Source organism: Pelodiscus sinensis, chromosome 5 (assembly GCF_052426305.1).
Source record: "Pelodiscus sinensis isolate ZL-2025 chromosome 5, ASM5242630v1, whole genome shotgun sequence".
NCBI classification, from domain to species: Eukaryota; Metazoa; Chordata; order Testudines; family Trionychidae; genus Pelodiscus; species Pelodiscus sinensis.
The window spans coordinates 5,911,756-6,040,474 of record NC_143056.1 but is presented as its reverse complement, the minus strand read 5'-3'; the positions used below and the strand labels follow the sequence as shown (position 1 = coordinate 6,040,474).

Genomic DNA, 128,719 nt, shown 5'->3' with positions numbered 1-128,719 from the left:
TGAAGGCTGAGCAGCCTTTCAGGAATGCAAATGGGAAGCAAAGAGCCCTTGGCCAAAGCATCAGTCGGGGAGTGTTGACATTCAAAGCCTTCTCCGCTAGCGCCGAGTACGGAGGAACGCCCAGCGATTTGGTTTTATATTTACTCTTGATGTCTTACCTCGTGTACGTGTAGGCCCTCAGTCTGTCATAGTCCAGATGGTCTCCCCGCGGGGTCCAACACGCTAGTCACTAGCCACCTGTGGCTCTTTGGCTGGTTGAGTGTGGCCAGTTGGCTCACAACATTACTTCCATTTTCAGAACACTGTGGCTAGTTTGCTCTAGCACTGCTCACTAGTGGCTGCTGCTTCAGAGCTGGCCGGATACCATGGACAGTGGCCTCCGACTTTTTTATGTCTGAGATCACTTTCTGAATTTAAGGGCAGCTCAAGATCTACCCTGCCCCTTCTCTAAGGCCCCTCCCTTTCCTCAAATCCACCCCTTCCCGCTCACTTTCCTCAGGCTGGGTTTCAGGGTGTAGGAGGAGATATGGGGTGCTGGTTCTGGGAGAGGAGTCAGGCAGGGGGGAGGAGTTAGGGTGCAGGAGGGGATGTAGGGTGCTGGTTCTGGGAGGGGGTCAGGTGGGGGAGAGGTTAGGGCGACACCTCTGGGAGGGGTTAGGGTGCAGGAGGAGATATGGGGTGCTGGGAGGGAGTCAGGCGGGGGAGGGGTTAGGGCGACACCTCTGGGAGGGGTTAGGGTGCAGGAGGAGATATGGGGTGCTGGGAGAGAGTCAGGTGGGGGGAGGGGTTAGGGCGACACCTCTAGGAGGGGTCAGGGTGCAGGAGGGGATGTGGGGTGCTGGGAGGGAGTCGGGCGAGGGGAGGGGTTAGGGCGACACCTCTGGGAGGGGGTCAGGGTGCAGGAGGGGATGTGGGGTGCTGGGAGGGAGTCGGGCGGGGGGAGGGGTTAGGGCGACACCTCTGGGAGGGGTCAGGGTTCAGGAGGGGATGTGGGGTGCTGGGAGGGAGTCAGGCGGGGGGAGGGGTTAGGGTGCAGGAGGGGATGTGGGGTGCTGGGGGGGAGTCAGGCAGGGAAGGGGTTAGGGCGACACCTCTGGGAGGGGGTCAGGGTGCAGGAGGGGATGTGGGGTGCTGGCGGGGAGTCAGGCGGGGGAGGGGTTAGGGCGACACCTCTGGGAGGGGGTCAGGGTGCAGGAGGGGATGTGAGGTGCTGGGGGGAGTCAGGCGGGGGAGGGGTTAGGGCGACACCTCTGGGAGGGGTCAGGGTGCAGGAGGGGATGTGGGGTGCTGGGAGGGAGTCAGGCAGGGGAGGGGTTAGGGCGACACCTCTGGGAGGGGTCAGGGTGCAGGAGGGGATGTGGGGTGCTGGGAGGGAGTCAGGCAGGGGAGGGGTTAGGGCGACACCTCTAGGAGGGGTCAGGGTGCAGGAGGGGATGTGGGGTGCTGGGAGGGAGTCAGGCAGGGGAGGGGTTAGGGCGACACCTCTGGGAGGGGGTCAGGGTGCAGGAGGGGATGTGAGGTGCTGGGGGGGAGTCGGGCAGGGGGAGGGGTTAGGGCGACACCTCTGGGAGGGGTCAGGGTGCAGGAGGGGATGTGGGGTGCTGGGAGGGAGTCGGGCAGGGGGAGGGGTTAGGGCGACACCTCTGGGAGGGGTCAGGGTGCAGGAGGGGATGTGGGGTGCTGGGAGGGAGTCAGGCAGGGAAGGGGTTAGGGCGACACCTCTGGGAGGGGGTCAGGGTGCAGGAGGGGATGTGGGGTGCTGGGAGGGAGTCAGGCGGGGGAGGGGTTAGGGCGACACCTCTGGGAGGGGGTCAGGGTGCAGGAGGGGATGTGGGGTGCTGGGAGGGAGTCAGGCGGGGGAGGGGTTAGGGCGACACCTCTGGGAGGGGGTCAGGGTGCAGGAGGGGATGTGGGGTGCTGGGAGGGAGTCAGGCGGGGGAGGGGTTAGGGCGACACCTCTGGGAGGGGGTCAGGGTGCAGGCGGGGATGTGGGGTGCTGGCTACAGAAAGGAGCTGGGGGCTGGCGAGTCGCCTGTCCCTGGGTGGCGCTTACCACCGTCCGCTCCCAATTGGTGGCACAGCGAGGCTGAGGCAGGCTCCCTTCCTGTCCCAGCCCCATGCTGCCCTCAGAGGGCGCCAACGCACCCCTGTGGCCCCGGGCGTGGGAGGCGGGGGGGCTGCCATTGGGAGCTGTGGGGGTGGTAGTTCTGCTTGCAGGCAGAACTAGCACGCTGAGAATCCTGCCCTCCCCTCCCCTCCACACGCGTGAGGCTCTGGGGCCACGCTGGCTGCTCCCGGGCACAGGCTAGTGGCGTGGGAGGCTCCCTGGGATCCACCAGTCCATTGCAATTGACCGGCTGGTGACCACTGGTCTGGACAAGCATTGTTTGCCTTCCGCGATGAGATAAATAAACACTTCCGTCAATAACATCCACTTGCCATAAAAGCAAAAGCATGAGGGTCAGCGAAGAGCCAATTCTTATTCCTGAAGCCAGATCATGCACAAGGAGCTTGTTTTTCTGCAGCATCCTGAGCAAGCTGATGAAAATCTGCTTTGTAACAACCCTGTGAAAGGGAGGAAGTTCCCTCGAGCCATTTTATACGCTACTTTCACTTTGAGGCCAAACAGCAGACTCAGGAAAGTTTCCCGCTTCCAGGCATCCGCGGGTAGGAGGAAACCTTCAAGCGTACTGATTGGTCCCTCTCCGCCACTCACTGGGGAACGCTGTTTCCTCTGCCGCTTGCTGTTCAAACACTACGAAATGTTTTCCGACGTGTGCCTGGAAGTGAAACGGTTCGATGGAATGCAGAGAATGTGCATTGAAACCTAGGGACTTGAAACAAGCTCTTTCCTATGAACTGTCAGCGCCTTAGTATGTTCCCCCTAATTACTACAAGAAAGACAATTGTGTGGCCTCAGGGACATAGTGTGCGCGCCGTGCTGGGAAGTGTAAATGATGAAGAGGGGTTAGCTACCCGACCATTTGGCCCTCAAAAATAAAAAAAGAGCCCACTCAATTAGCCTCAATAGCACCAGCACTACAACGGACAGGTACTTTACCTTCCCCTCTCCCTTCTTTTTCTGTTATCCCTTGTGAGGGTTCACCCCTTTTCTCTCCACTCTGCTCATCTAAGGAAGTGGGTTTTGCCCACGAAAGCTCATGATACTAGGTATGTATTTTATTAGTCTCTAAGGCTATGTCTAGACTGCAAGCCTCTTTCGAAAGAGGCTCTTTGGAAAGAGAGCGTCTAGACTGCACGTTGAACTTTCGAAAAAGCGGCTTGCTTTTTCGAAAGAAAGCACCCAGTGAGTCTGGATGCTCTCTTTCGAAGAAGCCCTATTTACATTGAAGAACGCCTTCTTTCGAAAGAGGAACTTTTGAAAGAAGGTGTTCTTCCTCGTGAAATGAGGTTTACCGCCGTCGAAAGAAAAGCCGCGTTCTTTTGATTTAATTTCGAAAGAACGCGGCTGCAGTCTAGACGCAGGTGAAGTTTTTTCGGAAAAAGGCTACTTTTCCCGAAAAAAACCCTGAGTCTGGACACAGCCTAAGGGTATGTCTACACTTGCACCCTCTTTCGAGAGAGGGATGCGAATGCAGCTGAGCGAAATTGCAAATGCAGCATGGATTTGAATTTCCCACACTTTGTTTGCATAATTGCATCCGGGCGCTATTTCGAAATACCCTATTTCGAAATAACAAACGCTATGTAGGCATGGTTATTTTGGGAGAAAACCCTTCTTCCGAAATAACCCTTATTCCTCATACAACGAGGTTTACTGGTTATTTCGGAAGAAGGGTTTTCTCCCGAAATAACTGCGCCTACACAGCGTTTGTTATTTTGAAATAGGGTATTTCGAAATAGCGGCGGTCCGCGATTATGCAAATGAAGTGCGGGAAATTCAAATCCATGCTTCATTTGCAATTTCGCTCAGCTGCATTTGCATCCCTCTCTTGAAAGAGGGTGCAAGCGTAGACATACCCTAAGGTCTACAGGGCTACTCGTTTTTTAAAGCTACAGACTAACACGACGACCCCTCTGAGACGTACATGTCTGGTTTCCAGTAGGATAGTAGTTCACTGTGCAGTGACGTAACCAGCTGGCTTTTTGGCTAAATGTGCTTTATGGGAAAAATATTTGAGAACCCGAGTAAACTGAATAGGGCAATTGAGAAACTTAAATAATGAGCCTCTGTGATTGGGTGCACCCCACACTGGGGAAGAGAGGGCTGAGGAAGCCACGCTCCTCCCACCTTACTGGGCATGCTCCAGCTGCACAGGTATAAAAGAGAGCAGCTCAGCTCAGTTGGGGCTGACTGCTGCAGGGAGAGGGTTGCGCCGCCTGCTCCTAGCAAGCCACCACAGACATCCAGGGACAGAGATGACGGAACCCAGGCTGAAAACTAGGCACTCCCTGGCTGTGTCTAGACTGGCCAGTTTTTACGGAAAATCAGCCGCTTTTGTGGAAAAACTTGCCAGCTGTCTACACTGGCCGCTTGAATTTCCACAAAAGCACTGACGATCTCATGTAAGAAATCAGAGCTTCTTGCAGAAATACTGTGCTGCTCCCGTTCGGGCAAAAGTCCTTTTGCGCAAAAGGGCCAGTGCACACAGCTCAGATTTGTTTTCCCCAAAAAAGCCCCGATCGCGAAAATGGCAATCGGGGCTTTTTTGTGGAAAAGCGCAGCTAGATAGGCACGGACGCTTTTCTGCAAAAATTTGCGGAAAAGCCTCCGTGCCAATCTAGATGCTCTGTTCCGAAAATGCTTTTAACGGAAAACTTTTAACGGAAGACATAGCCCCAGAGAAGAAGGGCCTGGACATCCCTGCCAGGGGATGTAACCCCCTCCTGCCTCCTGCACACTGGGGAACCGCGAATCGGGATGAGTTTACTGGCTCTGGCCATGGGGCTGCACGCCCTGCAGGTTGGGCTGGATTTATTGACTCAGACTATTAGGCCATACTGCCTCACGATTGAAGGTGAACCTATAGACATGGGTTGGGAAGAAGAAAGTCGGGGATCGCACGTGTGCTCTCCTATCCCTTAAGGGAGATCAGCGCGCTTTCCCCACACTGGGCATGGTCTTCCCCAGCTATGTCTGAAGAGAAAACTTTATGCACATTATTTTTAATCCAAATAAAGCTAGAACAGGATTGCAGATGCTGCAGATCCTAAACGGGGGAGTTGTGCAAGAGGCCTACCGGCACAGTTACAATAGGCTCTCTCGACAAGCGTTGCCTATCAACAGTAAACACAAGGAGATTGCAACGTGATTTCCTCCTCCATGAGGTGTGGCTGCAACATGTATTAACAGACTAAAGAATGTTTAAAAGGAAACCAGTCGTGCACTTTGGATCTTAAATCAGGGAGTTTAAATGTATGGCCGAACTGGGATTTTAAAACCTTTATTTTAATCATATTTCAGGGAGATAACTGCTTTGGGGTAAAGACTATTCCATTTTTTTAAAATTCAGAATCTTTTAGCAAATTCTGTAAAATAGTCTTTTTATTTCTGTCCAGAGTTGTACACTACTTTTTTTTTAAAGGAAACATTTTATAATTCTGTAAATGGTTACGATAGCGGCGTTAGCATGTAAGTGAAGCTTTGTCCGAGCAATGTGAAAAGAATAAAATGTCCAGTTTGCTTGTATTGTTCCAATGCCACGTCCCTTTGTATTTTGTGGATTAACGTTTGACATTAGCACTTTCCAGCCACCCAATGGACCGAAGGCCCACGTATTGTTCTTGATTTGCAGGAAAGCTCCCGTCTCAGGCAGTCTATGGCTCTGTGCATATGAATTCCTAGATTTGCTTGAAGAGAGAGTGCTTGCTTTCCCGCGCAGGAATGTGTGAGCAGTAGGATTACACCTTTAAAAAGGAGCTGAATGTTTCTTCAGAGGGGGCTCTAACAAATACTTTAGTGCAGTGGTCCCCAATGCGGTGCCCGTGGGCGCCATGGCACCCGCCGGGCCATTTCTGTGCGCCTGCCGAGTGATATGGGCCGGCCCCAGCCCCGCCCCCGGGCATGTGGCACATGGGTGGTGCTGGCCCCTGGCCACGCAGCATATGGGCGGCCCCACCCCTGGGTGCACAGCGCAAGAGCAGTGCTAGCTCTGGGCACGCGGCGTATGGGCGTCCCCGCCTCTGGGCACACAGCACAGGAGCAGCGCCGGCCCCGGGCGCATGGCGTATGGGCAGCCCCACCCCTGGGCGTGCAACACAGGAGCAGCGCCGGCCCCGGCAGTGCGGCGCATGGGTGGCGCTGGCACCGGGCACGCGGTGTGTGCACGGCCCAGCTCCCGGGCATGTGCGCGGCCCTGCCCCCGAGTGCCTGGCGTGTGAGTGGCCCCGCCCCCAGGCACCCGTCAGCCCCAAAAGGTTGGGGATCACTGCTCTAGCATTCCTCTCAGGACCACCCAGGAGAAACTTGAAGTTCGGGAACATAGTAAAGACAACAATAGGGGGAAACTGCTTGTCCCTCTGTCGTGCCTCTGCGCATTATATTCCTGCTGTGCTTTTTTGGGTGGAGTTCCGCGAGAGAGATGCCAAGGTCAGACAGGAGCACTGTGATAATCTATTTGACAGGCCAGAGAGAATAATTCTGAGAGCAGATCTCTTAGAAGAACATCCAATCTTGATTTTAGAATTGTCACCAATGTAGAATTTACCGTAAACCTTGGTAAATTGTTCCAATGGTTAATTACTCCTGCCATTACAAATTTTGCTTTTTTTTCTACTCTGAATTTGTCTCGCTTCAGCTTCCAGCCAGCGTATCGTGACGTCTTTCTCTGCTAGATTGAAGAGCCCATTATTAAATACTTGTTCCCTGTGTAGACACTTAAGAGTGCGTCTACACAGCACCCTAAACTCGAATAAGATACAGAATTTGCGCTATGCAAACTGCATATCTTATTTCGATTGAATTTTGAAATAGGCTATTTCTACACAGCGCCAAATTTCAAAATAACGTGCTATAACACGACATTCCTTAACCCTCATGGAACAAGTGATTCCAGGATGCCGAACTAGCACGCTGATCTGACACTTTCCCATCGTTTTGGCAGCAGTGAAAGGCAGGCAGCAATTGCAGGGGATGCCCTGCTAAATTTGTGGGTCCAAAGGAGCAAAAGAAACTGTTGTTTATTTGAGGGCTTGTCTACAAGTGGAAATTGATCAAAACTGTCATTCCACAATAGCTCCCCATGTGGACACTCTCACTCTGCAATGACTGCTTGCTTCTGATTCAGGGTGTGGTTACATTGGCGGGAGATAATCCTCAAGTTTTGGATGCATGTCAAGGAGCTCACGCCAACAGCATGCACACGGAACACCTGGGGCATTTTCAGTATGCAGGGTTTGCCCACATTGCTGTGAGCTGAGGTTGTGCTGGTTCTGGAAGTATCACGTGGTCTTGTTCTGTTGTTAGGAAGTGTGCATCTTGGGATTGGTTTTGCTACAAATTGTGGGGAACCAGACAGGGTTTTTTTTCTTCTTTTTAATTCCATGTTTCCGCCGCTTCTGTCCCACCCTTCCCTTCTGGCTCCGCTTTTGCCATTTTTGAATTGCTGTTGATCAGCATGGACCCAGCAATGCACTCTGGTGATGAGTGTGAATAAGCACTGGCGACTTGAGCTATCTTACAGCAATCAAAGCTGGACAAATTGGGCACTGGACTTCGCCCATCACACCGCTGAGCCTATGATGTGCATCGTGCCGAAGCAGAAGGATATCCAACGCCAGCAGCTGCAGCTCCTGCAGTGGTGAGAGAACACTCTGAAGTGGTGGCAGCCGAAGGACGGGGATGCTGCTAAGCTGTTGGAACAAGAGGGCCGATTCCAGGATCACCTCGGCAGCATTCCACGCTGATTGTGGGCCCAGGAAGCCCGTGGTGGGAGAGGATTGTTGTGCAGACGTGGGACGACCAGCAGAGGTTTGAACTGCAGGATGAACGGGCTGCCTTTGAGATCCGATGCTGTAGCTGTAGCGACAACGTAGCAACATGCAGTGCCCCGTTCCGATGGAGTAACAGGTCACCATTGCCATCTGGAAGCTGGCCACCCCAGAATGCTGCTGGTCCATAGCTAACTAATTAGTTGTGGGGTGAACAGTTGTTGGGGGCTACTCTTAGGCAGGTTGCTATCATGTCACTGATAAGGTGCTGTCTAACTGGGACATAATACTACCTCGTGTTCAGAAGATGGATAGATTCGCATGCCTGGGGTTCCCAAACCATGTTGGGGCAATGATGGAACCCATGTGTCTGTCATTCTCACCCCCCCACCCAGGGTGCAGAATTCATAAACAGGGTTATTTCGCCATGGTGCTGGAAGGACTGGTGGGCCATCCCGGCAAGTTAACAAACATAAATGCAGGGTGGCCTGGAAGGGTCTACCATGCTAGGATCTTTCGCGCGTCAGTTCCTAGGAGTATGGAGAGAGAATTGTTTGCCCTCAGGACCACTGTGGACAGTCCTTGTGTGACTGAGCAGTTAGACGGGTATGGGGGGATCACATGCCCCCGTGCAGGGCCAGACCGAGCCATTCTGGCGCCCTGGGCAGACAGTTTAATTGCGCCCCAGGTTGAGGGAGGGCACATGCGCAGCCCCACCCACATGGCAGCGCATAGGAGAGGGCACGTGGGGGAGGGCGCACGGAGCTGGTGGTGGCAGGACGCATGTGCCCGGCCTGGCCCAGCCCGGCTACTGCCACTGGCGCGCAGCCCAGGGCCGCCCAGGGCGGGCTGAGTCTGGCCGTGCAGGGGCCCACGGTCGCGGGGGGAAGGGTGCTGCTGGCCGGCACTTCAGGGGTTAACACAGCCCCCACCCCGGGTGGCTGCTGGGAGCTGCTGCAGCTCGCGATCCAGGAGCCGGGCACCCCACATAGGTTGGCGCCCCGGGCAGCTGCCCGGCTAACCCATGCCTTAATGTGGCCCTGCCCCCATGCATTGCCTCTGCCTATGTAGTTGTAGCATGATGGCTGAATTGCATTTGGCTGAAAGGCAGATGGCGCTGTGTAGGGAGTGGGTTGGAAGCAGCAGAAACAAACATTCTGACCATTATAACTCCATGTTGTGTTCTGCACAATATTTGTGAGAGCAGGGGAGAAAGCCTTAACAATGAGTAGGTAGCAGAGATGCAGAGACTTGCCTCAAGCAGCCAGGAGGCCTCCCACAGACAACGCTCACCCCCAGGGGAATATGTTCAGGGATCTCCATCGTTCATATTTTGAGTCTGAATATGGGCAGCTTTTAGCCCATAGAAGGGGAGTCTGGATGGATTCAGGCGCAGCACTGGAGTACTGTGCACATATGGCGGAAGTGTAGCATTCACTTTGTCCTTTTGTGAAATCCTATGGACGTTTTCATCTTTATTTAAAGAAATGGCTGAGATCAATGCAATGATCATTCATAACTGATGCTTTATAAATTGTTCTTATTATGGAAGAACAATAAAAGCTAAAAGAAGGGATTTTTTTTTATGGAACCAATGGAAAAATAACAATAGTTTCCTAGATGCAAGTTTAGCTAAACAGCTGTAGACAAGCCTTTCATTAAAACCACAATGCATAACAAAACTGAAAGGCTGTGTCTAGACTGGCAAGTTTTTCCGTAAAACCAGATGATTTTGCGGAAAAACTTGCCAGCTGTCTACACTGGCTGCTTGAATTTCCACAAGAACACTGACAATATCATGTAAGATCTTCAGTGTTCTTGCAGAAATACTATGCTGCTCCCGTTAGGGCAAAAGCCCTCTTGCACAAATCATTTGCACAAGAAGGCCAGTGTAAACAGCATCCCATCGCTTCCCATCTTGTAAAATGGCGATCGGGGCTTTTTTGCGGAAAACTGCGTCTAGATTGGCCACGGACGCTTTTCCCCAAAAAGTGCTTTTGCGGAAAAGTGTCCATGCCAATCTAGACACGATTTTCCCGAAAATGCTTTTAATGGAAAACTTTTCCGTTAAAAGCATTTCCGGAAAATCATAGAATCATAGGACTGGAAGGGACCTCGAGAGGTCATCGAGTCCAGCCGCCCCGCCCTCAAGGCAGGACCAAGCACCATCTACACCATCCCTGACAGATGTCTATCTAACCTGTTCTTAAATATCTCCAGAGAGGGAGATTCCACCACCTCCCTTGGCAATTTATTCCAATATTTGACCACCCTGACAGGAATTTTTTCCTAATGTCCAATCTAAACCTCCCTTGCTGCACTTTAAGCCCATTACTCCTTGTCCTGTCCTCAGTAACCAAGAGGAACAAATTTTCTCCTTCCTCCTTGTGACACCCTTTAAGATATTTGAAAACTGCTATCATGTCCCCCCTTAATCTTCTTTTTTCCAAACTAAACAAGCCCAGTTCATGAAGCCTGGCTTCATAGGTCATGTTCTCTAAACCTTTAATCATTCTTGTCGCTCTTCTCTGTACCCTTTCCAATTTCTCCACATCTTTCTTGAAATGTGGCGCCCAGAACTGGACACAGTACTCCAGCTGAGGCCTAACTAGTGCAGAGTAGAGCGGCAGAATGACTTCACGAGTTTTGCTTACAACACACCTGTTGATACAACCTAGAATCATATTTGCTTTTTTTGCAACAGCATCACACTGTTGATTCATATTCAACTTGTGGTCCACTATGACCCCTAGATCCCTTTCCGCCATGCTCCTTCCTAGACAGTCGCTTCCCATCTTATATGTATGGAACTGATTGTTCCTTCCTAAGTGGAGCACTTTGCATTTCTCTTTATTAAACCTCATCCTGTTTACCTCTGACCATTTCTCTAACTTGCTAAGGTCATTTTGAATTATGTCCCTATCCTCCAAAGAAGTTGCAACCCCACCCAGTTTGGTATCATCTGCAAACTTAATAAGCGTACTCTCTATCCCAATATCTACATCATTGATGAAGATATTGAACAGTACGGGTCCCAAAACAGACTCTTGCGGAACTCCACTTGTTATCCCTTTCCAGCAGGATTTAGCACCGTTAACAACAACTCTCTGACTACGGTTATCCAGCCAATTATGCACCCACCTTATCGTGGCCCTATCTAAGTTATATTTGCCTAGTTTATCAATAAGAATATCATGCGAGACCGTAACAAATGCCTTACTAAAGTCTAGGTATATGACATCCACCGCTTCTCCCTTATCCACAAGGCTCGTTATCCTATCAAAGAAAGCTATCAGATTAGTTTGGCATGACTTGTTCTTCACAAACCCATGCTGGCTATTCCCTATCACTTTATTACCTTCCAAGTGTTTGCATAGGATTTCCTTAATTACCTGCTCCATTATCTTCCCTGGGACAGACGTTAAACTGACCGGTCTGTAGTTTCCTGGGTTGTTCTTATTCCCCTTTTTATAGATGGGCACAATATTTGCCCTTTTCCAGTCTTCTGGAATCACCCCTGTCTGCCATGATTTTTCAAAGATCATAGTTAAAGGCTCAGATACCTCCTCTATCAGCTCCTTGAGTATCCTGGGATGCATTTCATCAGGACCTAGTGACTTGCTGACATTTAACTTTCCTAAGTGATTTTTAACTTGTTCTTTGTGTATCCTATCTTCTAAACTTACCCTCTCTCTGCTTGTATTCACTACGTTAGGCACACCTCCAGACTTCTCGGTGAAGACCGAAACAAAGAAGTCATTGAGCATCTCCGCCATTTCCAAGTTTCCTGTTACTGCCTCTCCCTCCTCACTAAGCAGTGGGCCTACCCTGTCCTTGGTCTTCCTCTTGCTTCTAATGTATTTATAAAAGGTCTTCTTGTTTCCCTTTATGCCTGTAGCTAGTTTGATCTCATTTTGTGCCTTTGCCTTTCTAATCTTGCCCCTGCATTCCCGTGTTGCTTGCCTATATTCATCCTTTGTTATTTGTCCTAGTTTCCATTTTTTATAGGACTCCTTTTTTATTTTGAGATCATGCAAGATCTCCTTGTTAAGCCAAGCTGGTCTTTTGCCATATTTTCTATCTTTCCTACACAGCGGAATTGTTTGCTTTTGGGCCCTTAACAACGTCCCTTTGAAATACTTCCAACTCTCCTCAGTTGTTTTTCCCTTCAGTCTTGCTTCCCATGGGACCTTACCTACAAGTTCTCTGAGCTTATCAAAATCTGCCTTCCTGAAATCCATTACCACAATTGTGCTGGTCTCCCTCTACCTTTCCTTAAGATCATGAACTCTATTATTTCGTGATCGCTGTCCCCCATATGGTCTTCCACTTTCAAGTTCTCAACTAGTTCCTCCCTATTTGTTAAAATCAAATCCAGAACAGCTTCTCCTCTGGTAGTTTTTTCAACCTTCTGAAACAGAAAGTTGTCTCCAATGCAGTCCAGAAACTTATTGGATACCCTGTGCCTCGCTGTGTTAGTTTCCCAACATATGTCTGGATAGTTGAAGTCCCCCATCACCACCAAATCTTGGGCTTTGGATAGTTTTGTTAATTGTTTAAAAAAGGCCTCATCCACCTCTTCCACCTGGCTAGGTGGCCTGTAGTAGACTCCTAGCATGACATCACCCTCATTTTTTACCCCTTTTAGCTTAACCCAGAGAGTCTCTACACAGCTATCTCCTACGTTCATCTCCACTTCAGTCCAAGTGTGTACATTTTTAATATATAAGGCAACCCCTCCTCCCTTTTTTCCCATCTGTCCTTCCTGAGCAAGCCGTACCCTTCCATACCAACATTCCAATCGTGCGTCCCATCCCACCAGGTTTCTGTAATACCAATGATATCATAGTTGTATTTATTTGTTAGCAATTCCAGTTCTTCCTGCTTATTACCCATACTTCTCGCATTTGTATATAGGCATCTAAGATACTGATTTGATCTTGCCTCCCTCTTGTGCCCTGACCCTCCTGAGCATCATGCCAGTGTAGACGTAGCCAAAGTGTAACAGGCTGAATGCTGCTAATAGGCCAGGTTTTGGGGGAAGAGATGTGTGATCCTGATCCAACAGGCAGAAGGTACAGAGCTGCAGAAAGTTTACAAGGATCTCCCATTCTGGCATCTACATACTAGTTTGCCAGTGTCAGGTAAGGTTTCTATAGAAAATCTGTGTCACACTCGCCATCTTAATCATTGTGAAATGTCTGCATAGGTAACATGTTAGGAGTTGTGCACATACAGAAAATTACATATTTAGGGTCTGTGAATTGGGTGCTGGTAAGAAGCTTATAAGCTGATTTTGTTCAGGCAGGAGACATTTATCTACCTGTCTGGCTATATGTAGCGTGAGTACTGCGTACTTCAGAACAACCACCTCTTTACAGGCTGAGCAACATGCTCAGCAACGGGGTTACCCTGTGGACAATAGATTTTGGAACTATGGCTGGGGGGGCAGAGGGACCCCAAGTGATCCTTTGTCATGAGGATGAGTCACTAGCTGGCTTATCCTATAATTGATCATAGCTGATGTGGCTCTCTGATGCTAGGAGAATAACGCTGGGTGGGCGGACCTTGGAGACGGGAACGTTTTGTCAGTTAAGTCTGGGCTCTAGAAAGCCTTTAATGATTGTAAGGGTTGGAGTACTCACTGGCACTGTGCCTCCTGCTGGTCTAGCCGGGATTTAGCTATGCCAGCAATGGAGCACTCTCGGTCGGCCAGTGCCTCACCTGCGGTTATCCGTCATCCTCTGCACGATGTCAGGCCCCCTGTTCTTTTCTGTCCACACAGCACTGCCTCACTGCAGTGTCCCCACATTTTGGGGTCCTCCCCACATGGTTAGCCTAGACCCACCTTGCCTCAGTGACCCACGGCCAGTCATCATCTAGCCCCTTACCTCAGGTTTACCTGCGTCGGTCGACAAAGGCTTCCTTGTCGACAGCGGCGCGTCCAGACTGCCCCGATCTGCCGACAAACAGCTGATCATCAGCTGGTCGGCAGAGCGTGGCAGCCATTTAAAATTAAATGAAGCCGCGGTTATTTAAATCGCGGCTTCATTTCCCTTTGCCGATCAGCCTAACCTACATGGCTCCATCGACGGAGCCATGTAGTTTAGACACACCCTAGGGCATGACTCTGACTGACTTTGGAGCTGGCCATCATCCGGGGCCTGGGTCCCAGGCAACAGTTCCTCACTGGCATCTTCCAGTTGGCTTTGCTAGTCATCCTGGGGCGGGAGGGGAATGCAGGCAGCAGGCACCATATGCCGTCTGGGCTGGGTTGTGATTTAATTGGTGAACGGGGCGAGATTCTACACCAAGAACGTACAGGTCACATGTCTCCTGCCAGGGGTCAGCAATGTGTCTGTACACAGACACTGGGACCTGTGGTAAAAATGGTCAGCTCTGTGATGATTTAAAAAAAAAAAATGTGACTGATCTAATCCAACCCCCCAGCATCTGTCACTCAGTACAGTAATGTTGTCAATTGTCCATCTTGCAACATGGGGGTGCCAACCCCGTCCCCAGCCAGATTGTTTCCTTTTGTTCCCCATTCCAGTCTGAGCTCTAATCCACCATGTGTGCTCAGATGCCACCTGCATGAGCACTTCTCAACCTTTCCATAGTGTTGTCTGATTTATCTTGCGGATCCCAAGTTCCACCTGGAGCGCACACAATCTACTACCCTGGGTCTCCCTAGGCTCTGGTGTGCAAGAGGAATGTGGGGTGTGTCTTTCTCCTTCTGAGTCGGGGGCCACATCACTGAGGATTTGGTTGGATTTTTTTGCTTCTCATTTGGGTGCCACCCCTAACAGATTTTTCTGTAGGTCAGCAGCCCCCGACCCAAAAACGATTCCTCACCTCTGCCTTAGAGACTGACACATGTATTAGGTCATGAGCTTTTGTGGGTAAAACCCACTTCTTCAGACGCGTTGGAGTGGAAATTGCAGAGTCCAGGATGTAGACACATGTCAGTTGTAGGACCAGTGTTAATGAATTAAGTCTGGCTGGATGTGTCCCATTCATAACGTTTGTTGTGGTAATGCGAGTGTCAAAGGCGGGTGAAATTGCCTTTGTAGGACTTTAACCAGTTAATATCTTTATTCAAGCCCAAGTTGATAATGTCAGACTTGTACTCCAGTTCAACTGTCTCCCTCTGAAACTAGGTGATAAAATTCCTTTGTAGAAGAATGGCTACTTTTAAATCTATTATTGATTGTCCAGGGAGGCTAAAATGTTCCCTTATAGGTTTTAGTGTTACCATTCCTGCTGTCTGATTTGTGTCCATTTATCCCGTATGGCAGAAACAGTTCAGTTTGACCAATATACATGGCAGAGAGGCATTGCTGGCACATATCACAGTAGAGGGTGTGCAGTTGTATGAGTCCCTGATGTTGTGGCTTATGTGTTAGCGCTCCCTTAAAAACCACTTGCTCAGACAGAAATGCTACAGCAGTGCACTAGTACTGGAACACAAGAACAGCCGTGCTGGGTCAGACCAAAGGTCCATCCAGCCCAGTAGCCTGTCGGTCCTGGCCAATACCAAATGCCCTGGAGGGAGGGTACACAACAGGTAAAAATCACGTGATCCCCCCCCACACACACACAAAAAAGGGGCTGGGGACCCCACTCCTACCCATCCTGGCTAGCAGCCATTGATGGACCTAACCTCCAGGAATCTATCGAGCTCTCTTTTGAACCCAGTTAAACGTCTTGGCCTTCACCCCCTCCTGCGGCAAGGAGTTCCACAGGTTGGCTGTGGGCCGAGCGAAGGAAAACGTCCTTTGGGGTGTTTGCACCGCGCTGCCTCGGAGGGAAGGCTGCTGACTTTCCCATTCCGACCGCAGGAAACGCGGGGCGGGGGCCGCGGCTCACTCTGTGCCTGGGCGGCCACACTCGGCTGGGCAATGCACCGGCCGCCCCCGCGACGCCCGGCGCGCTCCCTAGGGGGCGCCGCGGCCGCCGTGCGCATGCGCAGTGCCGCGCCAGGGGGGTGAGGCGGCCGCGGCCCAGGCGGGCGGAGCGAGGGCGCGCAGCGGGTCGGCAGCCTGCCCCCCTCCCCCACCCGCTCCGGATGTGCTCGCTGGCCGGGCGGGGGGAGAGCGCCGCCCCCTGCCTGCGCGCATGAGGAGCGGCCAGCGCCGGCCGGGCCCAGCCGAGGGCAAGCGGGGGCCGCCTGCCGGCCCAGCCCGGCCTGTCCCCCGGGCGCGGTAGCCGGGGCGGCCCGCCGGGCCCCACAGCCCCCGATGCGCAGCAGCCGCCGCCGGGGCCATGCAGCCGCCGCCGCAGCCCTACGAGTTCTTCAGCGAGGAGAACGGCCCCAAATGGCGGGGGCTCCTCGTGCCCGCGCTGCGCAAGGTCAGTCAGCGCGCGCGCCCGCGGCGGGAGGGGGGGGCAGCGCCCCCCGCGCGCGACCCCCGTTCCCCGGGCGCGCGCCCCCCTCCGCCCCCCCTCCCCCCGCGCGCCCCCTTCTCCCGGCGCGCGCCCGTTCCCCTGCTCCTCGGAGAGTCCCAACTCCTGCGCGCCCTCGTCTCCCCTGCTCCCCCCCCCCCCCCGCCCGCGCACCCCCCCGTCCCAGGGCATCCCCGGGGTGATCCGGCACCGGGGGGGGGGCAGGGTGTGAGACACGGCAGGTGCCGCGCGGCGCGAGGCAGGGGGGGACGGGAGCTTCCTGCTGTGCCCTGCGCTTCGGAAAGGGGGGGTCATTTCGGGGTGTCTCAGCGCCTGCACCCCCGTCACCTGACCCCCTCTTCACCCCTCACCTCAGCGCCTGCACCCCCCGTCACCTGACCCCCTCTTCACCCCTCACCTCAGCGCCTGCACCCCCGTCACCTGACCCCCTCTCTTCCCCCCTCACCTCATCGCCTGCACCCCCGTCACCTGACCCCCTCTCTTCCCCCCTCACCTCAGCGCCTGCACCCCCGTCACCTGACCCCCTCTCTTCACCCCTCACCTCGTCGCCTGCACCCCCGTCACCTGACCCCCTCTCTTCACCCCTCACCTCGTCGCCTGCACCCCCCGTCACCTGACCCCCTCTCTTCACCCCTCACCTCGTCGCCTGCACCCCCGTCACCTGACCCCCTCTCTTCACCCCTCACCTCAGCGCCTGCACCCCCCGTCACCTGACCCCCTCTTCACCCCTCACCTCAGCGCCTGCACCCCCGTCACCTGACCCCCTCTTCACCCCTCACCTCGTCGCCTGCACCCCCGTCACCTGACCCCCTCTCTTCACCCCTCACCTCGTCGCCTGCACCCCCCGTCACCTGACCCCCTCTCTTCACCCCTCACCTCGTCGCCTGCACCCCCCGTCACCTGACCCCCTCTCTTCACCCCTCACCTCAGCGCCTGCACCCCCCGTCACCTGACCCCCTCTCTTCACCCCTCACCTCAGCGCCTGCACCCCCGTCACCTGACCCCCTCTTCACCCCTCACCTCAGCGCCTGCACCCCCGTCACCTGACCCCCTCTCTTCACCCCTCACCTCAGCGCCTGCACCCCCGTCACCTGACCCCCTCTTCACCCCTCACCTCAGCGCCTGCACCCCCCGTCACCTGACCCCCTCTCTTCACCCCTCACCTCGTCGCCTGCACCCCCGTCACCTGACCCCCTCTTCATCCCTCACCTCATCGCCTGCACCCCCCCGTCACCTGACCCCCTCTCTTCACCCCTCACCTCATCGCCTGCACCCCCCCGTCACCTGACCCCCTCTCTTCACCCCTCACCTCAGCGCCTGCACCCCCGTCACCTGACCCCCTCTCTTCACCCCTCACCTCGTCGCCTGCACCCCCGTCACCTGACCCCCTCTCTTCACCCCTCACCTCGTCGCCTGCACCCCCCCGTCACCTGACCCCCTCTCTTCACCCCTCACCTCGTCGCCTGCACCCCCCCGTCACCTGACCCCCTCTCTTCACCCCTCACCTCATCGCCTGCACCCCCCCGTCACCTGACCCCCTCTCTTCACCCCTCACCTCAGCGCCTGCACCCCCCGTCACCTGACCCCCTCTCTTCACCCCTCACCTCGTCGCCTGCACCCCCGTCACCTGACCCCCTCTCTTCACCCCTCACCTCAGCGCCTGCACCCCCGTCACCTGACCCCCTCTCTTCACCCCTCACCTCAGCGCCTGCACCCCCCATCACCTGACCCCCTCTCTTCACCCCTCACCTCAGCGCCTGCCCCCCCGTCACCTGACCCCCTCTCTTCACCCCTCACCTCGTCGCCTGCACCCCCCCGTCACCTGACCCCCTCTCTTCACCCCTCACCTCAGCGCCTGCACCCCCGTCACCTGACCCCCTCTCTTCACCCCTCACCTCAGCGCCTGCACCCCCCGTCACCTGACCCCCTCTCTTCACCCCTCACCTCAGCGCCTGCCCCCCCGTCACCTGACCCCCTCTCTTCACCCCTCACCTCGTCGCCTGCACCCCCGTCACCTGACCCCCTCTCTTCACCCCTCACCTCGTCGCCTGCACCCCCGTCACCTGACCCCCTCTCTTCACCCCTCACCTCATCGCCTGCACCCCCCGTCACCTGACCCCCTCTCTTCCCCCCTCACCTCAGCGCCTGCACCCCCGTCACCTGACCCCCTCTCTTCACCCCTCACCTCAGCGCCTGCACCCCCGTCACCTGACCCCCTCTCTTCACCCCTCACCTCGTCGCCTGCACCCCCCGTCACCTGACCCCCTCTCTTCACCCCTCACCTCGTCGCCTGCACCCCCCCGTCACCTGACCCCCTCTCTTCACCCCTCACCTCAGCGCCTGCACCCCCCGTCACCTGACCCCCTCTCTTCACCCCTCACCTCAGCGCCTGCCCCCCGTCACCTGACCCCCTATCTTCACCCCTCACCTCGTCGCCTGCACCCCCCCGTCACCTGACCCCCTCTCTTCACCCCTCACCTCGTCGCCTGCACCCCCCCGTCACCTGACCCCCTCTCTTCACCCCTCACCTCAGCGCCTGCACCCCCCCGTCACCTGACCCCCTCTCTTCACCCCTCACCTCAGCGCCTGCACCCCCGTCACCTGACCCCCTCTCTTCACCCCTCACCTCGTCGCCTGCACCCCCGTCACCTGACCCCCTCTCTTCACCCCTCACCTCAGCGCCTGCACCCCCGTCACCTGACCCCCTCTCTTCACCCCTCACCTCGTCGCCTGCACCCCCCCGTCACCTGACCCCCTCTCTTCACCCCTCACCTCAGCGCCTGCACCCCCCCGTCACCTGACCCCCTCTCTTCACCCCTCACCTCAGCGCCTGCACCCCCGTCACCTGACCCCCTCTCTTCACCCCTCACCTCAGCGCCTGCACCCCCGTCACCTGACCCCCTCTCTTCACCCCTCACCTCGTCGCCTGCACCCCCCCGTCACCTGACCCCCTCTCTTCACCCCTCACCTCAGCGCCTGCACCCCCGTCACCTGACCCCCTCCCCGCACCCCTCACCTCATCGCCTGCACCCCCCGTCACCTGACCCCCTCCCCGCACCCCTCACCTCGTCGCCTGCACCCCCCGTCACCTGACCCCCTCCCCGCACCCCTCACCTCGTCGCCTGCACCCCCCGTCACCTGACCCCCTCCCCGCACCCCTCACCCCGTCGCCTGCACCCCCCGTCACCTGACCCCCTCCCCGCACCCCTCACCCCGTCGCCTGCACCCCCGTCACCTGACCCCCTCCCCGCACCCCCCCGTCACCTGACCCCCTCTCTTCACCCCTCACCTCATCGCCTGCACCCCCCCGGCACCTGACCCCCTCTCTTCACCCCTCACCTCGTCGCCTGCACCCCCGTCACCTGACCCCCTCCCTGCACCCCTCGCCTCATCGCCTGCACCCCCGTCACCTGACCCCCTCCCTGCACCCCTCACCCCGTCGCCTGCACCCCGTCACCTGACCCCCTCCCTGCACCCCTCGCCTCGTCGCCTGCACCCCCCGTCACCTGACCCCCTCTCTTCACCCCTCACCCCGTCGCCTGCACCCCCCGTCACCTGACCCCCTCCCTGCACCCCCACCTCATCGCCTGCACCCCCCGTCACCTGACCCCCTCCCTGCACCCCTCACCCCGTCGCCTGCACCCCCGTCACCTGACCCCCTCCCTGCACCCCTCGCCTCGTCGCCTGCACCCCCCGTCACCTGACCCCCTCTCTTCACCCCTCACCCCGTCGCCTGCACCCCCCGTCACCTGACCCCCTCCCCGCACCCCTCACCTCATCGCCTGCACCCCCCGTCACCTGACCCCCTCCCCGCACCCCTCACCTCATCGCCTGCACCCCCCCGTCACCTGACCCCCACCCCGCACCCCTCACTTCGTCGCCTGCACCCCCCGTCACCTGACCCCCTCCCTGCACCCCTCGCCTCGTCGCCTGCACCCCCCGTCACCTGACCCCCTCCCTGCACCCCTCGCCTCGTCGCCTGCACCCCCCGTCACCTGACCCCCTCTCTTCACCCCCCCGTCACCTGACCCCCTCTCTTCACCCCTCGCCTCATCGCCTGCACCCCCCCGTCACCTGACCCTCTCTTCACCCCTCACCTCGTCGCCTGCACCCCCCGTCACCTGACCCCCTCCCCGCACCCCTCATCTCATCGCCTGCACCCCACGTCACCTGACCCCATCCCCGCACCCCTCACCTCATCGCCTGCACCCCCCATCACCTGACCCCCTCCCCGCACCCCTCACCTCATCGCCTGCACCCCCGTCACCTGACCCCCTCTCTTCACCCCTCACCTCGTCGCCTGCACCCCCGTCACCTGACCCCCTCTCTTCACCCCTCACCTCGTCGCCTGCACCCCCCGTCACCTGACCCCCACCCCGCACCTCGTTACCTGCACCCCCCGTCACCTGACCCCCACCCCGCACCCCTCACCTCATCGCCTGCACCCCCGTCACCTGACCCCCTCTCTTCACCCCTCACCTCGTCGCCTGCACCCCCGTCACCTGACCCCCTCTCTTCACCCCTCACCTCGTCGCCTGCACCCCCTCGTCACCTGACCCCCTCTCTTCACCCCTCACCTTGTCGCCTGCACCCCCGTCACCTGACCCCCTCTCTTCACCCCTCACCTTGTCGCCTGCACCCCCCCGTCACCTGACCCCCTCTCTTCACCCCTCACCTCGTCGCCTGCACCCCCGTCACCTGACCCCCTCTCCTCACCCCTCACCTCGTCGCCTGCACCCCCCCGTCACCTGACCCCCTCTCTTCACCCCTCACCTCGTCGCCTGCACCCCCCCGTCACCTGACCCCCTCTCTTCACCCCTCACCTCGTCGCCTGCACCCCCCCGTCACCTGACCCCCTCTCTTCACCCCTCACCTCGTCGCCTGCACCCCCCCAGCTGCACCCCTCCCTTCACCTGACCCTCTCTCTTCACCCCTCACCTCATCGCCTGCACCCCTCCCGTCACCTGACCTTCTCTCTTCACCCCTCACCTCATCGCCTGCACCCCTCCCGTCACCTGACCTTCTCTCTTCACCAGTCACCTCATCGCCTGCACCCCCCTGTCTGCACTCCTCCCGTCACCTGACCCTCTCTTCATCCCTCACCTCATCGCCTGCACCCCCCCCCGTCTGCACCCCTCCCGTCACCTGACCTCTCTCTTCGTCCCTCACCTCATCGCCTGCACCCCCCCGTCTGCACCCCTCCCGTCACCTGACCTCTCTCTTCACCCCTCACCTCGTCGCCTGCACCCCCCCGTCTGCACCCCTCCCGTCACCTGACCTCTCTCTTCGTCCCTCACCTCATCGCCTGCGCATCCACAACTCCTCTGCCCCCTCACCTTGTCCCTTGCCTTAACCGGCCTTCTCTGTTTCCCTCATCTCGTTCTCTGCACACCCCATCTCTGCCCTCTTACCTTCTCCCCTGCCTGCTGCCCATCTCTCTTCATCCCTCACCTCATGCCCTGTGCACCACCAAATCTTTTACACCCCTCACCTTCTCCTTTGTCCACCTTCATCCCCTCTGCATCCTCATCCTCTGTACACATCTCACTCCTGCCCCTGCCTACCACCCATCTCTCTATATCTCTCACCTCATCACCTGCGCACACCTTACTACATCCCCTGTGCACTCCCATCCTCTTTGCCCCTCACAGCCTTCTCCCTACTACACCATGAAACACAGCCTCTGTGCCACCTCCAGCTTCTGCAGGCTCACATCCTCTCTGCATCTCACATCCACACCCCTTTGCACCTCCTCAACCATGTCCCCTCCCTCTCATCCCTGGTGCATCCTCCTGTTTCTGTTCCCTCATTCCCCTCCCTAGTATAACCCCCATTTACTAGCCCTTCTCTTATAGATTTAAACATTGTCTGTACATTTCACCACCACTTCCACACCCAGCTATCCCCATGCGCACACCAGCCAGCCAACTGCTGTATGCCCCACATCTATCCTGTTCATCTAGCTATCCCGTATATATCACTACCACATGCACATCTACCTATCCACTGTTTACCCCCATTCCCTATACATGCTGCTGCATACTCTGCCTGTATATGCAAATCCAGCTTTTCCCACCTACTGAGTCTGTATAATCCATCCCCCATGCAAGTAATCCTTTCCTAATGTCCCTGTGTCCACCATGCATTCTCCAGCTTTGTGATGTAGACTGATAGCTTCAATAATGTGCTCAACAGACTCCTCCTGATTATTCTAGTAGGGGCTTCCGCTACATAAGTATCTCCTTCTGCACCCTGCACACCTCAGTGATCCAGAACTTTTCCCAAAGCCTCTGTCTCCGTTATACATCTAGTGCCTCTTTGTAAAAAGATGCTATTCAGTATTGCTGTGTGCATGCTAGACACTGACTGCCTTCAGAGCATTTCGCCCTTGTGCTCCTCTCCACGGTTGCACAAATGTCTCCCCACAACAGTCTTTGATAATTGGGCTTCTGTGTGGGTCCATCTTAGACTGCTTAACTGTGTTGCCTCCAAAACACCTTGTGTGAGCAGGTAACACACACACATAGCATAATACCTTCCCAAAACAGGTTGTTGTGAACAGGTGTCTTGTCTTATGAGTTCCTGATTGTCCTTTTGAACTGCTCCTCGCCTTTCTCCCAAAGCCACGGTACTGTATAGAACTGTGTGAAAGACTACTCTTTTGAAATGACCCTGAAAAAGGTATAGCTTATACCTCCAATAGCTTTCTCAAACCAGGTGTTTTCGCAGATGATCCCCCACACCAAAAAAATCAAGGTGGATATGTGTATATATATCTGAGAAGGAAACAACTGCTCCTGGCTGTGCATTGTCGGTATATGTTTGTGAGAAACAACTGCCCCAGTGCATAAAAGGGAGAGAATCTGTGTATGGGAAACTGCTCTAATTATAAGTGCCTTGGGCTGGGGCCTGTAATTTGGTTAGGAGTTTGTGCAAGCATAAGTCCTGGTCTGGGATTAGCATCTCTAGGTGCTACCATGCAAATAATGAATCAGAATAATTAGAGAAGATTCTAGTGTATGTTTGAAGGAAGGAAGGGGAGACTGTGTTTCTTTTGTCCAAGAGCAGTTTTAAGAGTGGCATCACTTCAGTAGACTATGTAAATGTGGGATATACACCATTTGCTCCTTGTGTGTGTCTGAGGCAGAGTTGGGCAATAATTTTTGATGGGGAATCACTCCAAGATTTTGGTAAGTGGTCAAGGGCCGCACTTTCCTATGGAAGAGGTGCGGGGTCTGGGATGGAGATTGCGGTAGATGACTGGGGTGCAGGAGAGTGTGTGGGATCTGAGAGGGAGTTTATGTGAAGGAGAGGATTGTGATCTGGGGCAGATGTTTGGGGTGCAGGGTCTAGAAGAGAGTATGGGTACAGGAGAGGATTCTGGCCAGGGGAAGGAGTATAAGGTGGGGTGCAGAGTCTGGGAGGGAATTGTGATCCGATAAGCGGGTGCAGTGATTTTGGTTGGGGATGGTGACCTAGGGCAAGTAATTGGGGTGTGAGAGGCAGGTTCTGGCTGGGAGACGCTTACCTAGGCAGCTCATGGCTAGTAGCCCTGCAGCACCCTGAGGCATGCTCCCTGCCTGTCAGCCAACAGTCCCAGATAGCTCAAAGTGGCTAGCTGTTCACTGTGGCACTCTGCTCCAGGCACCAGGAGGGGGAGGCTTTGCACTCTGCCCTGCCTCCAGTACAATCTGTCAGCTCCTATTGATTGATTTACCACCAATAGGAGCTGAAAAATTGTGCTGGGGATGGTGTCAGAAACCTTCTACCCCTCCCCCCCTCCCCAGCATCTGGAGCAGAGAGCCACAAGAAGCAGCCAGCCAGGTAAAGTGGCATGGGACTGCTCTGTGTCTGGGGGTCCCAACAGGGCGGTCTGGATCTAGTCTGTGGTCTGCATCTTGCCCATCCCTGGTCTGAGGTCTTGTTTTTCTTTATCAGAGGCCTCTAAACTCAACTAAATGCTTCTGTGGCTGACCTAAAAGCATCTTGTCTGTAGTAAGAAGCCTGGGTGCTTTGCTATTGGCCCCTGAATTTTCTCTGTGGGTTAATTCGAATTATAGAGAGTGTCACGTTACCCAGCTTCCACCCCCAGATATTTGCCATGGGTTTAAAGTGTGCAGCATCTCTCCATGTTTATGGTTAATGATGATAAACTTCTATCTCTTCCCCTGAATGAAAATGACATATGGTATAACTTTACCAGTTTGATCCAAAAGGCTGGAATGTCTTTTAATTTCAAAACTTAAGTGGAAATTTTCTTCTTGGGAGTGTAAAACAAAAACATTGATATCGTCTCAAATTGGTTAATGCTGTTATCAATTTACTGCTATAGACTTTCTTCTGTTATGAGGAAACAGAACTGTTTTAAGAAATTAAAAAAACAGTGAGAATACATTTGCAACCACAATTAATTTTTGTAAGAGTCTTAGCTGCTTAGAGAGATTACCCCCACCCTGATCCCCCGGAAAAGGTTGTTGTGTGCAATATTCACCCTTAATATGAAACATTTCTTTTGTAATGTGCATTTGTTTAATACTCATGAAATGTCCATGAGTCAAAGTAAAATTGTATCCATGTTCCAATTATTGCAATTCCAAACAGGATATAAAAAGGCGTTGTCAGGGTTAAAACCGCAAGCAATGAAGGTGTTTAAAACAGAAAAATTTAAAAATGTAACAGTCCCTGTGCTGTTTGCATAGTGACTTATTTCACTATGAAAACAGACAGCTTTGCTATTTTGGGGTTCCAGATACTCACAGAGGAATGTTTATTTTTTTTAAAAAAGCTTCCACTGAAACTAAATAAAAATGCATTAAAATATTTGTTGGTCCCAATAGAAGCTGTCAGGGGGGATAAAAATTGATACTTAAAAAGATCAAAGCCTGGATTCTTTTATATAAATAGATTTTTCTTAAATTTGTTTAAAATTTGAAATTCTGACTATGTTAAGGCCTAAATCTTTAATAAATAATTTAAATAAAAATAATCAACAGTACATATTTGCTGAGTTTTAAAGAAAAACAGATTACAGGCAGTCCCCGACTTACGCGGATCCGACTTACGTCGGATCCGCACTTACGAACGGAGCTTTCTCGCCCCGGAAGTCGGGGCGAGAAAGCCCCGTTCGTAAGCTGCTCCGGTGCCCCTGGTCTGCTGGAGACCGTCTCCAGCAGACCAGGGGCACCGGGCGGGTTCCCGCGCCTCTGAGGCTTTGCCAGCGCGGGAACCGCTGCTGCCGCCCCTTGAGACCCGGTGCCTGTGGTCTGCTGGGGACGGTCCCCAGCAGACCACAGGCACCCTGACTGAAGCCGCAGCCGCGGGGGGGTCCCGCGCCTCTGAGGCGCGGGACCCCCCCGCGGCTGCGGCTTCAGTCAGGGTGCCTGTGGTCTGCTGGGGACCGTCCCCAGCAGACCACAGGCACCCAGACTGGAGCGGCGGCAGCGGCGGTTCCCCGCGCCTCTGAGGCTTTGCTCTGGCAAAGCCTCAGAGGCGCGGGACCCCCCCGCGGCTGCGGCTTCAGTCAGGGTGCCTGTGGTCTGCTGGGGACCGTCCCCAGCAGACCACAGGCACCCAGACTGGAGCGGCAGCAGCGGCGGTTCCCCGCGCCTCTGAGGCTTTGCTCTGGCAAAGCCTCAGAGGCGCGGGACCCCCCGCGGCTGCGGCTTCAGTCCGGGTGCCTGTGGTCTGCTGGGGGCCGTCCCCAGCAGACCACAGGCACCCAGACTGAAGCCGCAGCCGTGGTGGGGTCCCTCGCCTCTGAGGCTTTGCCAGAGCAAAGCCTCAGAGGCGCGGCACCCCGCTGCCGCTGCGGCTCTGCTCCCCGTGTCCCTGGTCTGCTGGGGGGGGGGGGCGCAGCTAGTGTGCTCCCCCCCCCCAGCAGACCAGGCTTTTGTTTTGGACTCTGGGGCAGAGCAGCTGGGGCGCTGCCGATTGGTCCTGCAGTGCCCGTGGGCACTACTGGACCAACCCGGCAGCACCCCAGCTGCTCTGCCCCAGGTCCTGATTCAGCCGCTGCTGGTCAGTTTCAGCAGCGGCTGAATCAGGACGTCTGGGGCAGAGCAGATGGGGTGCTGCTGGGTTGGTCCAGTAGCACCCCAGCTGCTCTGCCCCAGGCATCCCCAAGTCTGCTTCTGCTGAAACTGACCAGCGCTGACTACAGGAAGCCCGAGGCAGAGTTGCTCTGCCCCCGGCTTCCTGGAATCAGCTGCTGATCAGTTTCAGCAGCAGCTGACTTGGGGACGCCTGGGGTTCTTAAGTTGATTCTGTATGTAAGTCAGAACTGGCGGTCAGTTTCAGCAGTGTCTGAATCTGGACGCCAGTTCCGACTTACATACAGATTCAACTTAAGAACAAACCTACAGTCCCTATCTTGTACGTAACCCGGGGACTGCCTGTACTGAACTGATGGAAGTCCCTAGATAATCACATGAAATCAGAGTTTATTGAAGTGCCAAAACAACTTTAGATAGCACTTTTTGGCAGGTGTAGAGTGCATATATTTTCATTTCTGTTTAATGATCAAGTTCATATCAATTACTATTTCATTCAAAAATAAAAAAGCAGGAAAGTTTGTTTTTCCTTTCCAATATGTGGACAAAAATAAGCTGAGAGAGAATGCGATCGTAAATATTTGAAAACGAATTGTTTCTGGTCAAAATATACTATCAGTAACATTCACTCACAGAAGATACTGTATTTTCATGCTCAATAAATCAGTTTGTTTTAAATGCAAAATATGTTTTGAAAAACATTTTTCCTTCCATATCAGCACACTTAAAGTAGTTTTATTTAAACAATTTTAAGATGGTTTTTGTGCATGTTATTTGAATTCCAGCTTCCATCCACATGCCACTTGACACATCATAAATAAAAAATTAGGAAATGTTCATCATAACATATCAACAAATGTTAAAAATCAAGAATCTGTATAATTGTGTTAAACTTTCATAATTGTTTAAATGTGCAGATAGGTAGTGTACCCTGGTTAGCAAATAGTACAAAATTAATCTTCTAATGAGTATCTAGCTTTCTTTAGGAAATTGGTTGTAGTATAATTGCAAAACAAGATTAAAATAAAAGATGTAAATAAAAGTTTCCAGCACGCTAATTTTAATAACAACAATCTTAAGTGTTACTTTTAATAAATAAAACGTTTCAAACAGAAGTGTTTTTTAAATGACAAGACTCTTTGTTTAGTAAAAGAGTTTAAAAAAAAAAAAACCCTGCTAAATGTAGAGCTAATTTGACCGCAAAGTGACCACACTGTCACTTTAAATACTTTTTTTAAGCACCCACACTAGTAGTTTTAACAGGCAAGACAAAGGAGTGGCTTTTACAGGATCCAATTCATAGCGAATAAAAGGAAGCGAATAAATGGGACTTTAAGGAAAATAGATCCTGTCAAATTAACTTGTAATCTTTTTTTGATAAGATTACAGGTTTGGTTGGTAAAGGTAATAGAGTTGATATAATATATTTAGACTTCTGTAAGGCATTTGGCTTGGTACTGCATGACATTTTGATTAAAAAATATAAAATTACCATAGCACATTTACAAATGTATATGAAGCTGGCTAACTTGTGACAGTAAGTGGAAATAATTTATTAATAACCTGGACTTAAAATCATCACTGATAAAGTTTTCATGTGGCAGCAAAATTGGGAGAATGGTAAATAACAAAGAGGGCAGGTTACTGATCAGGAGTGAGCGGGGTCACTTGGTAAACTGGGTTCAAGTATACAATACACTTTTAATATGGCTATAAGTAAATGTATAGATCTCAGAACAAAGAATGCGCTGGTCGTAGAAATAGGTGGAGAACTCTATTCTGGGAAGCAGTGACTGAAACAGATTTGGGGTTTATGATGGGCAATCAGCTGAATGTGATTTCCCAGTAGGATGATGTGGCAAAAGGGCTAAAGCAGTTCTTGCATGCATAAACAGGGAATCTGCCTGCCATAACGGGACACGTCGTTCACAACATCCAACTGCTGAGGCAAGCGTGTTTCTGCGCGCCCCTTGTTGGGAGGGAGGTCAACGGGTCTCTGCGCGTTGCCTGTGCCCACAAACACTGCCCCTGCAGCTCCTTCCTGCTGGGCCATGGGACGTTAGCCCAGAGGATCAAAGTGGGCAGCATTTTGCCCAACCCTGATTTAGGGCTTGGAGTCTATGAACAATCCTTTGTATTTCGAAGTTTCCTCTTTATGAGCTTTGTAAGGAAAGTGTCTGGTTAAGAAACACACTCTAAAACTAAAATTTCAGTCTTCTGAGTGAATTTGCTGGTGTGCATCACTGTGATCATGCGGAACCCTATTCCTATTGATAGACAACCCTTTGTGGAATGAAATCTTGCAGTACTGAGATGATTTTCCAAGTTATCAGTGCTTTGCTATAACATCAGTTAACATCTTAAGATGTGATTTTTTTTTTTCAAAGGAAACTATGGGAGTTAGATTCCCAAATCTCCTTGAATTTCAGTAATAGTTGAGTGTCTAACTCAGGCCCCTCTTCAAATCCCATTATTAATGCATTATTAAAAATGCTTTGTAGCATAAAGCTGTTTGGAGCTGGTTGAAATCTACCATTGATATTGAATTTATTTTAAAAATATTATCGGGAGTCTATTTCTTTTCTGTTCACAGAAAGCTTTCCTGATTGAAACATTTAATTGTGGAGGAGAACATTTAACAAGAGGAAGCAGTGTGCAGTTGGCCTTAAATGTTTGATTTCTTCATCTAAAGGGAGATCTTTCATGCATGTAGCTGTTCAACTAGCAGATAGCAAGTTTAGAATTCACTGGCCAACTATGAATATGGATTTAGATGCATATGTATAATCAAAAGTTTTGTAATTTCCTATATTTGGTGATATTTTTCAAATCAAAAGCATTTTATATGATCATAGGTGCTTTAGCTTTTTCGCTTCTGAAGATTGCCATTATCTTTAAACTGATACTGGTCTGTCAGCAGGTAGGAGACCCATGCAGTATATAGTAGGGCTTCAAAAAATTGTTTAAAATGTAACTGCTAAAAATCTTAGAGGTTACGCAGTTACACATGCTGCAGGCTCTATAGTATATAACTTAACTTTACCCTAGGAGCCCATTCCGGCACCACTCCCAGGGCTGCGGACCCCACTCCTAGGGACCAAGTATGTAACCTGTGATGGCAGGGCCAGGCTGGGCCCACCACAGATAGTGGCTGCTTCAGATGGCCGGAGCAGCTCTTGCCTGTGGTGGGGCCCAGCTGGGCTGTAGTAGCCCCCTGCCTGGGGCAGGCAGTGAGCTGCTCCAGCCCCTACCAGTTAACCAGAACTGGTAAGCCTCAAGCATTAAGGGTGAGGCATTTACATCCCTACTACATAGTCCTGCACAATATTTGAATTGCATTTTCCAGAACAAGTCTGCTATTATTCTGGACAACTCATCAGATTTCTAGAGTATGCCTAAAGGGATTATTCTTGGAGGCTCTTTTGCTCAATTCAGAAGTATAAATGGCAATTTTGAAGAAGTACCTCAATATACATTATATATCATATATTAATGTTACTCCATGTTAGAAAAAACATAGCAAGGGGGAAAATATGTAGCAGAAACTTCATTGTTTGCAGGTTTGGGGCCAGGGTTAATATCTTTAATGGGATGGGTCCAGGTGAAACACCACTAACTGTGTTGTGGGTTTGGTGGCGGTGTAGGTTCTTTTCAGGATTGGGTCTGTAGTTAGTTGAATGGATTTGACAGTACAGGCAGTCCCCGGGTTACGTACAAGATAGGGACTATAGGTTTGTTCTTAAGTTGAATTTGTATGTAAGTCGGAACTGGCTCCAGATTCAGCTGCTGCCACTGAAACTGACCAGGGGCTGACTACAGGAAGCCCGAGGCAGAGTTGCTCTGCCCCCAGCTTCCTGGAATCAGCCTGATCAGTTTCAACAGCTGCTGAATCTGGAGCCTGGGACAGAACAGCTGGGGCGCTGCCTGGTAGGTTCCCACAGGACCAATCCGGCAGCACCCCAGCTGCTCTACCCGAGGCATCCCGCAACAAAAGCCTGGTCTGCTGGGGGGAGGAGGGGGCACTAGACCGGGAGAGCTCTGGGGCGAGAAAAGCCCCATTCGGATCCGCCTAAGTCGGGGACTGCCTGTATTATGGTGAACAAATATTTTATAAACTTAAACAACAACAAATAGTCTGGTAGCACTTTAAAGACAATAAAACATGTAGATGGTATCATGAGCTTTTGTGCCCACTTCCTGCCCATGAAAGGTCATGATACCATCTATGTGTTTTGTTAATCTTTAAAGTTCTACCAGACCATTTGTTGTTTAAGTTTATCCTGTACACAGTAAGTTGGCTACCATCTGAAGCGTTTACATATTTTATAGTTGGAATTGATCACAAAATTAAAAAATGATAATTATGCATTTCTTGTTATGTTTTGAATAAACCTTATAGTATGCTTTGCTACAAACAGTCCTGAAACCTCTTGCAACAAAACTACAGGATTCTGCTTAGGCAATGGCTGCATTGCAAAGTTTACAGCAGTGCGCATGCAGTGCTGCTAGTGTAGAGACACTAAGCCATTGGAAGAGAGATTTCTTGTTGACTTAATTACTCCGGATCCCAATCGGTGGTAGCGGGAGAAGCTTGCCAAGATAGCGTTCTCCATACTGGCACTTAGGTTAGTGTTACTCAGTGAGGGTTTGCTTATACCCCTGAGCACCATAACGTATGTCGATTTTTTAAGTTGTAGTGTGTACATTACCGTAGCAATGCATAGAACAAGGAAAGAGATTAGAATACTTTAACTTGAAATTACACGTGAAATGCATTGCAAATATATTGACAGGGAAGTTCTTAGCAAAGCTTCTGGTGTTGCAATGCAACACTGCTTTTTTCTGCACCCTTAGCCTATGGACAGAAATGTAATGGGAAATATGAGGCTCTTGAAAATTAAAGTGAAGATTGTGGTCAAAGTCCCCTTTAAACTGTTATGTAACTCTTCTACATTTCTTGTTTCCCACATTGGTAGTTAAGATAGCTTTGCAAGTAGTTTTCTGCTTTATTTTACAATCTTCCTGAAATTTACCTTTTGGGGCATAAAAATTATTTCTGTGTTAATTAATATTTACTATAGTCTCTTGACTTTAAGGCTACATCTACACTACAGGAGAAAGTTGACTTAACCTATGCAACTCCAACTACATTAAAAATGTAGCTGGAGTCGACATACCTTAAGTCAAGTTAACACCCCACGGCATCGGCGGGAGAAACTCCCATCGACTTCCCTTACTCTTGCATTTTGCATCGACTATCCGATTAGTTGATAGAGCGCCTCTGCCTCTGAAGTGTAGCAGCAGCCCTAGGGCTGTTGCTACACTTCAAAGGCAAAAGCGCTGCATCGAGCCCGAGGTCAGCTGGGGACTCCCCTGCTGACCCCAGGTTCCGTGCGGTGGTGCTGCTTTGAAACGCCATAGGGAGCCCAGCGTCAGGCTCCTCGTGGCATTTCAAAGTGGCAGAACCCCGTGGAGCCTGGAATCAGCTGGGGACTCCCCTGTCGACCCTGGGCTCCATGCGGCGTTTCAAAGCAGCAGTTCTGCATGGGGCCTTCGGTCATCAGGGGAGTCCCCAGCTGATCCTGGGCTCCACATAGCGCTGCCGCTTTGAAACTCCACATGGAGCCTGGGGACCTCCCAGCTGGCTCTGGGCTGCACGCAGCATTTCAAAGTGGCAGCGCTGCGTGGAGCCCGGAGTTTGGCCCCAGGCTCTGCGTGGCCGCTTTGGAGTGCCCCCTCCTCTTCCCCGCCCCCTTGCTGCCTCTTTTCTGATAGAGGCTGCAAGGGGGGGTGGAGGAGGTTAATGACTAGTTGACAAGCCTGTTGACTGTCAAATAAGCATTTGTTTATTGGATAGTTGACTAGTCCTTCACATCCCTAGTCCAGTCTAGAGTAATAGGGTTGATGGGAGAGCAATCTGTGGTCAGTTTGGCAGGTCTTCACTAGACCTTGTGCATGGAATTTCCTTTCTAAGCTGGTTTGCAAAGCACTATTCTCATTGTAATCCCTTTTGCAGATCCACTTCTACAGCAGCCACAAAAATCTACCTGGCTACTTATTTAATCTATTTTGTGAGTTCATTTATATGGTAGGAAGTTGGAGGTTGGATATTGGAAGGGAGGAGCCTGAATACGCTGGATTTGGAGTCAAGGATTGCTGTTGAAAAAGCAGAGTGGGTTGAATGATGACAGGAGGAATTTGCTGTGTTTTTCTTAAAAAAAAACAAAACAGACTGATGTGTCATATGCTTGTCACTAGGATCATTCTGCTTGTATGTTGTTTCCCTCCCTCCGGTCTCTATTTTTAGATTGGAACAGTTTATAAGACATTATATAAAAGTTAACATTTCTATATGTTTACTTTTCTAGACACTTTTTTTGTTGGGTCTCCTGGATCCTCTGTTTAATGGATACTGTAATGTTTATCTGCTATATTTACACGTAGCACCTAATATTACTAGAATTGAAAGAATTTGGTGGATTTTTTTTCTGGATCTTCAGTTTGCATCTAACAGAACTTTGTCCATCACGGCTTACATTGAAGTAGGGCCCAAATCCCCGTTCAGGATCCGGGCCCTCTACTTTTGCTCTGTACAAAACAGTAGGGAAGCACAAAACCTGTCTCTCAGATTTTATGATCAGAGGCTCTAATCCCTCAGAGTGATAAATCCATGTGCACCTCTGTGCATACATAAAGCCCAGTTGACTATAATATTTAAATTTTGTGGGCACATCCAATGCTGTTCACATATATGTAGTTTGCAGGTTTGAGGCTTAATTTAAGATGTTGCATAAACAAATGAGTATAAAAACAATTGGAGGATGGACAAGGGCAACAGTAAGTAATAAGATTATGTACTTAGCTGCTGTAACTGCTCAGCTCTATGGTTCAAGAACTTTTAAGTGGTTTTCTCTCCTTTTAAAAAGAGTATGATTAAACAGTTTTTTGTTTTGTAAATGTGAACAGGTCATCTCTGGTCTCCTAGTTCCTCCAGGGCTGCATACCAGTAGTCTAGGAAGTCAGTTTCTTTAAATCCTATAGTTAACTACAATTCTTGCTACAAGTATACAGGATTTTATATCTAGTTAGAAGTGCAATCAATCAAAGTGGTGGTAGGTTATACAGCTTGGCTCGTGTCTATATAGCAGATTTTCTGCCCTCACAATTGTTTGTTTGCATTCATATCTAGCCCTTGGCTTAATGGTGTTTGTAGGAATGATTTCTGGGACTCTGTCCCATGGTGACACAGCAGCGGCTGTCTGCATCAAGTTCTGTGTGTATTTTAAAAAATCTCTATAATGCAAACATGTGGGCTATCTTCCTGAATGCAGTACAGTTGTAAAGACCTGAAAAGAGCTCTGTGTGGCTCAACAGCTTGTCTCTCATCAGCAAAAGTTGATCCAATTAAAAAAAAAAAAACCTCACTTGCTGTGTTCCTTGGATGTCTGTCTGCACAGTTATGAGCTGAAGGAGAAGTAGACTTAATCATACTCACTGTATCCCATAAGTAAGGGCTCCTATTTGTGCAGCACAATACTGTAGGTCTATATCAGTGATTCCCAACCCTTTTCCCATGGAGGAACCCCTAAAATAATTGTTCATATCCCGAGGAACCCCTATAGGCAGTTAATCTGTTACTTACTTAAATTCTTTTACTGAAAAGCTCCTTATACATGTTAACAGGGGAGCCTCAGAATAGTTACATTTTGTAAAGGTTTAAAGAATTTTGGGACATTTTGTTTAAAAGATACTATGTTAGAAATTGCATTTAAAAATTAAATTAGCATTGTCATGTAAGAAAATCAAGTTGACAATCTCTTTAATGTGTTTATATACAGAACTAGACTCTTCAAATCTTCCTTTTAGTTGGCTGGCCATTAGAAGTGATCATTTTCCAGCTAAACTGGTCACCTGGTACGTTGAGGCTTTTTAGACCCTTGTTCAGCGATCTCCCCAAAGTGTGAGTTTAAATCACCTGGAGAGTGATGCATTATAGATTAGGACGTTGTGTTTCCTGTACATTAAAGGGCACCATTTTTTTTTCTTATAAAGAGATGGGGAAAACACTCAGAGTGAATGAATGTACTGTAGAGCCGCTGTTTCCTGGGTTTTAACATTTTGGTATCATTTAGGTCAATAACTTCTTTTATCGGCAGTGATTTATTTATTTTTACTTGAATGCAGTGCATGGAAAAACTGACTAGTGTTGGCAAGACCTCGCACTGTTTGAGCTAGTAAATCTACAACTTGAATATTTTAAGTACTCTGTTTGCTCCCAAACTTATAAAATCTGTTCTTTAATGCTTATTGATTAACTTCAAGAAGTGCCACCAAATTTTACTCATCCACATATTTATGGTCAGTAACTTCTTTGAGACAAGTAAAATAGCAACTGATTACAATTTAGAAACAAATATTGGAAAAAGTGGGTGAGTTGAATTTGTTCTTTTATGACAGTCTTTTAAGGCTGTACAATTTAACAAAGGTGTTTTATTTAAATATTCTTCCATAAATCTGGCAGGTGTGAAAACTTTTTGCCATTGTACTAACAGTTTTGTGGTAGGCATTGTTAGCAGGTAGTTGTTTACGTGATTAAACGATAAGCCTGGGCTCATCAGTTAATCTTACCAACTATCCCAGGCCATGTCCCTCCCACTGACAACGTGGCTCCTAACAGGTGAGAGCTCTGTAATATGGTATGGCTGAACAGATGTTTTGTGTCTTCCTGGCATCTTGAGAGTGATACATGGAATAGACTTGAAATTGTAAATTGAAAAGGCTTGTGCTATAATGGAAACAAGGCCATGGGAACACTTCTGTTTTTGCTTTCCAACTGATTACTTTCACATCTGTTATGGCCTATCAAGAAGATCAGTTTCTGCAGCCAGACACTCTAATTGACAAGAGCCCCCTCCCCACCCCCTTCTCTTTCCTTCCCCATCCCCTCCTGTTCTGATATTTATTTGTACCTTTGGACCCTTTGCTCCATTCATCTGAAGTTGGGTTGTGCCCGTGAAAGCTCGTGATACGACCTACATTTTTTGTTAGTCTCTAAGGTGCTGCAGGACCATTCATTGTTTAAGTTTTTTCAGTTTCTGCAGCCTCATGTGATCAGGTTAATACAGTGCCTGATGCATTTTGAAAGCTTCTGCCTTAGTCTTCTGTGTTATGGGATATCCATGAGGTCTTGTCAAAGCTGGTGAAAGGCTCCATTTGAGTTACTCATACCTGTGAATTGATGTTTCTTATAAGAGAGGTACATTTCTTGGTGGCATTGTCTTCAGTTTGTAAGGTATGAGATCTGAACGCTCTAGCAACTGATCCATCTTTATACCAGTTTTGACAAGGACACGGTAGTCTCAACTGAGAGACCTTTCCATGGTGGTAACTAGGGATGTGAAAGGTTAACTGGTGGGAGCTAGAGCAGCTCCCCACCTGCTGCAGGCAGGGGGCTGCTCCAGCCCCTCAGGGCTTGCCACAGACAGGTGCACTCCAGCCCAGTCGGAGCAGCACCTGTCCTGTCTGCAACGCACCCAGGCCTGCCATGGAGCTGTTCTGGTTGTCTGCCTGCAGCTGGTGGGGGAGGGCATGCAGTTGTAGTTGCAGCTAGCAAGGGTTGTGAAGTAGGTGGTAACTTGGCCAGCAGTGACCATGAGACCGTTGAGTTCAGGATTTTGACAAACGGAAGTAAGCAGAGCAGCAAAATACAGACCCTGGAATTCAGAAAAGCAGACTTCGACCCCTTCAGTGGATGGGCAGGATTCCCTGAGAGGCTAATATGAGAGGGAAAGGACTCCAGGACAGTTGGCTGTACAAGCAGTCCCCGGGTTACATGGATCCGACTTACATCGGATCCCTACTTACAAACGGGGTGAAGCAATCCCGCACTAGCTGCTTCCCTCTAGCAGACCAGGGAGATGTGAAGCTAGTGCGCCCCGCCCCCCCCAGCAGACCAGGGAGACGCGGAGCGGCTTTTCTCAGCAGACACCTCAGCTTGAGAATAAAGGCCTGAGGGAAGTGAGGTGTGGGAGAATAAAACTGAGCTCTGGAGAAATGTTTGGCTAGAGTTTCCCCTACAATAAGTACCAGTTCCGACTTACATACAAATTCAACTTACGAACAAACCTACAGTCCCTATCTTGTACGTAACCTGGGGACTGCCTGCATTTTAAAGAAGCCTTAGTGAGGTTCAGGAACAAACCATTCCAGTGTGTAGAAAGAATAGCAAATACAGCAGGCAACCAGATTGTCTTAACAGAGAAATCTTCAGTAAGCTTAAACACAAAAAGGAAGCTTACGAGAAATGGAAACTTGGACAGATAATTAGGGAGGAATATTGCTCAATGCTGCAGGGGTGTGATCAGGAAGGCCAAAGTGCAATTGGAGTTGCAGCTAGCAAGGATTGTGAGGGATAACACAAAGGGTTTCTACAGTTTTATGTTAGCAAAAAGGAGGTCAAGGAAAGTGTGGGACCCTTACTGAACAGGGAAGGCAACCTAGTAATAGATGATATGGAAAAAACTGAAGTACAAGTTGAACCTCTCTGGTCCAGCAACATCCGTGTTCTGGCATGATTTTAGTTAGCCAAATGTCCACTTATCATGGGTGTGGCCAAGTTTCCCATGATCCCATAAAGTTTGTTTACAGCCACTAGTCCTGACCCTATGTTCTGTGCTGTTGTTTAGCTCTAATGTCTTCTAAGAGCCCAGTAAGCAGTGGAAGTGTTGGTCTTGTTGCTTGATTATATTGACCTTCTGTGGTTCGATAAATTCTCTGGTTTGATACCGGTCAGGTCCCGAGGGTGCCAGACTAGAGAGGTCCAACCTGTATTCAGTACCTTTTTTTGCCTCAGTCTTCACAAAGTCAGCTCCTAGACTGTTGCACTAGGCAGCACAGTATGGGGAGGAAGTGAGCAGCCCTCAGTGATGAAAGAACAGGTTAAGCAGTGGTGGGAAACCTGCGGCCCATTGGAGTTCTATGTGTGGCCTACGAGACATTTGTTTAGCCCCGCACAGATTATGCTGGTTTTCATCCATATAGTTTTTTTCCTACCCATATTACAAAAGTGACATGCACAGAAAGCAAGGGCACATGAAGTGAGATCCGTGCTGATTGCATGCATTGAGAGCTGGGTCCTTCCTTTCCATCCAATCAAAGTGCTGCTACAGTTCAGTCAGCACACCTGTCCCTGCAAATTCTGGGAGGGAAAAGTGCATTATTTAGAAGGAGAATCTGGGAAACTACAGACTGGTTGGCCTCCCCTCAGTTGGTGGAAAAATTATGGAGCAGGTCCTCAAGGAATCCATTTGGAAAGACTCGGAGGAGGGGAAGGTGATTAGGAACAGTCACCATGGATTCACCAAGGGCAAGTCATGCCTGACAAACCTTTTTGCCTTCTATGATGAAATAACTGGCTCTGTGGATATGGGGAAAGTAGTGGATGTGATATACCTTGACTCTAGCAAAGTTTTTGATACGGTATCCCACAGTCTTCTTCCCAGCAAGCTCAAGTGTCTTATTAAGATGACAATCTATAATTTGTGCAGAAAAATGGGGAATTTCCCTTGATTGTGTCTTGTGTGGATTTTTTGTGGGGAGGCTATAATTTAAGATAGAAGTATTGCTTTTTCCTGTTTCATCTCCTGGGATGAATTGGGCATCTGGATTTTCTCTCAGTGTTTGTTGAATTTGAGAATAGAGATCCAGGATAAAACAGAGTTGCTAAACCATGTTGGCAAACTGTGACATTTGTTAGTATAGATGCAGGGTAGTGTATCTTAGAATCATAGAATACTAGGACTGCAAGGTACCTTGAGAGGTCGAGTCTAGTCCCCTGCCCTCATGACAGGACCAAATACTGTCTAGACCATCCCTGATAGACATTTATCTAACCTACTCTTAAATATCTTCAGAGATGGAGATTCTACAACCTCCCTGGGCAATTTATTCCAATGTTTAACCACCCTGACAGGTTGAACATTAGGAAAAAGTTCCTAAGCCTCCCTTGCTGCAGTTTAATCCCATTGCTTCTTGTTCTATCCTCAGAAGCCAAGATGAACAAGTTTTCTCCTTCCTCCTTATGACACCCTTTTAGATACCTGAAAACTGCTATCATGTCCCCCCTCAATCTTCTCTCTTCTAAACTAAACAAACCCAGTTCCTTCAGTCTTCCCTCATAGGTTATGTTCTCTAGACCTTGAATCATTCTTGTTGCTCTTCTCTGGATCCTCTCCAATTTCTCCACATCTTTCTTGAACTGCGGTGCCCAGAACTGAACACAATACTGCAATTGAGGCCTAACCAGCGCAGAGTAGAGCGGAAGAATGACTTCTCATGTCTTGCTCACAACACACCTGTTAATGCATCTCAGAATCATGTTTGCTTTCTTTGCAACAGCATCACACTGCTGACTCGTATTCAACTTGTGGTCAACTATAACCCCTAGATTCCTTTCTGCCGTATTCTTTCCCAGACAGTTGCTTCCCATTCTGTATGTATGAAACTGATTGTTCCTTCCTAAGTGGAGCACTTTGCATTTGTCTTTATTCAACTTCATCCTATTTACCTCAGACCATTTCTCCAATTTGTCCAGGTCATTTTGAATTATGACCCTATCCTCCAGATTAGTCGCAACCCTTCCCAGCTTGGTATCATCTGCAAACTTAATAAGTGTACTTTCTATACCAATATCTAAATTGTTGATGAAGATATTGAAAAGAGCCGGTCCCAGAACAGACCCCTGCGGAATCCCACTACAGGCAGTCCCCGGGTTACGTACAAGATAGGGACTGTAGGTTTGTTCTTAAGTTGAATCTGTATGTAAGTCGGAACTGGCGTCCAGATTCAGCCGCTGCTGAAACTGACCGCCAGTTCTGACTTACATACAGATTCAACTTAAGAACCCCAGGCGTCCCCAAGTCAGCTGCTGCTGAAACTGATCAGCAGCTGATTCCAGGAAGCCCGGGGCAGAGCAACTCTGCCTGGGGCTTCTTGGAGTCAGCGCTGGTCAGTTTCAGCAGAAGTTGACTTGGGGATACCTGGGGCAGAGCAGCTGGGGTGCTGCTGGGTTGCTCCAGTAGCGCCGCTCCTCGGTGCTACTGGACCAACCCAGCAGCACCCCATCTGCTCTGCCCCAGGGTCCAAAACAAAAGCCTGGTCTGCTGGGGGGGGGGCACAGTAGCTGCGCCCCCCCCCCCCCAGCAGACCAGGGACACGGGGAGCAGAGCCGCAGCGGCAGCGGGGTGCCGCGCCTCTGAGGCTTTGCTCTGGCAAAATCTCAGAGGCGCGGGACCCCGCCGCGGCTGCAGCTTCAGTCCCGGTGCGTGTGGTCTGCTGGGGACAGTCCCCAGCAAACCACAGGCACCCGGACTGAAGCCGCAGCCGGGGGGGGGGGGGTCCCCAGCAGACCACAGGCACGGCGACTGAAGCGGCAGCAGCGGCGGTTCCCCGCGCCTCTGAGGCTTTGCTCTGGCAAAGCCTCAGAAGCGCGGGAACCCGCCCGGTGCCCCTGGTCTGCTGGAGACAGTCTCCAGCAGACCAGGGGCACCGGAGCAGCTTACGAACGGGGCTTTCTCGCCCCGGAGCTCGCAGGTAGCAATCCGCCACCTCGACCTCCGGGGCGAGAGAGCCCCGTTCGTAAGTGTGGATCCGACATAAGTCGGATCCGCATAAGTCGGGGACTGCCTGTAGTTATACCTTTCCAGCAGGATTGTGAACCATTAATAACTACTCTCTGAGTATGGTTATCCAGCCAGTTATGCACCCACCTTATAGTAGCCCCATCTAAGTTGTATTTACCTAGTTTATTGATAAGAATATCATGCGAGACCGTATCAAATGCCTCACGAAAGTCTAGGTATAGTCTTATCTCAGTTTAGCTCGTGGAGGTTGGCCTTGGTAAGGGGAAGCCTACAGTTGATCTTAAGAAGCTAATTTGAGGTAAAAGGTATTGTCAACTTGTGAGTATGGTAGACAAAAGGTTGAGATTAGCTACCCTCAATTTGTGCCTAATTTCGACACACACTGAAACACCTTTTTTTCTCTTGCTCATCCATGCACATTTCATACAATTTCAACTTCTTTTACAAATACATGCTTCACATTTTTCTCACACTAAACAGGAATTTTCTTGTTGTTTCACCCACTTCTCAGCTCTGACTTACATTGAGTTACCCAATCCATTCTCAAATCCACTTGTCCCTGGGCCTTTTCATTTACTTCCAAGTAATTTATTCTGTTCCCTGTGAGATTCATCAGTTCTCTTTTCTCAGCATCCCGCTTCTTCAATTCTCTTCCTCCTGTCTATTAATTCTTTTTCTGACCCTCCTCTCCCCCCCAAAAAAACCAAATCAATACTGCTATTTTTAGTGGAGGCAGTTGCAACTTTTTCTTCACTCATTCTACTGCTGAAGCTGTGGTAAAGTAAGGGGAACTTACTTCTACAGTTGCTTTTTCACTGTTCAGGCAGCTGTGTACCATCATTCTGCTTTTGGTTTACATTTTTTACAGTTTTCTTAGCTATATTTAGGTTTAAGATTAAATGAAAAGCTTGATAATGGCATGAGTTGATGCCATTGTTTGTACTGCATAGGAAAGCTTCCTCCTAGAATCCTAGGGCTGGAAGAGACCTCAGGAGGTCATCGAGTCCCGCCCCCTGCCCAACGCAGGACCAACCCCAACTAAATCAACTCACCCCAAATGCATGGGAATTTGCAAGACTGTTAAATCAGCTCAGGGTTTAGCTGATCGCCATATTTGAGGTCGGGAAGGAATTTTCCTCCAGGGTAGATTGGCAGACGCCCTGGAGGTTTTTCGCCTTCCTCTGTAGCATGGGGCACAGATCACAGCTGGAGGATTCTCTGCATCTTGGGGCCTTCAAAGTATTTGAAGGCTTCAATATCTGAGATATAGGTGAGAGGATTATTCTAGGAGGGGTGGGTGAGATTCTGTGGCCTGCACTGTGCAGGGGGTCAGACTAGATGATCATAATGATCCCTTCTGACCTTAAAGTCTATGAGTCTATAAATATGCAGAACTTTTAGTCTGTTTTTGCTACGTATGCTCCCGGACGTATCATCAGTGCAGCTTCTGATTGAATAATATCTATTGTGCAGGTTCAGCAACAGGTTCATCCCAGTTTTTCAGCAAAAGAAGATTCCCTCTATTATATCGAAGAGTTGATACTTCAGCTTCTAAACAAACTATGCATTGCACAGCCCCGGACTGTCCAAGATGTTGAGGTGAGAGTGACAAAAATTAACTAATATTGGAGAACATGTGCTTGCTTATGGAATGACTGTATTCCACTATTGTATGTAATCTAACATTAATTTATAGCAAGGTATAATATACAATAGTAGAACATTTTCCTAAAAGATTTATCCGTGTTCTGCTTTCAGAAATGGAGTTTCATTTGAGATGCAATTAGTTTCTAGTCAGAAGTTTCCCAACTATCTTTTAATATTTAAAACCAAATCTATTCTGTATTTTTAACAATTGCAGAAAAATATAGCTAGTTGTAAATGTTTTTATGTTTCTTTTGTTAAAATAGAGCTTGTAGGGATTTAATCTCTTTTTATTAGTTAATCCCCAAAAGCAAAATGTAAACATTTTAGTTTAAGGAGTTAAAACTACCAACTTAGGTCCTAATGTTGCGACTGATAGTGAGTGGGCAGATTGCTGTGAGTATATTGAAATATATTAAACCCAGTGGGGCTGCCGTTGTCTATGCTAAAGAATTAAGGTACGTCTAAACTACGTTCTGTTTTTGAAAGAGGATATGCAAATTCCGTGGGATCTCACTTTTGAAAGTGAAAGTAGTCTGAACATGGGTTTTTTGGGAAAAAACCCTTTTTTGAAAAAAATCGTGTAAACCTCATTTTTTAAGGAAGAGCATTTTTTTCCCGAAAAAACTGCGTCCAGACTACTTTCACTTTTGAAAGATCCACTTTCAAAAGTGAGATCAGAAGAAGATATGCAAATTCCGCTGGAATTTGCATATCTTTGTTCGAAATAGAATGTAGTCTTAGACATAGCCTTGGGGCCTTCATGGACTTCACAATTGACTTTCTTAAAAAAAAAAAAAAAAGGGGGAGGAGGGGAAGGAAGGGGAAGGGAATCAGCCTGACTGGCTTTGTAAAATATTAGATACATTTTATATGCATCTAAGGCACTTTCCATCCACTCCAAGGTCTCATCTCATAGTCTACAGATTTGTTATAGAAAACTCATTTGTGAGTACTTATGAAAATATAAAGCATGTTTATTTACAAAACTGATTGCCTGGAGTGTTTGAAGTTCTTATCGCGCAAGTGATTTTAAACACGTTATTTGATATTGAGTCAATTGGTTAATTGTTAATATTGGTTTATGATGGTTTTTATTGTTGTACAAGCATTTTGATAAAGCTAAATTTATTTTGTATATATTCCTTAATAGCCCTCATCACTTCCAGCTACCACCCACAGAGTCTAAATTTAAACTTTATATGAAGAGGAGAAAAGCTCCATGTCCTTTCTCCAGTCTCCAAGCTATCCAGTCCTCTAGAATATAGAGCAATGTTTTGCCATATCAGAAACTGTCACCTGCTTGCCAACCCTGTAATTTCTATCTTCTAATACAAAAGGAATGCTAAAATAAGTTTGTGTTTAATAACCTCCTATTGGTTGTGATTTTGCTCCAATAGGTGTCTGTTTTATTAAATAATTCAGTCAGTACTGATATAAATAAGAAACATTAAGCCTATAAGATTCCCAAGTCCTCACTAGGGATGTAAAAGAGTAGTCGAGTCGACTACTCGCATTTCTCTCTCCCCTTGCTGCCTCTATATCAGCAGTTCTTGCTCCCCATGTGCTGCTGCCTCTGGAGGCAGCAGTGTGGGGGGGGGCCCAGGGGAGGCTGCTCCAGTACTATCCCCTGTTTGCAGGGGGTTCCAATAGGGAGTTGGGACCCCCAGCAGACAGGAGCTTTTACGGCGAAGCAGCCCTTCTCCGTGGGTGATCCCAACTCCCCGCTGTAACCCCCCCGCAGACCAAGGCTGCTGGACCTGGCGCAAGCCAGGACTGAGCAAGCCTGGCTCACGCTGGGCGCAGGAGCTACCCATGCTGCGACTCTGCAGTTTAAATGAAGTAGTTGCTGGGCTGCCTGGGTGCCCAGATCTTACTACATTTAAACTGCAGAGCCACAGCAGGGGTTCTGAGCACCTTCCCTTATTGACTAAATGTGTAGTCGATACTAATTGTATCGACTACACTAGGGATGTGAAGGTCTAGTTGACTACAGGCAGTCCCCGACTTACGCGGATCCGACTTATGTCGGATCCGCACTTATGAACGGGGCTTTCTCGCCCCGGAGGTCGGGGCGAGAAAGCCCCATTTGTAAGCTGCTCCGGTGCCCCTGGTCTGCTGGAGACCGTCTCCAGCAGACCAGGGGCACCGGGCGGGTTCCCGCGCTTCTGAGGCTTTGCCAGAGCAAAGCCTCAGAGGCGCGGGGACCGCCGCTGCTGCCGCTTCAGTCTGGGTGCCTGTGGTCTGCTGGGGACGGTCCCCAGCAGACCACAGGCACCGGGACTGAAGCGGCAGCAGCGGCGGGGTCCCCGCGCCTCTGAGGCTTTGCCAAAGCAAAGCCTCAGAGGGGCGGCACCCCGCTGCCGCTGCGGCTCTGCTCCCCGTGTCCCTGGTCTGCTGGGGGGGGGGGGCGCAGCTAGTGTGCTCCCCCCCCCCAGCAGACCAGGCTTTTGTTTTGGACTCTGGGGCAGAGCAGCTGGGGCGCTGCCGATTGGTCCTGCAGCGCCCACTCTGGGCACTACTGGACCAACCTGGCAGCACCCCAGCTGCTCTGCCCCAGGTCCTGATTCAGCCGCTGCTGGTCAGTTTCAGCAGCGGCTGAATCAGGACGCCTGGGGCAGAGCAGCTGGGGTGCTGCTGGGTTGGTCCAGTAGCACCGAGGAGCGGCGCTACTGGAGCAACCCAGCAGCACCCCAGCTGCTCTGCCCCAGGCGTCCCCAAGTCAGCTTCTGCTGAAACTGACCAGCGCTGACTCCAGGAAGCCCCAGGCAGAGTTGCTCTGCCCCGGGCTTCCTGGAATCAGCTGCTGATCAGTTTCAGCAGCAGCTGACTTGGGGACGCCTGGGGTTCTTAAGTTGATTCTGTATGTAAGTCAGAACTGGCGGTCAGTTTCAGCAGCGGCTGAATCTGGACGCCAGTTCCGACTTACATACAGATTCAACTTAAGAACAAACCTACAGTCCCTATCTTGTACGTAACCCGGGGACTGCCTGTAGTTGCTTCCCGCCCTCTTCCTCCCCTCTCCCCCAGCTGCCTCTGTCAGAAAGAGGCAGCAAAGGGGGAGGGAGAAAAAGGGATACTTCAAAGCAGCAGCGCTATGTGGAGCCTTGGGCCAGACCTTGGGCTCCACGCAGCGCTGCGGCTTTGAAACGCTGTAAGGAGCCTGATGCTGGGCTCCTAGCAGCATTTCAAAGCGGCAGCTCCATACGGAGCCCGGGGTAAGCGAGGGCGTCCCCAGCTGACCCCAGGCTCCATGTGGCGCTTTCGCCTTTGAAGAGCTCTAGGGCTGTTGCTACACTTCAAAGGCGTAGGTGCCTTGTCGGCTATTGAGGGTGGAGTCCAGGGCAGCTTCACACTCCACCTACAGGAAGGCATCCCACAGCTGTCCTCATACCTGTGATCATACACTCCTTCAAAGGCCTGCACTGAACTTCTTTTCTGTCCCTTCTGCGTTCCCTAAATAAAAACATATGATTTCTGAACAATCTCTTTATTGCATGCATTTTGGGGATGGAGGTTTACTGGCAAACCCACTTAATGCAGGAGCACCTCATTAAAAATCATATGCATGACTGTCATTTTGCTGACTGGCCATTTACAGTAAAACTCCATTAGTCCGGCATCCAATGCTCCGGGACTCCTGATGGTCTGGCACCATCAGGAACCCGGAAGTGCTGGGGCAGCCGGACAGGCTTCCCCCATTCAGCTGCTGCTGAAACTGACCAGTAGCTGAATCGGGGAAGCCGGGAGCAGAGCAGCTGGGGTGCTGCCGGGTTGGTCTCGTAGTGCCGCCCCTTGGGGCTGCGGGACCAACCCGGCAGCACCCCAGCTGCTCTTGGGGACGCCTGGGGCAGAGCAGCTGGAGTGCTGCCGGGTTGGTCCCGCAGCGCCAAAGGACGACGCTGCGGGACCAACCCGGCAGGACCCCAGCTGCTCTGCCCCGGGGTCCCCGATTCAGCCGCTGCTGAAACAGATCAGCGGCTGATTCCAGGAAGCCCCGGGGCAGAGCAGCTGGGGTCCTGCCGGGTTGGTCCCGCAGCGCCGTCCTTTGGTGCTGCGGGACCAACCCGGCAGCACTCCAGCTGCTCTGCCCCAGGCGTCCCCAAGAGCAGCTGGGGTGCTGCCGGGTTGGTCCCGCAGCCCCTAGGGGCAGCGTTACGGGACCAACCGGGCAGTACCCCAGCTGCTCTGTCTCAGGCGTCCCCAAGAGCAGCTGGAGTGCTGCTGGGTTGGTGCCATAGCGCCGCCCCTTGCCGCTGCGGGACCAACCTGGCAGCACCCCAGCTGCTCTATTGCAGGCATCCCCGATTCAGCTGCTGCTGAAACTGACCAGCAGCGGCTGAATCAGGGACGCCTGGGGCAGAGCCGGACTATCGTAAGGGGGGGCTATGAGGGGTCTGGGGTGGCATTCCCTCCCACCCCACTCCAGACCCCTCATAGCCCCTTCTGATAGTCCGGCATATCTGATAGTCCGGCACCTCCTGGGTCCTAAAGGTGCTGGATTATCGGAAGTTTACTGTATAAAGCTGTTTTTCAAAGCCTCTCAGATTTGCAGTGCCCCTCGCTATGCTTTCCTTATTGCCCTGGTCTCTGGCTGTTCATAATTACTGGCTAGGCGCTGTGTCTCAGCGCCCCCATCTTGACTTATAACTTCCCCCCTTACTCTTATAGGGTATGTGTACACTAGCCTCCTAGCTCGAACTAGGGAGGCTAATGTACGCATTCGAAGTTGCAAATGAAGCCCGGGCTTAGTCTGAATTAACGTTTAACTGCCGCATGTAGCCGCGGGCAGTTAGTTTAGACTAAGGAGATTTAAAAATGGCGCCCGGACGAGAAGATGAAAATAAAGCCTGGGATATTTAAATCCTGGGCTTCATTTGCAACTTCGAATGCCTACATTAGCCTCCCTAGTTCGAACTAGGGGGCTAGTGTAGACAGACCCATAGATATTATGGAGCATACAGCAGGCTGCCACAAGAATGAGAGCGTTGCTTTCACTGAAGTCTAGCCTAGTCAATAGACTGCGGGCCCTTCCCTTTAAATACCCAAAAGCACATTCTATCACCATTCTGCACTTGCTCAGCCTGCAGCTGAACTACTCCTTACTGCGGTTCAGGCTGCCTGTGTACGGCTTCAGAAGTCAGTCACAGGAGCAAGTGGTAGGCTTTGTCTCCAAGGATCGCTATAGGCATTTCAATGCCTCCGATGTTAATTTTCCAGTCTGTTAAGAAAGTTCCAGCTTGCAGCTTTCTGAAGAGACCGGAGTCCCTAAAGATATCTGCATTGTGCACTTTTCCCGACCATCCCACATTGATATTGGTGAAACGACCCTTGTGATCCACCAGTGCCTGCAGCACCATTGAGATGTACCCTTTGCAGTTTCTGTACTCGTTGGCAAAGTGGTTGGTTGGGTGCAGGAAATGGTGGGGTAAAAACATGTATAAGGAGAATAGGTGATTGACTATTTTACAAAATTTCTGTAGGCTGACTAGTTAAATTGCATTTCTTTTGTTTGGGCAGGAGCGAGTTCAAAAGACATTTCCTCATCCGATCGACAAGTGGGCTATTGCTGATGCACAGTCTGCTATAGAGAAACGAAAAAGAAGAAACCCTCTCTTACTACCTGTGGACAAGATACATCCCCTATTAAAGGTATTTAAAATAAGCCTAAGAGTTCATTTTTACTCTAAGCTACGTTTTTCTTGTTTAGCGTAGTGTTTTAATTGTGTGTAAACTATCATAGAAAAGAAAAGACAAATCCAGATCACTTTCTGATGTTTATTGGAAGAGTAAAACTAGCCATCTTGGTATACTGTGTTCATAGAAATGTAGCGCTAAACCAGACTTTTACATCTCTCTTGTTTTAGACTTCACTTATTTAAGAAGTTTACTCTGAACAGTTAACTATGTAAAAAATGGTGGCATCTTACTTCACACATCTGCTTCTTTGCAGAGTATTCAGAGTTCTATCTGGTCATCTTCAGTATCTGCAGTTACTCCTTTTTATTGACACTAAAGAGCCAAAATAACTAAGGACTGGATACTTGGTGGCATTTGTGCAGGCCCATTGAAGTAAAAAAGTGTCATTGAATAGAGCTGTGCGTGGATACAAAATTTTGAAAAAATGAGCTGTAGATATCTACATCATATCTGGAGATGTGAATGCTCATGGATATAAAGCAGATATCCTCAAATTTGGTGGGTTCCATATGCAACGTGGATCTGTATCCACAAAAATGAGCTGCCAGTATTTACATCCGTGTCCGGGATAGAGGAAAGGAGGCAGTCTGCTGCCTACAGGCTTCTCTCTGGGGCGTGGTGGGGTCATGTGCCCCAGTTGGTGGGAACGCCCCAGGGCTGGGGCGTTTGCTGCCCTCCTGTGGTCATTTATGAGTATAACTGGCCTTGCTCTCACACCCCTCTCTTTCTATTTGATATGAAACAATCACATTCCTTACATATCCCATTGTCCTGGCACAACCAAACCCTAGTCTTGCTTAAGTTCTGATAAGAGCTGCATACCAAATTTAGTGGTCCTAGCTCTTCACTAGTAGTGCCACTGGTTGAATTTGAAGAAACCAATGAGAGACTGGAAATTCAATTTCATGCACATTCTGTTGATTTTTCTAAAGGTATTTTTTAAAGTATAGGGTTAGCCTGAATTAGTTTTAGAGTATCCACTAATTTTTCATCTTTAGTCACTCTTTAAAAATGCAAAAGTTTCTTCATATTAAAGTGTTGTTGGTCTATTTCTCTCCATGCTACATATTTCTAAAATGTAAAATGAAATTCTTTATCTCAGGTGGTAGTATTGTTGAAAAAAGTTAGTAACTAGCATAAAAATGGAATACATATTTGCAGTCTGTGTTCTTCGTCTGGAAGTCTTACCAATGTCTGTGTCTCTCTCTCTCTCTCTCTCTCTCTCTCTCTCTCTCTCTCTCTCTCTCTCTCTCTCTGTGTGGAATAATAATAATAAGCCTATTTATTGAGTATCGTGTCTTAGTTTACTACAGAGGTTGGAACTGGCGGTTGTGAAGGAACCCCAACATCTCTGAATAATGCTTTTCTTTCTAGAGATACTCATTTCACTTGTAAAATCAACTAATAGACAAGCAGGTAGCATGTAGTAGCTGATTTTAAATGATGCATCTGAAATTACACAATGCCATGATGCAAGATTAATGATATTACTAAATGCACAGGACTCTGTTTTTATTTGTAATAGTCCTGTCACACACATGTATATCAGACAAAAGGTATGAGTGAAGTAAACCTTCAAGAGAGCATGAAACATATCCTGTTAGAAATGTTTTTGAAAAGGGAATAATGTCTTCCTTGTTTTTCTCTTCTAATCTACTTTCTATTCTCCCAAAGCTTAATTAACCCTTTCATATTAAAATTTGAGTACTGAGTAAGTATTTGATTCCTTCAGTTGCACACGTGTTTTGTCTGAACACTTAATTCTTATTTAAAGTTATATAAAAACAGCTATTCTGGGTCAAACCACTGGTCCATCTAGCACAGTATACTGTCTTGTTACGGTGGCCAAAGATTCCAGGATGGTGGGTAGGCTAATCTATATTCTAGACTCCAAGAGATTAAGAGCATACAATCTTTAATTCAGTGAAAGAGGCACACACATTTTCTGCATAGACTTAGGTGTACTTAATTTTAAGCACATCAGTGGTTCCACTGAAATTATTTAATTTTAATGGGCTTTGAAAAGCTGTAATATTTTTGTTGCATATAGAGAAGGATATTTCCATAAGTGTTCATGTTTCTGTAGCTGGCATAGCATGATAGTGACATGTTTCCAAGCTTCTCCTTGGTAAATATTGTTGGCCAAAGACTCCTGTTTTCCATTCTGTGCTCTGGCTATTGCATCAGCATGTTAGTAAAGGTCCTTTTGGTAAAAATGCTAATATCTTTCTTTTCAAATATGGTGCTCAAATTCAGAATAACTTTCAGGCATGATGGTGTTTTTACTGTGGTTTTTTTGTGTTTAATTTGCAGGAGGTTCTAGGCTATAAAGTAGATTATAATGTCTGCCTTTACATTGTGGCTGTTTTGGAATATATCTCTGCAGACATTTTGAAACTGGCTGGAAATTATGTTTTCAATATCCGACATTTTGAAATCTCCCAGCAAGACATTAAGGTGTCTATGTGTGCGGATAAGGTAAGAAATAATTGATGTACTCTAGTGGTGTTTAAATGGTTTAGCACTTTGTTTAAAAATATTGTCCTTTAGTTTCCTGCTGTATCCTACTATTATGTTATTATTATAACACATTTTTGTAATGGAAGATTCTCCACTCTGTGATTTAGGGGGGAAAAAGTCTTTCTAGTTTCATCTTTATTAAATTGTTCAGAAACTTTTTTTGCTGGGTTCTTCATCAGGCAAAAGCTTTTGCAAGATGCCTTGTGTTTTTTCTGAATCCTTTTTCTTCACATCCTAACTTGTTTTTCTGCTGCAGTAAATTATAAAAAGAACAACAACCCAGCATTGGTAATTGACGCTGCCAAAGATTCAATGTTAGTTCCCTGTGGTTGTTGTTACAGAAAGCGTTGTGTTAAAAACAGTTGGCTAGTTTTTGAACAAATTGAGACCATTACATTTGAATGAATGATAGAACTCAGACTTGTATAAAACTTGACTTTAACTCTTTGCTAGGTTTTGATGGATATGTTTGATCAGGATGTTATTGGTTTGGTTTCGCTGTGTGAAGATGAGCCCTCTTCTTCAGGTGAACTCAATTACTATGACCTAGTGAGATCTGAAATTGCAGAAGAAAGACAGTATCTACGGGAGTTGAATCTGATAATAAAAGTGTTTCGGGAAGCTTTCCTGTCTAACAGAAAGTTGTTCACATCTTATGTAAGTCTCTTTTTAGTAGATTACTGTCTTTTAATGCTTAAATACTTTCATATCCATTTTTAGCCATAACTTAGCAAATCTACATTCACTGTAGCAGAGTAGGTAAAATTTGGTTAAATGTATCCTAATATATAGCAGAAGTGGTGACAGATGCCTGAAATAAGGGGGAAGTGCTGCAGATAGCAGTCTTTGAATATTCTCAGAGCAAGATTTAAAAAACAAGGTTCCCTGTTAATTGCAAACAACAGTTACAGCGCCAGAGGATCATGTGAGTAGAAAGTCCAATCCTTATGCAATTATACACCTGCACTTTACCAAACAAGCCGCATAGTAGCAGGTGGAGGAGCTGGGGTTCCTAGGAAAGAGAGTGCTAGGAAGAGAGTCTTCCGTGGTCTCTCAAAAAGTTGATGTGAAACCTTGGTAATTTACCTTAATTAACAGGGAAAGGGGAAAATTGATTTGTGAAAGGAGAGAGATTTGAGGGTTAGGGTGTGGCCGGGGAGAGATGGGATGAATTCCATGGAGTTGAATGGAGAGTGGGACATAGCTGGAGGTAACTGGAGAAGAAACAGATGTCATTCAGAAGTTGGAGTCAGAGGAGGATGGGGTGGGGAAGACTGCCCAGATAGGGGTGTGTCTGAGATGGGACACGAGAAGCAGGACTTGACAAAAGAAGCTACCACTTCACTCTGCAAGCACAGTTAGTATTCTGAAAATGAACAAAATGCAGGACAATGTAGCACTTTAATGAAATGAACAGACAGCTTGGATCATAAGGTTTTGTTGTTGAGACCTGGGTTCAAGGCTGTTTTTAAATTTTCACTTCAGTTTTTAAATTCAGAGAGAGAAAAAAGCAAGGAGGGTGGAGAAGGGGAAATAACAGCTTTACATTGCCCCTTCCCCCTGATTGTGGCTTGTCAGTGTACATTGTTCTACCCAATTAATAACATGTAGCCTCTGCACCACACCCTTGGGCTTTTACAAGTAGAAATTGTGCAGCGTTGGATTAAAGTGAATCCCAAGCATGCGACCTCAGCCTGAATTGATGCCTGGAATATGACTTCCTTCCCCTTTTCTCTCTCTTATCTCCTCCCTGTTTAGGATATGGCTGTGTGTAGACAGTGAAGCATTGTTTAGGCGAGTAAAGATATGCTTGAATCCTGTGGGTGTATACCCTTCATGGCTCTCCATATGCCCTAGTAGTCTACACTGCTACTTTTAGCAGTGCAGTGTCATGCTGCCACTATGTTGCTGGAGCTTTTCCCTGCTGTAGAGAGAGACTCTGGCATGGTGGAGGAGGCACGAAAAGGCTCCAGCAGTGAAGAGAGGCTCCACTCTGGCAGGGTGGATGCAGCCTGTTCTTACTGCAAGCTGAATGTGCTCTAACACATAAGCTACGTGTGCCCTAACACTGCTCTCCGTGTAGACAAGGCTTGCATAGCTCAGACTTTGTTAAACACTTGGCTGTCTGTGAAAGAGTAAAGGAAATGGTAACACGTATTACTAAATCACACCTTTTTTCCAGGATATCGACATCATCTTTAGCAACATTTCAGATATTCATGAATTGACCGTGAAGCTCTTGGGGTTGATTGAGGATACTGTTGAAATGACAGATGAAAGTAGCCCTCACCCTTTGGCTGGCAGCTGCTTTGAAGATCTGGCTGAGGTGAGTTTCTAAAATCCCTTCATAGGAATATTTTGTATCTTCATAATAAGGTAGTGTCCATGGTTGTAAAGCTTTAGTGGAATAGACTCTAGATGGCATGTTCTGAGGCAGTCATACAGAGCAATCTAGATTGCTTAGTAAGCTGGGCTCATTCAAACAACATAGATGTTAATAGTGAAATACAAGATTGTGCATCCAAAAGCAAAGAATGCAGGCCATGCATGCAGAATGGATGGCTGTATCTTGGAAAGCAGTGACTCTGTCTGTGATTTAAGGGTTACAGCGGGCAGACAGCTTACCATGACTTGCAGGTGTGATATTTATTTAATTTATTTAAAATGTTTTACCTCGCCTTTCTATTTAAAATATTCAAGGCGGCTTACAAACAATACAAATATATATAAAAACTTAAAATATGAGACCCCAGAGGGACATAACCAGCTAAAAACATATAGAGAGGAGGAACACACACATACAAACTCAAACATTAATAAAAGCACAAATAAAAAAGGTGGCTTTGGCCTGCCACCGAAACAACACCAGTGTTATGGCAAAAAGGGTTAATGCAGTCTGTGGATTTATAAACAAGGGAGTAGGAGTAGGGAGCTGATTTTTACTTCTGTATATGGCATTGGTGGCACAGATACTAGAATTCTGCATCCATTTTTGGTGTCAGATTTTAAAAAGGATGTTGTAAATTTGGACAGAGTGCAGAATAGAGCCACAAAAATAATTTGAAGATTCCTTACAATGAGAGACTTGAGGCGTGTCTACTTGGGGACATTGAGGAAAATTAATTTGAATTTTAGTGTGATTTTAAAGTGGATTAGCAAAATTGCGTTAAACCTGTGTACACTCTTATTAGGAATGCGTTACTATAATTTGGTTTAGCTTAACTCACTTTCAGAATTACATGAAGGGCTGGTCTACACTAGGAACTTCTTCAGTTGATAGTCCCTGTTGGCGTTCCACTCAGGGTAATATGTATGCATGATGAGCTCAATGCTGGAACTTTTAAAAATAGTAGTGTCTGACATATGCCATTAAGCGACAGCAGTGGCCCTCTGCCATGTATATTGGCCAAACTGGACTCTCTCTCTCTCACAAAGGATTAATGGACACAAATCAGATATTTGAAATGGTAGCACACATAAATCTGTAGGGGAACATTTTAACCTGCTTTGGCACTCATTAATGGACTTAAAAGTAGCCATTCTTTTGCATTCTTCTACAAACATGATTCTGGGCTGCATTAACAGGAGTGTTGTGAGCAAGACACAAGAAGTCATTCTTCCACTCTACTCTGCACAGATTAGGCCTCAGTTGGAGTATTGTGTCCAGTTTTGGCCCTCACATTTCAAGAAAGATGTGGAGAAATTGGAGAGGGTCCAGAAAAGATCAACAAGAATGATTAAAGGTCTAGAGAATATGAGCTATGAGGGAAGACTGAAAGAATTGGGCTTTTTTAGTTCGGAAAGGAGAAGACTGAGAGGGGACATGACAAATGGTTTTCAAGTATCTAAAAGGGTGTTATAAAGAGGAGGGAGGAAAAATTGTTGTCCTTGGCCTCTGATGATAGGACAAGAAGCAATGGGCTTAAACTGCAGCAAGGGAGGTTTAGGTTGGACATAAGGAGAAACTTCCTAACTGTCAGGGTGGTTAAACACTGGAATAAGTTGCCTAGGGAGGTTGTGGAATCTCCATCTCTGGAGATATGTAAAAGCAGGTTAGATAGACATCTATGAGGGATGGTCTTAGACAGTGGTTGGTCCTGCCGTGAGGGCAGGGGACTGGACTCGATGACCTCTCAAGGTCCCTTCCAATTCTAGTATTCTATTGATTCCATTATTTGAAATTTCACAAGCCAACTATAGAAAGAGAGAGTGCAGAATTTCTCTTCGTATGCAAATTTGACAGACTCCTTTGGCTTCAACATAGACTTGAACTGGTTAACACCAGCTTTCCTTACGTTCAATACCCTATTGACATCAAAAGCTAAATATGGGACACTTCCAGTCCACCCAATTAGTCTGTTGACAGGTAATTTTTCCCTCCTTCTCCCTTCTTATTTTGAGGGTCCCTCTTTTTTCCCTCCATTTAAGGTCATCTCACCCGAAGAAGTGGGTTTTTCCCACGAAAGCTCATAATACTATATACATATTTTTGTTAGTCTCTAAGGTGCCACAGGTCTACTCCTTGTTTTTAAAAGCAGTGTTAAAGTTATAGACTAGTCTTAAAGTTATAGACTAACACGGCTTCCCCTCTGAGACTTTCATAATGACCATTAGTGGTTAGAAGTTCAAGCCAGATGAATGCAATTTAAGAATAAGGCACAAATTTAACAGAGAGAGAGATTGACCATTGGAATAAACTACAGGCTGAACATCCCTGAGCCGACACCGTCGGGACCTGATAGGTCCTGAACCAGGGTGTTTGCTGGACCATGGGAGGGGTCAATGTGCCAGGAGCTCCACTTTTCCTTCTGGCTGTCTCGGTGCCACCATAAGTTTGGATTTTTCTAGACCGGTGATATTTTACTATTCTGGGAAAGCCCTCTTTTTGATCTTTTGGCCACATAACAATTTTAAAATGATAATTATAGTACATGTTGATAACCTCCTCAAATGATCTAAAGCAGGAAAGGGCTGAAATATGCATGTATGAGTGTGGAACTTCAATGTATTCGTTTAGGTCTCATGGACACTGAATAAAACATACCTTTAAAACATGTATGTGATGGTGTAAAAATCTGCTGTGCGCGCTCACTACACAAGCTGAAGATTCTCATAAGTTTGTCAAATCAAAACCAGTTTTTTAAAAACCAGAACTGTTTTAATGCTTAATTGCAGCTTTCAGATATTAGTCAGCATTGTTCCCAAAGTGCAGTTTTTTTCTACATTAGCATGTTATGATTATTCTGACATGGTTGTCCCTGCATATATTCCAAATGCAGGTTTTTATGTATGTCAGAGTCAGAAGATTTTAGTAGCAATGTCTGCTGACCCACACACATTCGTTGAATGTAGCTTTGTCTCAGGAAAGGTTGCATTAGTTTGTGCTGATCAGTGTCCTTTCAGTTCCCTCTTACCACCACATGGTCCGAGTTGGGAACCCTATTCCTCCACATATGTGGTTTTGCTACAAGAGTAAGTTCATCTGCTTTTATATCATTCTTTTTTGTTTTATTGTGAAGTTAAACAAATCTGCTGGTTGGTCTCTCAGCAGAAAAACAGTTGAAAGAATTTGTCCAAAATTAAAAAAAATTAATCTCCAGGCAGAGCCCACGAATGGAAAGTTTCAGGGAATTGAGCTTCCGAACACAGAATGTTCTAATGCATCCTTAACTAGAGCAGTTGTAACCAGACAGCATGTAGAAAAACATGTGGTGTTAGATATGCTTGTGTGGATCCCACTGTGGTAGATGCTCCTATGCCTCCTGCATGTGAGACTGGGATTCTTTTGTCTGGGCCTTGTGCTCCCATGCAACCTTAGCAAGGGCACAGCAGTCATGGCCCTCCTTCGGTTCCCTTTAACCGCTCATGGCAGTGAGATGCCATCTAGCCACTTTCCAATCTGCTACTTCCACAGGGCTGCTAACTCACCCTTTCTGGTATAGTGTGGTGAACAGAGAGTCTTCTCCCTTGTTTCCTTTAATTTGGACATTGCATTAAAAATGGAGACGAGACCCTAGTGTACCTCCCGTGTAGCAGGGCAAGGTGCTTTGCACCAAAATGGCAGACTCAAACCAGAGGGTGTCAACCTGAGATTTGTGGATTTCTGTGGGTCCGCAGGTTGTCTAAGATTTCCAGAGAGGTCTGCACCTCCATTTGAAGTTTTTTTAGTGCTCCACGGATGAAAAAAGTTTGAAGACTGCTCTAAACCGTCAGGGTTCAAACCGTGTCCATTCTATGATGGTCTCACGCTCCTTACTGATAGACACAGCTCTTGCCTGCTCTCCCTGCAGCTATATCCCAAGGTGTTTGGCATGTCAGTTGTTTTCCTCTAGAACCTGTAACTATAGGGACTCATAGTTCAAGTTACATTGTTTGAATGATCCATGTGGGTCATCTCAGACCCAGGGGAAATGACAGCTACCAAAGTGGACGTGAAAGGAGGGATAGCTCAGTGGTTTGAGCAGTGGCCTGCTAAACCCAGGGTTGTGAGTTCAATCCTTGAGGATGCCATTTAGGGATTTGGGGCAAAAATTGTCAGGGATGGTACTTGGTCCTGCTTTGAAGGCATGGGACTGGACTCAGTGACCTTTCAAGGTCCGTTCTAGGAGATAGGCAATCTCCATTAATTTAATTTAAAAAGAGTCGGTTTCAGCCACTACACTCCAAAAGCAGGTAGTGAAAGAGGCAACTTAATAGGCTGATTGTCAAAACTGTTGCCATCAGCTTTGATGCTTTCAACACAAGTGACTTCAGTGCTGATTGCTTCAGTTTGGAGCCTATGCCCTTGGTGGCAGAAGGACAGTACTGAGACAAAGCTGCATAGAGCATGACTGAAGAACCAACATTGGGGATTGTCCCACAAGGAGACTGTGAAATTTGATTCCAAGGGGAGATCCTCAAGTCTGTCAAGGTGGGAATGACACAGAATGAAGGACCCTGGCACTGACCCATAACACACATTGATAGCTACAACCAAACAATGGGCCCCCCTCTGGGCCAACTCCACATCTTATTTGTGAAATATTATTTCCTTAGATGAGAGAGGGTCTCTTCCTTCTTGAGAGAGATTCACCCTGCTCACAGGAAGTATTTGAGAATCACAGTGAGGCCAAATTACTGCTATCACGTGGTATGTTATTTAAATGTCCACAGCAATGAGAGTCTTCACAACCTGGCTAATGGTGGTTGCAGCAAATCTAAAGAGATGGGGCATGTATGTCTGCACTTATCTGGATAACTGGCTGGTCAAAGGCTGCAGTGAACCCAGATTATGCTCCCTTCCTGTTGGCCCAAGCGTTGTCCTAGTGAATTGTGATGCAGAGGATACAGTTCATTGGAGTTATGATAGGCATGCCCACTGTGACCTAGAGTCCATCAGAGTACAGGTTCCTGGCGAGATAAGATCACGCTACAATGGCACAGACTTGCCTTGGGTTGTTAGGCCATATGCCAGTATGGTTGTATGTGATGCTACTTCACCCACAGCTGCTGCTGCTTTGGTTCAAGTTAACCTATTCCCATCCAAGATGTTGGACAGACTGTAAGTTTTTTGGGGCCACTTCGTATTTTTGCAGAGTTTTTGTTTTTATCTCCCTACTCAATAAAGACTTCAGGCACAGATGCATCCAGGAAAAGTTATGGAATCTACTTGGACCACCTGCAAATGTTAGGTATCTGCTTTTCCTGGAGGTTATGGGAGTTATGGAAGTTCCCATAAACATCCTTGAACTAAGGGCCATGAGGCTGGCCTGTGTAGTGTTCCTGCCTGTCCTCTGACATTCCATAGTGCAGAACCTGTGATGGACTGCATAAACACAGAGATGCCTACTCCTCGCCCCTCTTCTGGAATGTGGTCAAATTCTAGATTTGGCACCAGCAACAAAGGTGGGGGGGAGCGGGGCAGGAGAATAAGCCCAGTGGTTGTTCACTTCCCAGGAGTCAGCATTGACCTAGAGAAGGTAACCATGGCCAGTCATGAATGGTTCCTGCAGAGTGGTGTTGTAGTGGCGGTATTCTGTCAGAAGGGACAGGGGGTGGAGTTTGTGTATTAGATCTGTTCATCACCGAGGACAGTACCCACTCTCATCTCTGTTCCAGACTCATTGCACAACACCTACCTGCTTTCAGTTGAACCCAATTCAGGAGTCACAGCAATGGAAATTCTCATAGCACTACATTGACACCAGCAGTTTTGATTGACAGACCTACTATAGAGGTCCATTCAGCCATTGAATCAGCTCCCATGGTGCCTGGATCTTCATCCTGACCTAACGTCTCTGCGCCTGGCAGCTTGGATGTTGGCTGGCTCAATACCACAGTTAGGGACTGTCCTGGACACCCCCAGGAGATGTAGGAACTCAATGTCGCCCTATTGAGACTGCTTTTTACCTTATTTCTTTCTGAAGTCATTCTTCCTAGCTGCAAGCACTTTGGCCAGCAGAGAGGGGAGTGAGCTCCAAGAACTTAGGGCTGATCTTCCCGACATGAGATTTCTTGCATGTGTGAGGCACATGATCATCTAAGTGGAATCCATGCTGATGACTTTGCAAATCCAGATAGCTGCTTTATACCCATGGTATCTGCATCCCTGGATATGGATGCGGACATCTGCAGCTCATTTTTGTGAATGCAGATACAAATGTCTCTAGAATCCTGCGGATTTGTGGATATCTGCTTTATATCCATGGTACTCGCATCCTCAGATTAGTTTTGCAGATGGGGATACCAGTTTTGTATACCTCAGAGAACTACAGTTACGTAAGTAATCGTGGTTTCATGCATGTAAGAGAAGCTTTTTCAAACCGTGCCTTGTTGGCGATGAGATCACTAATGGACCATAAATAAGAATTTGCCTCTTGGCTGCCACCATTTCATTAAGATGAAATTTGTGTTAATGACCAATACAGCAAGGTAGAGCAGTGCTCACAAAAGCTTTATGTAGCTATTAAAATATAAATTAATGAATTATGGGATACGTTGAGTTGTATTATTTTTTGAATAAACTGAAACTTTCTTGAAAAATCACATTAAATATCAGATCTCAATAAACAAATTGTACAAGCTGAGTACAAAAAGACATCCTGCATCCTTTTTCTGTACATACATAATTATTTCCATCTTTCTTTAGGAACAAGCCTTTGATCCATATGAAACTTTGTCCCAGGATATTCTTTCCCCGCAGTTTCATGAGCATTTTAATAACTTAATGGCTAAACCGGCTGTTGCTCTACATTTTCAGGTAAGTATGAAATCTCACTCAAGAAATGCCATGTTTCTTTTTTGAGATCCATCCTGCATTCCTGTTCACAATCATTCGTTGGGGGGAGCGGGGGTGGGGGGTGTTCTGCTGCCATCCTGGATAGTGATTTCTCCTCAGATTAAGGTGTTTGGGCTGTGCCTCTTGTCCTGTACATACTGGAGGCAGTTCAGACTCGTCCGTGGGCCTTTGTCATTTCCATTCAGCCCCTCTACTAGGAGCTTTGCCTCCAGCAAAGCGGAGACTTGGCATTCCTGCCTTTTCCATTACTATCCTAGATTTTAATGCCAAATATAGGGGCATCCGATGAACAGTGATCTATGTCTCTCTTTCTCCTTCCCCACTCACAGCCTGTCCTTCATCCAATGATTGACTTTTTTTCCAGAGATCATTCCTTAACAGGACCACCCACTGAGCTCCTTCCCTTGTTTATTTCCCCCCCCTGCCCCCCAGTATGGCAGATCCTGCTAAACAGTGCTTACAAATGGCTAAGCTCGAAGGAGCCACAGAAGGAGAGCTCTTACACAGTTGCTCCTATCCCACAGACCCTTCTTGGGCAAGGACTCAGTTTGGACAGATTGTTAGGGTCTTTATGTCCCATCATGCCAGCTGAGACTCTTCCCAAGTCCTCTCTTCAAGGGTGAGTCAGTCCTCTTCGGCTTTTAGGACACAGTAAACAAGACCTTTGTCTTACATCTTACGATTCCTTGATCAGTTAAGTAAAACCTTTCTTCCTCTTTCCCCACAGCCCCCCAAAAAATCCAAACCCATGGCCCTCTGTAGGGAAAAGTTCTGGAGTCTAATCCCGGATACTCAGGTGGATAACTGAGTCACTTAGTAAGGAAACTGGCACCCTCTCTGACTCTTCCTCCCAGTAGGAAGAGTTTGGCTGTATCTGGGATTTTCCTTCGCATTTTGACTCTCGGAAAATTTGGAGTGAAGGTGGAAAAGGTATGGTCAAGCCTTAAAGTCCCATGAACAATCATGAGCTGCCTCTGACAATTGCAGAAAGAGAAGTCCAGTCTAGATGTCTTAGACTGAAACGTGTGAGAGGTCATTTCCAAAAAGGAAAACATTGGGTAAATAAGTTTCCATTCTGCAGTTACTTAATTTTAAGGCATGTCAGTGATTTCTCTCAGCTTTTTTTCTGAGCCTTACTTCAACAAGCCATGTTTCTTTCCCAGGGCACCTTTGAAATTCTTTCTCCTCCTCTTGCCTTCTGAGTTAGTGCCCTAAGTAGCTGATCAAAAATTATATTTATATATATATTTGTTGGTTAAACAAACATGTGAATCCCAAAGTCACTATTAATCGTATTCTCCCATGTACTTAACAAGATCCCCTGATTTCTGTGTCATGTCAGAGGGCTAGATTAAGGCAGACTCTAAATATCTGGGCCTTTGGCTGTACCAAAGATCTAGGGGGAAAGGCACTGTGCACTTTGAGATCAGAAGGAGAGCAGAAGGTAGTGTTAAAAGAGGCAGGAGTGCCACAAACTTCTTTGAATTGTGGCAGGAGGTGTGGTACTTGTATTTCTTGTGTGGAGCCCTTGGAACCTAGGTACCATCTGACCAAAGACTTTAATCTTCCATTGCATTCCAGCGCCAAATTCTGCAGGAAATTGTTTCCATTAGTCAGTAAAATATTTGTTTGAGAAGCAGGTTTGTGCATACAGTGTCTGTCTGATCATAATCATAAGATTTTTGCCATGATACATACACAGTTATGTCTAGGAAGTTAGGGTATCATGGCTGCTTAGTCATGAATACAGTTTCACTCTAGAATTTTGCATATTCTTAATGTTTGGCTCTTTGAGCTAGTGAAAATTAATAAGAAAAGGAAGTGCATTAATTGCTTTTTGTGTAAATATTAAAACCAGGTGACGCAGGCTTTCCTGAGGAATATTTTGTTAATGCAGCACAAATCTTGATAGAGGAAAAACAGTTTTGTGGCTGGGATTGTTCTGTTGAAGGATAGAGGTCTACATGGCTTTGTGTAACTTGAAAGCTGTTTGTAAATTGTTTTGTAGCTAACTTGTTCCAGCATGTTGTGTGTTGATTTTCTGTTTCTGCTGAAAATAGAGGTAACAGTGTAGCTGATAAGTTGCCTATTTTAATGAGGTTGCCACTGCAAATTCTTATTGAGCAAGCTGAGGATGCTTTATCTTGCAAGTGTTGGGTCAGTTTTTAGTAGCAAACTGGGAGTATGTGTGCACTAAACTTTGATCAGTCCTTTTAAAAAAGGGTGTCTCTAATACTTGGAAAGCCCTCCACCTTCTGGCTCACTGTGTCACCACATCTTACTCATTCGAGCCCTTCTAAAGATTTACTATATCTATATTTCTCTCAAACTAATTAATACAACTCTGGGAAAACATCCCAACTTTATCCCTCTTTTCTTTGGCTTACATGTGGCAGGCACAGAAATAATGCTGCTTTTTTATTTTTCAGTCTATTGCTGAAGGTTTTAAAGAAGCTGTACGATATGTCCTTCCACGACTTATGCTGATCCCAGTTTATCATTGTTTGCACTATTTTGAATTATTACAGGTAAGATGGGTGCAGTTTCATTTACAGAAGGAGTAATTTTAATTTTCTTTTGGTATGTAAATATAGTTAAGCATAAATTTTACAGAAGTGTTTGTGTGGTTGGAGAGTAAACTGATAGTTACAATATAATTTCAATATTAAATCATACAAATTTAAAACTGTTCCACTCCTCAGAGCTTTTGTAACTGCTTGTTTATGGTGGCCCGCTAAACATTTATGGTAGGTATATGCTTTAGTAAGTTGATCTGGCATTTAAGTGAGGTTTACATTAGTTGTAGAGTCTGAAATAATTCTTTGTGTATGTATTTAATACGTTTTCCTAATTTAGTAAAAGATGGTTCAATTCAAATGTCCAAGGCGTCCGTTCAGGACACACACATCCATCTTATTATTTTTGGAAAACTTGTATTTCATACTCAACATAATAAGAATAATCTGTTGACTACTCATTAATTACTTTGGGTTCCGAGAGAACAAGACCTAGAAAGAAATAAAGCAGAATCTTTGAAAGCCCACCAGTTTTCTCCATCTTGAAGGTAGGAAAAGAGTACATCCGCAACACTATTAAATACAGTTTAAAAAATGGAGAGGCTCTACTATTTTTACCTTAAAAGGGAGAGGATTTGGAAGGATTGTGGAATCTTTATTTGGTTGGTAGTTAAATTTATATTCCTGTAGAATTTTATTTTCCATAGCTTTGTTACCGAGAGCAAGACTGTTTAGTTTGGGAACTCACGTTGATTTGTAAATAATTCTACATATTGGGAAATCAAGAGGTAGGTTACTATTTGTATAGTTTATGAAAGTATGACCAAAGATTACATGGGTTCCTAGTGCAATTTATGTATATGCAGGTAACCCTGTTCATAGCACCTGTTAAATTGCATAATTATAGTTCAGAATATTTCAATTTGTCTGTGTTTGTTTGCTTCTGATTTGAGTTAATGAAAAGTTGTACATAGGTACCATTGAGGGTCCATCAAAAAGCAGAAATACAGCTCTTGTTTCTGTGGAAGTATGCAGTACTCGTAAACGAAGAACAGTAACTGCTAATGTGTTAGGTTTGCAGTTTGAGTACCTGCATTAGTAGCAACACAGGAATGGCTGGAAATAGCCTTCAGTGGACATGCCCTTGTGACAAAGTTAAAAAGCATTGGTGTGACTTTATTTTATTGGTTTTGGGGAATGCTGTCTCTTCTTCTATTGGCAGATAAGGGACCTTCATTACTGCTTGTGCCAGAAGGGAAAATTAGAGCAGAGGTAACAGGTAAAATTGTAGACTTTAGATACTTACCCATCTGCATGGAGAAGAGGGGAAAATGTTGTTTTCACTAGTAAGTGAAGCAAGCTTATCACTGGAGTTGAAAATGTGTTGCTAGTATTAAATTTGGAATTGCAGACCTTATTTTTTTCTGGCAGAGAGAATAGTATTTGAAGTTCACCTTTGCTCTTACCAATCTACTGGACTTAGTTGAAGTTATTATAACACTAGGAGCAGGTCTGTATGTACAGTGCTGCAGTGGCCCAGCTGGACAGGTATAGCAGTTTGGGTGGTGAAGACAGTCTATGCTGACCAAGAGAAAGCTCCACCTCCTCTTGGCATAAAAACCCATTTCTGCAAACGGCAGAAGCTATGTAGTGGAAGACGTTCTCTTACCAACATTGTGCTGTGCAGGCAATAGCTTATGTTAGTGTAACTTGCATTGCTCAGAGGGGCAGAACATTCACACTCCTGAGCAACATGAAGTTTTGCAGACTTCAGCTGTAGTGTAGACTTTGCCTAATAAACCTCCATCAGCTGCTTTGTTTCCCGCCTTCTTCTCCTCCCTATGGCTGCAGAGGTGTTGGTGGCCCACTTTACCTAGGATGAGCCCCAAACCATCTGTTCCACCTTGCATTTACCTATGGCTCAAAGTACTTTGCCCAGACCTGAAGAAGAGCTCTATGCTGCGGAAAGCCTTGTGTGTCTCTCCAACAGAAGTTGGTCTAATACAGGATATCTCCTCCATCTTGTTTCTTTAATATTCTGGGGCAGACATGGCATCAGCTACACTGCATAGTTAGCTGTAACATTATTAAACTGCTGAAAGTGTGCAGCTGATATAGTACTGTTCTTCTTCGAGTGGCCTCGTGGGTGCTCCACTCTAGGTGTCGGGTCCATCCTGGCACCGGGATGGACCCGACACCTAGAGTGGAGCACCCACGGGGCACATTTCGAAGAACTACCGTTACTACACAGTGAGTAACTTGTTCATACACAGCTTCAGGACGGTTTTAAGCCTCTAGACTAGTGAACGCAGCTAACTTTGAAGGTCAATAATCATTATGAAATGGAACAATTTAAGTGAAAGGATTTCAAGAAAAATACTGTAGCTCTAGAGTTTTTTGACAATTTCATGGTGAGGCTATTTAGGATGGGATGATGGAATCTTTATCTGAAACTCACTCCCTTTCATATGCAAGCTCACTCTCACACTGCTTATCTATTCTTTAGAATCACCGACGTGTTTTCATTTCTGTAACTACTTGGCAGGCATTGGTCGTCTTTTATGGGTGAGATTTGCAGAAGCACCCAGCATTGGTTATTGACTTTGGTGAGATCAAAGGCAGGCGAACACAGAGTACTTTTGAAAACAACCTTATAAATGAATATATTTGTTTTTGTCTGCATATATTACTATCTATTAAGTTTGACGGAACTGGATTTGCTTTGTGATTGCAGCAACTGCAGGAATGCAGTGAAGATGAAGAGGACCGGGAGTGTTTGAAACAAGCCATTACTGCTCTTTTAAATCTCCAATGCAGCATGGAGCGCATTTACAACAAACATTCACCTAGACGGCGGCCTGGGTAAGACCACACTTAAAGAAGCCTCTAGTACAGCCAAGTAAGTTAAAAGGGAGATATATAGGGGTGGAAATGTTTCCATATTTCCCTTTTAATTGGCTTATGTATAAAAGCAGCATGTTTTTATTGAAGGCACTTACATATACCAAACATCTAGCAGATTTTAATCTGTAGCAGTTCCAAGAGTGTTCACTTACAACCCTCCATAGCTCATTCTTGAATAGCCTGTCTTTTCCTGGCAATTCACTGTCCTTTTATACATAAAAATGGCCATGCTGGGTCAGACCAAGGTTCATCTAGCCCAGCATTCTGTCTTCTGACAGTGGCCAGTGCCAGGTGCCCCAGAGGGAATGAACAGAACAGGGAATCATCAAGTGACCCATCCCATGTCGCCCATTCCCAGCTTCTCGCAGCAGAGGTTAGGGACATCGTCCTGTCCATCTCATCTAGTAATATTCTTATCCTCCATGAATTTATCTAGTTCTTTTTAAAATCCTGTTAATCTTGGGCTTCACAAGGTCCTTTGGCAAGGAGTTCCGTGAGTTGGCTGGATATGCGAAGGAACTACTTGTTTGTTTTAAACCTGGTACCTATTAATTTCATGTGGTAAGTCCTGGTTCTTATGGGAAGGAGTAAATAACTCTTCTTTATTAATTTTTTCCACACAAGTCATGATTTTATAGACCTCTTATCATATATATCCCCCCTTAGTCATCTCTTTTTCGAGCTGAAAAGTTCCAGTCTTACTAATATCTCCTATGGAAGCTGTTTTAAACCCCTAATCATTTTGGTTGTCCTTTTGTGAGCCATTTCCAATTCCTGTATACCTTTTTGAGATGGCACAATCACATCTGCATGCAGCATTCAATACATGGGTGTACCATGGGATTCATATAAATGCAGTAAGATATTCTCTGTCTTTCTTCTCTATCCCTTTCTTAATGCTTTCCAGCATTCTGTTTACTTTTTTGACTGCCACTCTACATTGAGTGGATAGTTTTTAGAGAATTATCCATGGTGACTCCAAGATCTCTCTCAGTGGTAACAGTCCATTTAACATTGACTTTCATCTGCCACTTCGTTGCCCAGTCACTCAGTTTTGAGAGATGAGATCCTTTTGAACCTCTTCACAGTCTGCTTTGGACTTAATTATCGTGAGCAGATTTGTATCATTTACAAACTTTGCTAGCTCGTTGTTTACCCATTTCTCTAAATCACTTACAAATATGATGATGAGGATTGGTCCCAGTAAAGACCCTGGGAGTGGGGGGAACCACTAACCTCTCTCCAGTTTGAAAACTGACCATTTATTCCAACACCTATGTTTTTCCTCTTTTTTTAATCAGTTACCAATCTATGAAAGGACCTTCCCACTTATCCCAGACAGCTTACTTTGCTTAAGAGCCTTTGGTGAGGGACTTTGTCAAAGGCTTTCTAAAGATCTTAGTATACTATATTCATTGGATTCCCCCATGTCCACATGCTGGTTGACCCTCCCTTGAAGAATTCTAGCAGATTGGTGAGGCATGATTTCACTTTCCTTAAACCATGTTGACTCTTCCCCAACAAATTATGTTCATCTGTGTGTCTGACTACAGTAATCTTCCGATGATCCGGTACTTTTTGGACCCAGGGGGTGCCAGATTATCAGATATGCCGGACTATCGGAAGAGGGGGCTATGAGGAGTCTGGGGTTGGGTGGATGCCACCCCAGACCCTTCATAGCCCCCCCTTCCGATAGTCCAGCTCTGCCCCAGGCGTCCCTGATTCAGCTGCTGCTGAAACTGACCAGCAGCGGCTGAATTGGAGACGCCTGGGGCAGAGCAGCTGGAGTGCTGCCGGGTTGGTCCGGTAGCACCGACCCTTGGCACGGCGAGACCAACCCGGCAGCACCCCAGCTGCTCTTGGGGATGCCTGGGGCAGAGCAGCTGGGGTGCTGCCCGGTTTGGTCCGGCAGCTCCGGTCCTCGGCGCTACTGGAGTTTTACTGTATATTGTTCTTTACTATAGTTTCAACCAATTTGCCCGATGCAGAAGTGAGACTTACCAGTCTGTAATTGCCAGAATCACCTTGAGCCCTTTTTAAAAATTGGCGTCACATTAGCTGTCCTCTTGTCACTTGATACAGAAGCTGATTTAAAGGGTAGGTTACAAACCACAAGAACGCTGCAGTTTTACATTTGAGTTCTTTTAGAACTCTTGGGTGAATGCCATCTGGTCCTGGTGACTTTGATTACTGTTTATTAGTTGGTTACAAAACCTCCTCTAATGACACTTCGATCTGAGAGAGTTCTTCAGTTTTGTCACCTAAAAAGAAAGGCTCAGGTTTGGGATCCTCTCTCATATCCTTAGCTGCGAAGACCAATACAAGAATTTTAGTTTCACTGCTATAACCTTCCTACACTATTGTCTCATCCACGCTTTGAGATCTTGCAACTCTGCCTGTCTACCTGGCCCTGCACATGGGACTGGAAGCATTTCAGAGAACACTGCCGTTGAGGTCTTGGATTTCATTCTCTCTTAGCAGCCTAAATTTGGCTTCCAGACCGCGCTCCTATCCTTCTCTGTCATTGGTACCTACAAGTACCACTACAACTGACTCCTCCCAGTACTACATATAAGTCTATCTAGATACCTTAGGAGATCTATAGATACCTTAGGAGATCCACAATCTTTGCATCAGGCAGGCAAGTCAACATGTGATTCTCCCGATCATTGCAAACCCAGCTGTCTGTTCCTAATGATTGAATCCCCCATTACTAATATCTGTCTCTTCCTAACAATTGGAATTCCCTCTCCCAAAGAGGTAACCTCAGTGTGAAAGGATGCCGTGACTTCATACGTTTGTGATTAAACATGGTTAGGACATATTGAGATTGGGGGGAAGTAGCATAGCATTTTAAATTTAGTGGTGTTTTTGGCAGCAGTAAATACTTAAAAATCTAACAAAATAAATTTGTTTTTAGAGAATCAATTTGTCGTTTCTACAATCGCCAAGTAAGAAGCAAGCACCTGGCCATCAAAAAAATGAATGAGATCCAGAAAAATATCGATGGTTGGGAAGGCAAAGACATTGGCCAGTGCTGTAATGAATTCATAATGGAAGGTGTGCTGACAAGGATAGGCGCCAAACATGAACGCCACATATTTCTCTTTGATGGTTTGTTAATCAGCTGTAAAACTAATCATGGACAATCACGACTTCCAGGTTACAGCAATACAGAGTACAGACTTAAGGAAAAAATTATCATGAGGAAAACACAGATCATTGACAAAGATGACACTTGTGAATACAAATATGCTTTTGAGCTAGCATCTAAAGATGAAAATAGTGTAGTGTTTGCTGCTAAGTCTGCTGAAGAGAAGAACAATTGGATGGCAGCTCTGATTTCCCTTCAGTATCGCAGTACACTGGATCGAATGCTTGACTCAGTGTTACTGCAAGAAGAAAATGAACAGCCACTGAGGCTGCCCAGCTCAAACATGTATCGTTTTGTAGTGGAAGACTCTGAGGAAAACATTGTTTTTGAGGACAACCTGCAAAGTAGAAATGGAATCCCGATCATCAAAGGAGGAACTGTAGTGAAACTAATTGAAAGGCTAACGTACCATATGTATGCAGGTATGCTTGATTTTTTTTTTCCTTTCAGTATTTGGCACTTTTTGTAGTAACTTTTAAATTCTTAAAGTAATGTTTATATAGCCAGTAATAAAAATCTTTTTGTCTCTTGCTTGCTTTCCTACTAAATAGCTAATTCAAGTCAACGTTTAGGGCAACGAGAGATTGCAGATCTCTCCATCTGACTTCCTATACATCACTGCCACCAGCACCTGCACGTTAAACTCAACAACCAAAATGAGACCGCCACACAGGAGAGATGACTGTTATGTGCCATAGGCAAAGAATAGGAGGGGCCAAGATGCAACAAAAAGTCTCAAAGGGGTAGCCATGTTAGTTTAACTTTAAAAACAAGTAATTCAGTGGCACCTTAGAGACTAACAAAAATATATATAGTATCATGAGCTTTTGTGGGAAAAACCCACTTCATCAGATGAACTGGAGAGGAATAACAGGAACCAGGGAAGATAATGGAGCAAGTAATTAAAGAAATCATCTGTAAACACTTGGAAAGTGGCAAGGTGATAGGGAACAGCCAGCATAAGAACAAATCGTGTCAAACCAATCTGATAGCTTTCTTTGATAGGATAACGAGTCTTGTGGATAAGGGAGAAGTGGTGGATGTGATATACCTAGACTTTAGTAAGGCATTTGATACAGTCTCGCATTATATTCTTATCAATAAACTAGGTAAATACAGCTACACTACTATAAGGTGGGTGCATAACTGGCTGGATAACCGTACTCAGAGAGTAGTTATTTAATGGTTCACAATCCTGCTGGAAAGGCATAACAAGTGGGGTTTTGCAGGGGTCTGTTCTGGGGCCGGCTCTGTTCAATATCTTCATCAATGATTTAGATATTGGTATAGAAAGTACGCTTATTAAGTTTGCAGATGATACCAAGCGTGGAGGGGTTGCGACTAATCTGGAGAATAGGGTCATAATTCAAAATGACCTGGACAAATTGGAGAAATGGTCTGAGGTAAATAGGATGAAGTTGAATAAAGACAAATGCAAAGTGCTCCACTTAGGAAGGAACAATCAGTTTCATACATACAAAATGGGAAGCGACTGTCTGGGAAGGAGTATGGCAGAAAGTAATTTAGGGGTTATAGTGGACCACAAGTTGAATATGAGTCAGCAGCAAGACACGAGAAGTCATTCTTCTGCTCTACTCTGCACTGGTTAGGCCTCAATTGGAGTATTGTGTTCAGTTCTGGGCACCGCAGTTGAAGAAAGATGTGGAGAAATTGGAGAGGGTCCAGAGAAGAGTAACAAGAATGATTCAAGGTCTAGAGAACATGACCTATGAGGGAAGACTGAAGGAATTGGGTTTGTTTAGTTTAGAAGAGAGAAGATTGAGGGGGGATATGATAGCTGTTTTCAGGTATCTAATAGGGTGTCATAAGGAGGAGGGAGAAAACTTGTTCATTTTGGCCTCTGGGGATAGAACAAGAAGCAATGGGCTTAAACTGCAGCAAGGGAGGTTTAGATTGGACATTAGGAAAAAGTTCCTAACTGTCAGGGTGGTCAAACACTGGAATAAATTGCCCAGGAAGGTTGTGGAATTTCCATTTCTGAAGATATTTAAGAGTAGGTTAGATAAACATCTATCACCCATTTTTCCCAGCGCCTCTCTGCTGGGAGTTCATCCTCACCAGGGGAGCAGCCATCATTTTCCCATACTTCTCACTTCTTATATCTCAGGTAAGCAGGAAAGTAGGTTTTTCACTACTCCACTGACTGCAGTTCTCCAGGGGAGACACCAGGAGACAGCAGAGAGGTTTACCCACCCTTCAGCCCTCCCCAGCCTTTGGCTCCAGCTCTGTGGCTTAATAGTCGGCAGGCAACTCCCTCTACTGCAGTGGCCTTCAGCCCCCATAAGCCGTGGCTCACTGGCTTTGGGAAGTCAGCCAGCAAATCCTTCTGTTTGTCTGCCTTCCTCCTTCCCCCAGAAACTGCTTGCATCATCTTTAAGGGACCTCATATAGTCTCCTAATCTGCCCTTTTCCTGACTGATCCTTTGTCTGTCCTCCTTTCCACCCTAGCCCCGGTGCCTTCTTTTAACTCCAGTTGCAGGAAGCACCAATGAGAAATAATTGTGCTGGCCTCTCCCTTCCAAAGGGCATTTACCCCCCTGTGACAAATATATATTCTTTAGTCATAGTATCATTTGTGTGAGCGCAAAGAGACCCACTGTTAAAATATGGTGGTGTTTCTCTGGCCCACAATAATATTTATCTTTCTGAATAGTCGTTCTTAGAGCGTAGCTGCGGGAGTTGTGGCAGCAAGGACATTCATCACCATAGCTAGTAAACATAGTCCTTGAGCTAGTAGCTGTTGAGTAAATCAAGCCTTACAATATTGTTGTGTTGACCTACTAAGGTGATTATTGTTTTGTTGTGGTCTCTGCATAGTCCAACTTGGGTAATGCATCTTCCAGAGCTAGTTAGCTTCAGGAATCTTGAAGAATAGCAGTGCTCATGAAACTACTCAAACAATCTTTCCCAGCATTGTGTGTGTGTGGACCCACAAGTCCTGTCAGTGGCTAGCTTTGGGAAAAGACCTTCAGAGTTCTTTATTTTAGGTATGTTGAGAAAATTATCTATTAGTTTGTTACAGCTATAGTAGCTTTTTAGGTAGGCTTTGTTCCAGTCTGCACTTCACAATATCACTGACACTGGCTTTAATTCTATAGTCATGGTTATTACCAAGAACTTTCAAAGTGATACTGGTCTCATAGGGTGAAAGAGATATGTCCAGACTTAATTAATATCCTCACTGAGCTGTAAGACATGATAGAACACATTAAAATTTGTATACTCCACTAAATTGGGAGGAATTGGGAATATCCATAAGGGCAACAGTACTCCGGGAATAGTACCACATGCTCAGTGTGTTTGGGGGGGGGACAACAATACAAGCATTAATTTGAAACCTGTTAGATGAAAGTGAAGAGTGAAGTAGAGTCAATTTGAGTTTATTGGACCAGCTTCTATTGTTGAAAGAAATAAGCTTTTGCATTTATAGTGAGCACTTTGCAGATCTGAGAGGGAAACTCAATCTTGCATCTAAATACAATGTGAAATGTTGCTTAGCATGAAGAATTAGCATGTGGTGTAAGAGACCATTCAAAGTGAAGTGGGCAGTTAAAGTATACTCTGCAGGCATAGGACAAGGAAGGTTAGTGGATTATAAATTGTAAGCCATAAATCTGGTGTCCTTGTTTTTAGTGTCTAACAGAATTCTGAAAGTCTCATCTTTTGAAAGTGTTGTGCTGGTTTGCCTTTGAGAATGAGGCACTGAGAGGTCAAATGAGTTATTTTGTGACAAGTGTTCACCTACAAGTTACATAGTGATGGTATATAGATAGATAGTCTTTTATCCTTTTTCTGTGTGAGTTCATTCAAGAACATAGTAATTGTCCTTGGACTAACATGGCTACAACAAGTCTACAAACAAAGTAAATTAGTTGCATTCATAATACAGTGTGGCCACAAAAAAGCTTATGCAGTTCTGCGCTATGTACTCAGAGGCATCAGGTCTAAGGGTGTGTCTAAAGTACAGGTTTTTTTTTAAAAAAGCCCTTTTTCGAAAAAACTTCACCTGCGTCTAGACTGTAGCTGCATTCTTTCAAAAGTGAAAACACTGCTGCGTTCTTTCGATTTAATCACGGTAAACCTGATTTCATGAGGACTAACGCCTTTTTTCAAAAGTACTCTTTTGAAAAAAGGCGCTACTGAATGCAAACTGTGGTGTGGTGTGTGTTTTTTGAAAGAATGTCTAGACTCTCTTTTAAAAAAAAGTGGCTTGCTTTTTCAAAAAAAATCTGCTTGTAGTCTAGATGTACCGTAAGTGTTGGGGTACAATATTCTATCTGTAGCTCTGGATGACTGCTCCTAGAGCACTCCTTAAGCACCATATTACTGATGTGGAAAAGATGCAGACACATTCAAAGCCGTTTAGAACAGGAGGGAGGATTCAGGGGGCAACTGAGCGCTAAGTTATGCGTTTACCTTGGCCCAGCGATCACCAACAAGGAGCATCAATCTACAGATCTGAAAGGTGTAAACACTAAAGCAGTGCTTTAGGCAAGACTTTGCAGTGCTGAGTGCCTCAGACTGACTTTTTTTTCTTTTGTAAAAATTTCAGCAAAACAAGTTCAGCTGTTTCTCAGATCACAATTATTAATACGTTTTGTCTTTGTTACAAAACTCTTATGAAAATTTTGTTGAGATGGTCTAGCGCCACCGTGCTATGGAACAGGGATTTTAAATTTGACATTTAAATGAAAATAATATTTCCTAAATTTGAGTGCACAACTTTGCAATTTACTACCTTAATATAGTTTTTATATGTAATGTTTTTAAAAACTAGTAATGAAATTTGATGTAACTGAATCATAGTAAAAAGGTTTTTTGAAGGTAATTCTTAGCATTAAACTTTTAATTGGCATTAATAAGCTTGTTGTTCTCTCTCCTTCTGACCATATTGTTATAGATTCTGTATTTATTTATACATGTAATTGTATAAAGTTAATTTGGTTAACTTTCTTGTTTTCCCTTGACAGATCCTAATTTTGTTCGCACTTTTTTGACAACCTACCGCTCCTTTTGTAAACCACAGGAATTGCTGAGCTTGTTGATCGAAAGGTAAATGAATATTCCTTTCAGTTTAGATTACCTGCTGATTTTCTTCTGATGTTTGCAGTGCAATTCAGCAGCATGATTTTGCCTGACTCCATGCCATACATAGGAAAACTTTGTAAAATCCATGAATTGTTTAAAACAATTTTTTTCAAAGGAAAGGGAGTAAAGAAGAGGAAACGAAATTTTAACAAAGGCTTATTTTTTCCAAAATATTAAGTGCCGCTGAAGTTGAATAGATGTTATCAGAAACAATATACCAGTGTTTCTCAAACTGCGATCTCTTTTTAAAGGGATTGTCAAGGCTCATATTAGATTTCCTGGGTCTGAAGCACAAGGAATTCACCCTTGGTGGCAAAGCTCAGGGTTATCAGTCCGGTGCATTGGGCCAGGGGTGGGCAAAAGGGCCTCCGCGGGTCTGATCCACCCCATGGAGGCCCTGCCAGGAACACAAGGCGCTTTGAAGTGCCACGTGCTGCTCGCGGGGCGGGAGGAGACATCACGTGCTCCTCCTCCCCCCAAGCCCTGATTGGCCTGGGGGCGTGGGAACTGGGCGAAGTTTCCTCCCCCCTCCCACCGCCCTGTGCAGAGTGTGCAACACTTCACAGTGCTATACACTTGGGCAGGGCGAAGGAGGCTTTGCACATTTCCCCAGGCCCTGATTAGCCTAGGGGTGGGAGGATCGTGCAAAGCCTCTTCCTGACCTGCTAGGGGCATGGGTACCTGTGGGGAGGGGCAAAGAGGCTCCTCCATCCTCAGATCAATCATGGTCTGGGGATGGGGAAGCCCAGAAGCAGCCTGGCCCCACCCCTTCTGGCCAAAAATTATTGCCCCACCCCTGCATTGGGCTGAAGTTCTTGGACTTTGTCTTTGATACTTACCCCTCTTCCCAGCCAGGGTGGTAGGGCATGGGATTCATCTTAGAACCTTGCACTCCAGACATGGGACTTGCGCTTTTCCTTTGAGACTTTGCGCCCCTTCTCCGCCTCCTCCCTTCCCCTCCCCCTTCCGAGCCAGGGTGGTGGGACTTGGACTGTCTGTTGCCTCCTTCTGGTAGTAATTTTTGTTCTTAGAAGGGGATCGTGGTGCGGTGAACTTTGAGAACCCCTGCGATGTATAAATGACTGTAGGCCATGTGAATACTTGAAAAATACAAATAATTGAAGACTATATACTAGAAAATTACACTGACTTAACTAAATCCATTTAAAATCAGTGTAGCTAAATTGGTAGAAACCCTTACTTTAGATACCCTTAAACAGAGCAAGCCTGGAGGTGTGTGTACATAGCAGCTGTGAGGATGCTTTCCAGCCTGGGTAGACACTTACTAGCTCTGCTTGAGCCAGCATGCTTAAAATAGCAGTGTGGTTACAGCAGCTCAGGCTGTGGGTCAGCTAGCTAGCCGTCAGTATGTACTCAGGTGGTTCGTATTCAGATGGCCAGCCCATTCATCCAAGGGTTCTAAAAGAACTCAAATGGGAAATTGCTGAGCTATTATCTGTGGTTTGTAACCTATCCTTTAAATCGGCTTCCGTACCTAATGACTGGAAGGTAGCCAACGTGACACCAATATTTAAAAAGGGCTCTAGAGGTGATCCCGGCAATTACAGACCGGTAAGTCTAACTTCAGTACCGGGCAAATTAATTGAAACAATAGTAAAGAATAAAATTGTGAGGCACGTAGAAGAACATAATTTGTTGGACAAAAGTCAACATGGTTTCTGTAAAGGGAAATCCTGTCTTACTAATCTGTTAGAGTTCTTTGAAGGGGTTAACAAACATGCGGACAAGGGGGATCCAGTAGATATAGTATACTTGGATTTTCAGAAAGCCTTTGACAAGGTCCCTCACCAAAGGCTCTTGTGTAAATTACATGGCCATGGGATAAGAGGGGAGGTCCTTTCTTGGATTGAGAACTGGTTAAAAGACAGGAAACAAAGGGTAGGAATAAATGGTAAATTTTCAGATTGGAGAGGGGTAACTAATAGTATCCCCCAAGGGTCAGTCCTGGGACCAATCCTTTTCAACTTATTCATAAATGTTCTGGAGAAAAGGGTAAGCAGTGAGGTAGTAAAGTTTGCAGATGATACAAAACTGTTTAGGATAGTCAAGACAGAAGCAGACTGTGAGGGACTCCAAGAAGATCTCACCAAACAGTGATTGGACAACAAAATGGCAAATGGATCAACCTGAACAAGCACTTGGAGAGAAGATGGTTACTCACCCTCTCATAACTATTGTTCTTTGAGATGTGGTGTTCATGCCCACCTTCCCCTCTGTTGGAGTAGTGACCAAGAGGGAACTAGGGGTGGGAAGGGGGTGAATCGGTAGGGTTCTGTATTGAAGGTGCAACTCCAGGGGGCTTATCCAATGGATGCTGCTAAATAAGATGCCAAAAAAGCAAGACATGTGCTTGTGTCCTTCTCCTCCTTTTGTCTCTTTGCCTTTCTAATAAAAGCTTTTCAGGTTGATGGGCCAATCTATTTGTAGTACAATGATATTCCCATCCTAATCAAGACTTTTGGGCACTACCCTGCTACCAAACAATGATATTAAATTACTATTATGAACTGTATAGCTCCATACATTGTGCTTGTAAAGGATATGGTTCCTACTGAAAGGAGCTTGTAGTCTAACACAAGGTACAAAACTTCTCAGGTAATACAGAGTACAGAGAAATCAGTAGGGTGACTATAACTTAAAGACAATGAGTAGTCCTGTGACACCTTAGAGACTAACAAATATATATAGTATCATGAGCATTCGTGGGCAGAACCCACTTCTTCATGAAAGCTCATGACACTATATATAAATTTTTGTTACTCTTGAAGGCTCAGTCTACACTGCAGAGCTATTTCGTTAAATAGTTATCCCATGTCGTAAGAGCAAGCCCATTACTTCGAAATATAATGGGCTCGTTGTTCCGACATCCCTGTGAACCTCATTCCACGAGGAGTAAGGGACATTTTGGAATAGTCATTTATTTAGAAATAAATGACTATTATGTAGACAGCACCAAATTATGAAATAAGCTATTTCAAAATAAGATATGCAATTTGTGTAGTTCAAATTGCATATCTTATTTCGACCTATGGTGCAGTGTAGATGCACCCGAAGGTGCCACAAGACTACTTGTTTTTAAAGCTACAGACTAACATGGCTACCCTTCTGAGAGTTTATAACTTAGAGGGATTAATGGATAAAATGGGCTTGTTTGGCAAGAAATCACCAATTAAATGAACGATACAGCTTGACAAGACCAAAAAGAATAGTAAAGAGAGGGAGGCTAAGAAATTGAGATGAGATGCGGGTTGTATTTTGTAGGACTTTGAAGATAAAGGTCTTTAATGCGATGGCTTGTGTAAGGACATGAATGAGAGGTAATGAGATAATACGTTTTCAAAAGACCATTACTGCATTCCTAAACTGTTCATCAGTGCAGACAATATATGGCTTTTCAAGTAGCCTTGAAATAAATGAGACCTAAATAATGTATTTTAATTATGTTTTTACTTAATTGACTTTATATGAAATGGTTTATTCAGTAATCATCTTTGTGCTTTTCGTAGATTTGATATCCCAGAGCCTGAGCCTACTGAAGCAGATAGGTTGGCAATAGAGAAAGGAGAGCAGCCAATCAGTGCAGATCTGAAAAGATTTCGCAAGGAATATGTCCAGCCAGTACAACTCAGGTTTGGATGTCTTTATGTTTCCTGCATTAGATGCAAGTTTAAAATTAGGGTTAGGGTTCAGTTTCTGTATCCTGTTTCTGAAGAGACTGTTTCCTGTGAAGATTGGAATTAAGTTGTTTGTTTGGCTAGCCTATGAACAATGGTGATCCAAACGACTCATGTCTTTGGGATTTTTTGGTTGTTATATTTGTGTGTCTGCTCCTTGCTGCTCAAAACTGAAAACCCTGCAAAAAGTCTGTTGGTAACTGTGTTAATATGGGTGCAGGTAAGGTAGAGCAATTAAAATTACTCCTCTTATATTGAATGACTCTCTTTATAGACTCTACCCACAAAGGTAGCTGAAGATAACTCTCTTTCCTTTCGCTCTTCCATTCCACTGCTTTTTTCACTCCCATTTCCAATCCAGAGCATGTATTTGTACACAAGTAGCATCTTATTGCTGCACACTTTCCTCTGCAGCACTGTTGAGCGCCATACCTGATCTGAGATTAATCGGTTTCTCTGTGAAGTCTGATCAGTAGGAATGTTTAGGGGAGTGCTTCAGAAAGAAATTGCTGATTCTCCAGTAGTACTTCCACAGTCACTCAAATGCTGTGGAGTCAGCCAGGCTACTTAATGCTAAATGGGAGTAGCTCTAAGGCTCTTAATTCAGCCTTTTAAGATTAACATTTTAAGAACTAAAGCTGCATTAAGATTTATCCTGTTGGTGAATGCCTTGTTCATTTTGCCCTTCTTGTGGCAAGCAGCTTGCCAATACGACCCTGATTAGATGTAGTGATTTTAGAGTGTGAATTTTTAACTTTTTCTTTTATTAAAATAAAATATTTTTCTACTTTGAGAAATCATTTGTAACTAGAAAAAGAAATAGTGGGACATATATAAACAGTTTTTTGCTACTACTATAAAATCAGTTTGTGACTTACTGCCTTCTTTTATAGCTTGGTGAACTGTTTGGAGTCTGTCACCCACCTTCCTTTAGGAGCCCAGATATCTATCTTTTCAATAGATCTGGCTGAAATCCTTCAGTAGTACTTAGTTGCCCTACCACCAACTTTCAGCTGCTGCTTCTTATACAAGCTACAGTGGTTTTAACAGAAAGCGAACCCAGGACCCGAGACTACCACATAAACGGCATTTAGGGCCTGTGGGGAGGAGCAGTTTAAAACGATCATTTATTACACACACTTTTGTGACAGTGTTCAAATTTGGCTCTTGGGAAAAAATTAGAATTGTCTGTGACTTCTAATAGCTTGAAACTGAATTGTCTACTGGGATTCAAATGAGCAACAAGATGGATAAGGTAATAATACCTTTTATCGACCAACTTCTTTTGGTGAAAGACAATCTTTTAGACTCACATAGAGCTCTTCTCCAGTTGTGGGAACAGTATAGCTACAACACCACACCTAAGCTGTAGTATATCTGTCCTATATCAAAGAAGTTAAACTGCTTTACTGAGCAGTTAATATTGCCTTCCCCCCCCATCTGTGGTTACTGATTAATTTTTTTTTAAAAGATTATTATTACAACACTGACTTTTGATATATCATCTTTTTAAAATGAAAAATGTTTGTAGGAAAGAGAAATAATTAGAAAACTTCTACCTTTTTGTAAATGGTAGGTGTTCCTGAACTTTCCACTTGAGAAATTTACAAGCAATATAAGAATGTTTGATTTTACTTTATTCCTTTTTTATAGTTTACTCTTTTGGGTGCATTCTTTTATTAATCCCTCTTTAAAAAAACAAAACAAACAAACAAAAAACCACACACACACACACACACACACACACACACCACCTGATTGTTAAGACTGCAAAATTACATTATCAGAATTCTGGGATTACCTGAGTTCCATACTCAGTTGTGACTTGAGCAAAAGGCTAATGTGCATTGTGATAATCCTTAATTGCATGATTGTGTACTCTAACTTCTGCAGAACCCATGCTGTGTCAGTATGCAAGTTGGATGGATTTGAGAGTTCATGTTTTCCTCCCTTTCTCCCCATTATTTTTCAGGATATTAAATGTTTTTCGACACTGGGTAGAACATCATTTTTATGATTTTGAAAGAGATCTGGAGTTGCTTGATAAATTGGAGACATTTATTGCAAGTGTAAGAGGTACGGTAATTGTTACTGTCCATTTGTTCCTTTTACTTTCCAATACATTATGGAGATCTAATCCTGCCACCTCTTACGCACATGAGTAACTTTACTCACATGAGCAGTTCTGTTTACTCAGTGGAAGTCAAATCTCACGTGCATAAACATAAAAAGATTGAGTCTTAAAACCATATAATTTCAAACGTGACTGTTTTATCAAAGTTTATTTAGTTATAAATATGTAAAGGTTGTCATAGTCTGAAACTAGCATTGTGTGTCTAGAATTCTAAACATGTTTAGCCTTGGAAGGATTAGCTTATTGGTAAATATTGATAAATGTGTTTTCCTCAGGGATATACAAACAACATAAGAATATAAGAACGGCCGTACTGGGTCAGACCAAAGGTCCATCTAGCCCAGTATCCTGTCTGCTGACAGTGGCCAGCACCAGGTGCGCCAGAGAGGGAGGACCAAAGACAATGATCAAATGATTTGTCTCCTGCCATCCCGCTCCAGCCTCTGATAGACAGAGGCCAAGGACACCATTTTATCCCCTGGCTAATAGCCTTTTATGGACCTAACCTCCATGAAATTATCTAGCTTCTCTTTAAACTCTATTATAGTCCTAGCCTTCACAGCCTCCTCTGGCAAGGAGTTCCCCAGGTTGACTACACGCTGTGTGAAGAAGAACTTTCTTTTATTAGTTTTAAATCTGCTCCCCATTAATTTCATTTGGTGTCCTCTAGTTCTTCTATTTAGGGAACTAATAAATAACTTTTCTTTATTTGCCCTCTCCACACCACTCATGATTTTATAGACCTCTATCATATCCCCCCTTAGTCTCCTCTTTTCTAAACTGAAAAGTCCCAGTCTCTTTAACCTCTCCTCATATGGGACCCGTTCCAAACCCCTAAACATTTTAGTTGCCCTTTTCTGAACCCTTTCCAAGGCCAAAATATCTTTTTTGAGGTGAGGAGACCACATCTGTACACAGTATTCAAGATGTGGGCGTACCATAGTTTTATACAGGGGCAGTAAGATATTCTGGGTCTTATTTTCTATCCCTTTCTTAATAATTCCTAAATGAAAACTATTTCCAGAGATGATGATCGAAATTTACAGATGGGCAAGTTAAATGTCTAAGTATATTTACTTTTTATATTTTGATGTGATATTGACAATGTGTTTTTAATGGGTATAAAACTTAAACTCTTTGAATCTCGATGTCTGCTGTGATTAAACAATTGTCTAATTCCCTTAATTTTCTAAAATTAAAAATTTGATAAAAAATAAAAAAACCTTATAGTTTAAAAATAATTTTCACCTTTTTGTTCCTAGAGCAAATCTTTCCTTTATGAGAGGATAAATTTCTTCCCTGTTAGAACACTGATCCTTTCCCATTTTACTATTCCTATACTGAAGACCCTCCTCAAAAACCATTACTATTCCGAGAGAAGAGAACTGAACAGTAACACCCTTTCGCTTCAATTAGTGATATTGTTGAGCAATGTGATAACCTTCTCTGAGACACTTGCCGTCCATTTGAAGAGCAGCATTCATGCCACCTCAATCTAGATTACTTCTTGGCATTTCTGGATGTCACTTTCAGGTTACCAAATTAACCATCCTGCAGTACATTTATGAGTTAAAAATACATCTCGTTGTTGATTTCCTGTTGGTTGCACACGGTGTAAGATTTTTCTGAGTACAGATAGACACTTTTTGTCCAGTTCCTCGAAAGGATTTTGATTTTAAATCCCTGGTGTAAAGACTCACTGGTCCAGAGACATATTTTATGAATTGTACATTTATTAAACAGTCTTTAAGAGTTCAAAAGTAAAATGTTGTGCTGTAGAGGTAACAGGTCACTTCACCTTGAACAGGCTCTTATAATAGGTGTTAACTGCTTATTCTTAAACAGTCTTGTATGTAGCTGTAAAACAGAGGGTCTGCCTACACTTAAAACTCTGCAACAATACCTTTGTAGCACTTGAGTGAGGAAGCTACCTACACTGACAGGCGGGGTTTTCCCACTGGCATAGGTAATCCACCTCCCCAAGAGGCAGTAGGTGGATTGAATTCTCCCCTTGACTTCATACTGTCTACATTAGGAAGTTAGATCAGTTTAACTGTGTTGCTCAGGGATCTTGATTTTCACACCCTGGAGTGACACTTACACAGACCTAATTTCCCAGTGTAGACCAGATATGAGTGCCTTTCCCAGACCTGAAAAAGAGCTCCACGTAACTCAAAATCTTGTTTCTCTCACCAGCAGAATTTGACCCCCAAAAAATATGACCTCTCCACCATGTTTCTTTAATTAACAAACATAAACTAATCATACAACTGTAAACTTCAGCAAATAGGGCCAGACTCTTAAAAGTAAAGGACAAAGCAGGTGCACCCAAAAAGTACACTCTTTGTGCCTGTATTTTCATACAGAAATGAGTAACGGAATGCTTAACCTTTGCACATGTGGTCTCTTGATTCACATACACAAATGTAGCCTTTGGTGAATGCACACAAATTTTGTTTAAAAAAATAATTTGACCCGTGATCTTGAATTTTTCTATCCCATTCTGTACAACTTATATGAATCTCTCGGTGTTTTCCTTAAGTACTGAATGCTAACTTTATTTCATATCACTTTATTACTTAAGCAGAAGTGGACATCTAGCAAAATTACAGGTGAAAAAGCTTGTTAAGTCATTAGTATGAATGTTTTTAATCGTTGTTTTACAGGCAAATCCATGAAGAAGTGGGTAGAATCCATTGCTAAAATTATCAAGAGAAAAAAACAAGCTCAAGCAAATGGAGTTAGCCATAACATTACTTTTGAGAGCCACCCCCCCCAATTGAATGGCATATTTGCCACCTGGGACAGTTTGAGATGGACCTGATGACCCTACATCCAATAGAAATTGCTCGTCAACTGACACTTCTGGAATCTGATCTCTATAGGTAGATATTCAAAAAATGTGTGTGCTTGTTTAGTAGCTTTTTGTTGGCTCCATAAGTCACATTATTTGAACTATTCCGAAGCATTAATTTCCTTTTCTGACAGAAGAAAACTAGCAAGATTAATATGGAAATGTAAAAGTGTGTTGCTTTTGTTTGTAAACAATAAGATGCTGGTTGCCATATGTAATCCCACTTTAAAGGTTTATAATAAGAAATAAGATAATGTGATTGCAGAGAACATTATCATCTACCCTATATTTCATCTTGATTTGTAAATGAAGTATTGAGTTAATTAAATTGCATTTGGCTTTAGCAAGAACAAATTCTTCAGTTTGTAAATTCAGTCTGAAATGTATTAGTGTTTTTATGATTTGCCAAGTAAAACCATTCTGTCCACTTCCAAAGTACTTATTCATTAATTTACTAGATTTGTGTCAACATACCAAACTTATACAGTAAATAATTAGCACTCTATAAATACTGTGATAAGTAGACATTAAAATCTCAGCCACATGTGAATTTTAAAAATAAAAGATTGGGTGTATTTTATAAAAGATTATAGCATCTAAAAAACCCACACTGTATTGTGACCGGGTCCTCATAAAAACTAAGATCTTTAAACTGGGATTTCTGGAAGGTTTGCATTATTCAGTGGCAGAGAATTTCTAATAAATTATGCCTCTTTGTGCACCTGGCTTTTGCAGTTGTAGATTCCCATTTCAGAAACACATTGCTTGTATTTAACCAATAGATTACTTGAAGTTTTTTGTCCAAGTTGCTTGTTTCCTCCTTCAGAAGACAAAACTGAGTCCTTAATAATTTTCTGATATGAAAATGAAATATGAAAATATATCACCAATGTTCTTCTTAGTAGACACTGGCATTTTCCAGAGTCCATTAGTGTCTGTGTTAAAATTAAAATACAGCTCCAATAATTATGTTGAATGAATGGCTGTTCCGTAATAGATTCTGTTGAATAATCTGTATCAAATGTCAAATCACAAATAAGGGGAAGAAATATGGAAGAAGTCTTCTAACACAAACATAGAACATATGACTATTAAGTATTAAACATTACTTTCCTTCATTCTTAACGTTTTCTTTCAATAGGGCAGTGCAGCCATCTGAACTTGTTGGGAGTGTGTGGACTAAAGATGATAAGGAAATCAACTCCCCAAATCTATTGAAAATGATTCGACACACTACAAATCTTACTCTTTGGTTTGAAAAGTAAGTATGGGTGTTAATGTTCTGATATGGAATCAAGTTAAAGATCAGGGATTGCTCTGATTTTGGTATAATTTAAAGGAGATGACGACTTATTTTATTTTGAATAATAAAATAGCTGTAGTGTATTTCCATGTAATAATTATGTTTAAGCTCTGACACTGTGCTTGGCACAGTATAGGACACAACCAAAATCTTCAAGGCAACCTACTCCTTTTAAGTTTTAAACTGCTTATTTTAGGGAAAATCTTGAGAAGCTTTCCATGTGTAGCCACAGACTTTCACATCTTAATGTACTACTCATATCAGAATATCATTTCAGTTTCAGAATATATATATATTCATCGTAAAACAGTATATTTCAGTGCCCAGCAAACTTAATTTTTTGTGCCGACATTTCCTAATGTCATGTTTCTTGACTAGGTGCATTGTGGAAACAGAGAATTTTGAAGAGCGAGTGGCTGTGTTAAGTAGGATTATAGAAGTCCTGCAGGTTTTTCAAGAGCTGAATAATTTCAATGGTGTGTTGGAGATAGTCAGTGCAATGAATTCTGTGTCAGTGTACAGACTAGATCATACATTCGAGGTAAGTCTTCCAAGTGACTTACATCCTTCTTAAAAAAGACTAACCAGAATCAAGAAAAACAGATCATACACAGTCTTTTGTATAAACACTATTATTTTACTTTCTTTATAAACATAATGTGCATTGTAATACTTGAGAGGTTTGTTATCAAAAGTAGCAAACAAAACGTGTTGGGCAGCACAAGGATTTGGAGTCTTTCATCTGTAGTTTGCCATCTCATATCCCGGCATATCCAATCATCTAGGCTGTAAGAAGAGATAAGTTTGGTGACTAGGGCCCAAATAATTTAATTCTTCATATGTCAAAACAAATACCTTGGGAGCTACAGAATAGTGGTAGAAATGTAGCCGTGTTAGTCTGGTGCAGCTGAAACAAAAAACAGGACTGTGTAGCACTTTAAAGACTAAACCATCTTGTTAGTCTTTAAAGTGCTACACAGTCCTGTTTTTTGGGAGCTACAGAATTCCATGTAGGGGGCAGGGAATAGAAACTGTCAGAGATATAGATTATCCCTTTCTCCTTTTTGTTGCTGACCAAAGAAGATCCATGCATAGGTTTGGACATTTACAGAGTCATTAATACTCCCAAAAGAACTTAAGCAACTGCTATCAAGGAAAGCATTTTTTTAAGCTTTGCTTTCCCAAATAGGGATACTTTCCTGGATCTTGGTCAGAATGAATGTACAAGAATCTGAGGCCAGTTTTAGCAGATTCTGGAGAAAGAAGTTAAAACATTGGGGAACATTGGTGAGTTTAGGAGGAAAAAGTCAAAACTTACTTTTTCACTGAAAACGAGTGTGCAGTAAACCATTAATAAATTCAACTGAAGTAGACTATTGAAGTTCTGAAGATAGTTTTGCATTGTGAGAATAGAGTTTGTATAGAAAAATATTTTACTATATCTGTGCTAGATGCTGATAACTGAGTTTGGTTTGATTAGCTTTGAAATAAATCGTACTTAGAACAGTTCTAATTATTTCTGTAAATTATTTTGTAAAAATAATCATCAGTATTTATAGAAGTTTGACACTTCTATGCGATGCATCTTAGGGCAATGTTTACACTGCTGGTGTAGTCCCTTGCTACAGAAGCAATATCTGCTGCTGCTGGCAGATGTCCTCTTTTGCGAGCATAATTGTGTGTACACTGGGTGTGTGTGGTTGGGGTGTGTGTTGGTTTTTGTTTTGTTTTGTTTTTTTTGTGTGTTTGTTTTGTCAGCTTAGCTATATTGGGTGACTTTTTTACATAGCTGTTCCAGTATAAGTTTTAAGCTGTGGAGTTAGGGACAGTTGATGTAGTAGTACATTGGAAACCATTTTAAAATTAATTTAAATTCAAATATTGTGAAACCTAGGGTTTTGTTAATTTTTAGTTAGAGAATACAAATATTGAAGGTACAGTAAAACTCCAATAGTCCGGCATCCAATTGCATGGCACTCCTGATAGTCCGGCATCAAAATGGCAAGAGCCTACCTAGTGAGGATACGTCTAGACTACAGGCTTTTGTCGACAGAAGTTTTGTCGACAGATACTGTCGACAAAACTTCTGTCGACAAAGAGCGTCTACACTACATTGAGTTCTGTCAACAAAGCAAGCTGCTTTGTCGACATGGTAGTGTGGACGCAAAGGACAGTTTACATGCAATAACACCTTCTGTCGACAGAAACTCTGTCGACAGAAGGCGTTATGCCTCGTAAAATGAGGTTTACCAGCGTCGACAAAACTGCTGAGTTCTGTCGACGTTATGTCGACAGAATTCAGCGGTAGTGTGGACGCAGGTATAATTTTGTCGACAAAAGTCCACTTTTGTCGACAAAACCCTGTAGTCTAGACACACCGAGTGAGCTTCAGCAGAAAACGAGTCAAGGCAGCAGCTGAACCGAGCAAAAACGGTTAAAAAAACCTAAAACGTTACAGTATATTGTATACAGTATGTGCAATAAAAAAGGTTAAAAACACTTTATATACAGTATATACTGTATATAGTGTGTGTATATCTATATATAAAAATTAAAAAAACAGTTTATAGTACCTTCTGATAGTCCGGCATATCCAATAATCTGGCACCACCTAGGTCCCAAAGGTTCTGGATTATTGGAAGTCTACTGTACTTTATTTTCACTAAGCAAACCATACAAAAGGTACATTGTTGCTTTATTTTTCTCTCCAATAAAATAGGCATTACAGGAGAGGAAAAAAAAAGTTTTGGATGAAGCAGTAGAACTAAGTCAAGATCACTTTAAGAAATACCTAGCTAAACTCAAGTCAATCAACCCACCCTGTGTGCCTTTCTTTGGTAAGTTGTACTACAACGTAGAATTAAGGTTCTTCGTGATGCACTTGTTTTAACCTTAAAACGAGCAGCAAATTAAGATGCTGCAAATGCACTGAGGTTTTCTAAAGTATTATTTTGTATTCTGAAGAATTGTCCTTGTGCTATGCATAACTTTTGATTGATTAGATTGCTAGTGTTTGTGAATACAGGCACCCCCTCAATTACGAATATCTATCCTTACAAACAAAAGCTCACTTGCAGCCCTAGGCAGGGACGTCCTTAGGATTTATGAGGCCCTACTCAGTACTGTTAAACTGGTGCCCTTGTGCCCAATGGCGAGGGGGGAGAATGCAGCACTTTGAAGGGGAAACTACCACCGCTTCTCTCCAGCTGTCAGCTGCACCCCTTCTCCTCCGGAATCCACCAGCCTACGCTTGGGCTGCTTGCCTGCTGGTGAGCAGGGCCTGGTGCAGCCCACAAGGAGGGAGGAGCTAAACGGGCTGGGGTTGGCTGCAGAAGCCAGTGTGACAGCTGGAGGATACCCAGAAGTACCCTTCAGAATCTCCACCTACCTCTTCATCTCAAACCTGCCTTTCCTCAAACAACAGCATTCAAGGTTAAGTAGTTTATTTCTGCTATTTTCATTGCAGATATACAGTATGTCAGCTACAGTAAGAGTTACATAGGCTTTTATGAGCTAGCCTGGGAACCTGTCATTTATAACATTGTTTCTATAGGAAAATGCGTTCTGAGTTCCAAACAACCTACTTACAAACGAACTTTTGGAACACCACCTGTTCATAAGTTCAGGACTTCCTGTAGTTAAATCCAGCAGCACAGTCTTTGTATTTGTGTATAAATTCTAGATGTCTTTTGGTACACTATAAACACCTTGCATTTTCCAGAACAGTTTTGTAGAGGCTATGATTTTTGTTCTTTTTTGCTAGTTACTTACCTCAAAAGCTTTAGCATTCCTTTGCAATACATTTTCTATAAATGTTGTGTCCTTCCAGTTTTAGAAGGTCACTCAGTATTGCCTTTATATGCAGACTCAAGATCCAGTGGAGAAAAGGATTTCTCATAAATTTTATCTGGCATTCTTGACACTCTTCCTTTCATGGTGACCTAAGCATGCTAAAAAGTCTTGTTTGGTTGTGACCTCTAGCCCATGACCTACTATAACCAGATAAAACTTGTTCTCAATAATATATTTAATTTTCAGAGAGAAGGCATAACTCATTTGCTCTTTCTGATTCATCCAGTACTGGTGCATTGATAGAAATGGCTTACTCTCTTTTATGCCGAGGATTTTATTTTATTTTATTTTATTTTTATTTTTTTGGCTGGCATTTATCGGGAAAAAAAATGAAAACAGGAGTTGGGGTGAAATGTGAAAATCATTTTTTTTTTTAATTAGGTATCTATCTAACAAATATTCTGAAGACAGAAGAAGGGAATCCTGACTTCCTTAAAAGACAAGGGAAAGAGTTGATCAACTTCAGCAAGAGGAGAAAAGTGGCTGAAATTACAGGGGAAATTCAGCAGTATCAAAACCAACCTTACTGTTTACAGATAGAACCAGAAATACGGGTAATGAAAGAAAAAATACAGTATGCATATACTGTATGTACATGGGTGCATGTATGTGTATACATATGATAACAGATAAGTAGCAGATACTCCACTGATATTCTTGCTGGGGTACTAGTAGATGTGGGTGTGTCTGCCTTAAAAGTGCAATAACCATAATTGGTACAGAGGGTACATCAAGGCGTTAATTCCAAATCCTTACTATGTATTTGATCATTTGTCTCCTCTGCTCACTCTTATATAACAGATACTGGCCCTGCAGGGATCCTTACTGCTGGCCCTCCAATGGGACTTTCTGGCCAGACCACAGATGTTGCCAGACCAGAAAATTCCAGTTAAGGGAGTTTCAACCTGTAGGAAAAGCCCCCTGCTTCAGTCGCCACTCATGCCATTTCCCCTGCTGCGCCTCTACATCCTCTAACTCCCCCTCCGCCTCCTCCCCCCACACACACAGAGTGACGGTGCTGGAGGGAACTGTCTTTTAAGTCGTTTTCTCCCCAGCACTGACTCCTGCTCCCCCTTCCTTTTCTGCCTCTGATACAGAAGCAGGAAGGGGGAGGAAGCGACTAGTCTAGTAGTGACTTGACTACCTGATAAGCCTAGGCTAGTCACTTACATCCCTAGTGTTAAATATAGTCATGAATTGTAAAGAGGATGTACAGTTAAGGATTGTGGATTCAGAATTGTGCTGCTGACACAGAATTAGATTAACCTAAGACTAGAGAATACTGAAGAACTCCAGAAAGCCTGAAAGCTCAGTGAATGGGCTGTGTGATGTCACATGAAATTGCTGACGACAAATGTAAGGGAATGGTCATGGTAAGGAATAATTTAAATGACTTCCACACAGAGCTGGGTTGCTCAGTAATTCTAACTAGTCAGTTACTTAGCTATACCCACCTGGGTTGCTTTGGGGACAAAAACAAATATGTCTGCTCAGCACATGGCAAAGAAGCAACAAAATGTTGGGCTGCATAGGGAATGAGAAAAATACTGAAAATATCAAAATGCCATTATTTAAATCACTGTTATGCTCTCGCCTGAAATAATGTGTTCAGTCAGGTCTGGTCACTCCTGAAACAGCAGCTGAGTGGCAACATTATTTTGTGCTGTTTGTTATTAAGGACAACTCTGGAAAAGGGTTCAGTGACATAATTGTTCTTGGTTTGTCTGTATGCTGAAATTTACATTTACTGATAAAAAAGTAATCCTTCCAAGCCTAATTATCAATACAGGCAGTCCCCGGGTTACGTACAAGATAGGGACTATAGGTTTGTTCTTAAGTTGAATTTGTATGTAAGTCGGAACTGGCTCCAGATTCAGCCGCTGCTGCTGAAACTGACCAGGGGCTGACTACAGGAAGCTGGAGGCAGAATTGCTCTGCCCCCAGCTTCCTGGAATCAGCCTGATCAGTTTCAACAGCGGCTGAATCTCAAGCCTGGGACAGAACAGCTGGGCTGCCAGGTAGGTCCCTGCAGGACCAACCCGGCAGCACCCCAGCTGCTCTACCCCAGGGTCCACAACAAAAGCCTGGTCTGCTGGGGGGGGGGGGCGGGCGCACTAGCTGCGCCCCCCTCCCCCGGCAGACCAGGGACACAGGGAGCAAAGCCGCAGCGGCGGCGGGGTCCCGCGCCTCTGAGGCTTTGCTGTGGCAAAGCCTCAGAGGCGCGGGACCCCGCCGCCGCTGCGGCTTTGCTCCAGGTGTCCCTGGTCTGCTGGAGACGGTCCCCAGCAGACCAGGGGCACCCAGAGCAGCTTTTCTCACCCCAGAGGTCGAGGTGGCGGGACCGCTGCACTCTGGGCGGTCCCGCTGCCTGCGAGCTCCGGGGCGAGAGAGCCCCGTTCGCAAGTGCGGATCCGACATAAGTCGGATCCGCGTAACTCGGGGACTGCCTGTAACTTGTATGGTTTTTACTGTCATTTGTGTCAGTACTTGTTCCTGTATTTTTTCTAAGAATAAGTTAACAGTAGAATAAAAGCTGTTGTTTAGCCAGTGAAATGTTGAGACTTCTTGAACAGTTTTGTATTTTCTGCATATGTATATAGAAGAGAATATAAAATTATTTATTGAAACTTGTCTATCTCATTTTAGCGGTTCTTTGAAAATCTCAATCCTATGGGAAATGCACCAGAAAAAGAGTTTACAGACTATTTGTTCAACAAATCATTAGAAATTGAACCTCGAAACTGCAAGCAGCCACCTAGATTTGTAAGACTTGTGTATTTTCTTCTACTTTTTTAAGATGACTACTACTTTAATGAATGAATATGAATAACCATAATTTATATTCAGTTTCTTTAAAATTATCATAGAATCATAGATTATTAGGACTGGAAGGGACCTCGAGAGGTTATCGAGTCCAGTCCCCTGCCCTCATGACAGGACCCAGTACTGTCTAGACCAGTGTTTCTCAACCTTTTTTTGCTCATGGCCCCCTTCTGAGCCTTGTTTACCTCTGTGGCCCCCCTTATAGCTGCAGTTAGTTGGAAAAAAAGGAACATGATTTACCTAATGTTCCTTTTTTTCTATGTGGCCCCGTAGAGGTAGGGCGTGGCCCCTGGGGAGCCATATGGCCCGTGGTTGAGAACCACTGATCTAGACCATCCCTGATAGACATTTATCTAACCTACTCTTAAATATCTCCAGAGATAGAGGTTCCACAACCACCCTAGGCAATTTATTCCAGTGTTTAACAACCCTGACTTCTAGGAACTTTTTCTTAGGCTATGTCTAGACTGCAAGCCTCTTTCGAAAGAGAGCGTCTAGACTGCACGTTGAACTTTCGAAAAAGCGGCTTGCTTTTTCGAAAGAAAGCATCCAGTGAGTCTGGATGCTCTCTTTCGAAGAAGCCCTATTTACATTGAAGAACGCCTTCTTTCGAAAGAGGAACTTTCGAAAGAAGGCGTTCTTCCTCGTGAAATGAGGTTTACCGCCATCGAAAGAAAAGCCGGGTTCTTTCGATTTAATTTCGAAAGAACGCGGCTGCAGTCTAGACGCAGGTGAGGTTTTTTCGAAAAAAGGCTACTTTTTTTCGAAAAACCCCCTGAGTCTGGACACAGCCCTAATGTCCAACCTAAACCTCCCTTGCTGCAGTTTAAGCCCATTGCTTCTTGTTCTATCCTCAGAGGCCAGGAAGAACAAGTTGTCTCCCTCCTTCTTGTGACACTCTTTTAGATAACTGAAAACCGCTATCATGTCCCCTCTCAATCTTCTCTTTTCCAAACTAAACAAGCCCAATTCTTTCAGTCTTCCTTCATAGCTCATGTTCTCTAGACCTTTAATCATTCTTGTTGCTCTTCTCTGGACCATGTCCAATTTCTCCACATCTTTCTTGAAATGTGGCACCCAGAACTGGACACAATACTCCAACTGAGGCCTAATCAGCACAGAGTAGAGCAGAAGAATGACTTCTCGTGTCTTGCTCACAACACACCTGTTAATGCAGCCCAGAATCATGTTTGCTTTTTTTGCAACAGTGTCACACTGTTGACTCATATTTAGCTTGCGGTCCACTATAACCCCTAGATCCCTTTCTGCTGTACTCCTTCCTAAACAGTCGCTTCCTATTCTGTATGTATGAAACTGATTGTTCCTTCCTAAGTGGAGCACTTTGCATTTGTCCTTATTAAATAACATCCTGTGTACCTCAGATCATTTCTCTAATTTGTCCAGATCATTTTGAATTATGACCCCATCTTCCAAAGCAGTTGCAACCCCTCCACACTTGGTGTCATCTGCAGACTTAATAAGCGTACTCTGTATGCCAGCATCTAAATCGTTGATGAAGATATCGAAGGGAGCTGGTCCCAAAATAGACCCCTGCGGAACCCCACTTGTTACTCCTCTCCAGCAGGATTGGGGCGAGGAGTCCTGTGGCACCTTATAGACTAACTGAAGTGTAGGAGCATAAGCTTTCGTGGGCAAAGACCCACTTCGTCAGATGCAGATGCCCACGAAAGCTTATGCTCCTACACTTCAGTTAGTCTATAAGGTGCCACAGGACTCCTCGCCGCTTTTGCAGATTCAGACTAACACGGCGACCCCTCTGATACTTGACGTCCAGCAGGATTGTGAACCATTAATAACTACTCTTTGGGTATGGTTATCCAGCCAGTTATGCATCCACCTTATAGTAGTCCCAAATAGTTGTATTTGCTTAGTTTATTGATAAGAATATCATGCGAGACCATATCATATGCCTTACTAAAGTCTAGGTATACCCCATCCACCGCTTCTCCCTTATCCACAAGACTTGTTATCCTATCAAAGGAAGCTATCAGATTGTTTTGACATGATTTGTTCTTTACAAATCCATGCTGGCTGTTCCCTATCACCTTATTTATCTTCCAAGTGATTGCAGATGATTTCCTTAATTACGTGCTCCATTATCTTTCCTGGCACAGAAGTTAAACTGATTGGTCTGTAGTTTCCTGGGTTGTTTTTATTTCCCTTTTTGTAGATGGGCACTATATTTCCTCTTTTCCAATCTTCTGGAATCTCTTGTGTCTTCCATGATTTTCCAAAGATGATAGCTGAAGGCTCAGATACCTCCTCTATCAGCTCCTTAAGTATTCTAGGATGCATTTCATCAGGCCCTGGTGACTTGCAGACACTTAACTTTTCTAAGTGATTTTTAACTTGTTCTTTTTTTATTTTATCTTCTAAACCTTCCCCCTTCCCTCTAGCATTCACTATGTCAGGCATTCCTTCATCAGATTTCTTGGTCTGACCTTTTATTCCAAAACTGTTCGATTATTTTTTTGTTTGGGAGATGGTTTTAGATCCTAAAAATACACCTCTTTTGGCTTTTATATAGGTATATTGTGTTTTACGATAAAAACTTAGACTTTTAAAGCTATTCTTTCTGAGTTGATGAAGTGTAGTTCTTCTCATTAGAACTTGTAAAAATGCTTGATAGCCTAATAAAACCCTGTTCATTTCAGGATGTGGAAAAAACTGCATAAAGAAAGGAGAGACCTTTACAAGAGCATTTTGAAATAAATATTAACTGGTGTATATTTCTCTGATATTGAGGGCTACTTTCAGAATAAAGTTCACTTTCAGAGCTAAATGGAAATTCTCACTTCAGTGCTGGACTGAAATATACCACACAATTTAAAGTGAGGTACAGTCTTATAAGTCAGATGTAGCTGATTTACTTTTATCATTTTAGTTACTTTAAAAAATAAAATGTTAACAGCTGTGGAAGTATGAAGTGACTTCACCCAAAACTTGTCCCCAAAGCAAAATAAATTTCACATGAATCATCCTATCCACTTACTGGTATTGTTCCCCAAACCTTTTGCTTCCTGTGAGGAGAGAAGACTTCACTCTATGGACATTAAGCTCTGATGTTCTACCTGCAAAAGATTAAATCAATTACAAAATCATCAAGCCTATTTGTTGTAGCAGAAGAGCCATGAGGGCAGACATCTCAGAGGCTCTGAGTGAATTTTAGGAATAATTAAAGGGATAAAGAATAAGACAGAGACTGTCTTATTGCTTCTCTATAAATCCATGGTATGCCCACATCTTGAATATTGCATGAAGATGTGGTTACCTCATCTCAAAAAAGATCTCTCTGCATTGGAGACAGTTCAGAAAAGGGCAACAAAAATTATTAGAGTTTTGGAATTGCTGCCATATGAGGAGAGAGTGATAAAATTAGGACTTTTCCGCTTAGAAAGGGGGAATATGATAGAGATCTATAAAATCATGACCGGAGTGGAGAAAGTGAATAAGGAAAAGTTATTTACTTGTTCCCATAACACAAGAACTAGGGGTCGCCAAATGAAATTAATGGGCAGCAGGTTTAAAACAAAAGGAAGTATTTCTTCATTGCACATTCAGTCTGTGGAACTCCTTGCCAGAGGATGTTGTGAAGACCAGGACTTTAACAAGGTTCAAAAAAAGCTAGATAAATTCATGGAGGTTAGGTCCCTCAATGGCTATTAGCCAGGATGGGCAGGAATGGTGTCCCTAGCCTCTGTCAGAAGCTGGGAATGGGTGATGGGAGGGATCATTAGAGGATTCCCTGTTCTGTTCATTCTCTCTGGGACACCTGGCATTGGCTACTGTCGGAAGATACAGTAAACTTCCGATAATCCAGCACCTTTAGGACCCAGGGGGTGCCGGATTATCAGATATGCCGGACTATCAGAAGGGGGGGCTATGAGGGGTCTGGAGTGGGGTGGGAGGGGATGCCACCCCAGACCCCTCATAGCCCCCCCCTTACGATAGTCAGGTTCTGCCCCAGGAGCCCCTGATTCAGCCGCTGCTGGTCAGTTTCAGCAGCAGCTGAATCAGGGATGCCTGCAATAGAGCAGCTGGGGTGCTGCCGGGTTGGTCCCGCAGCGCCGAGGGGCAGCACTACGGCACCAACCCAGCAGCACTCCAGCTGCTCTTGGGGACGCCTGGGGCAGAGCAGCTGGGGTCCTGCCGGGTTGGTCTTGTAGCGCTGCCCCTCGGCGCTGCGGGACCAACCCGGCAGGACCCCAGCTGCTCTGCCCCAGGGGTCCTCAAGTCAGCCGCTGCTGAAACAGATCAGCGGCTGATTCCAGGAAGCCCGGGGCAGAGCAGCTCTGCCCCGGGCTTCCTGGAATCAGCCGCTGATCTGTTTCAGCAACGGCTGAATCGGGGACCCCCGGGGCAGAGCAGCTGGAGTCCTGCCGGGTTGGTCCCGCAGCGCCGTCCTTTGGCGCTGTGGGACCAACCCAGCAGGACCCCAGCTGCTCTGCCCCAGGCGTCCCCAAGAGCAGCTGGGGTGCTGCCGGGTTGGTCCCGCAGCCCCAAGGGGCAGCGCTACCAGACCAACCCGGCAGCACCCCAGCTGCTCTGCTCCCGGCTTCCCCGATTCAGCTGCTGGTCAATTTCAGCAGCAGCTGAATGGGGGAAGCCTGTCTGGCTGCCCCAGCACTTCCGGGTTCCTGATGGTGCCAGACCATCAGGAGTCCCGGAGCATTGGATGCTGGACTAATGGAGTTTTACTGTACCGGGCTAGATGGACCTTTGATCTGAGGCAGTATGGCCGTTCTTATGTTCCAGCTGCATCATTCTGATAATGCCTGACCTGTATTCCTCCTCCAGATGATCTTACAGCTCATTTTACTTGAGCCCAGATAACCATAGCAGCATTGCTTGAAGAGGTGTAACTACAGGCAGTCCCCGGGTTACGTACAAGATAGGGACTGTAGGTTTGTTCTTAAGTTGAATCTGTATGTAAGTTGGAACTGGCGTCCAGATTCAGCCGCTGCTCAAACTGACCGCCAGTTCTGACTTGCATACAGATTCAACTTAAGAACCCCAAGTCAGCTGCTGCTGAAACTGATCAGCAGCTGATTCCAGGAAACCCGGGGCAGAGCAACTGTGCCTCGGGCTTCCTGTAGTCAGCGCTGGTCAGTTTCAGCAACAGCTGACTTGGGGACGTCTGGGGCAGAGCAGCTGGGGTGCTGCTGGGTTGCTCCAGTAGCACTGCTCCTCGGCGCTACTGGACCAACCCAGCAGCACCCCAGCTGCCCTGCCCCAGGCGTCCTGATTCAGCCACTGCTGAAACTGACCAGCAGCGGCTGAATCAGGACGCCTGGGGCAGAGCAGTTGGGATGCTGCCGGGTTGGTCCAGTAGTGCCCAGAGCGGCGCTGCGGAACCAACCGGCAGCGCCCCAGCTGCTCTGCCCCAGGGTCCACAACAAAAGCCTGGTCTGCTGGGGGGGGCACACTAGCTGCGCCCCCCCCAGCAGACCAGGGACACAGGGAGCAAAGCGGCAGCGGGGGTGCCTCGCCTCTGAGGCTTTGCTGTGGCCGGACCGCTTTGCTCCCGGTGCCCCTGGTTTGCTGTAGACGGTCCCCAGCAGACCAGGGGCACCGGGAGCAAACCCGCAGCCGCCGCGGGGTCCCCGCGCTTCTGAGGCTTTGCCAGAGCAAAGCCTCAGAAGCATGGGACCCCCCCGCTGCTGCGGGTTTGCTCGCGGTGCCTCTGGTCTGCTGGGGACCGTCTCCAGCAGACCAGGGACACCGCGAGCAAACCAGGGGCACCGGGAGCAGCTTTTCTCGCCCCGGAGCTCGAGGTGGCTGACCGCTGCCTGTGAGCTCCGGGGCGCAAGAGCCCCATTCGTAAGTGCGGATCCGACATAAGTCGGATCCGCGTAAGTCGGGGACTGCCTGTATATGGAACATCTGTAGAGTTGCTACGAGACCTCCATCTATCCATTCACAAAACATGATATGCATTAGTTCGAGCATCCTCTGCACATGTAGCTGGTGGGATGCAATATTACAAACATCTATACCTGCTGCTTCCCCATGCTCCTCTCCTCTTTAACTACTGCTTATCAATCACTCACATGTGGAATACACATCCTGACCAGCAAAGATGGAAGTTTACTGACCTGCAGTGATGGTCCTTTGAGTTGTTGAATCCCTATCTCTGTTCCATGACCACCTTTCTTTTGATCTACTTCAGATTCTTCTGATTTGTGTTAAAAGAGGACCTAGATAAGCATCTGTCCATCCTGCTTCTTGTACCCTCAGTTTGGAACACACGGAAAACATCTTTGTGGTCATGGATCGGTGGACACTATTTGCTAGAAATCTAAGCTCAGGCACATTGTGCACAGTTTTACCCACATGTTGAATTCATATAGGAACCACACATCTTGAAGAACCTCCAGTTACAAGTCAACAACCTCCCTTTCTCGTAGAACAGGAATTTGCTTTTCTGAAATTCTAGCTAGCGGAGTGTTCTGGAGGCACTGATATACCACCATGCTGAATGTGATATAAGAATGTGATATTCCGATATATTCATGCTTCTTTTAATTGCAGTGTCATACCAGTTGCACCTGTCACCCTTGTGCCTCAATTATATGATGACTGAAACAGATACCAGAAACTAAATCAGATACCAGAATATATATAAAAAAGGAAGAATGGGGTTTTTTAAAGACTCCCATCTCCTGGGATTCCAAATCTTGAATCTGTACCTGTGGTCAGGGCCTGGTGAATTTCCACAGGATAAGCAAGAGGCTGCCCTGGTGCTCATGCTGATTACAGTCTGCAAAGGAGCGTCCTTGGGATGCACCTTCCTGACTTCCGTGGTTTGTTCTAATCAATGCACATTTGAAACTCCAGTCTAATAATTCTTTGGAATTACTGAAAGGAAAGTTTCTTGAGCTGAGCAAATTTTCACAGTTTTATTAAACCCACCAAAAAGTAGTTTGACAATAAACCGTGACAGACCCAGTATAAAAATCACCTACTGTTAAAAAAATGATTTTTTTTTTTATGGTTGTTCAGGGTGTTGTGCTCAATTCCTTCCTCCCTCATGCCCCAAAAAATGTTGGAAAGTGGGTTGACCTTTTTACTGTGTGTTTTCTGTACTAAATGCTAGTAATACTAATCATGATTACTTGCTCTAGCCTAGAAAAACAACATACCCGCTAAAATCTCCTGGAATAAGGCCCAATACTGGCAGACATGGTTCTACCTCTGGCACCTTGCGAGGTCACCCAACGCCATTGGAAAGGGAACCATGTAAAATAAGTTTCAGTAGGATCACTGAAGCAGAGCATGAATCAGCAGTATCAGCCCCAACTTCTCCAAATACGCCATCTACTCCACCAGTTTCTGCCTCTTCAGAGCTTAGTGTATTTTTAGATATTGATCTCAACAGTTCTTATGGTATGTATGTATTTTATTATATTTACTTTGGGGTTCATTTGCTGTTCTAATCCACCCTCTGTGTATGGTCCTCTTGTTCCTTAGTAAATGTTTTGTTATAGTAAGTAACACTAGGTTGTGTTGTTAAACGTAATCTTATTTCTGTGTTCTTTTTCTGGTGTGCCTGTGAGTCTTTAGTCTTGGAAGAAATGCACATGGTGGTGTTAGTTCTTGGTTTTTACGAGGTTCTGTGTAGAGGGAGCTGTGCAAATACCTAGAGAGTTTGCGCTTTCCTTGGGTTTGAGTAGGGTTTATTCTTGTGTTGCTTCTTGGGATCCAAGCAAAGGTGTTGGGCTGTATTTCCTGAAAGGTGTCGCCTATCTGTTCAGGGACTGGCGTGGGGAGTGGGTGTGTGTATGTTTAAACAAAGTAAGTTATAGCCAGACCCTGTGTCACAGATTGCTACTCCTTGGCTATATCCATATAGCTGGGAGCATCAACAAGAACGTGCTATTTAAGATGGTGTGTCGTCTTCATTACAGTGCCAAAGCCAGTCTGTGTTATAGAAAAGACTCTGGTGTATTGGGTTTGATGTTGATGGGATATTCTCTTAATCAGAAAAGCAGCGTTGGAAATGAATTGGAAAGCTTTCTTGAGACAGGGGTGGAGGCAATTGGGAAAATACAGCAACCTTGAATTCCACTAAAAAGTTGGAACCCATAAGCACCTTTTCGGCAGAGTCTGTTACTGCTGGGAGTGGCATAGGATGTTGAGGCCTGACGTGGTGTACAGTGTTGCCAGTTGCTGAGGTTTTCTTGGGAAACTTGTTCCAAATACAGGCCTGCAATATTTGCCCTTTCTCCCACAAATGACACAAGTATTCATGAAAGTTACAAGCTCAGCCAGCAGTGTTTGTACCTGCTTCATCAGCACTATCGAATTGTGTTTCTACCTCTTTCCTCACCCATAGAAGCTATGCACCAAGTATGGAATGGAAGTCAACAGCTGATTTTGTCTGCAAAAGAATTTAAATGATGGGCCCTTTCTTCTCCACCCCCACCTCCCATTACAGCTGTCCCAAGCACTCCTGGGAATGTGGTTGTCACTGGGGTAATTCTGCTTGTTGCCCATTCAGTTGAGTCACCTGAGGAGGGTGACGTGCATTCAGGTGCAATTAACTCCTCTCCGGCTGGTCAGCATGACCTATGTACACTGACGCTTTATTTTGAGGGTTAAAGTAGGGCTTGAGCCGTGCATGGGTATTATGTTTGTTATCTTTGCTGCAGAGAAGTTCACCCTCAGTCCTTCTTCTCCCCATCAGTCTGGCTGCTCTGTGTTGCGCTGTCAGTGGTCAGCTGACCATTCACACGTGTTCTCCTGTTGACAAATTTGGGTGCCAGGATCCACAGGATACAACAAACTACCTTATGATACCTTCTGCATGGAATAGGATGGATGGATAATGGTTCTGATCACATATCACCATAAAACTAAACACCAGAAAGGGGATTGCATGACAGACTTGGGTAGCATGTGGCAAACAGTGAAGGCTCTGCAACCTCCAAGTAAAAAGTTACTGGGGGTGATTGATTGTTGGTGTCAAAATTCAGTTGTAATTTCCCAAGTTTATAATATTCAGTATATTTTAACTAACATTTTATCAATATTGTTTAAAAAGCAGTATATTCTCAACAATAGCTTTCAGTTTTTAGTCTAGAAATACCTACATGGTGTAAAGCATACCTAGTTTTAACAAAAGATTTGAGAGTACATCAGGGATATTTTAAAGCTATACTCCAGTACATACTGGTCTTTGGGATATTGTATAAACGGGTGAAATTGAAGAATACTGTTTTGGTGGCAATTTTTTTTCTCTGATCCATTTTCCTTTTTAATTTTTAATAGGTAACAATAGCATCTTTGCTCCTGTCCATTTGCCACAGTCAAGTGAGTATCCTAACTCCTGCAGTTTGTCAATAGTCTTTCCATTTGCGGATATAAAAGTACATTTAGAAGAGCCTAAGAATAATTAAACTCTCTAATGCTTTCCATACCATTCAGGATAATCACAGATGGTATTTGCATGTGTAATGCATCTAATTTGCACTTGAGAGCAGTGCTGCAGCCACCTGTCCCTGCTCTTCCTTCTTACTTCCTCTAGAATAAAAGCTGGCATTTTTATTTGCCATTTGATTTTATGAAAATCTAGAATTGTAGAATACTATATGAAATTGGGGAAACAAATCCACTTAACATACTGAGCTGCAGCATGTATCTAATGGCAAGAAACAAGCTATAGCAGAAGCCATTGTTTTCTTCTGTAAATGGCTAACTTATTTTTCTGAATAAATCTTAAATTATCCCTTTTTTCCCCTCAAAGGGGAAAGTTTGGAAACTTCTGAGGGAGATGAGAGAAGTTGTGGAAGTTGGAGTCTGATGTGCTAATTTTGTCTGCTCTATCATCTTTTTGCTGTGGAGTTTCAGCAGCAGCCCTGTAAACTCCGAATGTGAAACATGTAATCAGTTTTTGACGTGAGGATGTTTTCCATGCCAGTTTTTTATTTTAAACATATGCCAAAACCACATATACCACTGTATGCTTCCAGTTAGAAACAATGAATTCTTCCTCATGGAAAATGCTTCCAAATGAAATGATTTTGTTGCCTACTATCTTATCAGGACTTTATTTTTTCATCTTCTAAATATAGAGAGCATGGAAAGACTGTCAAATTGAAGCATTCAATATTGCTTATTTCCTGTTGTATCAGTGTATATTGTACTTCAGACCAAAGTCTGCTTCATGAAATGCAGTGTCTGATTACAAAAATGACTGGTAATATAACTTCCTTCAGCTGGGCTGAACAGTGAAGAATGCTGTTGCATACCAATAATCTGTTTTATGCTGTGTTCTTGTAGCCGTGTCAGTCCCAGGATACTAGAAATACCAGGGGGTGAGGTCATGTCTTTTATTGGACCAACTTCTCTCACCAACAGAAGTTGGTTCAGTAAAAGATATTACATCAACCACTTTGTGTCTTTTAGAAACTGTTAGTTTGCTTCTAATTTTGTCCAAAAATGGTCAGAATGTTTTACTTTCTGGTATTGTGCACTGCCTGAATCTGTCCCCTTGTCTTTATAGAATCTTTCTTCAGTTCATGTGGTAGTTTACATAAACTAAGTGAAGAGTTTCTGGTTCCTCCTCCACTTCCACCACGCAAAAAGTTTGATCAGGATGCTTCTAACTCTAAGGTGATTGTATGTGTGTTAATTAAAGCATCTTCATAGTAAACGTATTGGTAGATTTGAGCAGCTTCCAAAACATTGGTCTTTGACATGCACTACATTGTTCTAATGTACCCAACTTTGTTAATCCTCAGATTTAATAATTCTCACAGAATAAGCAGAACCCTTGTCCTGTTATCCCCACTTCGTAGCAAAAATGCAATGAGAGCTAAAATGAGGTTTCATATTAAGATGATTTCACTACTCTTATAAAATACATGGCAACCCTAGTCAGAGTGCTATATGAAGTAGCATAACTAAACTACAAATAGACTACATGAATGCACTACACTATGAGGCATTATTCTATTTTGGGGAGGGGGGTGTACATGTGAGAGTGATTCTCATTTTAGGAGAAAAACTATTGCCGCTGGGGTTGTAACAGTTATTTTCTAGTAATCAGTGCTCTAAACTCCATGGTTTCACCTGATAAAGGCTAGACTTTGTCAGTTTTCAACCTTCATTCAGTGTATGTCAGAAAATTCATGATAAGAAATGTAAGGTTCTCAAGATGACTTTTTTCTTTATTTCAGGGAAGTTTAAAATCTGATGATGACCCTCCTGCTATTCCACCCAGGCAACCACCTCCTCCAAAGATACAACCTAGAGTTCCTGCTTACAATAATCCATCTGATCAGCTGCTGCATAGTCCTCCACCACCTCCCCCAAGAGACCCTCTTCCTGATACCCCTCCACCAGTACCACTTCGGCCTCCAGAACACTTCATAAACTGTCCATTTAATCTCCAGCCACCTCCTTTGGGGCGCTTTCACAGAGATCCAGATCGGTTCAGGGAAGCCAGCACATGCCCAAGCTCACCAAACACTCCTCCAAGCACACCCTCTCCAAGGATACTGCGTCGCTGCTATGCGCTCAGCTCGAGTCACAACAACCTTGCCCATCCTCCAGCTCCCCCAGTCCCACCAAGGCAAAATTCTAGCCCTCAATTACCAAAACTGCCACCAAAGACTTACAAAAGGGAGCTTTCCCATCCTCCTTTGGACAGACCATCTTTGCTAGAAAATGCAGACGCGCCTCAATGAACTTAGCCATATTAGTCATTGACACTGGAATAGTATTTGTAAAGTTCCTTTTTTATTTATTCAAAAAAGGCAGTGTATTTTAGTACTTTCACAAATAATGCTCTTACAAAGTGCTGCTGATCAAAAAAAAAAAAGTTTTTAAAAATTAGAAAAATAAGAATATTCACTCTAGTCTTTGTCTACTCCCACAGCATTACCCTCAGGTGATCAGTAGCATTGTCTTGTCTCCGATCCTCAGTGCCGACAGTTATGCCAGTATAAAGATTATATATTTTGCACTGTAAACTACACTACATGAATTTAAACTGACATCAGTTCATTGCACTGAGCCAAAAAAGGTGCGTTTGTGGAATTTTTCAGATTTGAACACTAGTGGCCTTTTTTAAAAAAACAAACGGTGGAATCGCTATACAAGCATGAGGATGGGTAGTGTTGCTTATTTTAAACCTCTCTGGCTACTTGCCTTCTAATTTTGTGTAAATTTCGGAAGTTTGTGAATGACAACTACTGTTCTCAGAGTTTTAATGCCGTGTCTTAATATCCAGTCATTTGCTGCTGAAGATGAAAAAGAAAAGAAAAAAAAAAAAGAGGGAGGGGGAGGGAGGGTTGAAAATCTAAACCTGAAGATATCAGAATGCACTATTAGTTTTGGTTATTTTGACAAAGTATAACCTAGGACTACCTAACCCATTTATTGGAAAGAATCCCTAGTATTTAGCATGCATCTTGTTCAGATGTGCCTTTTTGTTTTGGCAGGCAAAGGTGTCTTAAGCTAAAGAGTTGCCTACTGTTTTGGAGAACAAAGCTATATGCCATGTATGTACAGCTGTTTATATTGTATATTTACAGATAATGCTAATAACCTGTATAAATTTAAGTGACTTGAGGCCTGTAATACAGTCTGCTACTCTTGCAATCTTAAACATTCAGAAGTATTTCCGATGGCTTAGGAACAAAGTATTGCCTTCCAAACCTAATCATGTTCTTTAGATCTAACTGCATTTAAGTATGAATTCCCTTTTGGAAATTGGTAGCATTTAGACCAGCAAACACTTAAAGCTTTATTAAACTTTTTAAACTGAAAAGTGAATGGAACTTTCTTTGCCAGTTGAACTACTTATTGTTTGAACTGGTGTTTTACTGGTAGTACTGTAGCAGAATTTGTAAAGTGGTCAAAACCACATTTTATTTACTGGTCTGTGGCCTTTTACTGTGCTTTGTATCAGAGTTCTTAACAAGATTAATAAATCATCCCAGTCTTAATTTTTAAGTGAGTGATTACTGTGTGTTCCTTGTAAGGGAGGGGGGAGAGAGGAATACAATATCTGCCAGAATGTGCAAGATTCTTCTATCATGCCACTTCTGCTTAAGCTTACAACTGAGTTGTCTTCCTATCTGCAGTTAGTTGGCCCATATCAAAGCTGTTAGAAAAGACCTCAGGCAGACAAGTCAGACCCATCAGGCAACCCACCAAAAAATCTTTACCCCTTTCAGTAGAAAAGTCACAACATTGTAAGGGAGAACGTTACAGAAGTGGTTCCTTTATTTAAAAAAAAAAAAAAAAAAAGGTCAAGAAGAACCAAACAAAACTGAAGATGCACAATCTCTTTTTAAAACCCCCAAACTCTCTCCCTTTCCCCTCCTCCTAGTCCAGCTCTTCCTTTGAGGAAGGATGCAAGTTTTATATGGATAAATATTAGGGTCAGAAGAGATCATTGTGATTTATGCTGACCTGCATAACAGAGGTCATAGGAATTCATGCAGTAATTCATCAAACTCATAACTTCCAGGATACAGTCTGGCCGGCTCTGAATTAGAGCATAGTTATCAACTGGAGCTGAACACTCCAACTAAGAGAAATTAGAAAAGATTTTCTCTGAATTGTTTTATCACCATACCTAGGTGTGTCATCAGTAATGTTGGAAAGCTGGGCTGTAAATCTCCTGGCAAAATCCCTACACTTGGTCAATTCAAGGGTAAGTTTACTAGTCCATTTTTCTTTCAAGGATGTTACTTTAAGTAGGACTATCTAGACAATTTTAAGGAGCAAGCAGTCCTCTCATTCTAGAAGCTAGGAGAACCTAATAACTTCTTGCTTTGTATACCTAAAAGCGGTGTTAAAATAGTGCCTCTAGACAAGAAGATTATCCCATCAAAGAAGGATATCTTCCTGTATGCACCCAGTGGCAAAGGTATTGGCTCCCCCAGCACCGGCTCTCCTTGCTTCCCCCCTGGGTCTATTGAATAGTTGTGTAACCACTAAGATTTCATGCAGTTACACCACTGTTCAATTACACGATATCTAACATCCCTAGTTTGAGTTACATGAGTAGTGTAACTCAAGTCAATGTAGTTTAGATCTACTTACTGCAGGCTCCACACCATGCTTGGTTCACAGAAGAAACTCTCCAGTTGTCTCCCCTAATTCGTCCTGGTGAAGTACTGGAATCGACAGGAGAGTGATTGGTGGTCAGTTTAGCAGGTCTTTACAAGACCTACTAAATCCATCCTCAGTGGATGAATTGCCACAGCATTAATCCACACCATAGTAGAGACATACCCTAAGTAATTTTTAACTCGTTCTTTTCCTATTCTATCTTCTGATCCTATCCCATTTTTACTGGCCTTCACTATGCTAGGCATCCAACAACCTTTGTGGTGAAAACCGAAACGAAGACATTAAACACCTCTGCTACTTCCACATTTTCTATTATTGTTTTTCCTCCTTCATTGAGTAACAGCTCTACCCTGTCCTGTTGTGTTCCTCTTGCTTCTAATGTATTTGCAGAATTTATTCTTGCCCTTTATGTCTATCTAGTTTGATCTCATTTTGTGCCTTGGCCTGTCTAATCGTGCCCTTACATATTTGTATTACTTGTTTGTTCTTTCTAATTTGACCTAGTTTCCATTTTTTGTAGGATTCTTCTTTGATTTGTAGATTGTTAAAGATATTCTGGTAAGCCACGGTGGTCTTTTGTCAGACTTCCTATCTTATTCAGTGTAATAGTTTGCTCCCATGCTCTTAATAATGTCTCTTTGAAAAACTACCAACTGTCTTCAATTGTTTTTCCTCTGAGACTTGCTTCACATGGTATTTTACCAACCAACTCCCTGAGTTTGCTAATGTCTGCCTGTGACGGCGCGTTGGGGGTCCCCCGTCTCCTGCAGCCCGAAATGGCACAAACAGACTGCACCAGCCGGTGGAATAGAGGAAGTTTATTGCCTCTCCAGGATACAGCACAGCACAGATGTAATCTGGTCACAGAGCTGGGCTAGGATGCCTCAGGCTCCCTTGAGATGGGGGAGACTGGGCCCTAAACTCCAGCCCCTTTCCCTAGGCTGTCTCCTCCATGCTCCCAGACAGCAACCAACCCACCCTCTTCCAGCCCTGCCCCCCAGCCAGGGCAGCATTCCCCCTTCCTTTGTTCCTCTCCATGGGGGGTGTCTGCTTCAACAGGTTTGGCATCACCTTTGCATAATGAGGTTTTCCCTGCTGGGTCTTGCTCCAGACAGCAGAGGTCACCACAGCCCAGCAAGTACCCCCACTACGTCACACTGCCGCTTTGCAATCCATTGCCTTTATGTTGCTGTTTTCCCTCTTGCCGTTCCTTAGAATCACGAACTCTACCATTTCACAATCGCTTTCATCTAAGCTGCCTTCCACTTTCAAATTCTCATTCAGTTCCTCCCTATTTTTCAGAACCAAATCTACAACAGCCTTTTTCCTAATAGCTATCTCCATCTTCTGAAGTAAAAAGTTGTCTCCAGTACATTCCAAAAACTTGTTGGATAACCTATGCTCTGCTGTGTTATTTTCCCAACAGATGTCTGGGTAATTGACGTCTGCCATCACTGCCAAGTCCTGTGCTTTGGATTATTTTGTTAATTGTTTAAAAAAAGCCTCAATTACCTCTTCCTGGTTTGGTGGACTATAATAGACATCTGCAATGACATCATCCTTGGTGTTTTTACCCCCTTTATCCTTACCCAGAAATATATATGTGGTCTATGTCCATCTCAACCTCAGTCCAAGGGTCACCCCTTTTGTACCTAGTTTAAAGCCCTCACTACATTAGCCAGTCTGTATCCAAATATGCTCTTCCCACCCTCAGTAGGTGGACCCCATTTCTACTTAGCAGTCCTTCTTCCGGGAAGAACATCCTATGATCAAGGAATCCAAAGCCCTCCTAGTTACACTATTTTCGAAGCCAGACATTCATCTCTGGGATGCAGTCCATAGCTTCTTCCTCCCCCACCACTTGCAGACCTTTCTTGCAGCATGCAAAGGCTTCTGCCAGGAAAGCCCTGGTAAGAGAACCAGTCTTGTTAGCACTGAAGAGGTCATGCTGCTGGAATTTCTTGAGACTACTGGGTAGGGTATCTGCATGCCATTCAGTGGTGCCTGAAGGTCCGCATCTTGTTTCTCCCTGTGCTCCTTACACTGAATGATGCTGTCAGACTTTCCAACGGCTGACAGCCTTCAGAAGGGTTGAACGCCTTCCTCTGTTCTGCCCCCATTTGACTGGCTTTCTGTTTCAGCATCAGCCCAAGGAGTCAAGCCCTTTGGGCAAGCTTAGGCTGAAATCAGCGCCACAGAATTTCACCTGCTTCCGTTCCACTGCACTTGATTCTTGCAATGTTGGTTTATGCTGCTCCCTGTAGACCTGGCTTAACTGACACGAGGAGGCCCATGTTAAGACTAGACATCCTGAAAAAGTAATTGCTGAACAAGCCAAACAAGTAATTAGTGAAAGAACTACATAATGTGAACATGCATCTGACGAAGTGGGTCTTTGCCCACGAAAGCTTATGCTCCAATAAATGTTAGTCTATAAGGTGTAACAGGACTTCTGGTTGTTTATGATGTGAACATGTTTATAGTAAACAAGGGAGTCAGAAACTAATGATTGAGGGTATGTTTATAGAAAACAAAGTCTGCAAAAACATCCTGCACAATGCTTGGTCTTAACATCCATACTTCTTGCATGTAAGGAGCTAGAAAAGATGTCAAGTCAACTGTGTGGTGTGACACAGGAATAGGAATTGGAATTGTGGTATTGCCCTGAACCTAAGCCCCTGGTTCTGACCAGCATGGGCAAAGAATGATGACATGCCTAATAAAGTAACCTGGTGACAAGATGGAGTCGGACTGAGTGTTTTGGATGCCAGAGAACTGGGGGAAGTATTCTCCCAATGTCAAGTGGAAAAGTTTCAGTGGGAATTCCAACATTCCCAAGCTCCTGTAAAATGTTATAGCTATTCTGGAAAAAAACCAGGCTTTGAGACCCCAAACCTCTCGGTCACTCTGGCCGGGCTCGTGAAGGGTCTCCAGGCACTGAATTTCATCAGTGAGAGAGAGGTCCATGTTTGGAAGCTGTGATGCACAGAGGAAGCACTCAGCTATGCGTGCTGAGAGCCAGGAAACTGATTACAGGTAGGAACTCTCCTCTAAGTGTGTTGGCTGTGAGACCTGGGGATGGAGCTGGCTGGTGCAGTGGCAGTAGGGGTTGGCTCTGCCGAACATGAACAAGAGGTGGCTACCATCCCTTCGTCCGCAGTAGCTACCCTGAATTACTTCTAGCAACTATGTGCTGAGTCAACAACTAGGAAATAGGAGAAAATGTGGAATGAAGTAAGATTTGAGAGCAGATGGGAAAGATAGTCCAGTGGTCAAGGCACTAGGAGCACTAGGACTTAGAAGCTCCTGGTTCAATACCCTATGCTGCCACAGATTTTCTTTCTGACCTTGGGCATGTCACTCAGTGCCTTTGACTTTCTGTAGAAGGGGGTTAATAGCAACACTTCCTTTGCAGGGGTGTTATGGGGATAAAAACAGAGTGAGAGCTGCAGTAAGGGGGACTGTACAATAACTAGGAGGCATCCAGGTAAAAAGTTTGACCAACAAATTACAACTGACGCAATTATCGCAGGGGTAGCCATGCTAGTCTAGCTGCAAAAACAACAAGGCAGCCTGTGGCACCTTAAAGACTAACAGAATTATTTGGGCATCAGCTATTGTGGGCAAAAACCCCACTGCATCGGAGGCAGGGATACAGTTAGGGGCATGAGCCCAATGGTAGAGGGGAAGGGAATGGGGGACCGTCTGGGGTTAGGTGAGGGGGACAGTGTCTGGCACCCAGGAAGGGCAGGGGCGCTGTGCTGGTGGTAGGAGGGGAAGGGGATGGGGGACGGTCTGGGGTTAGGTGAGGGGGGCAGTGTCTGGCACCCAGGAAGGGCAGGGGCGCTGTGCTGGTGGTAGGGGTGTGCAGAGGGCACCACGGGTATTGCAGTTGGGGCAGGCGCTACCACCCCTCCGGTGAAGGGGACGGGAGAGCTGCAGGGGGTGGCAGGGCAGCGTCTGGAGCAGGGCAGCCTGACGGGGAGTGCAGGGGGTCACAGTGGGGACAGGAGACCGCCCCCCCTAGCAGAGGGAGGGGGGGTCACTGGGGGCAGGAGACCCCCCCAGCAGAGGGTGACTGGGGGCAGGAGACCCCCCCCAGCAGAGGGGAGTTGGTTGCAGTGGGGGCAGGACACACCTACCCCAGCAGAGGGAAGAGGGTCATAGTGGGGACAGGCCCCCCCCAGCAGAGGGAAGAGGGTCATAGTGGGGACAGGCCCCCCCCAGCAGAGGGAAGAGGGTCATAGTGGGGCTCACAGGGGGGCGGGAGGCGGTGCCTCGGGGGGCGGGGCCCACAGGGGGGCGGGAGGCGGTGCCTCAGGCGGGGCGGGGCTCACAGGGAGGCGGGGGGCGGTGCCTCGGGGGGCGGGGCCCACAGGGGGGCGGGAGGCGGTGCCTCAGGCGGGGCGGGGCTCACAGGGAGGCGGGGGGCGGTGCCTCGGGGGGCGGGGCCCACAGGGGGGCGGGAGGCGGTGCCTCGGGGGGCGGGGCCCACAGGGGGGCGGGAGGCGGTGCCTCAGGCGGGGCGGGGCCCACAGGGGGCGGGAGGCGGGGCCTCAGGCGGGGCGGGGCCCGCGGGGCGGTGCCTCAGGCCATGGCGGGCCGGGCGGGCTTCGAGCGCGCGCTGTGGCGGCGGGACGGCTCGGCGCTGCGGCTGCAGCAGCGCGGCGCGGGCGGGGTGGGCTCCGTGGTGTGGGACGCCGCCCTGGTGCTGGCCAAGTGCCTGGAGCGCGGCGCCCTGGGCCTGCCCCTGCCCCGCCGCACCGCGCTGGAGCTGGGCGCGGGCACCGGCGCCGTGGGCATCATGGCGGCCACGCTGGGGTAGGGCCGGGCGGCGGGGGGCGCCCCCTGGGGGCCTGGCTCGGGCTGGGGGCGGGGGAGACGCCGGAGAAACCCGCCGCGGGGCCCGGAATCGGGCGAGTCGGTCCGACAAGCAGCCGCTTATGGGGCAGGCTAGTCCACGGGTGACCCTCTGCGGGGGGGCCTGCCCCCACTGTGACCCCCTCCCCCTGCTGGGGGGTCCCCCTGCCCCCACTGTGCCCCCCTCCCTCTGCTGGGGGGGGTCCCCCTGCCCCCACTGTGCCCCCCTCCCTCTGCTGGGGGGGGTCCCCCTGCCCCCACTGTGCCCCCCTCCCTCTGCTGGGGGGGGTCCCCCTGCCCCCACTGTGCCCCCCTCCCCTCTGCTGGGGGGGTCCCCCAGCCCCCACTGTGACCCCTCCCCCTGCTGGGGGGGGTCCCCCTGCCCCCACTGTGACCCCCTTCCCCCCTTCTGGGGGGGGTCCCCCTGCCCCCACTGTGACCCCCTCCCCCTGCTGGGGGGGTCCCCCTGCCCCCACTGTGACCCTCTTCCCCCTGCTGGGGGGTCCCCCTGCCGCCACTGTGACCCTCTTCCCCCTGCTGGGGGGGTCCCCCTGCCTCCACTGTGACCCCCTCCCCTCTGCTGGGGGGACTCCCTGCCCCCACTGTGACCCCCTCCCCTCTGCTGGGGGGGTCCCCCTGCCCCCACTGTGACCCCCTCCCCTCTGCTGGGGGGGTCCCCCTGCCCCCACTGTGACCCCCTCCCCTCTGCTGGGGGGGTCCCCCTGCCCCCACTGTGACCCTCTGCGGGCTGCCCTCACTGTGACCCCCTTCCCTCTCCACGGGAAAAGGAGGAGGGGTGCTTCAAAGCAGCAGCCCCGCATGGAGCCTTGGGCCAGACTCCTGGCTCCCTGCGGCAGGGCTGCTTTGAAATGCCCCCTGCAGCCTGGGGCCCAGCTGACCCTGGGCTCCACGGGGCGCTGTTGCCTTTAAAGTGTGGCAAAAGCTCTAGGGGCTGTTGCTGCACTTCAGAGGCCGAGGCGCCCTCTCGAATCGAGTAGTCGATGCATCGACTATTTGATTAGTCAATTACAATTTAACATCCCTACTCAGAGCCCTGGTCAACCGACTTGGGCTGAAACGTTGAGTGTAGACATTCCTGCAACCTGGGCAGAGGCATGAAGCTCCAGGCTCTAGCTGGTGCCAGACTCTTAACAATTTTAGCCTTGCACCCTGAGCCCCATGAGTGCTTGTTAGCCGACTTGGGCCAGTTGCATGTGTGTGTGTGTGGTTTTAGTTTTTGCAGTGTAGACCAGTGTTCCCTCATCTTTTCCAACCATGTGTGGTTGTTTTTTTTCTATCCCATGTGTGGAATAATTTTTCCTATGTGTACTGAGACATGTGCAAATGTGCACCACCAGTAGAAATAAAAATCTAGCTGTTGGCACAGCCAACAGCATTTAAATCTCTCCTGAGTGGCTGCACAAATGCACAGCTTAGGGGGAACCCTAGTGTAGACTATGCTGAGTAACCAGCAAAGGGAGCAATAAAACCCAGCCAATTTCTAAAGATGGGCCTTTAATTGAAGTTATGCAAATTTACATTGGAACCCCCCCCCCCCCCCCCAGGGGAGCTTCAAGGTGGCTGTTTAAAACAGAGGTAGGGATTTGAATGTAAATATCACTATTTTAACACAAGTTTGAGAGGAGCAGCCCTGTTATTCTCTTTCAGCAAAAACAACTAGGAATCCTTTGACAACTTAAAGAAGAACACATTTATTTGGGCATAAGCTTTGCAGTGGGCTCCAGTCAACAAAAGCTTTATTCCCGAATAAGTTTTAGTTTTTAAGGTGCTACAGGACTTCTTGTTATTTTTATAAAGGGATCCCACTTTATAGCAAATGTAGAAGAATCCTGTTTTTTGGTCTACTCCTCTTAAATTCTTTCTTTTCATTTTGTGAGCCAGTTTTTCTTTTCATCAGAACAGGAGTGTGTGTTGCTGAAGGAATTCAGTACATATTAAGTCATTAGTTTAGTCATCAGTAGCTTTCCATAAGGAATGAAAGATTACAGATATGTTTATTTTCAAATGTTAATAAGGAGTCTTAATGTTCTTTCTGGGGCTTTCTATGAATTAAATAATTTTTTTTTGTAGGGCAGATGTTACGGTCACTGATCTTGAGGAACTTCAGGATTTGCTGAATGTTAATATTGAAAAGAACAAGCATCTTGTCACAGGCTCAGTTCAAGCCAAGGTACTGAAATGGTTTGTATAATCTTTTAATCTTGATATTTAACCTACATAATTGTTGTAGATTTTTATGATTAAATAATTGTCTTATCAGAGCATATAGGAGCACTGATCACAGGCTAGGCACTGTGCAAACACAACAAAAGGACAGCTTTGCCTCATGGAGTTTGCAGTCTTTAAGTTTAAGGCAAGAGATAACAGATACACTGTCAAATAGTGATAGAAATGTAGCCGTGTTAGTCTGGTGTAGCTGAAACAAAATACAGGACTATATAGCACTTTAAAGACTAACAAGATGGTTTATTAGATGATGAGCTTTCGTGGGCCAGACCCACTTCCTCAGATCAAATAGTGGAAGAAAATAGTCACAACCATATATATCAAAGGATACAATTAAAAAAAATGAACACACTTGAAAAGGACAAATCAAATTTCAGAACAGAAGTGGGATGCGGGGGGGAAGGTAAATGTCTGTGAGCTAATGGTATTAGAGGTGCTAATTGGGGAAGCTATCGTTGTAATGGGTAAGATAGCTAGAATCTTTGTTGAGACCCCCCGCGTAGAGTGTCGAATTTTAGCATGAATGACAGTTCAGAGGATTCCCTTTCAAGTGCAGATTTAAAAGGCTTCTGAAGCAGGATTCAGGTAATTAAGTCGTTGAGACAGTGTCCTTTCTGGTTGAAATGTCAAATATGTTTAGACATATGGTTTAGACATGGTGTGACAGATCACATGTAAACATGAAAAATTCCCCTAAAATATGCAGTGGAATAACTAGTTGAGGATTTAGCTGAAAGTTGTATAGATTTTTGCACTAATTGTTACACTTAAAAATACTGTTTTGTTGTATAATTAAAGTTTGCATTGTATATTTACCTATTCACTTTTTTCTAGGGGTGAAGATGTAAAAGAATTTCTGCCTGCACCAGACTACATACTTATGGCAGATTGCATTTACTATGAGGAGGTAACTATTTGAGAACTGTAGAAATAGTTTGATCGGGAAAGGACCTGGGGATTTTTGATTTGGTGTGAGAAACTCTGCTATTTGTATTAAGATCTTTAAGATCTAAATAAATAATAGCTTCTAGTTTTCAGTCTGGGTGGCTCAGAAGAACATTAGTTGACAGTGGTATATTGAGCAGATAACACATTTAGGGTCATGTGGTCTGAAGCCTGAACCAGGGCTTTTGAGATCAGTTAATTCAGAATTGTGCCTAATCTTTTTTTCCGTGGAGTTGTAGGGACATGAGATACTGCTACAGGTTGAACCTCTCTAATCCAGAACTCTCTCGTCCAGAAACATGTCATCCAAAATGATGTTAGTTCACCGGATGTCCCCTTTTCATGGGTGTGGCCAAAAAACATGTCATCCAAAATGATGTTAGTTCACCGGATGTCCCCTTTTCATGGGTGTGGCCAAAAAACATGTCATCCAAAATGATGTTAGTTCACCGGATGTCCCCTTTTCATGGGTGTGGCCAAGTTTCCTGCTGTCCCATAAAGTTTGTTTACAGCGCGCAGTCCTGGTTCTCAGTGTTCTGTGCTGTTATTTAGCTCTAATTTACTCCTAAATGTCCGCTAGCTGCACAGTAAGCAGTGGAAGTGTTGGTAATGCTGCTAAACAATATTAACTTCCCATAATCCAGAAAATTCTCTCATTCAGAACCAGTCAGGTCCCAAGGGTGCTGTATTGGAGAGGTTCAACCTGTAGCTGATATTGGAGAGTTTCACTGCACCTCAGTGGACGTTTATGATTCTGACAGGCGTAGCATTATCGCATGGATTTTTCATGCGTCTCTTGGGAGGAGAAACCATGCTTCAGAAAGTAGCCCTTCTGGCCCATCCTTTTCTGCAGAAATCTCTCTTTGGGGTACACGTGAGATGAGGCTAGCACAAGACTTAGGTTGGAGGAGCAGTCTCTAGGAGTCTCTCAGTGTTCCTTATCCTGCATTTAGTTTGTTCATCTTTAGTCTATTCTCACTAGTCTCAAGATCCTCTGCCTTACAACTCTGAGCCTCCCCCCCCTTTTTTTTTTCACAGAGCACTGGCTGGCCCTAAACCACATTTTCAAAATAAGTCTGGTTAAATAGTTTTTTATTTTTGAAAACAGGTGTCTGTAAGTCCAATATATTGTTATGAACAAAAATTAATCTGGCACATTTCCAGGAAATAGCTACTTTAACAGTGTAGTGTGTCCTTGCCTGAGATGATATAACTGCTTATAGATAAAATGACATACAGGCTTATAGATAAAAATTATCTATATATGTAAAATGGGTAAAATGCTATTTTTCTAAGCAATCTGATACTGTAACTTTTCTCATTCTTCCTTTCTGCAACTTACCTGTCACTTGCCCTAAGTACTGTACTAAATATAATTAGCTGTCTGAAAAATAAAATGAGTACAGTCCAGTGAAATCTGTCTCTAGTTATGGAATGTAGTAATGGTAAAGTGAACTTCAAGTCTAAGTGGCAAATGCTTAATTTTTTTTTTTTGAGCAGTCATTAGAGCCACTGCTGAAGACCCTGAAAGACCTTTCAGGTCCTGATACCTGTATCATATGCTGTTACGAACAAAGGACTATGGGCAAAAATCCAGAAATTGAGAGAAAATACTTTGAGGTAAGTATCCTTTGCCATCTTATGTGCTTTGTGTATATAAGGACTATGTAATGATTCAGTTGAAATCCTCAGATTAGATCCGTTCTGTGTAAGTACAATTCATAGGACAAATCAAGTATGTTTGTAGTGGGGAATAGCTGAGTTGGTGGAGTACTGCTATAAAGAATCTGGAGGTTATAGTGGATCACAAATGGGATCTGAGTGTACACTGTGACAGTTGTGAAAAAGACTAATATTTTGGGGCGTAATAACAGTATTGTCAGCATTGAAGATAAAGGTGCCACTCTATACAACACATAGTGAGGCCTCATCTGGAGTTTTGTGTCCAACTCGGGGCACAGAGGAGAACAACAAAAATAAGAAAAGTTTTAGAAAACCTGATCTCTGAGAAAAGATTTAAAAAAGAAAAACCTGGGCCTGTTCAGTCTTTGGAAAAGATGATGACCTGAAAACAGTCTTCAAATTTGCTAATCACTATTATAAAGAGGAATATATATGGTCATTTATTCTCCAGGTCCACTGAAGATAGGGTAAGAAATAATGGGCTTAATTTGCAATGAGAGAAATTTAGTTTAGTGATTAGGAAAAACTTTCTAGTCTGTTTCAGCAAAAACATCAAGGAGTCCTGTGGTACCTTAAAGACTGACTCATTATTTGGGCATAAGCTATTGTGGGTGGGAATCCACTTCATCAGATGCATGAAGTAGAAATTTTGAACAAGCAAACTTTTTCAGATGCGGGGAAAGAGTTGGTTGCCAGTTATTTAAATTATACCTTCTGGTTTATTGGTAGTGCTAGCTCTGTATTTATTTAAATTATCTCAGATTTTGGGGGGAAAAGAAGTTTTTTTAAAAACACCTTAGTTCTACATTGGCGCTTTTGATAATTCGTGTTCACTGTGAGCATAGTACAGAGGCTATTGTACATTTCAAAGTGGAAGCGCCTGCATGGAGCCCAGGGTCAGCGGGGGACTGCCTGCTGGCCCCAGGCTCCACACAGCATTTCAGTCTTTGAAGTGCACAAGAGACCGTGCTGGGGCTCTTGTACATTTCAAAGGCGGAACACCACGCTAGTCCTTATCGACTATTCGATTAGTTGAAATTTAACATCACTAATTGAAGCCCAATGGGATTTAGGAGCCAAAGTGCCTAAATCAGTGCACTGGTTGTAAAATGGGATTTAAGCTGTTAAATTACTCAGGGAGTGTCTACACAGCAATTAGACCCCTGTGGCTGGTCTGTGTCAGCTGACATGGTCTTGCAGGGCTTGGGCTGTAAAACGATGGTGTAGATTGGAGGTGGGCGAAATATGGCCCACGGTCTGGATTCCCCCCCCCACCAAACCTTCAGATCCAGCCTGCCACGATGCTTTGGGCCATCATTGTCTCTTGGCCCCACAGGACTCTCAGGCAGGCTCCCTGCCTGCTACGGCCCCAAATGCTGCTCAAAGTGGCCAGCTTCTGGGGCTAAGTACATGTCTGTGCCCCATGGGGGTCCACACGCTATCCCCATCCCAGAACAATCCTCATAGCCCATTGATCAGAAGCCAGCCAATAGGAGCTGCATGGACTATGCTTACTGTGCAGGCAGCACATGCCCCCCCTCTCCCCCCCCAGGATGCTCAGTGAAAAGTTGCAAACTCTGGCACCAGCAGGCAGTCGCTTTGAGCAGCATGTGGAGCCCTGGCAGGTCCTGAGATCCTAGTGAGCTGCTGGCTGGGAAACCCCTGGCACCCTGTCCCCTCCCTTCCCCAAGGCCACAGTCCGAACCCTCTGCAGCCCCTCCTGCACCTCTGCCCTGGTCACAACTCCCTCCCAGACCCTGCACCCTCTCTTACACCCTTCCTCCAGATCAGAACCCTTTCCTGCGCCCACATCCCCTCCTGGATCCTGCATCCCAATCCCTGTCCCAGGTCATAGCCTCCTCCTTCCCCCAAACTCCCTCCCAGACCCCCCTGCTGCCTCCTGCAATGCTAGTCCCTTACCCCATGCTCCCTTCTGTACCCAACCTCCACCCCAGATGCAATACCATTTCCACTAATATAGAAGAGTGTGGCCCTTAACCACTTTCCAAATTGAGTAGACCCCCCCATCAAAAATCATTACCCACTTAAAAATGTTAAAATGTCAATCTCCCTAGAAATATTTGGCTTACTGCCCTTTATGCTTTAATAACAGCTGCTTCAGATGGACTTTGAGTCGGAAAAGGTTCCACTGGAGAAACACGATGAGGAGTATCGGAGTGAGGACATTCACATCTTGAACATCCGAAGGAAGAAAAACAGCAGGGTATTTTTTATTGGAGATAGTTTTGTGAAATCTTGACAATAATTTGAGCTGGTGGGTGAGTACAGGGAGACAGAAGTAATATTCAGCCACTGTTCTCAGTGCTGCAGTATGCAGCACTTTTAGAGATATACTGGTATAGTTATACAGTCATGCCCAAGACTTTAGGCTGGTTAGGAAACAAGATTAACATGCAGTCCTCTTTGCAAACCGGAACTGTATTTGTTACAGGTCTGGGATAAGCAAAGTGACCCAGCTCCCTGACGTTGTATTTCATAGTATAAATTGGCTCTTATTAACAAAGTTTAATAGCGTTAGAGGAAATAGTATTTCTGTCAACTTCTTGGTTGATATCCTACCTAAATAGTTGGAGATGGGTGATTTAATTGTGCCAATAAAGGGACTTTAACTTTCCAAAACATCAAGCTTAAAGGTGAAATAAAATGTTTTTAAAATAGATAATCAAATAAGTTCTCAAGTCTGCAAATTAGAGATGTTAAAATGCATGTAGTTTGCTATCCATGTAACCACGGACAATATTTTACATTGAATCTCAGACCTATCTTCGTTATTTCTTTTATTTGATTAGTGCATTTTTGTAATCTGTTGGCATCTTCATCGATGAGCGATGTCATCAGCAAAGTCTAGCTCAGATAGCCTTGAATTGTCACATTTTAGGTCAGATGTATCACTATTGCATCGTTTTAGTCCGTAGTTGATGACTAGTATGAACAGAGGAGGAGACAGGACACACTCCTCCCTTCCACCTGTCTTGATGTGAAAGTCCACCAAATTGATGGCAAGATTTGGAATTCAATTGTGTTCTCCGTAATCTGTCTCAGGGTGGAAATAGAGTCTGCACACAGTCTCCCTTGTCTAAATCCAGATTGTTGTTTCCACAGGATAGTATCCATCTTTCCTTTCATTCTGTTCCGGAAGACCTGTTGCTAATACTTTTCCTGATAGAAGCGTTACCCACCCCCCCTCCAAGTTGAGAAATTGCTTAGATCACCTTTCTTTGATCATAATAATCTAATCTGATTGTGATACTGCTGGTCTGTTCTTCTGGCACTTTCTCCTGTCCGTATTTTATTGCACTGTGAACAGATGACTGATTCCACATCTTCATTGCCATATTTAAGCACCTCAGGATGAGTGCTGTCCAAACCAGATGCCTTGTTATTTTTAACTTCTTCAATTTTTACTTCAGTTCTGTTTCTAAGTCTGAAGGTTTATCATTGTTAAATTCCAGTCTCGGAATTGGTTCTGGCTCAGTTAGAACTTCTATGAAGTGTTCCACCCATCTATTTTCTTGTTCCTCCTATGTTTTCAGAATTTCCCCTTGTTTCCCTTTCACTGGGACTCTTCTGAATTTTGATCCATATCCTGTTAACTGTTTCAAGATTGTGTTGACTGTTCTTGTATCATTTCTTTTCCCTGCTTCCTGAGCTTTACCAACCTTTATACAATTTTGCTCATCTTGTTTGCATTTTTTCTTATCTGCTTTGTCAAGGTTCATGTAGGTTTGATTTGTTTCTTCAATCACATGTAGTGCTACACCTGTTTGGCTTTTTCATCTATAGTTTTCCATGTTTCTTCTGAGATCCACTTTCCTTTTGTTTCTTCCTCTCTTTCTTTTCAGCTGCTTCTAGTATAGATGTTTTGAAAAGATTTCAGGACAGATGTGAACAAACTGGAGAGAAGAATAACAAACATTATTAAAAGTTTAGAAACAAGACTAATGGGCGAAGATTGAAAAATTGGGTTTGTTTACTCTGGAGAAGAGAAGATGAAGAGGGGACATAACAGTTTTCAACTATATTAAAGATTGTTATAAGGAGGAGGGGGAAAATTGTTCACCTTAACCTCTGTAGGTTTTTAAGAGCAGGTTAGACAAACATCTGTCAGGCACGGTCTTCTAGATAATGCTTAGGCGAGCCATGAGTGCAGGGGACTGGATGAGGTGACCTCTAGAGATCCCTTCCCGTCCTATGATTCCATGATCTATGGTAAAGTTTATTTTTTGGAAGAAAACTATAGTTGGCAAGGCCTGAGTTGTTTGCTCACGTAATAAAATGCTTTAGTTAACATTTTGCACGTTCTACTTACCTTGACAGATGCTTTATTAGTAAATTATGAGGCAAGTCTAGTTTCATTATTGCTCCGGAAAATCTCCGTTCTCTGACATGCTGTCTTGTAATTTCTTACAGCAAATCCTAGCAAATTCCAACTTGATAAGTCGCCTGTAGAAACAGTGCCACATCTCCAAAAAGCATTGAGGCAAAACCAACAGCTGATGCAGGGTGGTGTTTTGTTACTGTTGGATATCTTAGGCGCAATAATATTTGACGTTATCAGAGGGGTAGCCGTGTTAGTCTGAATCTGCAAAAGCGGCGAGGAGTCCTGTGACACCTTATAGACTAACTGAAGTGTTGGAGCATAAGCTTTTGTGGGCAAAGACCCACTTCGTCAGATGCATGCAGTGGAAATTTCCAGAGGCAGGTATAAATATGCAGGCCAGGATCAGGCTGGAGATGACAAGGTGGATCCAATCAGGGAGGATAAGGCCCACTTCTACTGGAAATGTTAAGGACACCTGGTTTATAACTTGGAATTACCTGTTAGAGCTAGTCATTACCAGGCGTTTCACTATATTCCCTTTAGGAATAACGCTTAAGACCATCTGACATTTGCTAGACATAGTAGTCAATGGAATGAACTCAGTACAACTTAGCATTGATGCCTGTTTATGGATCAGGCCCTTAGCGACTTTGTTCATACTAGTTAGAGCAGGCATTCGCAGCCTTTTTTTCTCTTCTCTCTCTCCCCCCCCCCCCCCCGCCCAACCCCATATGCTATAAAAACTCCACTGCCCACCTGTGACACAGGAACTGGTTTTCTGCATATAAAAGCCAGGATCGGCTTTAGGCAAGCACAGCGATTGACTACGGCTCCAGGCCACAAGGGCCCCCAGGAAGCTAAGTTGCTCAGGCTTTGATTTTAGTCCTGGGCAGCGGGACTCAGGGCCCCCAGGCTTCAGCCCCGTGTGGTGGGACGTTGGCTTTCTGCCCTGAGCCCCAGCAGTCTTCACGCTGGTCCTGCTTGGAGAGTCCCCTGAGACATGCGCAGGGCCCTGGACCCCGGCTAAGAATCACTGAGCGAGGTTTGCGGGTTGTAGTGCCAGACAAAATCCAGAGCGAGTGTTTAAATACACGTGGGCCGTTTAAAAACTCGTGTTTGATTTGAAATCTTTTACAGAATTTCCCATTGTGAGATCTTTGGCTATGTTATCTGATCCTCTGGAGAGGAGAGAGTGAGCGTCAGTTAGCTCAAAGAAGCTGCCTTCAAAGCTGTTCATGGCACATCTACGGAATGTCCTCTAGATGGTGAATTCAGGAAGAGACATAAGGAGAAAGTGGATCAGTCACTGTAGAACTTCAGGCAGAATCCAGCTCGGAGGACAAACGTGATTGGTAAATATTAACAAAGGGGCCTCACCAAAAGAGAGCTAAAAATGGGACTGAAATGTAACCTAGACTGATGTCATGCTCCATTCATTTGCATGGGGTGGGGGATGCACTCATGAATCAGGCACGTAGAGTGCCGAGTTCAGACAAATCTGATCCAAACATTCCATAAAGACACCTGTTTGAAGTGGAAAGCGCGAAGGAAGCTGAAGATAAACCACTTTTCCTGAAGAGGAAACGCCTTATCCTCACTGAATTTCACCTAAATTAAGAGCCGATACCTATGTATACTTCATAAAGAGTTTGTGCTTGAGATGGGTCTTGATTGGCTTTTATTCTGCATTTGGTTTTGTGGCCTTATCGATACATTTGGAGTTAACTAATTTCCCACCTCCAAGGTGAAGGTTTACACCTACTATAATCGGGGAGAGTTCAGCCTTCCAGTTTGACTATAGTAGAGAGGTTATCAAGAGAAGAGAGCCCACCCCATGGTGTGGAACAGAGATCCAAGAGCGGTTTTTTTTCTTTCTTTTACTTTTATTAGCTAACCCAATATTACACACATTCTGTAATACGTGTAATACGCAGTTTGATAAAGGCGGGACCAAGCATGACAATGCATGGCATTTGCATACCTCAGGCCTTGCAGAAAGCCCTGACGTGTTAGTGCTCATCCTTGCAATCAGCATCAGTCTCCCTACTAGTGGCCATCATCTGGTGGTCTCCCCTTGCCAAGGCGCACAAAGCAGGAGACAGCATTGCTGATGTGTCTGATGCCCACTGGGGTACACTCCTGTTTATGAAGGTTTTAACCCCTTTTTCTTATTTGCACTTCCCCACCTCACTGTTTTGCATAGGCTAACGTGTTAGCTTCCATTATGCTCATTAGCATTTACGTCCCCTTATCACTCTGCAGTTATTTTCAAAACATCAGCATATCACAAACCTAGACGCAAGCTCAACAGGTTTCTTAACAACTTACTTACACTAACTTATCCTAAGGCCTAATTTGGCTGGGCTAAATAGTTCACAGGTCTCAGGCAGGTAGGCCCTGTTACACAATATCAGTACTTGCATTTCACTTCTGTATGCCAAATACACCTGATACCTTTCAGTGCAAAACCTGAATAACAAGATGGCCCCTGACATGTGCTAGATTCTTCCACTTAACTCTGTGGCTACGTCTACACTGGCCCCTTTTCCGGAAGGGGCATGTAAATTTCACCAGTCGTCGTAGGGAAATCCGCGGGGGATTTAAATATCCCCCGCGGCATTTAAATAAAAATGTCCGCCGCTTTTTTCTGGCTTTTAAAAAAGCCGGAAAAGAGCGTCTACACTGGCCCCGATCCTCCGGAAAAAGCGCCCTTTTCCGGAGGGTCTTATTCCTTCAAAGTAGGAATAAGACCCTCCGGAAAAGGGCACTTTTTCCGGAGGATCGGGGCCAGTGTAGACGCTCTTTTCCGGCTTTTTTAAAAGCCGGAAAAAAGCGGCGGACATTTTTATTTAAATGCCGCGGGGGATATTTAAATCCCCCGCGGATTTCCCTACGACGACTGGTGAAATTTACATGCCCCTTCCGGAAAAGGGGCCAGTGTAGACGTAGCCTGTGTGTTTATTTCCAATGTTAATAATTGAAATGTCAAAATATGACTGTCTGGTGAGTTTAAAATAGTCCTTGTAACATGCTGGACAGGTCAGCTTTGATTGCTAATGTCTATCTTGGTTCTAAATGAATATTTCAAGAGATTTAATTTATTTGCTTCGGTTCCATAGTTTTTAAATAGATACTAGCTAGATTGTGCCATCTTAAATCCATGAGTGGTTGGCTTTGAGATCTGTAGTACTGCCTAAGTAAGGTTCCGAGTGTATCACATAGTTATATTAGTTACATATTACAAAATGTGGCAGTATTTCAAACTTCAAAAGCGTATGTGTTTCTTTAGTACCATTGCTTAACCCTCTGTCATGGATTACTTTGTAGGGATTAAGATTTAACAGTATAAGGCAGGGCATTTACTGAGCTTGTTTGCCAAAAACATGGCCATCATGGATTGCACATCTAGTATGCAATTGTGAGTTTGCCTTTGAGATGTAATTTTATTAAACTATAATGCACAGAATTTGGTAATTTAAGGCTTACCTACAAGGAGAAACCTACCAGCATAATTATACCACTGTAGTGTTATAGATAACTTTTGGTGTGGAGGCTCTTTCTCCAGAATAAACATTCACACATGGAAATATATAATATGACTACATCTATTCTGGTAAATTTTCTTGTGTAGACAAACCCTTAAGCTCCCATTGATCTTAATGGGAGCAGAATTAAATCTCTGCTGAGTTCTTGTGAAAATCCTCCCTACTCTGGCTAGGCCAACATGGGAGGAATAGATGCTTTTCCCCCGTCCCTGCCTCCCATAGAAGCATTCAGTGACTACAGCTGCATTGTAATTTGTCAGGGCAATGAGACTGTCCAGTGGTAATGCAGGACTTGGAGCAGTATTTCTGACAGTTGTGAGCATCTAGATATATTAACGGAACTAATTTACTTTGAGATTTACACTTTCAATATTTCTCATCACAAGTGTTCAGCTTTTTAAAAATGTTGTTAGGAGGAACTGTGGTGGCTACTTCTGTAAATTATAAACCACCAGTCCATTTGGCTTCTTTTCCCTCCCTGTGTTCTTCAGTTGTCTTTCTAAAATCTAAATTCTGCACCTTTAAGGAGAGCAGAAAAGCCCTTCCATGCCACTTACACTAGTTAAATGTTACCCTACAAGTGATTCCACCTAGGGAAAAGAGATTAAAACTTTTTGCAAGGATTCTTGATACATAAAATCGTAACAAACTCTTAAACCTAGCTGATGTCAGTGCCCAGTCCTTAGACTTAATGCTGTATTATTCCCAACTCCTGCCCCCTGGAGAGAGATGTTAGGGGTGATGCTTTCAGACAGACACTTGCCAAGCAAAGTATCTCTCTCTTCCTCCCTCCTCCCCCCCCCCGGGCAGCTTATTGTGCCTTGTTGGGGCAAACTGTGGCATGGGGGACTGATAACGTTTAGGCTGGCTTTTGCTGTGGGTTCCCCAGAAAGGCAAACTCATTTCTGTTGCATTCCCCTTTATTGAAACTTGCTTTTGGCAGGTTTCATTGACACAATGGCAAAAATGTGTCTTGCTGCCGGCAGCGGTGCCTTGTGCAGACCAGGTCTCCTAGCAGTTCAGCTGTAGACAGGGCTGCAAAGGCTGGACCCATTTTTACATGTACAGTGTCAGTTCAGTCTGCTGGAAAATAAGTGTTATCTCTTCGGTAAGACGAGAGGAGGGTGCTTATTGGATAATTCCCAGAGTGCCTCTACATGTGGATTCTTCCCCCACCAAGAGGATAAAGAGCTAGATGGTCATAATCAGGAGTCAAAGTTGGAGCCCTCTTCCCGTGGATGAAAAAACAAACTTTTGTGGGAAGCAGAAGAGTTTAGACTTGTTGCTGATCCAGATTGTGCGTATTCCGACTGACCCCTCCGTCCCATTGTGTGTTTTATTGGGTATGAAGTAGGTAAATGTGGTCTCTAGCTTTTGTATCAGGAGATGCATCTGTGCTGCCTATTAAAGAATATGGGCAGTGGACACATTCACCTCCACCCTTCATCCACCATGAAGCTGAGTGCCCTACAGCAGGTCGGAGCCCGTATCTCCTCTGATCGGAAATACAATAGCTCAGCATCTTGCCAAGCAGCTGGGCTGGCCTAAAATTGTGCCTCTAGCTGCTCTTGAAGGGCAAATCTTGAATGTACTTACAGCAGTGGGTGGATGGATCGTTTTACCTCATAAAAGCAAAAGCGGCAAGGAGTCCTGTGGCACCTTATAGACTAACAGAAGTGTTGGAGCATAAGCTTTCTGCATGCATCTGATGAAATGGGTCTTTGCCCACGAAAGCTTATGCTCCAACACTTTGGTTAGTCTATAAGGTGCCACAGGACTCCTCGCCGCTTTTGCAGATTCAGACTAACACGGCGACCCCTCTGATACTTATAAAAGCAGTAACTAATTAACCGCCTTTGCAGCAAGATGCTGTGCATCGGATTGTAAATGTTTAATTCTGGAAAGAGACTGAGTTGTTCACCCTCAGAACGGCAGTGTGCGTGTCAGCAAACTGTAAACCCCAAAGTTAGTCCCTGTTTGCACTACACCTCTTCTTTGAAACTGGGGCGCTGCCTGGCTAGTGCTTTTCTGCTGTACAACGTTTCCCCTGTAGATGGCAGTACTTTACTTTGATTTTATAACCCATTCCTATAACTTTAACAAAACAAGTTCAAACTTCATATTTTAAGGTGAAGTGAAACAAAAAATTAACAATAAATTCTTAATCCCGCATAATTATCAACAGGCTGTAGCTGTGCATCTATAAACACACTTTAATGCTGAAGCTTACTTTAACTTAGTTCCTTTTTTTTTATTTACCTACCAGGGCCCTTCTGGTTTTGTTTCCCTTCCTGCACTTCAGTGCCCTGATGAGCACCAACTTTTGGTGCTAGAAGTAGCTGAACAAAGGCACAAATGTGAGGCTCTGAGTTTGGGTTATGGAAGACAAAACAGACGTCATAACCTGGAGGGCATCTTTAATATATACTTGTAATAGAAATATACAAATGGTCTGTTACGGACTTGGGATTGTCAGCTGTTGACAGATGTCCTTAGAAGGTAAAGGTATACCTAAAGATTAGCGGTGTTTAAAATAAACACTCAGTATTTCAGCCAGCCAATTAATACATACATATAAGATTTCACCAGCAGAATAGCCTCCGTTCCCATCCCAAGCCCCATTCACGCTCCTTGGGTACTCGCAGAGGGGTTGTTGTGTTAGTCTGTAACTTTAAAAACGAGTGGTCCTGTGGCACCTTAGAGACTAACAAAAATATGTAGATAGTATCATGAGCTTTCGTGGGCAAAACCCACTTCATCCGATGATCAGCTGGAGGGAATAAGAGCGGCCACACTGAGTCAGACCAAAGGTCCATATAGCCCGGTGTCCTGTCTGCTAGCAGTGGCCAATGCCAGGTGCCCCACAGGGAGTGAACAGAACAGGGAATTACATTTCCTCTCTCATCATCCATTTGCAGCCTCTGACAAACAGAGGCTAGGGACACCATTCCTACCCATCCTGGCTAATAGCCATGAATGGACTTAACCTCCATGAATTTATCTGGCTCTTATGAGCCCTGTTAAAGTCCTGGGGGTCTCAGCGTGCTGAGAGCATGTGGTCCCCACAGCTGGCCACTTGGAGCGAGCATGCAGGGGTGCCGCAGAAAGGATGCCTGCCTGAGGCTTCCCCAGCCGTGGGACAGATCCGGCAGTTTGACGGGCTGGGCTGTATGTTATGAGCTCAACAGAAATAAATAATACTCTGGGCAAGACAGGGGTCTTGTTCCCAGTTTGTACTCCAATTCTATGGGACTGGACAAATAGCTTGCAGATGAAAAAAAATTAAACAACAAATGGTCCTGCAGCATCATAGGGTATGTCTAGACTACATCCCTCTGTCGGCAGAGGGATGCAGATTAGGGAGGTCGACATTGCAAATGAGGCAGGGATTGAAATATTTTTTGACAGATCCCTTATGCCTCCTGCAAGGAGTTTTATAGGATCTGTCGACAAAGGCTTTCTTTCTCCACAGATCCCCCTCTAGACTGCCGCTCTGCCGACAAAGTGCTGAGTCGGCAGAACATGGTGGCCATTTTTATGCAAATTAGGCACGGGATATTTAAATCCCTGTGGCAATGTCAACCTGCCTAATCCGCAGCCCTCTGCCGACAGAGGGACGCAGTCTAGACATACCCTTAGAGACTAACGAAAAATGTAGATGGTGTCATCCGCTTTTGTGGGTGCAACCCACTTCTTCAGATGAATGGAGCAAGGGAGTCCAGGGTACAAATAAATAGCAGAGAAAGTCAGAATGGGGAGGGAAAGAGAGAGAGCTTGCATATGGGTTACTAAAAGTCTCCGGCACGATCTGCACTACAGAGCTAGGTTGGTGTAAGGCACCGTATGTCCACCTAACTCTGTGTCTATGTTAAAATATACCTCCTCCTGCTTGTGAGCCACCCGCGACATCGACTTCTCTCCGCCTCCATGCTTGGCTTATGTAGATGGAGTTTGAGTGACTCAGTGTCCTCGGAGACACTGCTTGCATTGCCTGTTGGCTGGCAGTTTCATGAGGGACTCACAGCTGGATCATACTCTGCCTGGGGCTGACATGGACAGAGACAAAAGGTGAAATAAGAGCAGCCAGGAAACTGACAAGAATGTCAGTTTCACTGCTGGTGGTCTCTCTGCCCCAGAGCTGGGAGCCTAGCAACGCCTGCAGATGGGTCTCTTAAAGCTACTGCTGCAGTGCTGTCAGCCCCAAGAAGCCTGGTTCCAGCTGATCATTCGCATGCTGGCTGCTGTGTTGCAAGGAACCTGCCAGCCCCACACGTCAGCTGTGAGCCTTCAACTGGGCTGACAGTTCAGGCTGTCAGCCCCCAGGATGGGGAGGGGCCCGTTCGAGCTGTCACTGCAGCACTTCCATCGGTGGAAGCGCTCCCGGTGAGGACAAGCACCTCCAACAGAAGGAGCAGAGTATGGCTCTGAAACTCTTGCGGGAGTATGTGTTGGCTTAAGGTATCTTAATTCCGTAGTGTAGACAAGCCCTTAGTGGAGAAATGTGGCCCAACTCACTGTGCTACATTGGTTTAAATTCATCTCGCTCTTCACTTGTTTGGTGTAACTTGAAGCTGAAAAATAAAGAAAAACTAGCGGCCGGTGTTAAAGTGGTGAGCAGTCGGCATTGGAGAGACCTATTGCGAATGCTTCAGGAATGGCAAATATGCTCCATTTGGATTCAGATCAGAGCTTACACTGGCAGGTGGCTCGTTCACATACATTCTCTTCAAGCATCAACAGCATTGTCTTCCAAGTGACGCTAATTTGAATGGCTTTAGCATGTCCTATTTCTGACCCTTTGCCCTATCATTTAATCTCTGCTGATACGGTTAATGTCCCCTTTCTCTTTCAGTTAGTGAAAGCACAGAGAACATAGACTGTCAGTTTAGATAATGGTGCTTTTAACTTCCACACACCCGGCAGCTCAGGAATCCAGATTAGGCAGTCCAAACTATTCCGCAGAATTGACCAGAAGCATTTCTGTCCCAGTGGCTGTGGCTTAAGTGAATTGGGAATTCAGAAATGTGGCAGGATAGGCTGAAGTATGTCTTCTGGGGAACAATTTTAGGTGCTTAGACTACACATTGTGAGGAAAACAACATTTTTTTCTCATTTCTGGAAGACAAGGAAAGTACAAAAAGAGGTGACAATTGTTTTACTCACTGCCAGGACGGACGGAGAGAGATTTCTTGTCCACAGGCTGTGGGTGGGAATTTGGACTTGGCTCACATGGCTGCCTGTGATAAATTAACTTGCAAGTTCCATGACTTAATAGTTCAGAACCATGTGTGAATGTATTAAAATTATTCACATAGCAGGACTGGGCTTTACAGATATTTAGTGGAGAGGCATCTCAAGGGGATTACTGCATGTATTCGGGGGCGGTTGTCTTCTGTCACTTAATTTTTTCCTGTGGCGTGTCCTCTTGGAATTTTATATTAGGGGTGAGGACTTTTTGCCTTGGGCATTGGGGAGTTGTAGAAATAGACACACTTTGTCATGACAGGCGTGACTGTGTTCCATTGAAGGTAATGCTAAATGGACATTGATTTATTTAGAAGTTCAGCCTGGCCCATGGGTTCTGTGGCGATGGCACATGCTAGTGCCTGACTGTCAGGTGTGTGTATATATATATATATATATATATATTTGACCTTATGAACCTGTTGTGCGACTTTAACCCACGTGGAGAGGTGTGTGTGTGTGTGTGTAAGTGCTCAGCTGTGCAACGGAAAGGCGATTCTAGAATGCCGGCCTTGGGAAGGGCATAGGTTTTGTTCATTTCCTGGCCTCAGCTAGAGAAATGAAATGAATAGGCAGCAGGTTTAAAACAAACAAAAGGAAGTGTTTCTTCACGCAGTGCACAGTCAACCTGTGGAACTCCTTGCCAGAGGATGTGGTGAAGGCTAGGACTTTAACAGGGTTCAAAAACGAGCTAGATAAATTCATGGAGGCTAGGTCCATCAGTTGCTTATTAGCCAGGATGGGCAGGAATGGTGTCGTTGGCCTCTGTTTGTCTGGAAATGGGTGACAAGAGAGGGATCGCTTGATGATTCCCTGTTGTGTTCACTCCTTCTGGGGCACCTGGCATTGGCCACTGTCAGCAGACAGGACACTGGGTTGGATGGGTCGTTGGTCTGACCAGTCTGTCCATTCTTATGTCCTTATGTTCTTATGTTAGCCTCTCTCCTCTCACCCAGTTCTGGGGAACGTAGGTGTTCCCGACACCTGCTCTACCCCTCCCACGTGGAGAATGCTGTACTGGGGGGGATGGATCTTAGCCCTTTGGGGCAGGGACCGTCTCTTCGTCGCGTTTGTACCGTGCCCAGAGCTAGGGGGCTGCTGGGGCCTCCAGGCTACGCGGCAATGCAAATAGTGCATAATAGGCAGTGCCCAGCCAGGCACGGGAGCTGTCCCTGGAGACAAGCAGGGAAGCGGCCCCTCGCCATGGCTGGGCCTGCTGAGCTTGTGCTTCTGATTGTTGTAATAAATCTCTGGCTTGAGGCAGGCAGACACCGTGCATAGTGCCCGATTCATTGTGCGGGGAGGGGAGGGAGCTGAGATGCACATACAAATCAGCATGTTGCAGATAACCGGAGCACTCCACTGCTGGGATACGAATTCTGATCTCTGCTGCCCATAGATACTTAGCCTCATTCATTCAACACTGAAGTGACTTTCATGCGTGCACCATAATATCTGCAGCATTTTCCCACGGCAGAGATTCCCCCCTCCAATTCCCGCCGCCTCAATTATTCTTTTGTCTTTTCTGACCTGCCTCTTCACTTCGATCAGCTTCCTAAAAATCTTGGAATCACAGGACATTAGACCTGGAAGGGACCTCGAGAGGTCATTGAGCCCAGTCCCCTGCCCTCACAGCAGGACCAAGCAGCATCTAGACCATCCCTGCCAGGTGTCTGTCCAACCTGCTCTTAAATATCTCCGGCGATGGGGATTCCACAACCTCCCTAGGCAACTTATTCCAGTGTTTAACCCCCCTGACTGTAAGAAAGTTTTTCCTAATGTCCAACCTAAACCTCCCTTGCTGCAGTTAAAGCCCATTGCTGCTTGTCGTATCATCAGAGGCCAAGGAGAACAATTTTTCTCCCTCCTCCTTGTGACACCCTTTTAGATAGTTTTTCTAATATCCAACCTAGACCTCCCCCACTGCAACTATTTCCCTAGCAGGGTGGGAAGCACTGGGATGGGTTCCCTAGGGAGATGGTGGAATCTCCATCCCTAGAGGTTTTTAAGTCCCAGCTTGACAAATCCCTGGCTGGGATGATTGAGTTGGGTGGGTCCTGCCTTGGGCAGGGGGCTGCATTCGATGACTCCTGAGGTCTCTTGCAGCCCTGGGATTCTATGATCTCTAATAACGATGGCTATCCGCAGTGATTCAGGCCTGCAGTCCAACCTCTTCCTCCTCATGAACAGTTGTCCCGAGAGAGCTGAATCTCCAAGATAGCAAAGGGCCGTAAGCAGGATAATTAGCTACAGTAGAGGGGGTAAAAGCTTCAT

The 128,719-nt window shown here is 45.7% G+C and overlaps 2 protein-coding genes across 3 annotated transcripts; both read left to right on the top strand.

Moving 5' to 3' along the window:
• Positions 1 to 15,887: 15,887 nt before the first annotated feature.
• On the top strand, positions 15,888 to 102,451 carry SOS2 (SOS Ras/Rho guanine nucleotide exchange factor 2). The gene is given in 24 exon segments (XM_075926152.2): positions 15,888 to 16,242; positions 41,459 to 41,584; positions 47,150 to 47,281; positions 49,643 to 49,807; positions 50,303 to 50,506; positions 52,032 to 52,175; positions 58,977 to 59,087; positions 61,556 to 61,654; positions 64,377 to 64,504; positions 67,467 to 68,122; positions 72,692 to 72,773; positions 76,337 to 76,459; positions 78,477 to 78,580; positions 81,305 to 81,400; positions 81,403 to 81,523; positions 82,634 to 82,753; positions 83,174 to 83,336; positions 85,515 to 85,632; positions 87,029 to 87,201; positions 89,294 to 89,410; positions 96,616 to 96,877; positions 98,762 to 98,803; positions 99,996 to 100,105; positions 100,672 to 102,451. Coding segments are annotated over 24 exon segments (3,993 nt in total). The 5' UTR covers positions 15,888 to 16,155; the 3' UTR covers positions 101,182 to 102,451.
• Positions 102,452 to 108,147: 5,696 nt separating this feature from the next.
• VCPKMT (valosin containing protein lysine methyltransferase) lies at positions 108,148 to 119,315 on the top strand. 2 transcript variants are annotated; one of them, XM_075926149.2, is made up of 6 exons: positions 108,148 to 108,400; positions 110,531 to 110,641; positions 111,521 to 111,593; positions 113,132 to 113,251; positions 115,428 to 115,538; positions 118,794 to 119,315. In XM_075926149.2, the coding sequence occupies exons 1-6, from the start codon at positions 108,174 to 108,176 to the stop codon at positions 118,806 to 118,808; spliced, it is 657 nt and encodes a 218-aa protein (XP_075782264.1). In that variant the 5' UTR covers positions 108,148 to 108,173; the 3' UTR covers positions 118,809 to 119,315. The 2 variants fall into 2 exon arrangements, with proteins under 2 accessions (XP_075782264.1, XP_089634394.1); XM_089778268.1 differs by having other exon boundaries at positions 113,129 to 113,251.
• The last annotated feature ends 9,404 nt before the right edge of the window (positions 119,316 to 128,719 follow it).

Coding starts and splice junctions, on each gene's coding strand:
- VCPKMT (XM_089778268.1), top strand. CDS start 108,174: ATGGCGGGCCGGGCGGGCTTCGAGCGCGCGCTGTGGCGGCGGGACGGC. Junction 108,401..110,530: donor ATCATGGCGGCCACGCTGGG/GTAGGGCCGGGC, acceptor TTTTTTTTGTAG/GGCAGATGTTACGGTCACTG. Junction 113,252..115,427: donor TTGAGAGAAAATACTTTGAG/GTAAGTATCCTT, acceptor CTTTAATAACAG/CTGCTTCAGATGGACTTTGA.